This window comes from Coloeus monedula, assembly GCF_965178545.1.
Source record: "Coloeus monedula genome assembly, chromosome: 1".
Classification (NCBI taxonomy): Eukaryota; Metazoa; Chordata; class Aves; order Passeriformes; family Corvidae; genus Coloeus; species Coloeus monedula.
In genome coordinates, this window is record NC_138781.1 from 30,363,920 (window position 1) to 30,503,416 (window position 139,497).

The 139,497-nt window shown below is 38.0% G+C and overlaps 1 protein-coding gene across 6 annotated transcripts; it reads right to left on the reverse strand.

Annotated features, from left to right (window-relative positions):
* Positions 1 to 29,639: 29,639 nt before the first annotated feature.
* SNX13 (sorting nexin 13) lies at positions 29,640 to 98,091 on the reverse strand. 6 transcript variants are annotated; one of them, XM_082284260.1, is made up of 27 exons: positions 97,928 to 98,091; positions 75,672 to 75,784; positions 71,014 to 71,116; positions 65,977 to 66,066; positions 65,402 to 65,523; positions 62,919 to 63,040; positions 62,671 to 62,772; positions 61,943 to 62,031; positions 61,400 to 61,483; positions 58,916 to 59,054; positions 58,369 to 58,457; positions 57,618 to 57,717; positions 56,011 to 56,204; positions 54,866 to 54,970; positions 53,259 to 53,391; positions 52,480 to 52,517; positions 48,066 to 48,135; positions 45,352 to 45,491; positions 42,819 to 42,926; positions 41,979 to 42,089; positions 40,518 to 40,679; positions 39,198 to 39,269; positions 36,786 to 36,931; positions 34,940 to 35,008; positions 33,677 to 33,789; positions 32,951 to 33,194; positions 29,640 to 30,583 (listed from the first exon to the last, which is right to left on the reverse strand). In XM_082284260.1, the coding sequence occupies exons 1-27, from the start codon at positions 97,937 to 97,939 to the stop codon at positions 30,514 to 30,516; spliced, it is 2,940 nt and encodes a 979-aa protein (XP_082140386.1). In that variant the 5' UTR covers positions 97,940 to 98,091; the 3' UTR covers positions 29,640 to 30,513. The 6 variants fall into 6 exon arrangements, 5 of the variants coding, with proteins under 5 accessions (XP_082140386.1, XP_082140385.1, XP_082140388.1 ...); XM_082284259.1 differs by having other exon boundaries at positions 45,352 to 45,524; XM_082284262.1 differs by lacking the exon at positions 54,866 to 54,970 and having other exon boundaries at positions 45,352 to 45,524.
* Between the last annotated feature and the right edge of the window lie 41,406 nt (positions 98,092 to 139,497).

The window sequence follows — 139,497 nt, forward strand, 5'->3', positions numbered from 1 at the left end:
TTTCAGCCCACACTCACCACCTCCCAAGGGAAAGGACTGGAGCTGGATGCAACATTCTAGGTGAGTGCTCAGCCAACCTCAGGTCAGAGGTGCTAAAGCTCCTCTGGCTTCCTTGGAAACTCTTCTCCTTGATTCTACGCCATACTTACTTTTCATGACAGATTATATCAGGAGCCCATTAGATACCACTGTGACTTGAGCCTTCTTCTCATCTATTCACTTGTTGCATACAAACTTTTGGCTTATTCTTTTTAAGTCTGAGCCTTTGCATTCTGTTATAATATGTGTATCCCCTTCAGATGGCTGGAACGCTCATGGTCATCCACCCTTGCAGTGCTACCCTCCAATCCTTCTACCCACAACAGCATCATTTCCAAGTCTGTGTCACCCACTCATTCTATGAGGGCCCCAGGGTGTTGTGCTGAGCCCCCAAGCCCAGCACAAGCTGAAATCTGAAAACAAATCATATCTCACTGAATACCTGGAAAAATACTTTTTTTTGTCTTCAGCTTTTCCTTATGAAGTTGCATCCACTGGCATGCACATGTGCTTCTCAGAAGTGTGTACCCCTGAGTGTGCACACACATAATATGAGTATTAAAAGAGCAGGCTTTAAAACTGCTCAGTCATTTTGGTAGTTTTGCACTCTCAGCTATTGAACTAATGGCCTGAGCAGCTGAATTTTGTTTGGGATCACATGTTTTCAGACAGGCTGTAAATTCAAGCTATGAAGAAACTTTGATACTCCCAATTCTCGTTCTTATTCTAATGTTTTGAACTGTTCTTGTTGATTTATTAGGAGTTAAATCATCATTGCAAGAAAATTAAAGCTATTAATTGCTTTTCACTCATTTAATTTTAAATCTACAGACTTTTGGCCATCACTGCCTTACAGTGACACCTTCTGGAAAATCTAGGAGGAGAGGGAAAGCTGCTCATAAAGGAAGAGAGTGTCTAGGGGACAGATGTGAATCAACAGAGATCAACTTTGGAGCACTCATTCCTGGCAAACTTTCGATGTTCAAATACATATACAGTGCTGTTACAGACACCCTACTGTTCAGCTCTCTCTAAGAAAACAAATCTATTGCTGTGTCATTAATCTGGTCGTGTTTGTTTTCTTCCATAAAATGGTGTAGGGTAGTCATAGTATCACTCTTCTTAGCATCTCACAGAGATAAAAAAAAATAAAACCAGAAGTAGTTATTTTTGCTGGATTAACATTTATTCTGTTTAAAATACTGTCTAAAAATATTGCTATATGCTGAGAGAGACATTTGTGTTAATACTAAGTCGTTAATGGACAATAGTAGCTGCAGTACATGGGTTCAGCTGATTAGGCAACTTGCTTGATCAGGCAAGCAAAAGAGGGGAAAAAACCCTCAAAATTCATTAGAGAAGAATAGCAGAAGATGTGAAAACACAGTTTCCATTTCTAGAGAGCAGTTCAGCTGCTGACAACCTACTGTCATGGCAGAGCTCCCGGTTTCTGGGAGGCTCCCTCAATGTTTAACACACAAAGGAGTTACACCAGCATCAACAGCAGTTCCTGAGACCACTCGCAATACACTGTCACAAGAGTGGCTCTGTCATGTCTCACCAGACTTACAAAAAAGGAAGGCTTTGAGGCTGACTGCCATTTTAGCAAATGAAAGTTTTACAAGGAAGGTCTGGGATCTGAGGATGGCCATGTTCAGTTCATTACCAGAGTTACGCTGATGAACAGCTTGTGCAGGAATGGTGTAGGAGTAGAGGAGACTGTTTACTACAAAAAGCTGAAATCTAACTGAAAACAGAGCTGTTAGGCCCCCACAAAGAGTATGGCAGGGTGATTTTCCAAATTCGCAACTACTGACGTCACAAGAACCAACTCCAAAATGTCTCAACATCCTTACTCATGTTGTCACTGATGACCCTTGTGCCATGAGTCTTCATCCATTTGTATAACAGTGCTAGCTGTAAATTTCCAGCTCATTAGTTAGTATATGCAAGCATGAAATCAGCACAGCCATGATGATTTAAAACAGATGAGGGTTGACCTTTAATTTGGACACAGGATCATGTGGGAGAGGAAATTGTATTACATGGGAAAGAGTCATTACCACTGTCAAAATAAAGCATTAGTCAGGTGAGCTCAGCTGTACTCACAGGGGACTGACCCTTGTGCCCAAAGCCACCAGGCTTGGCTGGCACTGACTCAGCCCAGAGCAAAACACACTCTGGGTGCTTCTGTGGCCAAGCTCTCAGCCCTGGGAGATGGGGCAGGCTGGCAGTGTGGTGGGACCTGCCATCCACTCAAGCAGGCTGTACTTGATGGACCTGATAGGGGGACATGCAATATTTTCCACCTCCAAAGAAAGTCAGGCTGCACAATTCGTCTGCTCCCAATGTGGTACCAACATGTGGCCAAAGCCAGCATTCAAGAAAAAGAATATCATCCCAGTGCTGCCAGCAAGAGAGGACTTCAGTCTTCAGGAGTCTGAGGACTTTACAACAGATATTTTTCCATGGTAGATTAGCCCAATTTTTCATTTCTTTCCAAAGATTTCTGTTATCCTTTGTGCGCTGGTAGTTCCTTTATCTGATTACATCAGAAAGAGCACTTTACCATTCCCAAAAATAAATTGTATCTAACATCACAAAAAGGAGACTTTGCTATGCGGACACAGTTTCAGAGGAAAAGAGGAGAAAAATCCACTGAGCAATAAAAAAAGATGTCATATATTCAGGATTGATCACAGATTTGGTTTAAAACCCATGAAGTTCCCAAACTTGTGATTACCAGCCCTTAGAATTGATTTAGTTAAGTCCTCCAGCTTCCCCCAGATGAGGTCTTTAGGTAGACAAACCCACAGCAGCTGGGGGTTTAGAAAATACCATGTACTACTGTAGGATTTTCAAAAAAGCAAAGAATTAGTCAACTCCGATCATATTTCTATATAAATCTAATCTCTTTTTGTCTGTCTTGTTATTCCAAAGCCTGTGCTCTTTTGTAGCAATCCACTACAAAGGAGGTCACAAAGTTGTGCACAATAGGTGTAGTCTGGAGAGAGCAAGATGGAAGCAAACAAAACATGGACTCAGGAACTCATGGGAGCAAAAAGGGAAAGAAGGAGTAGCAGCAGGTGTGATCTATGTCTAGTGAAGAGTTCACCACAGTGGTGTAAGTGGAAGTGACCTAATGCTGGAATGCAAACTGGTGGCTATCTCAAAGTTTGATTTCTTTTTTTTTAAAAAGGGGAGTAAAATTTGTCACAGTAAGTTCAGACCACTTTTTGAAGGCTTGCAATAGCTGTCCCTACTGAGGCTTTAGAAACACCACTGCAATAGAAGCATGAGAAACTGCAAGAAGAAAAAGTTTTTGAAGGAACAGCTTAAGACAGTGACTATGAGGTTTTGTTTTTCCTCAAGATCTGCTGAATTATAAGTAAAAACTATTCAAGATACAAGGGATGCATGCATTTTTCATTGATAACTATGAGAGTAACATAGCTATAAACAAGAAGTTTATTTCAGCCTGGATGCAAACCACTGGTCTTGAAACCATGAAATGAAAGAGAGAAAGAGAGAAGGAGACTGAGACACAGAAAGAGAGAGCTTGTGTATTTGCAAAAAGACACAATGTGCTGCCTGCTGTTGCTGGGTGAAGGACAGGGAGCCTTCTGTACTGTCAATGTAGCTACTATAAACTGCCCCTGAGAAAATATTTAAATGTAAGTTTCTTTTCAATTCAGGAAACAACCTTCAAAAAGAACCCTTTTACTTTAATAGTAATCCATATTAATCTACTACAACAATAACCAGAAATCAGTTTGCCAGTAGATGTTTTGCTTTTACTATAAAGCTTGAAATGGAAACTGTGGCCTTGAAGAAAACTGTAAAATTCCAGTAAATGGGATTAGTCATCCTTTTGTGTGCCCCAGTTCCACGTATCAAATAACAAGCAGTGACACCCTCAGCTACCAAGTGGAAGTAAATATACTTCAAAAAGGAAAAAAAAAGCCACAGAGAGGATGACTAACATTTGACATTTTCATGTACGGAATTTCTGTAAATGTCTTTCTCCCAGAGGAGAAATATCTTCCAAAATATTTAGTTCATTGTGGTATTTCTCTTTGATAGAGTACTGTGAAATCCAGAGCGTTGAAATCCTTAATTAAAACATCTTAATATTTAATTCATTGCAACCTGGGATCATTCAAATCTTTTCAAATCAAGATTGGTATAACAAACAGCAAAGGTGAATGGATTTCATTCTTTAAGATTCCTGCAGCTTGTGGAAAACTTCACTGCCTGATCTCTCCCCATCCAATGCCATGAGCCTTTTAATTTCATCTTCAAAAGACTTCCACTGAACAAGCAACTACTTCATTGAGCAAGGAGATCTTTCTCACATTAATACTGTATGTCTAATCACTTTGACTTTGATGGAATATGGTTAATATTTCCCTCCCAGAGGTCCCTTTCCCCAGCAGAAACCTCATATATTCACTTTCTGCTGATCAATGTGTTTTGTCAAAGCCTGATGCATGCTGCTGCTTGCACAAGCAAAGAAACTCCATTGAAAAAGTTGCATATATTAAATTTCTGGCTTAATTGAATATTGTTATTGAGCAAAGCACCCTACTGTTATAAGATTTTAGCATACTGAATGTATCTTAAACAGATTTCCAGTGCAAACATGCTGTCAAGCACATGGTGTAATAGGTATAATTCTTTTGATCCATGGTCAAGTTACAGGACAATAAAAATCCATTTAAAAATTGTAGTTACAAATTTCAGTAATTGACACAAAATGAAAACAACTCTAGCAAACCCAAATCCTTGCAAGACCATACTGCTTTTGTTATTCTAACTTCATGTCATGGATCAGAAATAAAAAGCTCTACATAATGCCTCACTAGCATCAGTTAAATCCTCACAATTAGTGGTATCTCCTCAGCATTGGAAACACCCTAAGTCACTTCTCTCCATCTTGCAAGAAAGCCATGCTCCACAGCAATCCCTGACTTCAGCCTAATAAAGAAGGGTCTTCCACCAGAAGCTCACCCCTGGATGTCTTCCCTTGTCAACATTAGCATGAAAGTCAGAATGGGAGAGCTCCATCATCCAGGATACCCATGCTCCATCTCTAAATGGACAGGTGAAGTTCAGATAGTGGAATCTCTTCGGCAGCGGCAGGATGTCACAACATAGGGTCACATCCCAGTCTTGCCACCCTAGCCAGAGCAGTGTACAGGGGAAGCCAACACAAAACCCACCTGTTTGGTTTCTCTTGGACACCCACAGCAGTAGATATACACCTCAAAATGCTTTGTTTTAAATAATAGTCCCAAAAGGGAAAAGATCTTTTGCCTGTTGCTGTTATAAACATTAGTTATGCCACATTCCTATTAGAAAGAATGGAAATTTACCCTGCCTTTTGAGAAGAAGGGTATAATTCATACTGCACAACTGGAAAGTTCTTTGCACATTGCATAGAAGCATTTTGTGGGCTTCAGTTTGGGATCTACAGTATTTCAGTGTTTAGTTTTCACAAGTTAATGTCTTACACTTGATAGCAGCTTTTTACAAAAGTCGAATGAAGAAAAGTACAGCACATTTCACTGCATTCACTGGCAGGCCATGGCAAGCAATGCCTGGGGATGAAAGGACAGCTGACGCAGGCTGGCCAAGGTAGTTTAGATACGAGTAGGAAAAGGTTGTGTTCCCCAGGCTCACAGTAATTACAGCAATTAGGGCACAGGGAGCACACATATGCTGCACAAAGCCTGGCAAGTGGGGCTGCAGGCAGAGCTGGCCTCGATGCCAGCAGAAAATCACAAACGCCCTCAAAATTCTCCTTTTAAGCTACAGCTGGCTGACAACTGTTCAGCAGCTGCAGAGGAAAGGAGGAGAAACAGGGATATTTCACAATTTAACAGTATATAGCTTTGTTACAAATAATTTCAAGGAGAAATGGAAGAAGAAAGCAAACACATTAAACATACTTTCTCCCCCTTGCCCCCACCATTTTAAAAGGAAGTAAGAGAATTGCAGGGAAATGACATGCACATTCAGACACCAAATTTCTGTACCAGTTGAAAGACCAATGATAACAGAACAGCACAGATTACACCCTTAGCTAGATAGGAGAAAGTCTGGAGTTTAACTGCTCTACAAATATCTAACAGAGGCCCTTTAAAGTCTCCAAAATACACATACAAAAAACCAATAAATTTTTACATTTAAAGAAAGCAAATGAAAATGAAGAGATGACTCAGGACACCTGAATCAGAGCATGATTACCATGTGAGACACAAGAGCCACCAGTGCACTGCTCTAGGCTCATAGCATCCACTGATGAGAAGATGTATCACCCATTAAGCTAAAAAAAGATGCACAAAGGAAGAATGGGCTCTGGGAAAGAATTTCCAGTAAAGCCACACCGGCATGAGTAGCACAGACCACATAGTCTGACACAGCAGACCCACCACAGAATAAAAATTAGTATCAGAGCTACATGGTTCTCCAGGCTGCCTGTTAAAGGGGAGCAATAGGAGACCCCAGAGACAAAATACATGGAAAACCAGTATAGGAGACCAATAGGAGACCACAGAGGAGAAAATTTGGAGAAGCATGTTGCTGGTTTTCTAAACATATTGATATGGGAGATTTAAACTCGTATGCTAATTATTTTCTCATTAGAAGAGTGCTGTTGCACTATTTGCAGACTAAGTTACAACTCAGCATGTGCACTTTGTCCCCAATCTGTCCCTTAGTAGGAACATATTGACACACACTCCCTCATATGGAATACATTAAATATAAAAGCTGTTTTTGTTTTTATATAACTTCACACACAGAGAAAATAATATCCCACAGACTATATATTAATCATGTTTACTGATCTCTGCAGAGTATTAGTACACTTTGAAGTTAGCCTATTGTGCCAAGCCTCTGTCAGCTGAAGCCATAAATTTTCTGCTTTGCTCCTTGTGTAACTTTTCCTTTCTCTCCCCACCCCGGCCCTCAATGAGGCAAGGTTGGATTTGAGCTAGATTCATTTCTATATTAGCCTGCCAAAGCATATGAGATGTGTGATTGGATGACTTCAATTTGAAGGTACTTGTTCTGGTACCCAAGTCATCTTTTCCACCCAGTAAACTTCTCTAACAGGCATCCTTTTTGAATTGTTCTGCAACAGAATGAAAACTTTCCAAAAGTACAACTCTGCCCATCAGCACATTGTTACATAGCCAAGTTGCAAGCCTAAGGCTGTGAGTTACCTTTGGAAAGTAGTGATTATAAATAAAGCATCTGAGATATGGTTTCCCCCATATTGTGAACCATATTAATAAGACATTTTTAACTGAATAGGTATTTTAAGTCAGAATACAAAAACATGTTCCAGTTTGGGAAAAAAACAAATCTAAAACAGTGACAAAAAACCAGCAGCTAAAACAAAGTGAAAAGATATTCTGGTGATGACATGATGATATTTTGCCTGTTCTTTTTATATACCTTTTATGTATTCTCAGTATCCTTAGCATGCATATTTGTAACTCATTAAGTCTGATATCTTAGCATCATCCTGATATTCTGCTAAGTCAGAAGAACAAACATCCTAAAGGCCTCACAGCTGGGGGCCGGAAAGCCTTACGCTATCTTGAGAAACCAAGGCCCCTCTAGAACATATCCTGTAAACTAAGGTTAGGGCCATATGGGGGGGAATACTTTAGGATGGGGAGATGTTACACTATTTATCCAAGCCTCTCATTGGGGCATCTCTGTTAGATATGCTAATTTGCAAGGTCTACAAAATTATATCTGTGATCAACCATGCTGGTGCATTACAGCATATTCCACCTTGATGAACTGCTGCACCACAAGGATCCTTATTAAATACTGAGGTAAAAACCCTGTATGTCTTCCCCGTGTCTGGCTCTTAATTTTAGGACCAAGGAAAAGGCATCACTGGTAAGACTGAGCATAGAGTTGTGCAGAATTTTCTGCCCTAAGACACAAGGTCATCTAGCAGTGGAAAAGAAGTTACTAGAAGTTATCTAGCCATCAGCTAGCATAGGCATGCACAGACAAGGCACCCATGGGATAATGGCATCAGCCAGCCAGCAGCTGATGTTCCCAACATCTCTCTGCAAATCCTTGTCCAGTAGTAATACCTCTTGAGAGTCTCTCAGCAAGAGTCAGTGATAATTATTATGAAAGCCATATATGAGGGCACTTAGCAGATGCCAAAGCATAAGCAGTGCTTGATAAGAGCAGCTCAGGAAAGTCAATCTAAACTTTACATGCTTCCACCACTTGCAGCTCCAGCTTCAGCAGAGCAAACAAATGCAGGACTACAAAACATAATCCTGTTCCTTCACTCAGAATAGAAACACAGAGTGCATATAAACAAGAAAGACACACAGAAATCTCAGCTCTAGCTGGCATGAAAGTCAAAGTGAAGGAATCAAGAAAAATTTTCCCTGGAGTCGCATCAGCACTAGTGATTCTTTGTGACTATGCATAGTTAATATCTATATCCATTGGCATTGCATTTAAAATTCTAGGCTTCAAATTGTGACCCTCTGAAGATACTGAAGCAAGCTGCCTACAGTAGCCTGAAACCAGTGGTGAATATACATTACCCTCAGTATATTTTTCACAGGAAAAATTATTTCAGTCCCTAGTTGCCATCTGACTACGGTTTTTTAGGACCAAAGGTAGCTATCTCAGATGGAAAGGACAAAAAATTAAATGGCCTTGAAATCTTACTGACCGTCTCTTTCCTTTGTCTTCCAAGAAGACATCCCCCACACAGCTAACCAACAGAAGTTGACAGAGTGCACAGAAAGCTAAAGTGCCTCTGAAGCTACTGCTAGCACCAAAAGTAGCAAAACTAGCAAAACACAGCAGAGCACTTCAAACCTACTAACTTAACTTTATTTGTTAATTGATTGATTTAGTTATATGGGTGTGAAGGACTTATTGCAGAGCTGATGTTAAAAGCCAAGCTGCTGTTCTGGTGAACCTGTTCCTTCAGGATGGACCCAGACCAGCAAGCAGGGAAAGAAAAAAGTGCCACCATTTTGGGTGGGGGAATCATGAAGGGGCTTGTATTTGCCAAGTGAGGTCTCTATGCAGCCATGATGAGAAGCTGCTCAAACACCACTTTTCTTGATGGTTGGTAGGTTAGGAATGGGAGCATACAAGGGGCGTTTAAGAACAGGGATATAACACAAGGTTGTCTTCCCAGCTCTGGGGACCTGTCATTAACTCAACAACATCTGGAAAGCCATTGGTTTGACTCACCAGTGGACAAGCAAATGTCTTTTTTCTGACTATGCAGCCAAGCAAACACAGCCTCTCTGAGTGTCTGAGCTGTGTGATCCCACGCCAAGGCCTGTGCTGGTTCTCAGTAAGAACAGGCTCGAAAGCTCCATCCCGTTGGAGCTGCCTCTTCCATGATGTGTGTATACACACTGAGTGCCAGAACCTTTCCCCAGCCTGGGTTCCTCACCATTTTCTACTTTGCTTTTTTCTGGCATCATCTGGGGACGAGAACCTTAGATTTTAGTAATGCATTGCTAAAATATTAAAGAAAAATGCTACATTAATTTTGAAACTCTCAAAAAATCTTAAGAATTTGAACCCACTGTCTTCCCATTACACCCTAAAAATACACACACAGAAGAAGAAAGATTATATGATGATCAGTATCATCAAATATATTTTGATATATAAGTAGGTGAGGCTAGTCAGTATTACATGATTATGTCACAAAAGATTCTGACATTAAAACAAATGCACATTATTCACAAGGGAGTTATTAAAGTAACAATAAGCCACCTGAACTCTAAATTCCACTTTTTAGTTTTATATCTGAAATTTAACCTTATAGGAGTAAGATTCAGTGCATTGAATAGAATGGCTTCCTTGAAAAAAGTACCTGGCAGCAGGCTTGTTTCATCCGTATTCATAGTGTGCCCAGAGTGCACACACTCTTTTCACCACAGTATGGATAAAGATAAAAGATCTGAGATGCTTTTGAACGCTTCAGAATTTGTTTCTGCCTTGAAAGAGTTAGTTATCAGAGCTGTGATACAATTCAGAGGCAGTTTTCTGACGAAGCTGAAACAGCCACTCTCCTGGGCTGGGAAAGGATGTTGCTGCAAGGGTTCCATTAGTCACCAAAGCATTTTTCTCTTAAATGTGCTAGTTTTTGACCTTGGAGGTCAGCAATAGACTGTGCATCTGTTTTTGGCTGGTTTTCCTGTAGACTCATATCTAAGAGCTTGGGCTGATGTTTCCCTAATTGCATTTCCTTTCTACAACAATTTGCCATGGCCCCATTCAAAAAGGGGTTAATCCAACCTGGAAGTGCTTTTTGAGGCACCTGGGGACAGGGTACACTCCATTATTTCTGGCTGAGGAAGAACTGCCAAGCAGAGTAATCACAAACCTTCATGTCCCAGTAAAACCACCCAAAGGGATCTATTTGGAGCAGGGGAGGGGGAAAAAACCAAAAATAATATACAACTAAATCAGAGATATCCCTCAAGAGAGAGATACAAGGGAGCCACAAGGGAATTTTATTTGCAGTCAGCTACAGGCAGAGAGCTCCTAGCGTACAGACAACCGTATAAGAAGGGAAATGACAGTAATTATTACCAAAATAAACAAAAACTGCAAGAACGAAATACAGACTCTTTTTCCCCGGATAATTCAAACAAGTGGATGAAAACTACCAAAAAATTTTCTTCTTAAAGAATCTCTCTTCTTGCAAAAGACAAATACTTCAAAGCAGGGAGAAAACTGTGACGCATCAAGGTTATTGATGGTAAGTGTTCTTGTTTCCAGTAAAAATTTAGTGTGTTTCAGATGGCTTAAATGGAAGTAAAAAAATATAAAAATACTTCAGCCAAATACAAAGAGGCAAATTTTTTTTGTGCTTTTCCTTTCGAGTTACTTGACTTGCTCCTTTTTTTGTTTGTATATTTTAAAGCAAATACCTTTAAAAACCTTGTGCATTCACCCAAGTTGTGATATACAAGAAAAGCAAAACACTATGTATCATATATGTCTTCTCTGTGTGTAAGACCAAATATTTACAGCACATATCTCTGTGCAAAATTACAAAAAGCAGAAAGAAATCACCATGGAGATGACAGACACAAAATATGGATTAGCATCACAAATCAAAATCTGACATCTGAGAGTTCCTTTTTCAAAAAAAAAAACCCAAAGAAACAACCAAACCTATACCACAAAAAAAAAGAAAGAAAACAAAACCAAAACAAACCCAAAACCAAAAACAACAAACAAACAAAAAAACCCAGCCAAATAAACAGAAAAATATCCCATCTGTTCTTGATTTCCTGATGTCATATCCTTAAATCCCACCAGTGAAAATGTCACTTAGGAACAATATTAAATGTACAAGCTACCCCTGTGATCAGGATTGAGCATAAAACAAGTTTACAAAGACACAGAATGGAAAAATTTTCAAGAGGCCACAAAAACATAACTTGCACAGGCTTTCTGGGAAATTGCATATCTGGGAAAAAAGTCCATGACATGATATATATCACCCTGTGGCAATACTTTATCACGTAGACAAGCCTTTTCACAAGGCTAAGTACAACCTGTTATTTAATGTCCAAGCATTTCAAGATTGAAATCCAATGAAAGTACTCAAAGATACCCTTTCAAACTCTATGATATAATTGTATAAAATAAATTCTTTTAGTAGGGGGTTGTATAAGGTGGCTAATTCTTCCTTACTCACTAGGTGGCACCATGAGTCCACAAGTGAATTTAAAGCTCATCAGTAATTTCTACCGCAGTTGTTGCAGACGGCTGTCTGAAAAAGCAATGTTATCTTTTCACGCCTTCTTTAAGAGCTCTTCTGGGGTTTAACTTGACATGTTTTGTCACGTTAAGCAGAAAAGCAATTTTTCCAAATGAAATTAAATCCACAAAATGTAGCATGTAGATATATCGCTTTTTATATATATATATTGCTCTGAATGGTGATAAAACTTCATAAACTGAAAAATCCAGCACGGGAGGAGGAAGAAACAACAAATTTATGCCTTAAACTTGACATTTCTTAATGTTTAGATAGAGAATCTCAGCTGCAATAATAATAATAATAAATGGTACTTACTCTGTTTGTATCTATTTACTTACTGATTACTAAAAGTAACAGCTCATGTAGTAGGTTGGCTGATCTTTATTGAGAAAAAAATGTCAAAATTAGGGGAACTGAAGGAAGAGCCTGACTTTTCTTAACCTGTGGAGCTAATAACTCGGCACACAATATCCAGTGCTTTCCACTGAAGATGACACATTTTCAGTGAGGGCCAAGGGTTTCTCACAAAAGCTTGCGGCAAGATTGATGGTACAGCAAAATACACTGAAGCCTGGTCTGATCTCTAACCCTGGTTTGGCCAGCAAGCCAATGATTCACAATCCTGATTACAAAGAGGAAGGTGGAAAGAAAAGCTGATTTTGTTTCGATAGCAGAGGAAAGCAGCAGGCCCTGCTGTATGCCTGTGCTGGTTCTCCAGCACTCTCAGTGGGTAACTTTTCCCAAAGACCCCTCCAACTTGTCTGTCCATGGGCTGTGGACACAGTGGGTGCAGCCAGGAGCTGGCATGGTCTGTATCCAGTACCAGCCCATGGAGAGAAAAAGCAAAGTAAAGCCAAAACTGCTTGGTCAAAGTGAAGACCCAGTGGTTGCCCATGAAAGGCCGGAGCCCACTCACCTTGGGGTCTTTTTCCTGTTGTAAAAGTCATGTACATCATGAGCAACAGTTTTTAAGTGGTCTGTTGTCTAGCTACAAAATAGAGCTAATGGCAGACACTGATGTATGTGAGGCATGAAAAGGAGAGGCCAGGATGCCAGGGCAGGTCTGACAGGTACCCAACACCCAGGGGAGAGGTGCACAGCCTCTTCCAAGGCCTTATTTATTCGTATTTAATTTGTGTGTCACAGAAAAGAAAGACCCATTCATATGTGTGTCCCAGCCTTCCCACAGGACAAACTCCAGCCTTGCTCCGAAAGTAAATCATGCACTGGATTTCCAAATGGCCAAGAGCCCTTTAGAATTATGTTTTCAAGTACACTTACCAGTTTGACTACTTCTGAAAATCTGGATCTCAGGTGATGAAATAGGAGATGGGACAAATCTGACTCTAAGGTGTCAGAATCATAAATATGAGTGATGAAAATCCCTCCTAAATCAACCCTTTGCTATTAAGCATACTTTCACTGTTTCCATGCAGGACATTTTTTAAAAATCATATATTACTATTCACAGGAATGTGTGCTTATGAGTAATTCCTGAGGTCCTTTAAAAGTATTTATTTGAATGTTTTTCTTCTTCCAGTTTGTCACTTGCTCGCATATCTAAAGTTCAGAAAAAGGCACAGAGCACCACTGTGCTCCCAACCAGCTCCTTGAATAGTCCCTTGGCAGCTGTAACTCAGCAGGAAAGCTAAGCTGCTTGGATGTGTTAATTAGTTGGCAGCTCTCCTCAAATTTTCGGCAGTAATGCTTAGTGCTATAGTTCTGTCTCCAGACATACACTTTCATTTTGCTGTTTCACCAAGCAAACCTTGAAAAAGGAAGAACAAGTGCTGAATTTAATAGGAGTTAATGCATTACTTAGCAAGTGCTTCGTGGCTGAGAGTCTAAAGTCTTCCTCTCAGCAATGTGACTGAGACAGCTGCAAAGCTCCAAGTCATGACCTTTGCTAAGTGAGTCAGTCGGTTCAGTCCAACTCCCAGCAGACAAATAACACCACCTATCTCCCCTTCAGCTATTTACCCAGGCTTCGGAAGGAAACGGGGCATGTGAGCCTTGTCCTGCTGTAGCTGCACACAACCAGCTGTACCCCAGTGAGCGAGTGTGAGGTTAACCCTGCAACTGAGACCTTGCAGCCACACTGTGACTGGATATTCCTGTCACACAAACTACCCGAGAGCATTAACAGCCTCCAACATCCATCAGTTTAAACACATTTTAGAGTGTTATGCTCAGTCTCCTCAATACCAAGGGTTCTTTCAGACAGCACATTACCTGGCACCTCATACATTGTGAGTTTCCAGAAAAAATGCTGGACAAAGAGAGAGTCACATCTGAGCACTGGAAGGGTCCAGTTTTCAAAAGCTTGGGAATTTTCTTATTCTTTGTTTCAGCAACAAGCAACAATAAGTAAATAGCACCCTCAGTGTTATTTCTGTGTTCATTTTCTGGACTCCCTTAACAAAGTGCACACTGAAAAAGTTTCTTTCATGTGTAGGTTTTCTTCTGCAACTTTTCCTTGTGGCCAGGTAACAATGTAAGAGGATTTCAGTAGGCTGTAGGTAGTAGAGACAAGCTCAGTCCACCTGAAAAGAGGTGTTTTAACCTACAGCCATATATCATTATTTGTACTAGTTCAAATTAAATGCATGAGGTAAAATACAGCACACTGACATATTTAGAAGGTGGTTACGGTAAATGGAGTTTAACTATTTTTGTTTGAATGATAAAGCATTTAACCACTGCTCATACATTTTGGATAAGCGGATTTATCCTTAGTTTGGATGTATGCCGATACAACTTCCATACAGTCTGTCTGTTCTTCTCTTACAGTTGAGAAAACATCAAGGAAGCCTCCATAAATAATTTTTAATTAAGATATTCTAGCAAAAGTGCCATTTCAGATGCCATTTTTGTGGCAGAAAGCAGCTGACAGTAAGTGTGACCCTTTGAGATGACAGCACAAGAAGACAAGTTATGTTTTAATGAAAATGGTGCAAAGAACGAAATGTGTTGCTTGTCCCTGTTATCAGTGTCCAGAGAGAGACACCAGTTACAGGGAGAACCAGTAGCCAAGAAGGAGTACATGCATAACTGGGCAGCTGGGGAGAGGACTGGCCACTGCCACCCCTGCATGTGGACAAGGCAAAGGCACCCGCCAAGACAGGGGACCCACAGTAAGGCTGACCACCCACAGTGGTCCCAGCCAGACAGTTTTGTAAAATATTCCCTTTAAAATCATTAGGGATATAGTTTGTTTATAAAATACTGTGGTTTAAGGTCTGTAGCTTCTCTTCCATTATACTGAGTTATGCTAACAGTTAAGTGTATGTCCTTAGAAAATAGTATCTGCAGTAGGAAGGTAAATGTAAGATTGCTTGTTCTACTAGAAAAATACCAGTTCAATTAAGTGATTCAGTTCTGATATTGCACTTCCTACTTGTTAAGGAAGTCACCCTTGGTTTGGAGCCGAATAGGACTGCAAAATCTTACCCACACCACCATACATTGAATATGGAGATATTGTCACAGTGCTTAAAACAATATTTCTTAGCTTCATTTCCAGACATTAAATTGGGGAATTAGTACTAAATTCTGAAAGCAAAGTGCTACTGGTAAACATCTACATTGCCCACCACTGTTTTCTCCAAGGGATAGTTTAAAGGCATCTAATATTTAAATATTTACCTTGTCTTAACACCACAGGAATATTTTAGGCACTACAATTATTTTTCCATTTTTAATGCAGAAAATACAGCTCTAACTGGTTGAATTTCCCACAGCTACAATTACTTAATATCTTTAAATTTCTCATTATGTATGCCCCTTGGATTCTGGGGCTTAAAAGGGACCACAGAGCTGACTAAAGGCAATAAACATGATTGTGGTGGCTTCCCTGCCTGACACCCTCTCCCAGGGATCCCGACTCATCACAGTCAGTCTTTGACCAGGCATGCAGTTAGCTAGCACAGAGCCAGAAAAGCAGGCGTCCATATTGTCATCTAAAATCTGTTTAAATATGTTGCAATATAGCCAATTCAGCCCAGTTTCCAACCAGGAGGTGGCAATCTTGTTTCATGTTTGTGCTGTTTTCAGCCAGACTCCAGCAGCAGGACTTTGACCTGTGCATGCCTGCAGAACAAATAATGAAAACCAACTCAATTTTAAATAGACACAACATCAAAATAGAAAAAAAACCCCTCATCTCTAGAAACAAAGATAAGCTTAAAATTAAGCATTCCAACTGAAAATAATATAGTTTTTAAAAGTTGTTTCTTGGTAAGTAGAATTATTTTGCAACAGGACCTTTATTTATAATTACATTTATGTCTGAGAAACTGATCATGGGCCTATTTTATAGGCAGAACTTTTTAGAAGTAGGTTCAATGGAAACCTCTGCTTCCTTTACAGGAGGTGGGATTTGCCTTTCACACAGAATGAGCCCAGAGAAGCTCTGTATGGGAAAGATGCTGTAAATTTTGCTTTCTGGAAGAACCTGGAGTAAAATAAAAAATTAAGAGGTGTCTGAACACACAAAAAGGTTATTTGAATAGGTATGCAGGAAAAAAAAACACATACAGTACAAAGTAATTCAGCCCTGGTTTACAGAAGAAATGAAAATCATTTCCAACAAATAAAGGGGAAGGAGCTACTTCTTACACAGGACCTGCTCCCACTCACAACACCTTACCCAGTGAAGGAAATGGGAGATTTACCACAACAAACTCTGTGACCCCTATTGAATAGGAGGAAACACAAGTGTGGGATGATTTTTCACTCACCAAGCTCTACTCTTCTGCCACAGGATTTCTGTGCATTTTGGGAAAGTTCGGCCATTCTGCCTTTCAGGGTCCTGTGCGTAGACAGAGACACACCAAGAGACAGAAGGGTATCACAGAGAAGAGTTTTATTGGGAACTTTCACAGCCATCACAGCTGTGCTTCTGCTCTCCGGAGGTATTACTGTAACACAGGCAACATTTGACAGAACTTGATATTTTGTGCCCCAGAAATGTTTCAAGAAGTTCTATGTTTGGAGAAAAGAACTCCCTCCTGCAAGCTGTGTGTAAAACCAAGAGATCAGTCTCTACAGAGGTCTACCATTAGTAACAAGCCATTTCTTTTCAGATGTTGCAGATTCCAAAACATTTAACACTAAAGGAGGAGCTTGTCCACAAACTGAACCAGCAGCAGAGGCTTCTCAGCAGTGCCATGACATGCTCAGTGTCAGCATTCCCCACCACTGCCAAGTCAAGTGTTTGGCACACCAATGCACCTCCCACAACAGCACAAACCCCAAAATGGGCTGTTTTCTCTGGGACTCAGCTGTGCCTTGCAGCAGATGCTTTTGCATCATCATGTAAATTTTTTCAAAGAATCATCCTGATAACTCTAAACAGCCCTATATTAAAGGAAATAAGTGCACATGAGAGTAGAATCAAAGTATTTCTGGTCCTTTGAGGCACCATCTATTCAAGCCATGCTGTGGCTACTGAGGCCCAGGGTTCTTCATCCCTGGCTCCAATAGTTAATGGATGGGTTTGGGCCAGTTAGAGCATCAATCCCTCCATCCTCTGCAAGAGGCTCTTGTTCTGGGCATCAGTACAGAAAAGTGACTGTAAAGGACAGAAATCAAGAATTAGGTCAATAAATTATGTGTTTCAAAGCACAACAATCATTATGTTGTGCAGAGACGTTTGCATTTCATTTAACAAAATGAGAGTAAAGGCCCCAAGACCAGAGGGTGTGGAAACCTTCAAATCACAGACATACACTAGCTGCATACCAACACAACATAAGGCCAAAATAAATCACTAAGATAAGAGAAGATTCCTCCTGGAGACTGAAAAACACTGTAACATCTGGAAAGAAAAAAAATTTAGTTGAATATGTGTTTTGGATGCTTTGTAGGAAAAATATCTGCAAAAGACTGTCATGTCTTTAAACACTGAACATTGAGGCGCAGGATGTTTCCTGGGGATTAATGACTACCTAGGAGAGTTAATGAACCAGAGGAAAGCTGAGGGTCATTAAAACCAGTCAGTCATCAGGTCATTGGGAAGTCCTCTCTGCTCAAGTTTGTTACGGTTGCTGATAGCACCCCTCCTCCTCGGCAAATACAGGAAAAGAAAAAAGCAGCAGCATACTTCTTTCTGCATTGCCAGAAAGCCCTGCAGCCCTCCCTCTGTGAGGGGAAATGTGGGGGGGGGGCACCACCATTGTGCTAAACTTTGCAAAAAACCCAATACAAATTCTCCCCTTGAACTTAGATGATGTTATATTTCAGTGTGCTTAGATTAGGCATAGTTGCACATGAGAAGTCTAGGTCACCCTTCAATAAATGCTTGATATCCTTCAGTTTAAGTATTACTTTAGAAGTTTTTTACATAAAAGATTAACTTTTAAAATAAATGCAGTAACAGTTATTAATTGCATTTTTAGTTGAACAGAGACAGAAAATATTTCTGTCTAAAGGCACCCAAATATTACCAGTTATGAAACCCTGATTTGGCAATGAACATTGGGAGAAACATACTGCTCTGAACATTTCATTTGTCTGAGAGCTTGCCAGTAACAAGGGCAAGTACAAGACAGGCAACAACTATAGTCATGTACTTCCTGCCTTAGTTATACACCATGATACTGGTACAGGAGTCAGCAGCCAAAAGCAAAGTCGTAATTGCCCTGGAAAAGATGTTCTTTCAGGGAAACCTGCATCTATGTTTAAGCTAGGGTAATCAGCCATAAAAACCTGAGGCAGCAAAGTTTCCTTTAACGAGTAGATTTGGTAGTGAAGCATGTCTAACCTAAAAATGCGTGTTCACAAAACCTGAACAGAAAGAGGCAGGGGGACACAATTAACAAAGGTAGCTTGAACAAACAGCAGCTCTCAGTTATTAGGTATTGGCATCAAAGACCTTAAACACCAATTTTAATTCTCAGCCATGCAAAAAGATCCAGGTGAACACAGACGGCTGAAGCAGTGAATAATGCAGGACTGGAGTCCTTCAGGCAGAGACCAGCGAGGGAGTGCTCAGGCCACGTCCTTCCAGCAGCAGAGGCTTCAGACAAATTTCAGAGAATCATGGAATCATTTAGGTTGAAAGTGATCGTTAACATAAACCATTATGTTCAACCATTAACCAAATTCACCACTAAACCGTGCCCCTGAGTGCTACATCTACACATCTCTTAAATACCTGCAGGGGTGGCCATTCCACCACTTCCCTGGGCAGCCTGTGCCAGTACTTGGCAACATGTTCAGATAATGATTTTTTCCTAATATTCAATCTAAACCTCCTCTGGTGCAACTTGAGGCCATTTCCTCTTGTCCTGTCACTTGTTACCTGGAAGAAAAGACTGGGCCCCACCTCGCTACAGCCTCCTTTCAGGCACTTGTGGAGAGCCATAAGGTCTTCCCTGAGTCTCCTTTTCTCCAGGGTAAACAATCCCAGCTCCCTCCTCATAAGATTTGCGCTTGCAGGCCTTTCCCCAGCTCTGCAGCTCTTCTTTTGCCACACAGTAACAGGTTTACTGCCTTCTTCCCCCACCATGCTGGGCAGGGAGTAGAGCTCAGTGTGAGTAATTTAAGACACACAGGACAAGAGGTGTTCAGGTCTGACAGAAAAGTCATACAGACACTACAGTATCCATATAATAGGGACCTTCTAAAATGGGTAATTATTTTGGAGGTCTCATTTCATAGATTTGAATCAATTATTCGGAGCTGATAAAATAAATCTTTGTATTTTCTTCTGTAGAGAATCTTGCTGCACTTTCAACCAGGAAACCTCACTTCTCTTGACTGAATACATGGCTCCTTACAAGAGAAGCCTCTTCCTCCTTGCAGGAAAAGGATGCACCACTTCTCCTCACAGACTTTGTTTTGATGTTACTCCTCATAACTTTTCAAAATGTGCTGGGCCTGAAATACTCAGAATAGCAACCTTTACTGCAGGAAAAGAGGAACACTTATTTTTAAGTGGTCCTACTTTAAAGCCAGTGGTTTTTTGTTAGGGAATTTCTCTGCACTTAGAAAAATAAAAGTTCATCAGGACACAGAAGGATCTTTGGAAGTTCAATCCCGCCTGCTCCCACAAGGGATAATTAGGCAAATAAATTTTCCTAGTGTTTCCCTCTCGTCCAAGCTTCACTTTTCTCTATCTCAGTGCGACAATCTTGGGCAGCAGCATCCCTCATTAGAGAGAATGCAAGAGAAATTCAGCAGCCTCTACAGATTAACCTGCACACACTGAAGTTTTACCTGACATTTCTGTCATCAGCAATGGGCACACAAGTAAAATTATTTGCTGTATCAGACCCATAATACCTTTTTGAAAGGGCAGCGTTCAATGTAAGGGTTAAAATAAAGATGGAAAAGTGAGGCAAGAGGGAGGGAAGACTGCCAGCAAGCCATAAATCTTTTTCAGCATTTTATACAAACCTTCTGCTTTCTAAGTTTAGCTGGAAATCTGTGAAAATCAGGTGCTACCATCTGCACATTTTTGATTCAAAGTAGCGGCAATCAGTACAAAATATAAGTAAATATAGGCAAACAAAAAACAAAAAAATCAGCCCAATAATTCTATTATGGCAAACCTGCAAGACTAGGAGAGATGAAAAAGAAATTCAAAACAGGGAATCTTCCAATTTTTATGGCATAATTTTGCCAAATATCAGGCACTATAAGGAGAGCAGCAAACATCATAAAAATGAAGAAAAATTAATCTTTATCACTCAGTAGATATATCTATCTCATGCATTGCACCAGGGTGATTAGGAAGTTGATGCTATGAGCAGACCCAGGTCTCCCACCAGCTGCAGAAGCAGCCACCACACTGCACCTGGGCACCAGACTCTTCACATTTGCTCAAAGTGCATTTGCTGCACACAGGAAGCAGGTCTAAGAGAACTATAAAGTAGTACAGCTGGGACGGTTTCTTGGGGGAAAAAAAGGACTATTGCAAATCAAAATGAGCATGTGGCGGTTTTTATAAATATGATTTGCCAAAAACTGCCAAAGTGTACTTTTCTGACTTTGTTATGGGATCTCTCTGCAGCTTAATTTTTCCTGTTACTGCTTCTACAGGTTCTGGGGGACTAAAAAGATATGAAAACAACTACAGCAAGAAAAGCAGAAAATTATGCAGTTAAAAATACAGTCTTTGTGGCAGTACTCTGCAGAGGTAAGACTGCCCTTGCCAAGGCTGGGGGACACAGCAAACTGCAATAACCTATATGATGATAGCCTCAACATGTGTTAAGTTTCAGGCTTCAAGCAGTCACCAGCTGTGACAAGAGTGACTTTTCTAAAAATTCCTCTTTAGTCATCATGTGCAAGCAGAGACTTACTAAAAATCAAAACCTGAAGACTGAAAGGTTGTTTCTTCTCAAATATCCATCCCACATCCATGAAATACATGCAGAATGGGAGTAACATTTCAATAGATGTCAGATCCTTTGCCCGCCAGGAGCTTTTACATAAAGCCAAGAAAATGATAGAGAAGGGCAACAGAGGATGACCTGCCGAAATGAAATACAATATTGGGTCATCCTTAATACAAACAATGCAATTGTTTAGGGTTTGGGAAAATGAGAGACTTTCTAGAGCTTCCTTAAACAGCCTCTGTGAGCTGGCAGGGCTGACAGTCACTTCCACCTAGGTCTTTGCCCTTTCCACCTCCAAAACCATGTAGTCTGATGCCTGCCCTGCCAATACCATCCATAACCACAGCCTGTGCTGACCAAAATTGCTTCTAAATGAAATGTTTTTCAATTTTTTTCCATCCAAAGCCACCAAGCCCTCCCAAAAAACCAACAACAAACAAACTAAACAAACAAACAAAAACTGCCAAAAAAACCCCTTCATACAGCTCTTCAGTATAGAACCCCTTTTCAGAAACACATTTTCAATCTGACTACTTATTGAAAGACAACTGCTAACATATTGACTCTCTGGAACCACTTATGGAGAGGAAAAGAAGCAGCATCATTTAATATAGGGACTATACCACTATAAAGGACTTCTCCACAATTAAAATGGGAGAAATTGCTAACAGCAGTCAGAGAAATTGTGAGAGTGATTTTTGTAAAAAAATGAGCTTATCAGGATGGAAGTATCCTTAGCTAGCAAGTTTCACTGGTAGTCACAGCTGGTAACAGATTAGCTTCTGTACAGCAAATTAACAGCCTATTTAATAATATGCACTACAACATACACACACTGTAATTTTTAGAAATTCAGAGAGTTGACAGAAGACAAGAAACATTTGCTTAGGGAGAACAGGGCTGGGCAATTTCCTTCTCTCTTGACCTGGAATGCCAAGATCTACACAAAGAGAAGCTCTGGCGATAACACTGGCTTCTGTATCTTAAAAATTCATCATCTCTCAGTCTGTCTATTAATTTTGCCAGACAGTATTGCATCTTATTTTTGAAGATAGCTGTTCTGGAGAGGAAGGATTAAGCTATCATAGCTTGAGGTCCAAGAAATTAAATTTGCTACTTCTCTGAACGTCACTCTGGGACTGCCTTAAACTTTTCTGGGGCACGGGGCTGGGATGTTGGATTTCTCCCGCCCTGCTGTTTTTCATGTGCTTTCACACGGGAGAGAAGGAGAATGCAGCCCTTACACGTGACACGCTCCGAGCACAACTGCCAGACAACCTACCCTTCTGCAAATGCCATTAGGAACCTTTCTCTTCAAAAAAACAAACTTAAATCAACATTAGCACCATAATTATTGCAAAGCTGATGAATGGGCCACTCTGTTACCTAAAGTCCATTTTAATCCCAAAACAACATAGTTAGGATGGGAAAGACTTTTTAAAGGTATTTGAAATATGCATATTCCATTTCAGGTCCAGGGAATCAAGTTACCAGCCTGTAAGTGAGATAAGGCAGCAAGAGAGTACCCAGATCCTGGGCGGCTGCAGGACTTGGGTGATTTGCTCAGCTCAGTCCTCAGGCTGAGCAAAGCCCCCGATAACACCAGCTGGAACGTGTGCCCTGCAGCCCTGGACAGCTGGAAGGAGAAAAGGCTAGTCACAAATTAAATTAAGAGGTGTAATATGGTGTGAGAAGAAAAACAAATTGAGATTGTGAAAACAGGTGCCAACTGACATTTACTCAATACTCAGTCACACTTTCCTTTCTCTCTCTGTGATTAGCAGCTAAGCTGAATTAGGATAGATTTCATGCTTCTGTGACCTTCTAGAACCCCCTTATAGAAAAAGAAAAACACCTGTAGTGAGGCTTTTTTTCCAAGAGGATAAAAGTGCCAACTACTGTGAAGCTGGGCTGGCCAGACCGATACACCAAAGCAAAAATATGGTGACACAAACAGTTAAATTCTATTCTTTTAAAAAAGAGCACTAAAGACAGGGCTTCAAAGTAGCACCAGCCTGGAAAAGTCATGGATTTATTAATCTCTATCATTCAAGGCTATCTTACTAGTTGTTGTTCAGAAAATAAGCTGCAACCTGTGAGCACCATCCTGAAGTTCCTGATGAGGACTAAAATGAAAAGCGACGGACCAAGTTGTTCCCTGCAGAGCCTTGTGCTCTTTCTGTGCCCCTGAAAGCAGAGCCATGATTTCGTACAGCCTCCATTTGGGGCTCCACGGAAGAAAGGTGCAGGAGATCACCCAGATACCGCTAGACCTGAGCATCATTCCTCCACATGCTGGAATACAAAACTCTTCTTCCACTGCCTGGGTAGTCTCTCTGTTCAGATATGGAGGCTCCCATGGGCTCAGCATTGAGCCTGGCCCACTCTCACCTGGGGGACTCACCAGAGGTTCCTCAAGGCTTCAGTGCAGGCTCCACACAATCTATTCCTACTTGAAGCTTCTTTTCTAGGAGGGAAACTAGGGCAGATTTTTAGCAAATCGATCTGCGAACACACCAGTCATCTCTCTTGATCTGACTCAGATGCCAAGGAGATCCCTGACTTTTGGTAAGATAATTTTGAAAAGAACATATACCAGATCCAACTGCTAAACCCAGGGCAACCTCCTTGTACACCCACAGCCTTCGTAATTTCAGAAAAGTCTCTTCTGACACAAAAGGATCAGCAGGTCTGTGGGAACAGAGAACTTCAGAAATGTAGCTTTCAAAGCAGAGCTTTCTCTCTTCCCAAAAGCACCAGAATTATTATTGGTGGAGCTTACCTCTCTCTGTGCAAGGTTGTGCCCATCTTGCATCACACCTGGCTGTAGCAAATATTCAGCCCTGTCCTGTGGGGCTCAGAAACACAAACTCCTGCACCCCTGAAACCAAACTGCAAAGCATGATCCCATCCTCAAACAACCCCAAATGTGCTACAATGCACAAAGACCAAGTGCTTTGGGAGAAAATATTTCAAACTACACCTTCCACTAATTTTTATGCTTACAGACTTTTGTGCATAACATGAAGTTTTGGGACTTTGTCAAGGACAGCAGCATTGAATTACCTTTTTTTTCTCAAAACCCTCCACAGCTGAACAGATGATAGCAAGCATGCACCATAAGACCACTTTATGAAAATGTCAGGGGTCTTAGAAATAGTTGACATTCTCTGGCCTTCAGTTTCATGATCTTTATCATAGTAAAATGTTTTTGCTTATTCCTTGCACACCTGCTGTGTGTCAGTTTTCCCCCAGTGGAGCTCCTTTACTGCATGCACTGATCATACTGACACACACAATCACTGTCTTTATACCAAGCAGATCTCAGGCACTACTGGACCATCACACACTGATAAAAAACACAGAACATAAAACACTGTGCAAAGAGAGAGGAATGTAGACCAGGAACATGGCTCAGGGTTAGAATAAATGAGAACAGAGGCCTGGAACTAGCTGCCATGAAGCTTTGGATGAAAATCCATAAATATTTCTGAAGTATTTATTTTCATCTCATACAACCAATTATTCTTATGAAATGTCAGCAGCAAATCACGCCAGGAGACAAGCTTCTTGAATTTTGAAGCCATAAAGCATAACCAAAACACTCTGCAGGGAGTGGGAAGGACGGACAAGAGGAAGGGGCGTAGATTCAAGAACTCCAGTGCCTGACCTCTTTTTAACCTCTACAGTTCAAAAGGGTTTCAGCTCCTCTACTCCACTTCTTCCTAACGGCGCTCAGTAACATCACTGCCTGTCCACGAGTACCTTGTCACGAGCATCATTCAACTCCACATGTGCACTATGCAATCTCCTTCAAAATACATCTGCTTTTAGAAACATGCTATCCCCTGCTTGTACCTTCAACAAAACAACTTGAGGAACAACAACAACAAATGTTAGGTTTTGACTACAGAGTTGAAAAAGAGCAAATTTTTTATCAGGTTTAATTGTATTTGGAAATATTTTACATTTTTTTGTAAGTTTAAGTTAGTTTTACTAAAAACAGTCTTTCAAACTTATTTCTACACTGAGTTGTTGCTGTAAAACCTACTGAGCACAAACAATACTAGAATTGTCTGGTTTACTTCAAACATAATTAAATAAAAAAGCAAGAGTAGAATTTTTTTAACTTGATGTGTTATGGTAATGCACTACACAAGCATGCAAAATCCCAGGCAATTATCCTTAGAATATTTTTTCCTTAGACCTTGTGAAATGAAATTACCTAAAAGATGCAGCAGGCTGTTAGAATGGAATTTAGCTTATATGTGGAATTGTTAATAGGAAAGATAAGATTCATTTAAATGAAATTATTCCAGGCCCATAAAAAACAGGCACATAAACAGAAGTCTTTACTGTGGTTTCCTTCTCATTTAACTTAAAGGGATGGCCACCACATAGAAGGCAAAAGCATAGATGGTCAAAACAGGCTCAGACAGCAATTCATGAATCATACAACAGAGTATCCTGAGCTGGAAGGGACTCAAAAGGATCACTGAGTCCAAGTCCTGGAGCCCAGGACACCACCAAAAATCACACCATGTGCCTGAGTGCTGTCCAGACACTCCTTGATCTCAGACAGACTCGGTGCTGTGACCATTCCCTGGGGAGCCCGTTCCTGTGCATTACTGTTTTGTAATCAGCCTCTGCTAGCCAAGAGTTCACTGTGTCCCCCTCTGCTTTGAAAGAATTCTTTAACAACTCTGGTGCTCCCATGCTCTGAACATCTGTAATGCCCACAAAACACAGTTGTTCGCCCACATTGCCTCTATAGATACAACCCCTCTGCCTTTAAGCAATGCATGGATGCATGGCATCACTTACCATAAACATGTTTACATTTGTCCATATTTTAAGAGCAAGTTCATGAAAAACATTCCAAGTAGCTGAAAACACTCCATGTAGCCAAAGGGACATGCAAATGTATGCCAGTCCTCTCTTTTTTTTTGGGGGGGGGGGGGGGAAGTATTTTTGACATTAGGGATTATTACAAGTATAAAAGTACTGATTAGATTAAAAAAAAGAAAATAATCAACCAAAAAGGATTCTTAAAAAAAGGTGTTAAGATTGGCATATTTTATGGTTTTTAAAAAATCAAGAGCATAATTCTTCATTTCCCCATATTTGATTTTAAAACTGCACATTTCCCCCAGAAATGGTCAGGAGGATTGTACTTAATTCTATACTTTGCAACACACAACATACCCTTATGTACATATATATAACCTAATGTTATGTGCTAGACTTCCTTGGTTTAGGTTTCCTTGGAAGAAAGAACATGAAATTTGCTGATTGTTAAAAGAAATAATCAGAAGCAGCGAACATTACCTCTGGCAATTCCTAGTGCTGGCACTTAGTCTTTTATGTCTTTTAACAAAAGAGAAGTATTTTCTAGCTGAGCAAATTTAACTAATTTTGATGTGATCAACCAAAGCAGTTTGCAAAGACTAGGCAGTTTATTTGGAGAGTGCTTCTCTTCATTTGTGATAAAACCTACAAATAGCTAATAGGAAAGAAAACAAGTATTGCATGTGAAATAGTATTTCTCTGACGTGAAATGCTCAATACAAAATGTGCAAGTCTCAGAAGTACACATGCACAAAGAATCAATTGTGCTGCAAAATTCAACTATTTACTGTCTAATTTGTATAAATAGTGTAAAAGCTTAAAGTATTGGAATGGGATGTTGATAGAGGTTTTATTTAAGTTTTCAAAATGAATATGAAATTGAGAGGAATTTCTGACCCACCTCAATTTTTCTTCTGCAGTGTTTTCTTTTCAGTGTATCTAATTCTCTCTCAAGTCAATGAACTGAGAATATTGTACTTCACATGCTGTTGCTAAGTGAGTACAAAATTTTATTATTTGTTTTCTAAGAAATGGGTTAATAGACCCACTATGAGAGCCACATCTCTCTCAGTTTAGTAAGGGATCACTTGACTTGGTATCAAATAAATAAATCATCAGTACAAAAGTTTCTAGTTAAAATAACTTTTAAAGTTATTATTCTAAATAATTAATCTTAATTATTATTTAAAATTCCTCTTGTTATTGCTTCCTACGGATTCTTTTCAGTTGTAGTCCACTATACTAGAAGAAAAATATTATGACTGTCAAGCCAAGTCCTCCTACACAGCCATCTATCCAGTATTACTACACTCCTCAGGCTCAGGACGACACACCCTCTAGAGACCACGATATCCTTGGCAATAGCAATACCACTGACAGAAAGTAAAAAACTATGGATTCCACAGCAAGTGGAACAGCACAGATGTTTCTATGTGAAATCACTCGGCATCACTCAGGTGCTTCAGGAGGTTCTTTCAGCGGTGACACCCCATGTATTGGGTCTACAGAACCCTTGTCAGTAACACTCACATTTCTAGGGGCTACACTTCCCTCCTTAGAGGGAACGGCGAGGCTCCAACCCATTCAGAGGCATTTACCACAACTACTCGCAGCTAGCCTCAGCAACACTTAGAATCCACATGTAATAAAAACTAACATATTTTCCATGAGGTCCACAGAACCATGAGCCCATGCTTCCATGACATGGCACTGCACAAAGGCAGCAAAATTGGTGAATTTCCAAATGCATGACATCCCGCTTTCACTTTTGCAGCGATCCAGTTCCCCAAGATGGAGCTCCTATCCTTTTCCCGCTCAGATACCCGTGTTTTTACCTTAGATATAAACAGGTCTTGTCTGTTTGCAGAAATGATGTTCATGATTAATGGGGAAGCCAGTGTTTTAAATCAACATAGATAACATACAATTGAGTAAGATGTTAAAAACAATTTTTTAAACAGACTATAAAGGAATGTTTTGTATGAAGTTCTTGGTAACAAAAACATTGCCTTTGATAATCAAATTCCAGCTTTACAATCACACTGAAAAATAAACCTGTAGCTTGCTAAGGGGAGCTGACATCTGCAAAGTTTTGTATTTACCCTAATACAGGCTGGCTATTTTAAGAACAAGAACAAAAAGAAGTGAAAGTTCTGGCTGTTCTGTACGTGGAATTACCAGGTAACTCACAGAACCATCTTTCACGTGTTCTAAATGAAGAAGAAGATTCCCATTTCTCAATAATCCTTAGAATCTCTTACCTCAAACTCCCGAAAGTTGGTAACAGAAAAATTTCATCATTATCTCTCAATTTAATTCAGAATTAATATGTTTCCAGAGCTCAAGTTGAGAAAATGCAGCACAAAACCTCAACAGACTACTTTGGACTCGTGTTTAAAAGTGTTATGGTCAGAAAGAACAATAAAGTTTTTGAAATCCACATTCCTTATTTCCATTTAGTATCTCTTGATTGCCAACAAATTCAATATAATCTTGTTCACTACTTAAGCCCAACCTCAGAATTAATTTATGTACTAGTCCAATTCTAAAATGCCAAATGAGAATTCCAGGTAGCCCTTGCTGAACCAGGATAAAATTATTTAACAGACCCGTGCAGATTATCCCAAGCCCAACATGCCATAGTAATTCAGAGACAGGGCAAATATCTCAAATAACTGGGAAACAGTTGTTTGAGATATCTGAATACAAAAGTAGTCAAACGTATTTTGGGGAAGGACACACTGTAGTGGCATACATGTTTGAAGTGTTTATTAAAGCTCAATTTCTTCTGAAATACATAACAAAAGTGAACTAATTCTTTTCATGATACAATTTCCTTTCTTCCAAGAGATAAATTATGGAATATGTAGCTAAGTCAAGGAAGACTGATGCTGACTACTGAACTCCATGAAAACTTTAGCAATCACACTGCACTAGACATCAAAACCAAAATTAAGTAATCTGATAGACTGAAGATTTAAATAAACCACAGACACATATAACCCTCAGTGAGCAAAGGGCAGACATTTTAGAAACTTTTTGAAAAATAAGCTTATTATGGAGTGTATTTTTGCCATGAAATTACCCTAGGATAACCGGTTCAACAAATAAGAACTTCCAATCAGCTAGTAAAATTCCTGGTATGTCTCTATATCCTGTAGCAAGACAAAGTGGTAAACACTTTACTCAAGGGTCAAAGAACTAACATCTCTGTAGCTCAGGACATTTTTTTGATGAATGTGAAACAGCTGGAATAAATATATCAAGGGTAACAATTGTGATCCCATGGTAGATCCAGCTGCTGCAAAAATAAACCCTGGGGAAAAAGCCAAAGAGTAAAAAAATCCACACCAATATAACCCCCCCCCCCCTCCATCATACAATCCCATTATTTCTGCTTCTTTTTAAAATACAGGACTCTCTGCAAACACTGGTCAAAAATGAATGTAGAGATTAATTTGTTAGAAGCAAACCCAGTTTATATTTAAAAAATAATCAAAAGATGGTTGCTTTATTTAAATAGCAGTAGTTTTATCTTTAGTGACCTTTTGTACCTGCTAGTGAGACAGTTACTTGAAAAATAAATGGAGACTCATAGTAATCCTGTTAATACTTTATTAGTGTAATTTTTTAGCTTTCTATTGGACAGAACATAAATGCAAACTCCAAAAAAAAATTCAGAGTCCTCTGCCATTCAGTAGAAGTGACCATGGCAGCCCGTTTCATGTTCATTCTTTGTTACAGAAACGAGAGAAGGGGGAAGGGAGGGGAAAAGCATCAACAGAACAATTAGGCACACAGCTGACACTTACTGTACAATGATATGCACAAGTAATTTAGAACAGCTCTATGAGTTTATGAGATGTGTTCTTCAGATTCTTCCCTTGTAATATATGAACTTTGCTCAGGAGAGCAAGGATCATTGAGAACAAAGGAATTAACAAAGGAGTAACAAGTAAGACTTTTAAAACAAGTCCTTAAATAAACTAACATAACAACAGAATGCAGAGTTGTTCAGCTGAGAAGACATTTTTAACCTAGACTTCAGAACATTAAAAATTCATTTATTTTACAGCTATTCAAATACACATGCATTAAATGAAAATATTGCACAAAATTAAAATTTAGATTGTGGAATTTATATAGTTTCATTTTGGTACACATTCTGGTAGCACTTAAAATTTACTGTTTAGTTCTAGCAAACACCAGCAGCACAAGCTTGAGGATGGACCAAACGAAAAATTCAATTGCTCATTTTCTCTTAAAAATAATTAAGGCTAAAACAAGTGCATTTATTGACAATGGCACAATTTTCAGCGGCCAGTCACAGCACCTAAAGGCCAGAAGAAACACCCAGACTGCTGTGTATTAACATTCAGTTTTGGAAACTTCCTAGGATACTAGGCTGCATGGGTTTACAGGGTGGGTACTTTAAATCATTGACAGGAAAACCTTTTAAATCAAGAGACATACAAATTCACTTTAACAAAAAGTACTCATTTCTGATGGTTCTTGCCAGCCAACAGGGACCACTGAATTAGGAAGCCACATTCTGTAATTAAATACAGAAGACAAAATTTCAATACATATATACATATGCACACATGCGTATATAAATGTGTGTATATGTAATAAATTCATTAAGTAAAATGACTAATAAACACGGTGTATTATGTTCAGTTCACATTCCTAGAGATATTATTTTATTTTTGTACAGAAATGTACCAGATAACTAAAAAAAAAAAAAAAAAAAGCCAAATTTGTATATTATCACTATCCTCTTGAAATTTTTCATGGTACCTACAGAGAGTTAAAAGGTTCCACAGATTTGACGAAATAGTATGTGAACTTCCAACTTTCATACTGCTTAACAAATTCAGTGACTTAAAAGACATAAATTAGATTTGGTAGGATTAATGAGATATTTACTGTATCACCAAGAACAACTGCTGAATGATCTTTCATCAGTCAGATATCAGTTATGGTTGAGCACCCTGACATCAGAGGAAGATACAGGCATGTAAACAATAGGAGCTGGCTATGTTGACTACTTCACACAGAACTCAGGAATTTTGTTAAATTCAAAAGCATTTAACCATCACACTTCTAGAGAACCTGCAGAGAGGAAGGGAGAGGGCTTCTTCTACATTTACCAAGTTGTCTTCATAGGGATTACAAAAGAAAGGGATTTAATTTACAGCATTTAGTTCTGCAATAAAGAAAAAAACAAGTGCACTTGAGCCCATGCATACTGTATGAGAACGTTAACAGTACAATATGATCATCATTAAGCAGTATGATAAAAGGCTACATTTCATTAATAGAGTCCATGAGAAAAATTATCTATATAGAGGTGTCAGTCAATTTAACGAGGTCCTTTGAGAGCCTTCTATCTTGTCTCAGAATGCTTTCATCAAAGGTCTGTGTCTCACTTGCATAAAAGGACCATTTGTTCCCATTACGACACAAATTACTACAAGGATCCTTGGGATCCTTGATCCATAGCTGTATCTTACCCTGTGTTTAGCATTCAGAACAAAAGGGACTCTAAAAGATTACCCTCTATTCACTCAAGATAGTAGTGCTCAAACAGTTGGGGACTATGGAAAAAAAAACCACAAACTGAGATATGCTGTGGCCAAACAGGATTATTCAGATGTTACTGTATTTTTAATTGGACAGAACTTCTTCAATGAAACTAAACAGATGGATGTGGGGCCTTGATGTCAAATTTTTATTAAAATTTTACACTATGCAAAAAATAAAAAAATTATTTAAAAAAATATCGTAGTTTTATTTCCTTTTTATTTTCATATATACACTGAGATGCATTCAGAAATTTCCAAGTGTTTGCATATGACTAATGAAATCTTTTACCTGCGAGGAACCAAGTAATTCTAACATTTTTTCACATGAGGCTTACACACTAAAAGGTAAAGAATCTTTCAATTAAATAGGACATAGTCTTTTACATCCCAAAAAAGTTCCAGATTTTAGTGGGGAGTTGTGTGTAAACTGTGTCTTAGTGCAATTTCCTCATCTTCTAACACAATACCTATCCTCTTTGAAACATATATTCCTTTCCTTCTACAACTATCAACTTGACTTATGTTCCAATAGACCAATTGAACACAAATATGATGCTCCTTCTCCACTGAAGTTACATGCAAAATGTATGCCAGGCGCTGTAAGAGCAGCATATGGCCCTTAAAGCTACAGAATAATCAGAATAAAGGGTTTGTTTCTACTGCACCTCTGCTTTTACTAAAACCCCCATTAGATATAAGGTTAGTTTAATTTTCAAAATATGAAAGATGATGCAAATGTGGCATAAAAGCCACCTTACCTCAACTTTTATTCAATGAATGTACTTTTATGATGGGGCTATAGCTATTTCTCCCCTCTCCTATGAACCTGCTATTCCAGAGACTGCTTTTCTGGTTAACTCAGCCTTTACAGGAATGTTAAAATAGCCCTACAGAGCCTCAACAGTTGTAACATAGAACAATTCCACCTGACTGTCACACATTGCACTATCTCCCAGTGCCAAAACACCCTTTTCTTCAATTGTATCACCATAGTTGTGCTTTACTTGAACAGTCTGGCACTTTTCATTGCTGGCAAAACATCGACGCAGAACGGAAGGGAACAGCATTCTGATATACTGGGCCAGTTTTCTTCTCAATGTTGCATGAAGATGCACCAAATCATTTAAGACACACAAACCATTCTGGTAGTGGTTGAATTACAAGTGAAGATGAGAAGATCCACAGGTCTTACAGATGCATTAATAATCTAATATGTGACACTAGAAGACTGGTGCAGAAATGACAGCATGTGAGTTTGAAGCCCCAGAGAATCTGCCCAAGTAATTAATCCTGGACAAACAAACACCAGCTTAATAGATTTGAAGTGTCACCTTTTCTGTAAGGAAGGCGCTTGAGTAGAGTGTAGTCTCTGCTTATATCTCTGCATTTGCTTTGACCTTGAATGCAGTTTGTTGAAGAGCTCAGGAAACTTATTTTGTGGAAATAAGGTTTCTAGGAATCTCTCCAGAAACACATACACCATTCTCTTATTCAGCTGACTATGCTGGAACATTTCAAAGACCCGAAGAATGCCTTTCCGTGTAGTCTCAGCGCCTATGATGTGCTTCAGTTCATCTACAAAAACAGAAGTCACAAAGAAGTTTAAGCTAAATTCTACTTCCATGTTAACAACAAACTTAAACTGAATGTAAGTCTTTCAAACTATGTAGCCTGAAACTTGAAGTAACAGTGCCTCTACACAACATGAATAAACAAAAAGTTCTCTTACAGAAGAGAGTATTTCTGAAAAATACTTCACTCTTAACCTATATATGTGGAAACCATGTTTGCAAGAAATCATACTGTTTGGGATTATACCTACTTCAGGCACAACTTAAATCATCTAGAAGCTAAATACTGGCTTGGCTCTAAAAGAATTACTGACAGTACACGTGAAAATGTCCAATGCTTTAATAATTAGAAACCTTTTTATTTAAATACAGTTCATACATCAGCATTTCATTTCAGTACTTAGCACAATCAACAAGAATACTGACATTAATTTCAGTAACAACATATGGTAAGGATTATTATGGTTTAATCCCAGACTCACTCACCTGGCATCACCTCCAGTAATTTGGTCTTCCCTGCCACTCTTGTTCTCATTCTAATAGCTTTGTCCCTTCGTGGAACAGTCTCTGCTAAAATGCCATTGGGCCAAAAAGCATCTCTGTAACAAAAGCAAATCTGTCAAAATACATTAACATTTTATCAAGTGAAAAGCTCTTTTAAATCTTTTAAGGTTATCTCATAAAATAAATACAAGAAAGTAATTTGCACAAAACCTAACACACTTCAAATATTAGAAGAGGAAAAAAAAAAGTGAAGAAATCAAAAGCAAGTAGTGCAATACACTCAATCTATCAGTAGCTATAATTTTTTAGTACAGGAATCAGATGAAATAAAATTTTAATAAAACAATGCAAATCAAAACCATTCAAATACCACACAGTTTTTACATAAAAAAGACCTAAGCCTTGCTTTTCCCAATCAGATTATTGCTACTGAGACTCTAGGCTTAGGTCTATTAATTGTTTTATCAGAATTTTGACACTAGCAGTTAGCCTTTCAACAAGCTAAAGCTGAGAAGAAATAGTTTCAGTGTAGTAGAAAGCCCAATACAAAAGACAAGCCTCTGTCTAGTAACTATTTTTCCTCCAGTGAAAGACAATCTTTTTTCTGAATAAAACATACACATTCCCACAGTTTAATCAAAGAATAACAGAATACTTGTAAATTATGACCCCTTGGAGAATACATTACCCTACTTTGACTTTCACCCCAACAAAAAAAACCCCCAAACTATAGGGAAAAAAAACCAAGGTGGGTAACACTTTCTCAACAACAATGTAGAAGCCATTAAAACTTCATGGAAATTGAAAGACAGAGTCTTTGATAGTTTCAAATTCAGACTTCATTTCCATTGTATCCATTCAAAGTGAAACAGTATCTCAGAGCTCAGGCTCTTGCAGCACTAATTTGTTTGCCTTTAAAAGCAAGGCACGTACCTGCCTTCATCAAGGCAACCAAGAAACTACATCACTACAGTGATAAGACATTTCTAAGTATATCTGCACTCTAGCTCTTCTAGACTGGTTAACAGAGAAGTTTTGTAAGGTAGAGGAGGAAACTACAAAATAGTCTTCTCTGTGTGACAATTGCTTCCTGTCACTTAATGTATGTAAAAAGCAGTGTATGATCTAACTGGTATTCTGGAGAGTGATAATAATTTCCTCACGTAAGAAGAATAGGCAGACATATAGATATTAGACATCAACTGGTGAGTACTTCATATTTAATAATTATGATAAAAGACATACCTGAAGCGTTTCACTGCATCTGCTACTTGCTCGGGAGATGTCATCCAATCAACATGATCAACTATTTTTCTAAAATCAAAGCAAAAAGTCTCTCATTTAATTTTTAAAGTAGAGAACCCATAAGTGAAGAATCATTTTAAAGAGCATTCTAGGGCAAACAAAGCATAATTTCAACTTTTTCCAACTCCATAAGTAGGTTCTATAATACTGCACAATAGGAAGGCAAGCACTGATTCTCAAGATAGAAATCTAAGTTCACTGATCACTCCCTAAAGCTAAAGATTTCTTTTTTTTGGGTGAATATATGATAATGAAGTTGGCTGCAAAACTGCTGTTGCATCTCCCATCAGCATTAAAAAACTGGTTTGCTTGCAGAGCACGCCTCTTCATGGAGCACTCTAAGTTCTGCTTCTGTAAGCAAAGGACCTACTCAGAATCTCAAAATACTTGCTGCAGTGTGTACAGTTACTTCACAATCCTTAACAGGAGATACAGACTGATCATTCATCAGGCCTTCATTCACCAACCATATACACAGCTCTGTATTCAAATCTAGAATGCTTACAGAAATGATATATGCATCCCTGTATACCATAATCCCAGGACTGTTTCCCTAACCACAATTTGAATTTAGTTTAAGAAACAGAAGAAGACAATTTTTCTGCTGAATGCCATTAAACTCCAAGAACTTGCCAGGACAAGGTATGACTGGTGACCACAGGAAGCCATGAGTATCTGGAATGGCTCTAAATGCAGAAGCAAACTAGTACTACACAGCCATCTCTGCAAGAAGGAAGCAACAGCCTGCACACCAACTCTGCTGCTTATACAACAATCTGGAAACAGCAAAAAGTATTCAGAGTTGTTTAACAGTACAGCATGTTCTTGGAAGCACAGTTCTCAAGACAGTTTTCAACTGGCCACAAGGAATCACTTGAGAAAGACCCAGTGCTATTTTATTATATGGTTACTTCACTACTGCTACCACAAGTCTGTATGTTTAACAGTGATGATGAAAACATCATAGATATTCTTTTGAAGGGTAAAAAGAAATGATACAGTGAGGAATGCCCTGAAAAAAAAGTAATAGGGAGCTACCTCTCACCTGCTAGATACTAGGTTTTTGATTCACGGCACTAAATCGAAAGTAATCATGCAGTTCTAAACCTGTATCTAGAATTTGTTGTTGTTGATGTTGTTGATTTTTGTTCACATTTCAGAAACAAATTACTAGAAGGAAAGCCTGGAAACAGTGTATTTCTAAGCTGAGGGCAAGAAACACTACTTTATTAGCACGATTAACTGGCTTCGCATTTGCATGAATAAAGGCACATGTGAATTACAAAGAATATGGAGAGGGCAAAACAGACCCCGTAAGAGTCCTTTTCCTTTCCCATTTCCATCTTCTAAAGTATGAGAGCATAAACTTAACATTAACACTGCAACTCAGTAAAGTTCACATAATTTGATAGTTCCAGTGGATCATTTGTGGCATGAAAGAGATGTAAGCAGAAATAGTGCAGAAAGTAATAAATAATACTAATAAAAAAAGGTATCGTGTAAAACAGGGCAAAAAGCATCAATATTAAGTTACATTCACAGAAATGTGAACTCTTGTACGTGAAAGCTCTTTTGTAAGTTCTCTGACATCTAAGAGTTACTGGTATTTTTCAGTAATGTGCTGCATTTATCTCCACTTTACACCACATTTGTACTCAGTTTATTGATTTTCTTCAAAGAGGAATGCATGCAGATTTAAACCACAATAATTCAGTAATACCAAGAAGGATGCATAGGTAGAGTACAGTGTCACTGACATGACTGCTCTATACAACAAAAACAGTACCTATTAATTGTGTCGCCATATGTTGCTCTAATAAGTTGCTGAAGCAGATTTTTTATATTTCTTCTTAACCACTGATTTCTCTCCTTTAAATCGAAGACTTCATCCATAAGTAGGAGCATTACTCTCAGGGGAATATTGTCATCCGCCTGACCACAAAGTAAAAGAATAAACAGCAAACTTTTAGTTCAGTTCAAGAAAGCTACAGATTCAGTAGCTACTTTATGCATCAAATGCTTCAGTATAAGCACAACAATGACAAACACTTTGCTCTGTATTTTACTATAATATGAAATCTTCCCTAAATCTTCTATAACACTATTAGTAGCAAAGAAAAACTGAAAATTAAATATAAAACCAGATACATTGAATTTTTGAAATAGGACAAGAAGAAACAGCTATTTCAAAAGTCAAGTTACTACTGAAGTTGAATCATACACGTAAAAATGTCCTTAAGATAGACCTGATCCCTGACCTCTTCCTTGGTTGCTGTGCTTCCAACTGCCTTACACAAAAACTTCTGGAAGGAGCTTTTTCCATTTTCTTATGGATGCTAAAAACAGTGACATTTCATTGCAATGAAGTGCCTTTCATTTAGACATCTTTGTAACCTGCATTACTATGTGTTGCAAAATGATTAGAGGATCAGGGACATGGATTATTGATAAAGGGAACAAATCAATAAAAGAACTGTACAAGCAAAAGGCCTGCAAGCAAAGGTTTGTGTGAGAAACTGCCTGCATGAGAAAGCACCTGTGTGAGAAACAGAGCTGAGAACAAAAAGGGAGTTTTGAGGATGTGCAGGTGTGCAGATAAGATGTACTGGCCATGAGAAGGGAGGGTGAGCTCTGAATTCTTTTTAATCATAACATAACTAGTAGAAACTTGCCAATGTAGTCTAATTATGTAGAAGCAGAAATGCGCTGTGATAGGTTTAAGCCAATTAAGAGTTAACAAGCTGATATACTGTATAAGTGCCTCTGGATTGCTAATAAACGGAGCTTGCTTTTATCAATCATATTGGTTGTTCTGCAATGTCTTCCCCCCTCGAAATCATCGAACTTTTTCAAAAACTATGCAGTGCTTTTATGCTTGAAGATTAAGAAAAGGATCATAATTCTATTTTTTAACAGATAATATTACACAGATTGGCCCACAAAAAACACGTTAGTATTATTCTTTTGGTGGACTTTAGATTCAACTGGAACACAGACAGTGGGTTCATAATCCAGTTGGAGATTGTACAGATCCATAGCTCACTTTTACAGTACTGCTTCTCCAAGTATAGCTCCATTCAAACTGCCTTCTCTTTGTCTTAGTGATTGTAAGTTGTGAGCAATTAATCTTATATGAGCAGTTGAGAGCTGAAAGGTTTTCAAATATCTGAAATCTGCCTTTAACACTTGATATGTTAACTTAAAGTTATCAAGAACTGCAACATCTAATCATTTTAGAGAAGGTCAATGAAATACCTACAGAGAAGCTGCTCATGTACTTGAATTATATTATTTTGTTTTCCCTGCGCAAAACAGAAGCTTCAGGAGTACCAAAACTTGGGGATACAGTCTTATACAGTGAAAAGTAATGGGGAAAAAGAAAATTCAGAAGAATTCAAGGAGAAATTAGCTGAGTAAAAATACATCTAACAAAGTGACCACAGCAGTTGTGTACAGGGAAACAAATTGAAATGCTTTTATGTGACCAAAAAGCCTGAAACATGAAGGGCAGAACAGGTGCATAGCAAAATGCATATACTGATGGGTAATCTTAGGCTTTTCTGTCCTACCTAGAGATAAATGAGTTTTTTCCAATTGTTTGCACATATATGATCAATGTTTCAATCAAAACAATGGTAAAATACCACAGTTTATGATACCATCAGGAGCTTAAACTTCACTTTCAAGTTTTTAATATTACTACTTTACACATTTTAGGTGTCCACATAATAGAAATTTTTTATTTAGGAACACTTTCTGAAGGGTTCTTTCACAACAAAATAGCAAACACTTCTTTTGATCCATTAAGCAAATGGTCCTTAAAAGGTCACATCAGAAACCAAATCCATAAAATGCCAATTGAAATGATGCTGGCAGTTTGGTACCACACTCTCTTTGAACAGACAGAAATTGGAGGGAGAAGAGGAAAAAAACCAAAAAAATGAAACCCCCAGCCATAAAACACAGAAGCAGTAGTACATGCACTCTCCCCGTTATATCAATGTTGTGCAAACCGTTTCAGTGCAAAAATGCTGATTTTAAAAGGAAGTATGCAGGTTTCTTTTTAAGAAGCTTAGAACTGTTTTGAAGTGCCTGGTATAGTGTCAGAAAACAATAAAAGTGTAGCTCAATGCAGAATAAGTAACTCATTTGTTTGGTTTTAGAGGTGTCAACTTTGAAAGGACAATGTGAGACTCACGTTGTCATCAATTGGTGCTGCAACACGGCAATGGTCTGGATCTGAATAGGTTTTCTGCATCAGAGGCGGCACCTACAATAAAAAAAGGTTATGTTTATGATGGAAAAAATATGTTAGAGTATGAATAAATCAGAAAAAATTTCATAAGCAATTTGGTTATGAAAACATAAAACAACATTTGGTCAAAAGTCAATTGCAAACTAATGCAAAGACACAGTGGTCCTTTCACCTTCCAAAACCAAATATCAAGTCTGTATATATTCTTGTGTAGCTACCAAAATAATCAACACAATTATCATTAAGACAAACCTTACCATTAAGACAAACCATATAACCAATTTGTCTTAATTACCATTAAGACAAACCAAATCAAGTGCCTAATGCTTCAAATGAAAATCACCTAAAAACTCTTACGAGACTGGTATTTCCTCAGATAGTTCCTCTTGATCTTAAGTCCTACCTAGTCCCAGTGAGTACAACTGTAAATATATTATTAGTCACACACAGGGAAAGGGAAGTTACTAGCAATGAGAAAGCCCAGAGACAGTCATTTTACCCTGCAAGTAATTAAAAAACCCACCAATCCCCCCCGGACCCAATTTATTATTCCCTTTCATGGTTTAAGCATTAATTCACTCATCTCAGTTGCTGTTCTACATCTGCCATATGTAACTGCTTTGGTAGCACAAAATGGAACAATCCCTTATCACAGACCTTACAGCTACACACAGGAAGAGGAGGACCAGAGAAACAAAGTGAAGATGAACATATTCTGAAGATTACTATTTTCACAGGACTTCCATATTGCATGTCATACTACCATTCCCACCTCTAAAGTACTATATTTTATGAATGTAAGAGATGATGAAAGATGGCAGGAAAGACAAAGAAAATTTAATTTAAACCAGAATTCAGCAAGGAATAAGCAGAAAAGAGGCTATCTCCTTATTCTGAGTTTCAAAATATATAGGGTTTTTTCCCAAATGAAAACAGCAGATGCAGGAAATTAGCTGTATGAGAATGCCTGGTTAAAAAATAAGAAAATCAGTGAATCTCATGTTCTTCTCAAGTTCCTGCATTGAGTTAAGTGAAGGATAGCTGTAACAGTCTGTAGATGCCATCTTAAAATGTTACTTAACAGCAAAGATCTCCATTTTTGTCCTGTAATGACTGCTGAACCTTATTAAAAGGGTGCAGGTACAAAACAGATTTGTCTTCTGTTTAACGACTTGACTATTTTAGATAACATGAGCTTAAGTGAGTCAATAGTGACTCCTCTATTAATCTACTAGTATGTATTAACCACCAGTATTTTCTTACCTTGAAAAATGATTGCTTTATGTCTTGTCCCAATCTCTCTGACATTTTACCCATGTTGTCTGACATTTTAGTCATTCCCTCTGCCAGGCTGTCAGGGATAGACTTGACTGCATTTGATACATTTCTCATAGAGTTACGCAGTGGATTTACAAATGTGTCCATCTGAGGGGGAAGATGTTTAACCAAAATTGTATAATCTATGAGGACACCAGCATATTAATACACTATGAGAAGTATGGCACTGTTCCAGAGAACAATAATATAAAATAACAACTCAAATTACTTAACTTCATTACAGAATGCAGAATACAGTTCTAATTTTACTTCCATTTATATTTCTCATTCATTACAGCCCTACTGCAGCTATTTACATCTTTCAACAGATGTTTTCCTGAGTCATTTCCATTTCCCATCCCTTGGCTTTTCTTAGCTTGAATTTATTTTCCTTTTCTTCTCCATTCAATACCATTTCTCCCTTCCAAGCTTTCTACTTCCAGATGTTTCACTTCTGCTTTCAACTCTTCATCTTTGAAACATGCCTCTTTTAAACAGCACTGGAATAGTATGTATCATGGTAGGTATAATTAAAAACATAGAATAGTTATAAAGAAATTGTTACGATTTTTCTTTCAGTATATACTCTAAATTCAGTCCAAACAGAGGCACAAATACTTGCGGGATGCCCTTTAAAAAGTTATGCTTATAAAGCATCTTGTAAGCTGGAAAATACATCTTAGTCATTATATAAACCTTGATAAATATTTAACTATTTCACTGTTAAATATTTAAGGAATATAGGCAGGACAGTAACTTGAAGTGACAATAGAGTTGCAGATGTTTTTTGTATCAAAATCACTAAAACTTTTGAAATGGCTGCATTGGCAAAGCAGATGCTCACACAAACTGGTCAACTGAACAAAGAACCACTTGTCTGAACACAGTGCTGGAGGCTTAACAAAAAGGATGCAGAGCAGAGAGCTCAGAATTTGACCAATGACTCTGGAGGGTTACACCTAAATACTTAACAGGTGCTTTTGAAGGGAAACGCATATCATGTTTTGGGCTGAAAAGTGGAAAGCATGGTAACAGCAGCAAATACAGAGGAAAGAACTGAAAAAAGAAATCAGAAGGAATAAGACCACAAAAAAAAAAAAAATCACAGATGTCTCACAGAAAGCAACTTGCAACAAACACACTTTTAGAACAGTGCAATTCACTGTGCCCAATTTCAAAACTTTATTTTTTTGTCATACAAACAAATTTACCTATTATAAAAATGATAATTTTTTTGTTTCGTATGTCCTCAGATACTTTGCCACTCAAAATATTAAAGCAACTCATTTACAAGCTGTTTTTAAAGTGCTACACAGCTCCTTAATATCTGTTCAACATGCCTGTTTAATGCAATCATTGCATGACTGAATGCTCTGAAGTTCCCTTGACAGTATAAAACATTCTTACCTTCCGTGCAAAATCCCCCTTCCCTTTGCTGTAGGCTTTATTCTCCAGGAAGTCATACACATAATGGGCTAAAGCTGGAGAAGCTTTCATCACTTCAGGATTTAACAAGAGCTGAGTAAAATAATTTTTAGAAGTTATTTTAGTAAATAACGAACAAGACACAACCAAAGACATCACATCTAGCAATGTATTTTTTCATTCCTGAATTTTATTCCAACATTCCACTTGTCTCGAGATGGAAACAAGAGGCCTCTTAGTAATTCCCATAATTTTAACCACTATGCTAATTATAGCAACTCATAGAAAAAGATACACCTTTATGACCACTCAAACTGTCAGTTCACAGTGTTTTACTCATCTTCATTATTCACTGTTAACATGTTCATTGACTTGATCAACATATTTTAGTGCTAAATGACCAGAAAGTCCTTAGGAAAGAAGACAACAGAATTCTTTTGTGTGGGCTGATACAGGACTTATCTGAACAGAGGAACTGTGTGGTTTGCTACACTGCTGGAGTGGGTGCCACAGAAATCCTTATGCAACAGCACAAGAGAAAGTGACCACAAACGTGTCAACACAAGAAGGTCAACGGCATAAAGCTCAAAACCAACATAGCTGGAACCTCATCAGCTCAGAAAAGCTGTGACAGAACTGGCTGAGAATAAACAAACACCAAAGAAAATGCAAAGTTATGAGATAGTTCTTACGATATATTATTTAGTTTTGTGTACCATTAACAACACAGCTTTTTTTTCAAAAGAAAAAAAACCACAAAGGCATGCTACCTCTGAAAAAATAATTCCAAGCACAGAGCTAAAAAAACCTGTAACAGCTTACCTGCAAATAAGCATTTAAATCTTTTTTCCTCTTTTCCAAAAACTCTCTGTCCATATTGTTAAATGTTTTTTTGCCAGGAAGTTTTAGTATATTTGCAAGGTTTTCAAACTGGAAAAAAAGAGAAGATATTTTTGTTCTGTTTTAAAGAGTTTCAAGTCTTTATATAAGGACATTCTATTCACCTATTCTTATATACCATCTAACACCTGACAAAAAAATTCTGCATCATGCCTGGGACTCGGAATCCTTGGAGAAGCCAAAGGGAAAGGTACACTGTCAAGAACAAATGCGTGAAAATTCCCAGGAGACTATCAGAGGTAAAATTTAATTTCTGAACTTGCACACGATACTCACTTTTGAAATACAGACCAATAGAGTGTGCAAAAGGCGTAGGCTTAAAATTCATCATTATTATTTGGGATGAAGTTACCAGGATTATGAGACTATATAGAGTAAAGATTTTCAAGAGAACTTGTGTATCATTCTAAAATTTCTTTCCTTTCCTACCCTGATCAAGCCTATCAAGGAAATTAAGCTTTTATCCCTGGAGAGATGGCAGCACCCAGTGTACACACAGGTTATCAAAATATGCTCGCTCTATATGTCATCACCTGTGCCTTTTCTCCAAGTAAGGACAGTATTGGCACTGGTTGACATGTATTCCACTGTTCTAGTATTGCAAGAATGGCAGTCCCAGGGAACCAGTAGGGAAAGAGGCCCTAACACTCAACAAGGCTGAATATATTTGGTAAAATGCACAAAAATAAAAAAGTGACAAGAACAAAACTTGAAAAATCAGGACTATCCCCATACAGAATCTAGACTACCTGTAAAAAATAACCTTAAGGTGATAAAGAGAGAAACATACAGTATTCTAGGCTTTAAGAAACAACCTGGAAACAGGCTGCATCCTTTTCTCTCTAGAAAAGACCACAACACTACAGATTTAAAGATACGGATTCCGTTCAGCCCCTGCAAGATCTCTTCTTGCATCATTAAACTTTGGAGGGCCACGAAGATCATATAAAATTTATGGTCTGTAGGAAGAACCAAAAAATAGCTCTTTACAACTTTATAAATCCCATTCCCTTGCAAGTAGGCCACATGGGAAAATAACTGAACAGAAGATGGTCTAGTTTTCATTTGGGCTCTTATATCTAAGCAGAAGCAATGTAAGCAACTAACAGCCACTATTTTAAATATAGGAATCTACTTTAAATGACATTTATTATATGACTGACTAAAGGAACTGGTGTGAATCTATGCAGTACTCTAAGGAAAAAAAACTCATGTAGATACTTCGAACTGCTAACTTCAATTCCATTTCGGATCAACTACCTATTTTCTCTGAAAAACAAACAGTCCCTGCCTTTCCTATTCATTTTCAATCAATTACTCTAACTTTTTACCCTTAACATGTCAATAAAAATGTCTCAGACAAGCATGCAAGACAGTAAGAACGTCTATTTTATTGCCAAGACAAAGCAAAAGTTGGGAGCATCTGAGATGCCACAGTGAATCACAGAAATCTGTTTACTTTTTGCAATCTTAGTGTTCTTGGGTAACATTTCTATTCTCTGTAAATTCACTCAGATTTAGCCATCAGAAATGTTGAGCTTTCATATTGTGAACATCTTTGCTTCTGCTATATATTTCTACTCATGTAGAGCTATGTTGGTTTTAAATGACTGCCCCATATCAGCAGAACCCTAATTCATGGTAAGATCCAGGATTCTTCAGAACACTGAATTAATTTTAAAAAAATCCATTTGAAGGAGTACAAAAATTGGTATTTCAAATTTATTGACAACACACTAAGATCATCAGAAATTCAAAGGGAAGTCAGACTTCATTTATAATTAATCCAAATATTCAACACATTTGATTTTTTAATAAAGCCTTTTCAATTTTTATTGCTGCTGTAATTTTAAAATGCTAACTTACCTGCACAGAATTTGTTCTCTATGACTCTAAATTAATAACAGATCAAAGGGATATAAATCGACACTTCTGACTAGTTCGAAGGTTATGCAGTCAAATCTGACTTCTCCAAAGGCTTGGTTTAAAAGCACTTCAGCTTCCTTTTAAAAGCACTGCGTTTTCATCATTTTTTCATGTCAGCAGGTTCTACTTTGTACCAGCTGCTGAATTACAACTCTATTTCTTCCTTCTTTCATTTTAGGAGGGTTAAGAGTCTGAGAATACAAGTACAGCAGTAAAAGGCAGATTGCTAGTAGTATAGTGAAGTGCTACCAGCTCTCCCTTTTGGGACCCCACCAATTCTTAACATTCACTTAAAACCCAAATACCTATTTCCCAACCTCAGCTTTTATTTCTTAATCTCTGTGACAAATGTAACTAAAACACCACTGTTTGAGACCAACAGCACTTCCATACAAAGATTTAAGTAAAATTAAGCAGTGTGGGAAGAGGGGGAAGACTTTCCATCTCTTTTTCACAGAGCAATCATATAGTCATCAGTTATTAAACTATAGAAACGGGCACCTATAAAGATTTTCATGAGCTTGGTTACCTGCTCAGTGATCCTCATGTGAAAGTCATGGAAGTCACTGTAGCGCCGATATGTCTTCCACATCTCCTCACCGTTTGCATTTCGTCGGTGGACGGTGATGGCATACAGGGCGTATGTCTTGCCGTGGTCATTACACACTCCTGCCACAGCATATGGGTCAGAGTCAGCATAGACTAGTAGTTTTAAAAACAAAAACAAAAAAGGAACAAACAGAAAGAAGGAAGACGAAAGGACACAAATGTGAAGTGAAGAAATGTCTGGAATGACAGACTTGAAAGACAAAAATGGACATGCAAGCAAGAAGACTAAGCTATCCCTTTATCCTGAACACTGTATGATACCCTCCAAAACTTAGTACGTAAACTTAAATAGAGATTAAGTAGCTTTAAAGTTAGGCAAGTTTCAATGACATGCAAAACATAAAAATTTTCAACTTTTAAATAGTAAATAGATCTTTTAAAAAAAAATATTTTAACCTGAAGAACTCAAGATGGGGGTGAAAGACAACTGTGAAACCAGAAGAAATTCTGGTCTGCAAAGTAGTCTAATCATATTGCAAAAGTCTGCCCATCAAAAAAGTCTATAAATACAAGACAATGATAGCAAGCTGCAAGCATTCAGTTTTGTTACTGGCATCAGTAGTTTGTTATTAAATCAGCAGATTGTTATTAACTGTAAGATAAACTCCCCATGCTATTTTAGTCAACAGAAACTATATATACAGACGTGTGTGTACATATATATAATGCATTCTCTGTGTGTGCATATACACTTTGTATGGAGAAGTCAATTCATAAATGAAATGAACACATACAGGCTATCCAAAATAGAAGCAAACATCTTTTTGATCTCCATTAAATATTTAAGTCTTCTTGGACATTCCTCCCTCACAGAATTTCCCCAGTACAGCTTGTTTCAAATCCTTCCATTTTATTTAGAGAATAACCTAGATCCAATACTGTCTACACTGCACACCATTTAAATTGGCAACATGTTGCATCTCAAAGTAGTAAGCCAATACCCAGTTGGGAAACCTACAGTTTTCCAGTGGCTAGATGAAAGTATTTCTAACCCAGGTCTCTGAATTTTTCTATGCACTCACACTCCATAAAATACAATTCTCTTGGAAAATCAATTTCATTCTCTGTAGTACTTTCAGTCTTGATTTCTCTGAGTTATAATGCTTTTGTCTAAGCAGCCAGGGAGCACCTGTAGGATAGTGGCAGCTGCTGACAATGCAACAATTACACACTAGAAAGGTGAAGAGTGGGCACAGAGCATCTTGTCTTTGTGATCTACCCTCTAAAAAACAATGCTGAGTGCTGAACCCCCAAGGGAAAGAGCAGGCAGTCAGGATGGTGCCAGAAGACTGCCCAGAGAGTGGAACCAGAAACGCCCAGCCCCACAGATGCTGCACAAGCCCTGTCCTCTACGTTCACATTGACCACTTGGCCCTGCAGCCACCAGACTACATCTCAGGGGCACTGCTAAGTGGCACCTTTAGGAGAACGACTTCAGGCAGAAAAAGAAAGAAGTTCTGCTGCCCCTTATGTCTTAGCCTCTTAATTAGTATTTATTTTGCAACCCAAGACAATGTGAATTCTGCAACACACAGAGATAATCCTGCTTGTATACAACCTTCAAGCACAGTAAAGGATATTAACTGGCAGAGAAAAAGAACCTGCTCACAGATGCAGTTTAATACTATCTTGCAATACAAACCTGTACATATCTCCTGTTACACCTGGAGCATTACGTATTCACAGAGTCAGGCTGATAGTTATCCGTACAGACTGCCATCTATAAATTTTACAATTCGTGTGGTTCTAAGTTTACCTTTTTTTCTTAAGTCAAAAAGATGAAACTTCTACATTTAATTCAGAAAAGAAGTATCACATGTCATTTTAACAAAAAAGCAGAATTTGATTCTTATTTTCCCCTTTCCCCGAGGACTGACTACCATGACACTTGGATTGCACACTGCTCTCACACTGAGTTGGAATAAGTTTAATTAAAATGTAAAGTAGCTGAATGCTTGCTGACAGCATGTGTCCACCATATAAATGCATAGATTTAAAAGTGTGTTGCATAGCAAAATCTACTAAAAAAAAGTATCTGAAGATCACTATTTAATTACCCAATGCAATCTCATTTAACTAGAGTATTTGCAAATAATAGCTGAGGTTTTTTTATTTACTCTCATGTAGTAAAGAAAAGTAATTTCTTTCTAGACAAAGTTTTTTAAAAGATAACCAAAAATGCCATCACCATAAGGACAGAAATCACTTCCTTAAACTAAGTCAGGAAGCACAAAGAATAAGGGAAAAATATTATACTAAGGGAATTAAACAGTCAAAAATTATAACTCTGTGACTAGAAAGAGAGATGGCTTTCAGAATTTCTTTAAATAATTGCTAAAATAAATCCTACTCAATATTAAGTTTAATGAATGATTCTCCAGCAATAAAAGCAGTAAAAATAATAATAATACCATAAACCATAAAAATTAAATAACTTTTTAACTACAGATACATAGTCTGTGACCTACAGAAGAAATAGTGTAAAGATTTCCACAAGGACTTAATGGAAAATATGAATTCAAATGTTTTATGAGGTTAAAAAAAGAGAAAATCAGGATTTCAAGGACCTGTAATATTACAAAACTCAAAGTAAATGGTGGGAAAAAAGTAAGCAGACATAACAGATTCACTTACCAGTATCTGAGATGTATGCATGGAGCTGAACTGTCTCATCAGAAGGGACATTAGAAAGGTCATCTAAGGACTGCAGAGTGAGGGACATAATGGAGGAGGAAAAAATGGGAAAAAATATGATCAGAAATACATTGTATTTGAGAAGTGTTTTGATTAATCTATTTAATTTTCAAACTTCCAGTTCACTACACTAAAAGCTTAGTGCACTGTAACGATGCAGGTGTTTGTACTACCTGGTTACCAAAGCTGTTCTTTTGCACAATATAGGGCCTTTCATTTCCCCCATCATTTTCACACAGTTTTGTGACCACTCATATTTGATCAAACCTATTTGCCACTTTGGTTTGATATCTCAACTCTAATGGAAGTACAGCTACAAATGGTCTTTTACTGAGCATTAGGAAAGAAAAAAAAAAAAACAGGCCTAAACCAGAAAATCTCCCCAGCAACTGAGGAGATACAGATGTTATTTAACAGGTCTTTTAGTTCTTAACCTTCACATCATTCTGTTTTCTTACAAATGTCTTTACACACTGCACAAATGTTACACAGCAGTAGAAACCAGAAGTTTTTCTGCTTTATGTAAAAAAAACCAGTCAACATTTTTCTCAGGAATATTTTCCATCGTAAAAAATGAACAGGTACATCCTCAGCTAGTTAATGCTCTGTCTCGATATCTAATAATTACTGGGATCAAAAGAAGCCTAATGGGTCTTTTAGAGAAGCTTTGCTTTTAGTTAAAATTAACACATCTGATTACTAAGATTTAACATAATCAAGACTGTTGAAAGACTTGCAGACTCAACTGAAAAAACAGAGGATGGGCCATTACGCATCCTAATCTTAAATTACCAGGTTAAAAAAAAGAGTTGGAGCTACCTAAGTAGAATTCACAGGCATTGGGATCCCAGTTACTTTATGTATTTTTCTCCAGAATTCTAAAATTCTTCAAAGAAACACATTCAGAATAAATATAGCTATCTGCTATCTTGTATAATTTAACCAAGCCGGTTCAATAGTGATTTACCACAAAAAGTTACCTAGAATGGGACTTACTGATTAGCAGTGCCATACCCGTATCAAACTAAAACTCTACCTACATCAATTCAGTTTCTAAATCTACTCTGTATTCTTAAACATAGGACAATATATGAGATTATAACCAAAAGATACGCTGGACTTGAAAACATGAATTTAAAGACTCTGCTCTTGCTCCTTCTTCATCAACTCCACAATATCCCAACATAATACTCCACTCCTCCCTCTTCTAGTTCCCTACAAGGAATGGCTCTTCTCTACCTCAACCACCTCAGTCAGTCTCTGCCTAAATGTCTACTACAGAAGGCAAGGGAAATAACATTTCTGTGATAAAGTCTAGATACTGAATAGAAGGCAGCTTTAAAGTGTCTGAATACATGTTACAGTAGGGAGTCTCCTGAATATCTTTATCACACAGCTTGTAGACTTAAAGTACTAAGGTCCCAGACTGAGAGAAGGTAGAAGAAAGAAAAGCCCTTTTGGGAAATCTGTTTTGCCACTACATTCTATAGTGCTAAAAGTTTATGTCTGTCGAATGGCAGAACAGATGAATTTATGCAGAAATATTTTGACAGTAGACATCATCTTTACCTCAAGAACTTCCCAATCTTTAAGTTATTGGATGCTAGAGAGTATTCTGGTAAAGTAGCACCATAAGTAGGCTGTTCCTTTAATCTTTACACTTGCTTTCAGTCATTGTTGGACACAGGACTCTGACTTAGGCCATTCTTGAGCAAGTCCCTTTGACAGCAATGACCCTGCAAGGTGTGCTGCTCTATATTGCAGTGTCCAGTTTAGAAGCAGAGTATCACCTGAGACTGGCTAACAGCAGGCATTTGTGGAAGCTTGAAAAAGTACGTACTTCATATTCTGAAAGCTCTAAGATTTGATTATCAATAAGATAGAAGGGATGTGATATTATAAAAGAAGACAAGTAACTGTCAACTGCTCAAACGTTTTGTTTGCTACAAAATATGGACATTAAGGTACTGTTGTATTTTTTTAAAGGCATAATTACTTCTTGTTTTCCTGCTTCCCTTCACTGTCACTCAAGTTCAGATTTCTTTGTGATTACTGACTGGGGTTCAAGCTAATGACTGCCAAAAGTTCAACCCGGCCACTTCTGCTGCCCTTTAAGGTCTTGGATCGGTAACACCGGTGTAACAACTTCTATTTACTCAGTGCAAAGCTCCCATTATGGATCCTTTAGAGAAAATCTGCAAGTCTATAAATATTAACAGTGGTTTTATACTCCCAAAATGTGACCTACTGATTTAATATAGTAATGTATCAAATCAAAAGGCAGAAATTAAGATATTTTGGTACAACTTTTCCTCAAAACAGTTTTGAGCCTGTCTTCCAAATTCTTCCAGTGGAAGTATGAACTGCAGGCAATTTATTTTATAATACAAACTTTAGAAAACACTCAACTGCTGTGGCAAGGCACTATACAGCAACAATTAATACAAGTAAATTAAAATGTTGAAACCTGAACAGATAACAAAACAGACAGACATTTAATATGAGCTAGTGTCTCTGCCATTAGATACACTCACAGGAGCACAAGTTAATTAAAAACCTAAAAATATCACATCATATCACAACCCAATCTTATTTAATACATTGTCATTAGCTACAAGTACAGAATTTCCCTGACCTTTGAAGTAACCTTTCCAAGGTCTATTTTTCTTATGTAACAGACTAACACAAGGGAGTCAAACTATGTGTACAGAAATTTACACTTGACATGGAATTCAGCCAGCAAAAACTAATCTACCAGTATTCAAACACCTGTAAAAGCACTGAACACCTGGACTACTTTTGTGTAGTCCATATTGTTCTTTTCTGAACAATATGGACTACAGAAAAGCTAAAGTAGTTCTGCATAAAGAGAAATCTACTTATGTATTTCTGCTAGAATGTTCTTAACTCTTTTGAATAAATGTAGTATTCTATAAATACCCTTGTCACAACAAAAACAAAAGTCAAGACTTTGAAGAGTCCCATGAAAATACCTATTTGTATTGTAACAGTGCTTGATGAAGACTTTAGGACTTTCTAACTTAGCTTGGAAAGTCACATGAAATGAAGCAGCAGATAACCACCAGCCAGATGAGCCACCACAATGACAAATCCATAAAATTAACTCTGATATGTCACAACATTATTAGAAAGAGTACTTAGAAAGATATTTGAAAGATCTTTTAAAGAGATTAGTCTTGTAACTCTTAGACTCTTGTGAAAAGTTACCAGAATAGTATGTAAATTCATAAAAAACATGGCTAAATTAAGTCTTTCTTCTGCATCTACCAGGAGTTTGCATAAATTGTATCAGCTAAACACCTCCCTTTTTCTTTGCATTTCAAAATGTAAACAACAGGAAAATAGTAGGAAAGAAAATCCCAATTTAAATGAAAAAACACCCAAAACCCACAAAAAACCAAACCCCATAAATAACCAACCCCCACACCGAAATACATTTACATTAATGTTACATGTATTCCTTCAGAAAACACTCACTCCTTTGCATGCAAGCAGGATCTTATCAAATGCAGTAAAACTCCTAAGGAGCTATAGCACCTTCCAAGAACAAACTAGAAGGGCCCAGGCATCATGCAAGTCAAGAAACTGCATGTAGATTGTAAATCTCTATGTAAATCTTCACAAAACTAAAAGTTTGGAAACATACTCTGATATGCTCAACTGAACCTTCTGCACCTTGTGGCTCAGCTACACACTGTCTACAGAAACATGGGGAGGATAGATATCAAACTTTTCATGATTTTTCCTTTTTAAATAACTGTATTTGCATTTTTGGTTTAGGTACGCTCATTTAATGAAGAAAAGGTTTTGACAAACTGACACAGGTCAAGAACCACTTACAAAATTGAACTTGAAATTGGTCAGATTAAAAAACAAAGACTCATGGCTGGAATGAACTCCAGATACTTTAATGTTTCCAAATCAAGCCTTAATGAGGAAAAAAAAAAAATCAACCAACAAAAATGTAATAAATTGCACATTTTACAGTCTATTTGAATTTAATCCTTCAAGGATTTGTTTTCACCTATTACTATGTAACCCCAAATTTATATCTATTTAATAAAACCAAACAGGGATATTAACTGACGCTTTCCATAAATTAACCGTTTCTGTGAGAAACAATGTAAAATTTCATCAAACATGGGAAAAGACAAAAGAAGTTTTATCTTTCAGAGTAATTAATAACCTGTGTGTTTCAATTTGATTCAAGAACTTTTTCAGAAATTCAACTGCAGTGAAGTAAAACTGTAATGTACATAAGTTAATCTGTTTTATCACTCTTTCTCTACTGTTGAGGAGAAAAAAATAATTAAAAAAAAATCCAAGCACTTACCAGATTTATGCTGCCAGTAGGAGACCCATTAAAAGATTCTGGGAGCAGTGAGGAAAAGAAAAGGAAAAAACAGGTTAGAAGATTTTCCCCCATTGTAGGGCCACACATAAATAAAATGCATCCACAAAACATTATGGAAAAAGGAAGGACAACTTTGGCACTGGACAAATGCTGCACACAACATGCAAGTGTTTCAAATTTCCAATAAAGATACCTAAAGAAATATAAGTTTATAAAGATACAGATCCTAAATAAATACTTCAGATAACATTTTTTTAAGTTTATATCCCCACTGATACTGCTTCATTAAGGAGCTAGTTTAATAGTGAAAAATTTCCACTGGATTTGCACTTCAGTTAACAAGAACAATGATTTTACTTGCTTTAGAAAGATGCATCTCCTATGTATACTTTCCATTTCTATTTCCAGAGAGGAGTAGAGTTATGTATTAAAAGACCACAATATATTGAAGAGCTTTAAATACTTTAAAAGAAGAAAGTAGAATGGAAGAATTGCCTATTTGTTTAAATGACAAACTTGTTACCAAGACCTGACAAGAATTTCTATGAGATTAATAAACTTACTACAAGGAAAACCCTGTGTGAGTCCTAAAACAATTTGCACACAAAAGCACAAGTAAGAAACATTAATTTAGATATCAGAGACACCATAGGAAGTATTTAATTTTCTAAAAACAGTGTGGATAATTATTTTATTTTCGTTTTAAAGCAGAGAAAAGAATGGTCCCAGGAAATACCCTTTAGAGATACAGAGCTCACCTCCTTCACCATCATCTGATCCTCTGAAACTGGGATCCTTCAGCATATCCAGCTCAGCTAACATACGCACATACAACACATTCTGCTTGAACGAAGGGTAGAACCTCTCATCTCGCAGCATCAATTCATACACCTTATTGAAACAAAAACGCTAACTTCAGAACTACTTTTTCCGTTTTTCAATTGACCAGACTAGTTTTCATAAATTTTACTTGAACAAGAAGTATCTGTGCATACGTGTCTGACTTACTCTTAACAAAAAGGTTCTGAGAACTCATTGTACCAGAAGTATAACACAGTCTCAGAAAATATCTAACTACTCAGACGTGCGCATCTAGGAAGGAAAATAGCACAATAGCTGCAAATGCTTCTGTCCTCTGCTCTTAACCCTTCCAGTTGCACTATAAACCTATTTGGTCTTTATCCATTTAATAAAAGGTTATCTCAGTCCTTCCTTGTGGGTAAACCATAAACATAGACCTGCAAATACTTAGGGCAGGAGGTGAGAAGAGGGAAAGAAAGGGAAGGAAGATACCATATGTGACCTTTGCGACAACTTCCAGTTTAGCCAATACAATATAGCCCTAACTCTCAAAGATTTAACCACACCAGCTCAAACAATTTACCTTCACAGCCTATACAATGTATATACATATACACACACGTATCTATACACAGCAGGAATTAATTCATGATGTTTGGATACTCCTGTCAACTCTAGAATATTTTAATGATTTTTTTTTCATGCATCACTGTTCAAGTACTATCATCTGGTACAAATAGAAAAGAAACCCAATTCAGCCATGTTTGAGGAAGTTCATTTCTTTTGTAACACATGGGAAATTTATACTCTTCAGCAGAATTCACAAGCAAGGCCCTTAACTTACTTTGAGCAACACAGATTTCACAAGGTGTTCATTAGTCTTAAATGTGAGCCTCAAATACAACAGCGTGATTCTAAGTTCTACAGCTCATATCACTAATTTTTAGCATGAATGAGAACATTAAAGTAATGATCTAAAAAAAAAAAAAAATATTTCAGACTGGGTATGTAAGTTACTGCCAGAATATCAATCATTTACTTTTCCTTTTAAAATACATATATTAGACTTGAGTGATAAAGTCTACATATGCAGGTAGTAAAAATACTGTTTTTTTCATCCGTACTTGCTGCTTCACTGTGCAAGTTTGCAGAAACTGACCAGCCAAAATAATTTCTGGGAACAACTATAGAATTTAATATGGGACCATTACATTCATCTTTGGAAAAGAGAAGTAAAACTGGATGAAAATGGTACGTCTTATTTAGTCTACTCATAATGTTTTTCTTAAATTGGTGCATTAACACAAATAAAAATATGATAGTTCTAAACTGTGCTTCATATTTAGGTTCATACAGCACACCTACTCCTGTCTACTGCTTTGAAAACTATGGGCTAACAAACAGCAAAGCAAAAGCTGACAATTTAGAGTGTGTTTTCCATAGAATAGAAAAATGGTAACACAGGTTTTAGGTATTTTACTTCCTTCTTTTTTAGTATCTGTAATTATGTTTTATACTCTATAGCATTAACAGTTCTTATGAAATAAAGGACAATAGAGTATACCTTTCTCTGAATGTCATCAAAGATTTCAGGTGTTGGATCCTCATGGTTCAGTGTTTCTGCAAGTTTTGCTACTAAGTTGTCATCAATATTAACTCTTGGAGATGCCTGTCATAGAGATCTAAATCAACTTTTGCAGCATAAAATTAAGAAAGTTCTACTTCCACAAATAAAATCCAATGCAATGCTGCAACTCTCTAAGTAAACTAAATTTCTTCTTCACAAATATCTCTGTAACTGTCTAGAACATACAACAGGAGTCAGATCCCCTCCAGCCCCAAATTAAGTTCAGAGTTTGTATTAAAACTTCGAAGTTTCACAATTAAACACTAGGAATTGCCTCAAAAAAATTATGCAAACATTTTGAAGCAGTACCTAAATGAGATTTACTCAGACTTAAAAACAGTTTTTATTTTTGAAAAAGATTTAGATTCAGAAATCAAGAACAAGCCAATAAAAAAGTAACAGGATAAAGTCCTGAAACATCTGAGGAAAGGCTAACAGTTTGTTAACTCTGCCCATTTCTGAGTGAGAGGTGAATTTTCTGCACACACAAATTCAGAAGAAAGATGTTTTGTGAATACAAGTTGATGAGTGGTTTCTTTCACAGAGAATCCATTACTGCCTATTGCAAGACATCCAATGGTGATATTTGAGCAATTTACACAAACAGTTGTAGAGAGGTACGGGAAGCGATTTCATTTGATAACTAAATCTTAATCCAAGTTTGGACAAATATTCGGTTCCATTTTTGTATAAACACTTCTTAAGGGGGCAAGGCAAGGGTGGAAGGCAGAATAAAAGGAAGGAAAAGGACAGCATATGCAGAGAGACACTTTTATTCTGTCTTTGCATTGTCTCTAGTTTGTCTATTCTAAAAAGTCAGCTTCTCAGGAACACGTTCAGTGCTTTTGACAGGACAGTCAGTGGCAATATGAGCCTTTAAAATGGGGGGAACACAAAAGAGGAAGACTTTCTTACTGCTTGACATAAGAAGAGAGAGAAGATACACAAGTAATAGCATAAATGTCAACATGTAAGCAACTTGTGCTATATAACAACCATTTTATATTAACTTAGTCATAACTACAAAGAAGTATCTGAACAAAGAATAAACACCAAATATTTCAGAATTAAGTTATTCCTACCTTTTCTGATAAATATTGCTCATAAACTCCAAATGCAGCTGCTCTTAATAGACCCTTGGTCTGATTAGTCTGATGTTTTCCATCTTTCTGCCGGCTTTGAAGTACCTCCAGCTGTTGCTGTGCTGTAACCCTGTATCCTTCCACTGTCATCCAGAAAAACAGATGTGCTTGGCCACCAATCTGCTGCATGTAATCTACAGAAAACAGACACCACATGACCCTAGTTACTGTGGTACATCCTGGAATAGGAATTCTCTGTGATGTTGACTACAAATGGAACACCAGGAGCTGGTTATACATCTGGAATACTTACCATATACAGTCAATTAAAAACATACTATATACACATTGGCAATAATCACTAAAAAAATGTGAGAGCAAAGTCTAGGAACTAAGCACTGAATCCTCACATGCACATGTAAGAAGAGAATCCACTGTTACCACGTGAATATAACAGGTTTGTACAGCATGATACAAATGAAGTTCAAACCGAATTTTTAAAAAGCAGGTTCTTAGAATCATAGGATCATTTAGGTTGGAAAAGATGTTCAAGACTGCCAATCTACCACTTCCAAGTCCACCACTAAACCACGCTCCTAAGCACTATATCTACATGTCTTTTAAATACCTACAGGCATGGTGACTTAACTACTTCCCTGGGCAGCCTGTCAAGTTAATGCTTCACCTTTTTGGTGAAGAAATGTTTCCTAATACTCAATCTAAACCTCATCTGGCACATCTTGAAGCAGTTTCCTCTTACCCTGTTGCTAGCTGCCTAGGAGAAGAGACCAGTCTCCACCTCACTACGGCCTCCTTTCAGGTAGCTGTAGAAAGTAATAAGGTCCCTCCTGAGCATCTGTTTCTCCAGCCTAAACAACCCCAGCTCCCTCAACCACTCCGCCTAAGACCTGTGCTTCAGCACCTCAATGTCTTTCTTGTAGTGAAGGTCCCAAAAATTCAGCACAGGATTTGAGGTGTGGCCTCACCACTGCCCTGATCCTGCTGGCCACACTATTGCTGATCCAAGCCAGGATGCCATTGGCCTTCTTGGCCACCTGGGCTCACTTCTGGCTCATGTTCAGCTGCTGTCAACCAGCACCCCCAGGTACTTTTCTGCCAGGCAGTTTTCCAGACACCCTGCCCCTAGCCTGTAGTGTTGCCTGGGGTTGACAGAAGTGCAGGACCTGGCACTTGGCCTTGAATCTCATACAATTGATCTTGGACCATCACTCCAGCCTTCTTCCCTCTAGAGAGCCTTTCTGCCCTCCAGCAGACTCCTGCCCAGCTGAAGTATGATCGGCAAACTGACCAAGGGTGTTCATTTCATGCCCAAGACAGCCTCCAACTATCACATCACCCTGTCTGCAAACAACAGGTTCAGACAGGTGCCTTTCTAGGTTGGCTGACTCACCAATTGTGTCAGGAAGTACCTTCCATGAGCTCCAGGAACTTCCTGGACCGTTTCCATCTACTGCATTAAAAGGACTATAACCACTGACAAAACTGATGGATATTCTCACTACTGACATTTAGCAATTCCAAGTACACAGTCCTGTGAGTTAGCATATTCTTTATAAATAAAATACATCAGACAAATTAACACTTACCCATAAAAAACTGTAGTGCAACATTGTCTACCAGAATATGGTCCAGAGGGACTGTGCAAAGTTTTCCAAAGTTTGCTGCCAGTTTCACAGTATCTATTTCCTGTAAGACACAGTTCAGTATGTTCATAGGCTTCTTTTACATTAACTTTTAAAACCTATACTTACCACAAAACAGATAGGATAAGAAAAATTACATATAATAAAGTAGCATCTCAATGATTAGCTATTTTCACAATCACTAATAAATGAAGGTCTAGATTAGAAGGTCATGTTCCCATAATTATTTGTCTTCAAAACAGGCTGCAGCTATTCGGCTACATGATAAGGTGGATTTTAAAACTGCTGTTCATGTAATGCTCTACAGGTCAAATTAACCCCAAATCCCTCATCAACAGAGACGGTGGCAGAGAATTAATTAACAAGAATTAATTTCAGCTTTTGATGGGCTGCAGCTCACCACAACTTAAATTCATCTCTGTCACACTTTCTTCTGCCAGTATGACATTTCTTGCTGTTACAATAATGCCTTCAGGTCCACCTATAGAATGCTTAATCATTTTAATAGTCAATATATGAAGAATATCGCATTATCTTGGAACCACACCCAGGCCAAATTAAGAGAGTCAAAAAGTAAAGCCAAACATACCAACTCTATCAAACAGATAGAGTTATCAAACATGGAAACCAAACAACTAGTCAGTCATTTGCAACCTCACTCTTTCAAAACTAAAAAAAAATTTAAAACACTTACTTTTCCTGACTGCAACCTCTGAATTCTTGAATCACATACTTTAATAACATATAATAAACTGTTTATTTGATTTTTTATAGTGTTGATATCTGAAAGCAAAAAAAAGACAATTAAGCAATGCAGATAACTAAATGAAGGCTTGGGGATTTTTTTCAGTTTAAATACCTCACTGATGGAAGTGAACAAGAAGAAATATTTTTCTCTTCCCTTTTTCAGATTAATGGTTAACTGACTACCAGGTTTGATTAACACCTTAAATATTACTGAAATTCAGAACCACCAGTCAGGCAGTTTTGATTTAACTAAAATGCATTTAGCTAACCAAATACTCTATACTTACAAAAAGTAATCAAACACACACCAACCAACAAAACACTTACGAAAATGAAAATTTGTGTTTTAACACTTCTTATGCAATTTATTTTTTTTATATAAAATACTTTATACTATGCTGCATCAGAGCTTTTATTTTCTAATTGTTGCAATATTCTACAGAGATCATGCTGGTAAATGCGTTTAATATTTTGCAAAACCATGCAGCACTAACCATCTCCCGCTGTATCTAGAGATCGAAGATACTGCAGCTCTTCACTTGCTTTATCTTTCACTGCTTCCAACTCTCCTATATTATCACTTAATTTAATAATATTCATAAAGGCCTCATAGTTACAGTTGGAATCACGAATCTGAAACACAAAGTTTTACAGTGTAAGTAATGTAAAACAGCTAAAAGCACAAGACATGATTTTTCTTCATGTGAACTAGTTTGATACAGCACTGCAAAGTGGCATTTTGAAAATTCTTTGATGTTTCTAAATCTTCCTTTTGGTACTGAAATTTTACATGAACTAAGAAAGAAAAAGTATGCACAGTCAAAACCTATTTCACACCATCACTTTCTGTTCTCAAGAAGTACAACCCAGACACATGGAAAGTCCATCAACGTCCTTAATTAAGATCTTCTCCAAAATCCAATCCACCTTCTTCTGCCATTAACTCCTAAGCTAAGTGGGCAGAAAATGGTGAGAGCACTGAAAGGGTTCAGCTTTACCAAGATCCCATGCAAGTATACACACTCCCAGACTAATGGCTTCTTAAGATACACAATTACAAAAAGAGTTAAAACATTCTACAATGTAATCATAACCTACTGAGGGGAAAAAAAAGTAAATGACTCTGCTCTGGAACCCTAATTCAGATACCCTGGCAAATACTACTAAGCTAATTAAACACATACTATTTTACCAGTATTGGCAGAGAGTGAACCTGCTCTAGGGACTCAAAGGAATTTGTGCAAGTGAAGGAAGCCTGCTGTGCTGCCAAGATCACTGGAAACTGTGCTGTGAACGCAGCATGGAGATCAGGGGAAGGCTGGCAGCTTTACAACACGTGCACGCAGGTGCTTAGGGTTGAGTTCTAATGTTGTCTTTACCATCTGAAGCCAAAAAAGTCACTTCACCCACATCTCTTAAAAATGCTTACTTTGATACGGAAATGTAATACTTGGTCTGTACCGCAGAAGTGCATTGACATGAGTTGCACAAAGCAGAAAGAATGAAGACTGGATACCATTGATCAAAGTTAATAGAAAAATCTCCCTAGAAATCTCCTTTTATAAGTAATAGTACAAGGAATACTTGAACTTCAAACATTTTGTAAAAATGTTAATTTCACAGTGAAGAGAGAAGTTTGAATTAACTTCTAATTTTATATGGAAGCTTTATATTTTATTGCAACAGAATTAGTATTGAACTGTGGTATGCCTAGAAACCTGGAATTAAACTTCTCTTTTTCAGAAACTGATTTTTTCATTCAAGTCTGACTTTATGTCAAAGGTTCCAAAAGGAGCCAGGATTTATTTCAGTCATCTCTGCTTCTGACCTTAATTTCTGCAACAATCTCCATTTCATAAGACTTGTATTAAATTTTTTCCTTATCTTTTGCCCAGAACATTTGCTTCTTCATCTCAAGAAAGCAATTTTGAAAATTACTTATTTGGGACATCACCATCACAACAGAAAGCTTTATAAAAAACTCAGAATCCTATCTCTGGATGCAGCCGGGGGCAGTGCTCGGTAAATAAATAAAGAACATGCGTAGAAGGAAAAGGGAATCAAAAATTGCGAATTCTGGTCCAGATGAGCAATATTTTTCCTTACTAAAGCTAGGTTCCTGTAGAATAGCAGCATGCGAGCTTTTACATGAAATAGAGGAGGCTGGAGTGAAGGAAACATTGTACACGTGCACTTGAATCCATTCCATATTCCATACATAACAAGAACTTTGAAATGGAAGGGTGTTTTCAGTATAGCATTTGAATGTACACTATAAGATTAAAATCTACGAATAAAAAGAGAGAAGTTGGGGGGGAAATTAAAATTGATTCATGAACTATAAAGGATAATAAAGTATAAGAGTAAATATTAACTTGCTCTGCAAAGAATCAGTAATGTTAGTTAAAGCACAATTATTCTATTTATGTTAGCTTTTCTATACAATATGACTTTTAAAAGTTATGGGGCTTTTCTTGCGGGTGCATTAGAGAGTTATCAAAGTAAAAAATTTGTTTCTTCCCATTCAGTTGAATTATTTAGGGTTAATACAAACAGTCCTAAAACAATTGCCCTGCAATTCCTTAGCAGAAAGTAAATCTTACTAGTTTTCATTCTTGAGGCCTCTTAAGCTTGAAAGGACAAACTGTAAACACAGCCAGGGGAAAACACTTCCACTGTTACCATACTTCCTGAACAGCCAAGCAGAACAGTCAGAGGAGTGAACTTCACATTCTGTCATACATTTGTCCTCAGTCAGGCAGCTTTTACTGAACAGTCAAAATGAGGAGTGTGGATAATATAGATTCTGTGTGCTTATGTGTGTATAAAATGTAATATAAAGTTCACTGTCTCTGCCAACATAACCAGTGGTAATGCTAATACCAAACATCTGTCCATCATGATTATAGGGAACACAAGTAAAGCTTTATACGAAATGTTCTAGAAATATAATTAATTTTAAACATTTTAAATCTTACCATCCATATGACATACTGATTAATATAATCAGGATCACTGAGCTGGTTTATTAATGGAAGAAGAATTCCTCGGGAGAGGATTTCCTAAAAAACAAAAGATAATAGATTATTTTATACACTTACTCATAAAGCTAGTATAACTGCAACAATTTAAACATCACTGCGTAGAGCTTAAAACACAAAAGTGTAATTACAGAAAAAATTTAATAGGCACTACCACATTCTCTTCCAATTAACATTACAAATGCAATTTGTAATTACAACAAATTACAAGAAAAACCTCTCCAAGAAAAAACAACCTCAAGAAAAACAACATCCATTTTCTAATGCTTTTCTCATGTTGGTAGAGCTGAAAGAACCTCCAAAAACATTTCGCACAAACTGTTCACTGCTATTAAATACTTATCAAGACTCTACAGCTTTTAAAATACCCTAATATTAAATTAGATCAATTTCAGAAAATAAGAGCAGCAGTTTAGATCTAAAAATTTTTTTTTGACATTAAACCAAAGAATTGGGATGGCTTTTAGAGTCTGTACTTACCCTGACAAAGTATCGCATGATCTTGTTCTGGAAGTCTCCAGGAGGTAGCAATATATACAGTAAAACCTCACATAGATCCCTTAGGAATCCTAGAGAAGGAAAACAAAAACCCCTCAGCACAATTTCATATTCTTTTACTTCATATCTTACCTAATATTATCAAATCCCATAGATAAATCCTTAATTACAGTCCAAGCATCACAGTAGCAACTTTCAGATGGAATATAAGCATCACTGATGAGAAAGATCTACCTCAAACCCAAGACAACAAAAGCCAAATTCCAAGATAAAAAAAAAACCCCAATAACCTAACTCTAATGCATTTTCCTTACATAACATATACCGCTTCCCCCCCCCACCCCCCCCGCTTCAACACTTTGCCAAAAGAGATAGTGTTTTTTGAAGGAAGACTACAGAATAGTGGTAAGGGAGGCACATCTAACAAAGAGCAGTAAGAATCTGCAAAACCATCCCCTCCCTCCCAGGAAAAAATATTTCTATCTTAAAATTCATCCAATGAAAGGAGGAAACTTACATATGTATGTGCTTTGTTTTAATTATAGCATTACTATGTACAAACCAGAGGAAATATATATGTATGGTAAATAACCACACTCTGAAAGTCACATGCTAAGATTTAATGCATTTCATATTATAAACACAACTGTTAGTATTTTAGTTTAGTCTCCCATACTAAAATATTTACTCAGAAGATAATATTGAGAGACCTTCTTCATCTTTGGGAGAAGTGCAGACTAGATCACGACAGACTTCTTTTTCCATTTCAACTTCAACCTCAAAGAATGTATCTACAAGTTCCTCAGCTTGATCTATGCAAAAGAAGATTAAAAAAACCATGTTTTTGTCAAGACTGAAAACTTGAGAGCAAACCTGAATTATAAAATAAGGCTAACTGTATTTCACACACAGAAGATACCAGCCTACTCAGACTCAAATAAAAAATATTTCACTTTACCTTTCATCTGATCACCTTTCTCTGCTATCCTTTGCTGAGCTTTTCTGAAAACTCGAAGATGAGTGCCAAAGTCATCAACAAGTCGTGTAGTGAAATAAGGCTGCCAGTCTGTTTCCTTTGACCTATTAGTAAAGGACATCCACGGAAATGAATTATTTTATTCTGAACACAAAGAACAATAATAAATTTCTGCTTCTCCTTCCTTCCTGCCAAGAGCCACACTGATAGTAAACATGCAAAAGCAAAGAAATAAATCAGTCTCCTAATTGCCTATCCACTGAAAAAGCAGATATTGTAAAATACCACTCCTGCACCATATTAATATTAATGTTTGATTTAGCTGAAAGTCAACACTTGCATCTGGAATAGTGTTCTGATTCGTGACATTGTCAAGTATCTGTGAGAAGTCCTGACATAAACAGTTTACAATGTAAAACTAAAATACTCTCCAGGTCTTTTTCAGCCATACTTCCTACCATTTTGGAAGGCATCTAATCAAAATAATTTTCCTCTGAATTTGAAGAAAATGTACCACTGAGAAAACACACATTTTACATGAAACTAAATGCACTCTAATATTATCAACAATTGATTCCACAGCTTAGATGAGGTACTTAGCATACTCTTCCAACAACACATACAGGTTTAGGTTAGAAAATAGTCACTGTTAGATTTACATAAAATGACTTCCTTAGGGGTGTGAAAAGGATAGAGAAATTTTTATGATATCTGGCCTAACTAGGCAAACTAAAAATGTGATTTTTGCGTTATAGGTTTAATGAATATTGATGCTAGTAATAGCTCTCATCCTGCATTAAGTGTTTTATCGCCTGACCTCTCTCAAGATGCCCACTTTTTTATAGCAGGAATCCTTCTACAACATTTCCTTTTGTTGTTTGTTCCCTTACCTACTCTTCTTTCATCGAGAAGAGGGAAAGAGATAAGGAACTCTGGAAGAAAGGGAAGGCTACTGCAAAATCTAGACGTGTAAATAAGAAGCAGAGCTATCCCAAAGGGCAGTCGATCAAACCATTCCTATGGTTTGATCCAGATCCCCCATCCGCACAAGACAGAACCGCACAAAACCACTGGGTGGCAGCCTTACACCAGGCTCCCAAAGCTGCAGCCCTCAGGGAACAAAAAATTCTCACTGTACTCAATCTCCCCAGAAGCTGACAGGCTGAATGAAACTATAGGCGATGGTTCTAATCTCAACTGCCTCAGCTATATCCAACTACAGGCATTATAAATACACTACATCATTTTTTCTGCAGACAAAGAGTTGCTGCAGGCCTGTGAAATTGATTTGCTTTGTACAGCAGAACACAACTGCACAGGAGCAGTGACTATTTTTGAAGAGCTATAGTACTGCCGGAAAGAAAAATAAACTTGCTAGAACCTGACCTACTTTGATACAAACTCAGTGCTTGACACTGTCCAATGAAGTAACTTTGCTAAACAAAGAAACACTGAAGCTGGGTAGCCAGGTCCATTTCATGCCATCGTAAATTTGGCTGCTGTAACACAGTTTATTTAGCATAGCTTTCACTATTTCAATACTGTTTCCTAGGATTGTCATTATTTTACGACTAGTAAGATTATATTATAATTAACTTTTCGTTATTAAACCCAGCTCTCTATCTTTGACCCTCACTGTCAGAAAAGCACATTAACCTCCATTTTCAAGAGGGAGGGGATAACAACACCTTAAAATTGCTAAAAAGTGACGAACAACCTCTTGTGCAGAGAACGCAGGTAACAATAAGCACAGTGGGATGAGTACCAGAAATAAAAACTTTAATAAATGCGTATATGGACATAAAGACATGTGGTACCTGGGCTGAGAAATCAGTCATGCTAAAGAAGTGAATTTCCCAGACAAGCTGCTTAATCAAGTAGCAGGAAGTCGGGGAACAGCAGTAGAAATAAGGGGTAAATAAGAAACTACCCACTTGTTCTGAATCAATCCTGTGTTAAAAAAAGTATTTGCATATGTGGCATTCCATTTCATTCCACAGACTACTATTCTTCTTAAATCACCCATTGTTCTTACATATTGAAGAGCCACACCACTTCTAAAAATCATTTGAGGTGATACATGTGTTGAATTCAGACTTCCAGATTGACTTACCTTGGGAGTAGCACTACTCTGTACATGAAACAGACCTCAATACAAAGAGGTCACGATTCACAAACTTAATGCTTAAGTTGCAAAACAGAAAAAAAAAGAAGGCAGTTCAGTGATTTAGACATTAATCTAAATTTTGAAATGGCCATTTTGCAAAAGATCATGACTACAAGTACCATCATCTCCACTATTTCCCTAAGTGATCAGCAAAAGACTGTACTTCTCACAATCTAATCCTAAATTTTTACATGTTCTTACTGTAAAGGGCACTGAACTATGCTAGTAGATAAACTTAATCACTTATCTACTACCATACAATTCATAGTATATTGATTTAAATAAAAATAAACCTTACCTGGCAGAAAACTGAACAAGTGCATACTGAAGAGCCTGCCTAATTTCCAGAAGAAAGGATTCATCATCACTTAGTGTGTAATACCAATACTGCACATAGTCTCTCAGGGAAAACTGGATTACCTGAAATTGGAAAAAAAAAAAAGAACTAATGACAAAGGACAAAAAAAAATACAACAGTTTTTTGTGCCTGATAACGCGATAGCAAGGTATCTTAAAAGGTTACCAGAGTGAACAATACTCCCTTACCATTAGGAAACTGGGAGTGAAACAATAAAATTCACACACTGAAACTTCTTATTCATACTGGTTTGCACACCCCGTTTTTATCACTTCTTTTTCAGACTGGTTTGCACATAATGTTTTTATCACCACTACACTGACAAATATAATATACTGAAAATATACTCAAGTATTGCCCAATATGCTGGCCCATCTCCCATGGTTTTTTCATTTATCACTCTCAAATATGATAAAATCTTGAAATTCTATTTGTCACTCAACTACTTCCGTATTACATAGTCAATATCTGCAAAGAAAATAAAAGTAGGTTAAATAGTCCTGGTTAGAACTTACCTGTTGCAAAGGCTCATCAATTATGTTCGCACCTGTCAGTCTTCTGTCAATCTTAATAGGTCTGGCTTCACGTTTCATTTCTTCTATGCACTTGAAAGAGATTGGGAAATGTAACTTTGTAGGATTTAGCTCTAATTAAAGAAACAGCTCTACTGTTTATGACATATATATACACACTTCCAGTAATGACCTTATATATTTTCCATATTTTTATAATTTATAGAGAAGATATAATCATAGAATCACAGGATTATATAGGTTGGAAGGTGTAGTTCAACACCCCTGCAATGAGCAGGGACATCTTCAACCACATCACGTTGCTCAGAGTCTGTTCAACCTCACCTGGAATGTTTCCAGGGATGGGGCATCCATCCACCACAATATTTTCTGTGTTTTTCACTATATAGTACATAATGATGAGGACCTCCTGAAAACCTACTTCTTGCTTATTATAAAGGAGTAAGTGTTTGCTAAATTACTGGATCAGAAGGAAATAAAACTCAAATAGTTAGAAAAGGAGGGAAGGGGGAGACACAACAACAGCACAAGATAGCTTTTGTGCAAGACTCCAGTTCCCCACTTGTTTGTAAACTCGATCATGCAATCTCAGGCAGTTAATTTTCAGTTGGGCTTTTGGTTTCTTTATCCACCTCAGTTTATTCTATATGCCAGAAGAGAAATTAATTTTTTGTACCATTGCTACTCAACAAATGAGCCTTTGAAAAGTAATTAAGGAGGGAAAGAAATTACTTATAGAAGGATTTGCAACTCAGAGCAGTTAACCCCAAGAATGACCTCATCAGAGGTGACTTTTGGCAAGTGACATACTGAAAAGAACTCACTTTATCAGTGCCTCTCTCAAGTGGACTAATGCAGTGTCTTTCTACAAAACTTCAATGAAATAGGCAATAAATTCCTCTATTTTCACAGAAGCAACAACCCAACAACTTCCACTATTGTTCAAATAAACCAGTAACTTCTTTGATCTAGAGAGAAAGCTATGACTATATTGGAAACAAAGAAGAACTGCCAAAACTATAAATGAAGGAATTATAAACCATATATCCAGGGAATCTATTCTATGTGACTCGCCCCGAGTATCTCTTATTCAAAGCAGTTAACAGTGATAAGGCAGTGAAATACCTGAGGCCAGAAAAAAAATCATCCTCCTACTTAACCAACATCTATCACAACACAGAAATATTTTGTTGCAAAATTCTGTATATTCTTTAACTTTCAAGTTAGTTAATACAAGTAAGACTGGGTCAAATCCAAACAGTTAGTATATTCCACCTATATACTAAGGAATTTGCAAAGTATTTCAAAATTCTTTTTCATTCAAAGTATGTCAAAATCACCAAAAGGATACAGAACTAAATAATGAAATATTTTTACTAAGCGCAGCATAGTACAAATCACCAGACAAAACTGTCAAAAGACTTTTGAAGGACTGCATGCATAAAACCACATTTGGAAAACACAGAGGAATATACAGCAGCAAAAAAAGAAGCAGCCACAAGAAAGAGAGGGACACAGAGTCTATGCAAGATTACTTGGTAAAAATTTGAATGTTCATATGCTCATAGAATCCAGGTTTTCACCTGGATTTTAGGAATTCATCTTGTCCAACCTTCTGCTCAAAGCAGAGCCAACTACAAGGTTAGACCATTTTTTCATATTCTTTTTCTCCAATGAAATCTTTATGTGCCTGCAGTATAATTTAACTCGCTTTTGATATGTCTGAAGACATCTAAAATTTAGAGTATGTGCTTCTATTCCACTATAGGTACAACAGCTGACTGTAGTCTCACTTGGAGAGCATGGCTGGTTTTACATCTGCCTTCCAGACACTGACACAGAAGACAGACTTCAAGGAAGGATCCAACTCACATGACAACTGTCCAACTTGACGGCCACTTCACTCACAATTAGTCTGATGCACTCTACCAGTAAGAAATTATTAGTGAGGAAAAACGGGTATCACTTGTTTTTGTTACATTTGACTTCTCCTTGCTTCATTTTAAGCAGGTAGGAAGCACTTGGGAGGAATGTGAGACACAAACTCCACAAAGTGAGATGCAGCACAAACAAATGCAGGCTCCACAAGCATGTAACTGCATTGACTGAGTAACTTCAGACTTCTGCTTCACTGCACTAATGGGTATTTTTGAAGTCCTCTTTTGAAACTGTTAGGTAACTGTCAAATATGAGATATGCCTCGTTTGGACTGTGCTACTATTTCCCTTATTGCAGTCACAGGGTTTCATGAATGGAAAAGACACAGGATATTTACACATCTGCATCAAATCTGTGACATAGGCTGTGACCCAGTGACTTCAAGAGACTCAGAGACTATTCAAGGACCCAACATGCAACTACAGCCTGTAAGTTGTTATCACTGTTATCTTACTGTTCTTTGGCAATATTGTACCCAGCCTACAGAAACTCCTTGTCTTTTGGGTAAAGCTTAGAGACATCAACTACAAGAACGAAGCATTTCACACTTCTGTTTAAGCTGGAGTGAATCTGCAAGTTAAATTGAAAGTAGCATTCAAGTTAACAGTTCAGAAGGCTCTAAACTTACCTTTCATTCAACATTGTTTTAACACAAGCCTGCAGACAACTGTGTATCTTGCAGAGCCAGTACATTATTGCATCATCCAGTAGGTTTCTGACACAAAAGTTATATAATGACTTGCAAAAGAAAAACAAGTCTAAGTGTAATTTTTAAGCCTCCCTGTGTGTATGTAAACAAAGAAAAAAATAGCAGAAAGGTATACAATCTTCCATCAAATGTACATTAAGTATTCTTAATGTGAGGTATTCATTATATATTTGCTAATAGGTATAATCCGCAGCAATCATGGAATCAGCACCAAATCTGGTGTTCTAACATATGGTACGTTCTACACATTACAGCCAGCCACAACTTTGATGGTCTGTATTACAACTGATGTCTGTAAAATCAAGCATTTGAACATTTATCTTAGCCTAAAGAAAATCTCTAAGTACCAAAAATAACCCAAAACTATCAACAGAACTCTGATGAAAAGACCATCTTATAAAGAACCAATATCACCAGATTACTCCTCAGACTACTGGAAAATAATTTAATGTTAAGGTGAATTCAGTTTGTACTTGGTTCATGGAAGAAGTATAATCTATACACACCAGCCAGAGAAAAAATATTCATTGCTCAAGACCACTTAGGGCCACAATGGTTTTAAACATGAAAAAACTTCAAGTTAAAAATATACCATACAAGTCAGCAGAAATTTAATACAGATATAGTAAATAGGAATCACAAGCAAACATCACATTTGGTTTTGGCTGGGACTCATCTCTACTTGCACCGCTACTGAAAAGCTCAGCTGCACTTGTTAACGCTACTTTAATGCGGTGGCAAAAGAGAAATGCAAAACACTATTGTAGAAGACAAACAGATTTTATTTGGTGAACAGCTCCAAACAGCAATTAATACGTCAGCTAAAAATAAATACCTTTGCATTACAAAACTTAAACCCAGAGATTAGTCAAGACAGGTCAGTTGAGGAAAAGTGCTGTGTCAATAGTCCATACTCAAATCAGAAGTCAAACTACTGAATTTGCAAAGATTACACAAAAAACTCCACAAGAATTTAGTCCTTTATAAAGCAACCAGAGCATACATATATACTGAACCCCAAAAAAGTAACATTAACATTAAAAAAAGTTTCAGCATGCAGAGGAAATTTGAAAGACAGAAAAACTTCTTGAAATCCGCTCTCAAAACACAGGACATAAGTAACACTCCACAACCTATATAACAGAAGCACTAAAGTCTATATAGCACCAAGAATCTTAGCCATCTAAAATGAGGTTTCATTAACAGAACAGAAACATTAGCTGACTGCTGACTTCTTTTTCAGCCTTAACCTCATTATTTTTCATCTGGAGCAGTGACCTTTCTTTACAGTTTAGGATATACTTTCAGATTTATTTTAAAAGATTCAAAGACCTAAGTTAAAAGGCCACTTACCAAACCAGCTATGAACCAGACACAGAAAAAGTTCTGTGATTAGAAAACATACTGCTGAATCACAAGGTAAATTTCTGTGTTACTAATAATGCAGAACACTCACCCCCTTTGATAGACAGTATGAAGTGTAGTGACTAACAGCTAAGAAAGAACAAACAGGATGTTTCAGTCAGAATAGCTGTGAGATTAAACTTAAAATAATTAGCAATCTTTGGGTTTTCTGTATTCTGATGCGCGCAAATGGATCGGACCAAGAGATATATATGAACTTCTCAGCTGACAAGATGCATTGGTTCATACACCAGGAATTCCTAGAAATTCTACCTCTTGGCTATTAACAACATTTTCTTGTACTAAACAGATGCAGATTTATCCAGTTAGGAACCCTGAACTTTAAATCCATCAACCAAAATGACGTGTCTGTTAGGAACTCAGAAAAGAAAAGAGCTGAAAGTGGATTCCACTGCTGCTCTTTATTCATCTGTGCCTTTCCAGAATTTTTGCTAGGTCTTGAAGAGAGCCAAAGATAACCTCTACATCCTTCAAGTACTGCAAATGTAGACTTTGTAACAGTTTGACTTTCATAGGCAAGCAACTTTCTGACCACAACCAAAAGTGGAGAGACTACAGATGCAGTGATGGAAGACACCTAAATAGTGATGACAATCTTGCACAAAAAAGTAAGGAAGAGCTACCCCCCAGAACAAACCAACACACATGAGTAGTCTAGAAAAGAATGGTTTAGTCATTTCCTCACAGATGATATTAGCCAGTCATATCATACTCATTTCTCATAATGAAGAAAAAATACTTTAAACAAACTTTCCATAACCTATTAAAAACCTTGTATATCATAAAGGAAAAATACTGCATTTCACTTACACATTGCAGCTGACTCAAAAGATAAAAGCAGGCTATTTTACCTTAAGAAATGGGAACAATTCTTAGATCAAAACTGATTATTTCTAGCCAAGTTATAAAATCTGATCTAAAAGTTAAGACCAGAAAACTTTCCTTACCTTAGGGATCCCAACTGATGTACAAGGGAGAAACGAATGCTCGCACTGCTCAAGGTATTTTTCTGAATTGCTTTTTCCAAATAAAAGAGTAACCACAAAACCCCTAAAATGGAAAAAGAAAGACCAGGTGCAACAACAGCCACATTTTCTGACCTCTAGAAAATATTCAACAGCAAGTTATAAAATGACAATATATGACAGTTCTCACTGTTTACTCTTGTGCTTTTTCACACTGTAACGTGCTGCTCAAAATAACTGACAGAACTCTTAAGTATGAAGTTTCCCAGTCTTGTATTATCTGTCTTGATATATTCTTACCACACAGCAGATCTACATAGCATTGTCTATGCTACAGTGTGCCTGCTCTGATGGCACATTGCCTGTGTTCATAAATATTAGCACATGGGAAGAGGGGTACATTCAGAAGTTGCTCTGGTTGTATTTACATGAAGATTCTCCTACTTCGACACTATGAAGAAATAAACTCTGTAGGCTACTTCACTGTAGCATAAGCCACAAAATCACAGTCCAGGAATAAACTGATGCAGCAAGCATAACCAACCATTGTATATGTTTAGACATTGCGCTCACCCTTGCTACAACAGTAAGAATTTATTTACAGCTTATGACACCAGGGGACAAAAACACATGAACATCAAGCTGGTTTTACTGAGAAATAGATGAAAACCTAGTGTCTCTCCCAATTATAGCATAAGCAGAGCATGTAGCCTTTGAAATATCAAGCAAAGAGGAAAAGAAAATAGATTAGCCTTGGGATAGCTAAGCACAGACAGCTTTTTACACAAATTTCAAAGCATTCAATTAAAAGGCCAGCTGACCAGCATTTGTGACCACAGGAACTCACAAAGCTATTCCAGGCTTGAAATGTGCTGAAGCAATACATTCTTTTAATATACATAGCTGTTGATATATGATGCTCTCTCTCACTTGTAAGATTAGAGAAAAAATCTTATCCAAGGTAAAATATGCCATTTAAAGGTTTTGATTCCCACAATTAAATTTTTTCTTTTTAAGTCCCCCAGAGGCCCAGTAATTCAGAAGCTGGGAGGTTAACTCCATGAAAGAGGGGGGGGGGGGGGGGGGGGAAAAAAAAAAAAAAAAAAAGGCTTGACAATGCATAAGAGGAGTTTACTAGATACTCTAATTCCCTGACAGCAATCTTTACCTGCCATATGACAGCAAGGAACAAAAGCAGGTTTAATTGCTCTTCTGCTCCTTATCACTTTAAAATCATAACACCAATCAGAGTTCACAGACAAGAATTTCATGTTTCACTAAAGTTTTGGGGTTTTTTTAATTATTAAAGTTTGGATTTGCTTTTGATCCTCTATGACTTTTCTATTAGAAACCTCAGTTGTCTTTTAAAGAAACAGTATACTCAAATTTGGTCTAAAATCAACTTTAACTTCAAACATCCATCAGCAAGCTGCTTCTCCTCCTTTATTCAAAAGGACTGAAGCCTTGGAAATAACTACCTATGCATTATATCTCTGTTTTCTCTCAAATATTTTCATGCTTTTAAAGTTAATGACTCATTCTAAAATACTAATACTACTGATACGGTTTAAAAATATGCTCATCTTCTTAGATGCCTTTAAGTATTTTCAGTTTTATCCTAGAAATGCTAAGAGCTTCTTCTGTGGCAGAATCTAATACATTTTATTCTCTAATGTAAAATCTTGTGAGTCTGACCATTCAGGGCATCTGCTAGCTAACCTGAATCGTCTGGTATAAATGCTTATTTAATTCATTAAGATGATTCTCAATACATGAATGACAAATCGTATTAGTCTTCTCTAAATGAATAGAGCACAAAAATGAAAAGACTGTATTTTGCTTAATTTTTTTGTAAATTCTTCCAACGATTACTGGATGGCCAGCTTTTTTTCAAGGGCAGATTAACAACAGAACAAAGGTAAAAGAGAGAGAAAAATGAAGACCACAGATTTATCATCTTCCCCTCAAATCTGGAAAGTAAGTCTCAGCTGAATGCTTTGTGAAAGTCAAAAGGCAGCTACAGAACCATTCCTGATTTGGTCAGCAGTTACAATCATTAATGGAGCCAGTCAGTCATATACATATGGATGTGATTGAGTATCAATAATTATAGGGTTTGATGACAGAGCAAATTCTTTTAAATGGCAAAGCAATTGATGATCCAAGAAATTTCAATTTTTTTATTTGGCAAAACCACAATTCACATCATTTTTATTTTACTTCCTTAGGACTGAAAGAGGGAAGGAAAGAGAGTAAGATAAGAAACAGTCTTAGCAGAAGAGACAGATGGCAACAGACAGTCTCAGGACTCAGATAAAGGGGTTTACACCACTACTTGAAGGAGAGGGAATAAGAAGAATAACACCCTGTAATATTCTACACAGGTTAATTAAAAAATATCTTTCTTTAGTGTCCTGCTTTTGAGCTCAGTTCCCTAAGTGAATGAGTTACCAGATCCTGAACGGAAAAAGGCTAACATTTTATAAATGAGTCTTGACATGAAACAAAATGAAATAAAGAGAAATTGTGATTTTGAACTTTTATTCATATATACAAATGGTTTCAGTATTCTTCCATGTCCACCAAAAACAATAGTACATTTACTACAAGACATCTGTGCAAACACAGAGTTGAGAGCAAATCAAAAAGAAGTCATTAGCACATAATAGGAGTTAAACAGTATAAACAGATTGATTACATTGACACAGATATAGCATCACCATTGTCTTCCTGCACAGCTCACTGGCGTATAATGTAGATGCTTAGGTCAATACTAAGAATATGACCAGCTGTTATTCATCATTTTCTCTTGCTAAAACTACAAAATGGGACAGAAGCTGGACTTCCACCTAGTGGAAGTCAGAAGTTTTTCATACAGGCCACTTCTTTTCTGAATGAAATATAAAAACCTTGAAAACTGTGTGACAAATTGGACAAGAACTCCAAGTTTCAACAAAAAATTCAACCATAAAAATCCACGTCCAAAATTGTTATTTTGCTCCAGAGAAGGGTACAGTAAATATTACGGACACTACTACAATCATGAACCAAAACTAAAGTTTTGTTTTCTAAATTTATATATATGATGTTATGACATATACTTGCTAATCGTAAGTGCTAAAGTTACTTCATAACAATTTCTGTTTGTTTCTAACAGAAGCATGACCAAGCACTTTGTGAAACTTCAAGGGAATTAATTAAAAAAAAAAAAAAAAAAGCAGGCAAGAATAATTTAGATACAAACCCATTTGGCCTAGTTAGCACTCGCAGTTCTGTGTGCTGAATGTTACAGTAAGTGAGTCACTCTGAGAAAGATTAACAGTGTAAAAAAGGGCCAGATCACAGCTTTAGCCAAGATGTATATGTCAAAGTAACGAAGTGATGACTTTCTGCTGCAAGGGCTGAGACCTCACATCTACATACATAAGTAAACACTCTGCTTTAGCAGATACACTACCACTAGATGAATTCTTCCTTAATAAGATCAATGTTTACTGACTAGCTACAAAAATGAACCAAAGCAGCAGAATAACCACAGCAAAGAGATACAAGAGCTGACTTGAGAATGAATGAGCTCAGGCACCACATGCAGTTTAATGGTGCCAAATTGTAGCTGACTTCAGACACGCTCTAAGAGACTGCATTGACTGTTAGCTTTGAAAAGCCAAACAACTGAAACTTTGCAAGAATGAAGGAAGGATAACCTCCTAAGAAATTATTATATCCCATGTTATTTTCCATACTGCAAGTACTAAGGAAGTGGTAAGACAAAACAAAGAGCAGATGCACTCTTGCCCTTTGGATGAACTCTGACTTTCGCCCTGGACAAACAGATAGCAAAATATGCCAACAACACCTGTATCAAGACTTAACAAGACAAAAGCATTTATTTCAAGTTAGTTTTACTTTAACTAAATCCCTTTTCTAGCAGACTGACGATTCGGATTCCTCAGAGATGAAATACCAAGCCTAATACAGTTGAAACCCAAGTGTAGCAGCTCTAATTCTGGCTACTAAACTCTACTACATTTTTGATGAAATATACAGGAACATACACACATTCTGTATGGCATCAAGTAACAAGGGAAAAAGAATATGCCATTGAGACATTCTAACATACCATTAAAAATGTTTTAATGGTTACAATGCAGACACCATAATATACAATGTAGTAATGGTGCTAAACTTCACCTGTTTCCTCCCTTCCTGCCTATAAGATAACACATGAAAAGTCTACGGCTGCTGAACTGATCTACTTGTTCAAAGTGTAGCATTATTTCCATACACCCAGGACAACATCCACTCACATGAATCAAGCGCCTTAGGTAGGAAAATGAGATTGTGATAGAAAAGGAAACATAAGTACTTAGAAATACCTGGGAAAAGAACTGACACAGTAATAAAAAGTATGAACTGAAATTACCACTGTTTTTATGTGAGCATTTGCCCTCTTAACACCCACTAAAAATAGCTAAGCTGAGATTTCAATTACAAAAATTTTGCTCATAAAGAGGTGCTCAAATGTGGAATATTAATTACATAAAGCCACTTCAGATTTTCTGAGCAAGCTCTCTGCTAATACACACATTAAATTTTTTCTTTCACAGCAAATTAAACAAAACACTACACAGTGTACTTACCCACCCACAAAGCAGAGGATATAAAATGCAAAGTAAAATATAGCGAAGGGTCCAAAAGTTACTAGAAAAAGCACAAGGCCAAGACTTCCCCATCCCCAAATGGAAAGAGTGGTCTGTAAATAAGAACACATAGAAAAGGAATAATTAATATTATATTCATACAACTTTAAGTCTCCAGAGCAATACTTGTAGCTTCTACGATGTTTGATACATTTTAACCAGATATAAATTCTCCCTGATGAAATAAAAATTACCTTTGTTTTTAAGAGCATATTGCTATCAAATATGTCCCCCATTATATTGTGGGTCAGTAATCCAGTTTAGCCAACATTAGAGCATTTTTCTTTCAAATACTGTTCCTCATCTCTCACTTCAGATGCAACTATCGTCCTTCAAGGCACCACTTTTTTCTTCTCTATTCTCTTTCTGTACACTTTGTTTCTTGAGATCCCTTCCTCCACACCTCTCCCCCCATCCCTGCCGTGTGAAAAGTTCTCCACCACCTCCTCAGAAAAAGCAGGTTTTGAGACAGAACAGGAAGAGACAGAATAGAGCCTTGTTTTACACATCTAAGCATGTTATTTTCTACAACCAAGCAATGCTGTTTCTTCCCTAGATCAAAGCAGGTGCAAGACTAAAAAGGTGTCCCTTTCTCCAGTCAAGCCACAGGTGGGTCAACAGGTGCACCAAATAATTGGCACAAGTATACTTTTACTCTTCCCCATAAATAAAAGGGAGGGAAACTTCAGAAACTGATACTTGGGCAGTGGCAGGGAGTCGAGGGTTGTTTGAAAAGCCCATGATGAGGTTAAAGTCAGCCACAAGAGCACATGTGGGCCTGGAACGATTTTGGGGTTGATGTCTGGCGTAAATGCAGCAGGCAAAACTCCACCTGCACTGGTAACCACCAGTAGTACAAAAAAGGCAGCAAGATTCCAGTTATTGTGCCAATATAGGTTATAGTGTAAGTGCATTTATATACATACATGTACACACATACTTGATCTATCTATCTAGACACACGTGTCTGTACATACCTATACGTACATGCATGGTAATCTAAAAAAGCAAGGCAGGGAAACCTGACTGACAACAGTTTTTACACCATCACAATGCTGCAGTGCAGTCAACAAAGCTTATATAAATTTAATTCAATCTAGTCTCTAGTTCAATATGGAAAGCATGTTTCAGCCAAGTCCCAAGAGTGTGAAACACAACGATGACAAGTATTTATAGGCCACCAAAACTGTTCCAGCTCTAAGGTTCTCAATTTTTTTTTGGTTGTTGTTGTTGAATTTACGCCTTTCCTAACAGTGATCAAATGACACCCTGATGGGAACTCAGACAACTGTGTCAACAAGTAACACTAAGAAAGTATTTTAATAAACTCGTCTTGCAGTTTCACATTTAGAAAACAAACAGAGATTGAACACCAGATTTGCAGAGAGCCCTTTTTTAGCTTTTAATACGAAGGAGCTACAGATCATTTCTCTCAAAGGACTATTTAGATTTCATCTTTTCATCTTAGGTACAGGTTTTAAAAAAATCAACTTTTTCAAAAAAAGTTTTAAAAACCCTATAGACAATAAAAAATAATATAAATTAAGACTCCTATATAAAGCACCTTTGATTATTTTCTGAGAGCAAGACCAAAAAGCAAAATCACAGCTCTGAAGAGAGACTGTTTTGCCGATCTAAACTGCAGTCATCAGAATTACTTCATTCTTCTTAGTTAAAAGTTTAATGGAACATTGAGATGAAATTCTATTTTCTCCTAGTTGAACTTTCTCAGCAAGAGATAAAAGCTGTACTGGCTTTGTTCTTAGTGTTTCAGTCTAGAAAAAATGAAAACATACTAGTATGTAGATGAGTGTAATTGAAGTACCGCAATTAAAAAAAACACATTGCAAGTTATTCAGTTCTCTTTAAGCTGAGGAAATGCTTTAATAGATAATATAAACCATAAAAGCCACACCACTAAAATGCTGAATTGGCATTACAAAAAAAAAAAAAAATCTCAATCACAACTGAGTAGAAGATTTTGTTTTGTTGACTCATAGTAAGTATATGTGTGTAAGTAAACTGTGGCCTTCCAGTACATGAAGAGAGCCTACCAGAAAGATTGAGAGAAACTATTTACAAGGGCATGTAGTGACAAAACAAGGGGGAATGGCTTCAAACTGAGACTAAGTTTAGATTAGATACTAGGCAAGAGGGTGGCAAGGCACTGGAACAGGTCGTCCAGAAAATCTGTGGATGCCCCAATCCTGGCAGTGTCCAAGGCCAGGTTGGTTGGGGCTTTAAGCAACCTGGTCTAGTAGAAGGTGTTCCTGCCCACAGCAGGGGGGTTGGAACTAGATGATCTTTAAGGTCCTTTCCAACCCAAACCATTCTAGGATTCTATGATAAACTCTTTGGAAGATAGAAAGGAGAGAGACACCAGTCAAAAAAAAGAAACCAAAAAAACCTGGCAAATGCAACAGAACTAAAACATGAGATCCCATTGCACATCTACATTTCAATACAAAAAGAAGATTCTGCATATTCATACCCTCAGAAATACATTTTAAAACTTCTGCAGAGCACTACAAGCATGATAAGGCACACAGAAGATAGCATTTAATGATGGTCTTTTTATGTCAAAAACCCATTATGCTTAATCACATCATTCAAAAAAGTTTAAGTTCTAAATATGGGATAAGCACTCTAAATGACTTAATTAAACTAGATGGATGTATATTCAGAGCTGGATGAATGCATAATTAACAAAGAAAGCTCTATAACTCTAATAAAGAAAACAGTGACCTTTTGTCCTATGCTCTAGTTTTGCAGTTTAGCATATGGGTACAGAGATTCAAATCTCATTTGGTATTTTAATACGATTCCTTGAAATTTGTACAACTTGGTACACTGCAGGAAGTAAAACAGATACTGAACCAATTCTTGTATATCCTAAATGAGCAGTTTATAGTATTATGGATTTTGAGACATTCAAAGGGATTAAATTATCAGGATGGTACCCTTTCTGCTGACTGTAAACAGAACTTCCCCTAACTCCACACTTCTTGATGGGACTTCAGCAATATAACTCCTAGGAAAAAAAAAGAAAACTTACTTTAAAAGTTCTTTATACATCAAAACCAACTATTTTTGAATAGAATGTCCAAACAGACACAAATATGATGCAGCTGGTCAGTATGAAAATAGTTCAGGTATTTAAATTCAAACCCCACTTACAGCTTATTTCCAAATTTTATTCATAACGGTAATTTTTTAGAAGATTCACAGATTTACTAAAGCTCTGTCTAGTCTTACTAAAGTTAGCTGCAGGGCAAATGCTTATCACTCTTGACAGAAAGAACAAACCAGTCTTCTAAAGAAATGGTGTAATTGCTAGCGTTTAAGTCACAGCTATCCAGACCCTTCAAAAGAAGCTGACATGCCCTATATTGGCACAGCAAACTTCCAAGCTGAGCTGGCATAGTGCTGTTCACTGACTTTCAAGGAATTAGGGACAGTTACCTAAAGGCTAAAGAGAAACACAAGCCTCAGTTCTGTGGTAGGCATGGTCGGGTATACACTGCGCGCATACACATGGATAAAGGAGGTTTATTCCATGTCAGCAGCTGCTCCACACTTCACCAGTTTTAACCACTTTTGCTTATCACCACTACAGATACTCCATGTTTGTCTCACCATCATCACTCCGTAGCTCTCAAGTCTAAGATTTCACAAGGACTTCTGCAGTATATTACTAAGGTCATATATATAATATATGATGGGTTAATGTAGCACTGTGGTCACACACAGTAATTTTCTTCCCAGAGTTGGGAGTTGCTTCAGCAAAATAAACTGCAGCTGAAGTACAGCGGTGTCTGTAAGCTCCAACAGTACACTGCAGAGGCTCATCAAGTGAGAGAAGGCACACAAAGGTATGTGCTTGATTCAGCTTTAACAGATAACAAAGCTATCACCTCGATGACCTGTTTGTTTGGTTTTCTGACTAGGTTTTGTCCATTTTTCACATGGAATGATTTTTCCACAGTATACAGTCAAGTACTAATAGTACTAAAGAATTTGCTTTCTTATGCATATTTGCTTTTTCTTTGGTTTCTGCTTCCTAATCAAGGCAACATTCTGATGGTCGAAGCTGCACACCATTACGGCTAATAGTGCTGAGCTAACACTGACTATGTAACTTAACATGACCATTCACACAGAAGTTTCTAGAAATCCACAAGCCACAGCAACTACTTATTCCAGAAACAAACACAATTACGTCTTACTAAAAAGTAGCTTCAATAGGTTTCTTATTTGCTTAATCCATCTGACAATCTTTCAGACCTTTGCCCCACACCCATTTTTAAGCAAGATCTTCAGTCTTGACACATCTTTCTCTAAAAATGATTCACCAATGTAGGTTTGTTGTTTGGATTTAAACTAGTGCTGTCAATTTTAGCTTGGAACTGCCAGTAAGGTAACACGTGTGTCTGGTTCAGGGCAAAACAAGTGTTACTCCACAAGTCCAGATGACAGGTTCCTGCTATTCCCCCCTGCCAGTCAACAACAGACAAGTGTTTCCACTCATGAGGATCTGGGTGCCACCATCCTCCTACTCCAGCAAGAAGCTCCTGTTCCAGGCACTTGTCTCTCTTCACAATTCCCACACACATTCACAGTAATTGTGGTTTCAGGTTTGAAGACACAGATCAAGAGGAAATAAAGAACACCCATATAGGAAGGCCTGGCTCTGGAATCATCTGCTTGTCAATCTTAAAGCTGCAGCAGAAGATGTAAGTCTTATCGTAGCATCCAAAAGACCAATACTACTTTGGAAGATCATAATTTGTGATTATTTTCAGATTTAATGGTTGCAACAGAATCATCTGAACTTTGAAAGAACAGCAACATTTAAAAACAAAAACATGTTTCTTTGCTCACCTTTTACTCTGTTTATCAAATTACATTTGTCCATTAAAAAGTTACAGTAGCTGATCTGTTCCCAACACACACTGATAATCAAACTACCTTTTGCCATTTGGGTAATTTAAATTATTAGGTTGGTGGTTTTTTTTAATGCCTCCTCTGGGCTCACATTAAAAAAATTGTCAGAGATTGCATTTACAGTAGATGTCAAGTTTAATTTTGTTAATTCCACACATCTGCCTTTTAATTTGACTTCCATTTTGAGTGCAAATGGAACATGTTCACATATAAACCTTTCTATAATTAAGGTGAGTGTCACTTTTGTCAAGTGATTAAAAAACATTATTTTAGGTTTCAAATTACTGTCTCTTCACTAGCATGACAAGTAAAATTGGAAAGCTGCACCAACCAGAGTGCCAGTTTCAGCACAGTGAAATTGTTACGTTACACTACTCAGAGAAATATTTAACAATTGTGAAATAAACCATTAACAGCTTTCTAGTTATGTTCTCCTATCTGCCAAAGTTAAAGCAGTCATCTCAACGACATGTCAACAGAGTTTTGAGTTCTGCATATCATGATATCCTAACAACACTAAAGGTCTTTTTTTAACCTCTTTCTTCTTATCCTATTGCCTTTTTCTTTCCTTAGCCCATAAAGGCAAACAACACCCTAAGATCCACTCCTACTTCACACTACGGAAAAATAATTGTGGTGAATTTATACAATAATTTACTGCAGTACTTCCAAGGAAACTCTCGAAATTTAAAAAAAAATTTTTCAAGGACTTTACATAGTCCATTTTGCTTTTGTCATTCTACGTTTAGATTGGGGTTTTTTTCTAAAGAAAGATTAAAATACTAAAGCATATAAATATACACTAATAATCTTTTACATAAATAAAAAAGATAATGTTAATTAATGTTAAGAGTTAAGAAGTTTGGCCAATGAAGTTTCTTCTAGGTAAGTGCAGTACTCCTGCTGATCCTTCCTGGTTACAGAGGCTGGAAACTCTCTGTTGCAAGCAAGAGTCCATCTGTCTCCTCTCTACCTCACCTCCCCTTCTTCCATTCAACGCACACTTCGTATGTCAAACGGCTTAATTATTTAACAGTTGGATTAATTCAAACACAATCAAGTCTAACTGCACTGAGTTTGGGTATTCCTGCTGTTCCTCACATTGCATGAAACAGTAAAGCTTTTGGGATCGTTTCCCCCTACTCTTCCCTACAGCTATACAAGGTGGAGTAATGGATTAAGCTCTAATGAATAGGCAATAATTTTTTTCTGTATTCACTATTACTGTGGTTTTGGCTATTCCTGAAACTCATTTTCAGAAGTGCAAACATTTAAATGAAAATACCTTCTAACTTTTTCTTAAAATATGTAACATTATAGTGTGTAACTAGAAAGACTAAAAGTTATTGTGCACATTACTTCAATTTTAGTATTTATCCAGAGAGCAACAAATTCCATTACTAAAACTTGACTGTTTGCAATAAACAGAATATTACTATACAATTTGTAATTAATTAAAAATTAAGAAGTTCCATATTTTGATACAACTGTGGTTTTTGCAAGAAAAAGACCGTTTTTGTGATTATCACTTACAGTTCTATAAGAAATGGTAAATATTTCCAATGTCAAACTTTCTTCTCAAGTAAACAGAGTAAAATTCAGCCTGGAGTCAAGAGTCAAGATTATTTTTTCTTCCTCTCTCACACTTGCTTTGCCACCATTGCTGATCATTACATGAGATTAGGAAGCGAAATGTTTAATTTTAAACTGACCTTCATTTTACTAACCTTTATTTCCAGCGCTAACAGCTACTTTATTATATAGCAAAACTATCATCAAGGGACAGAAAGCTTCATTTCATGTAACCTTTTCTTGAATGGCCCAAGTACTTATCTTGCTATGAAAAACAAAGAGGCCACCTTCACAGATGCACACTCTTTCTGATAACAAGCTTGCATTAAAATCCAGTCTGAATCATGTGCTACTTAAAGGATATGAAATTTCGGTCAAATTTAAAAGAGGCACTTGAGCATCTTGGATAGCAATGAGAAATAAAAGAGGCAAGTCCCACTTTCTGCTACTGTCTTGAACATGAAAGTGACATAATCAAACTCATCTTTAATACAAATTCCAAGAAAGTGATCTTTTTCCTTTGTAACAATACATATTGACTTGTATCCAAGCCAATTTATTTATTTGGACAGAAAGCAAGACAAAAAGATAAAAGCATTTTGGATCACCGTAGGTGATTGAAACAGGGCCAGGCTTCACAGGATTGCCTAAGGTGATCTACAGTGAGAGAATAAAATAATCCCTCTATCTTGAATTCAAGCCAATGAGATAATCTAGACTGCTCTACATTCAGCCTCTGGATAAACAGATTACATCTATTTCAAGTTCTTCTGGTGCAAAATAGTGGCAAAGCGGACAGAGGGGAAAGCCCCCAGAATCCTTAGCAGGTGAAAAAAAAGGTCTGTTCTCCTATATAGCTAAAATAATGAGGTCACATGCTCTAGGTCAAGAAACTGTTATTTCATTTTGACTACTGCTCAAGTAACATCTTAAGCTTTTTATTTTCCGGCAGCAAGGAGTTATCGAAATGTTCTTTTCACCATTTTTATCTTTTTTTCACTGCTAAAGAAACCTGATTCCACTGAATGAACTTGAAGAATCATGAGCTTTGCTTTGAGAACAATTTCTACCACTCCAGCTCCGAGTATTTATCTGCATGCATTAAATGAGTCTCTCCCCACAAGAATCAGATCTAGTGGTCATCTCTCTGTGTTTCTAATAAAAACGTGTAGGCAGAGCTCACGGATACTACAGAAACAGTTGCTTGGTGTCATAGGTTAGCAAGCATAGTCCCGGAAGGGATGTCCTTGCTAAGGGGTGCTTACAGTTTCCTCTGGGAACTGATAGAACCTATCAGCTGGCCAGTTTGAATATGGACAATTCTCTAAGCCACTTAAAATTGTGACTGCCTCTGTGATCCACACTTAAGAATAGGCAAACTCCCCCCCAAGCTCTCTCTCGTTCCTGGTGCTGGCACAGGTGGCTGCAGGCCCCGTGTGGGGGCCAGCGGGCCCGGCCAGGCCCTGCTTGGACCAGGCCGGGCCGGGCCACGGCCATCCTGGAGCCATGGACCTGTTCCAGCCATGGAACCCCCCCCACTGCCTTGCCCTGGGCAGCCGGAGCGGCTCGGCTCTCCCCCCTCTCCACTGCGATAAGAAATATTCAACATTCCAGCTGCAAAGCTGCAAGGCCGAGGTGAGATTAACCCTTTTACTGCTGTGAAGAGCTGAAAACCTGAGGGAAGAGAGAGAGGAGATGCTTAAAGCTGAAATTCTGTTGTGAAGCTATGATATGTCAGAGTATCCTGTTGTAATTTCATGAAGATATGGGGGGTGGAGTGTTCAGCTCGTAAGCAAAAGCACCTGCGCTGAGATAGGCAGATGCTGATGCAGCTGTAATTTCATGAGAAGTTTGGACAGGGAGAGATGGACCAGATGAGGACTTTTGCTCCAAACGAGAAAGGAGAAAACCTCAGTCCCTAGAGATGCTCCCAGTGATAGTCCTAAGGATGAAGATGAGGAAGACCCTTTGCTCCCAGGGAAGGAGAAGGGCCTCTGTTTTTGTTTCTGAACGGCTCAACCTTAAAATTGTACCCCAAAAAACTTCAAGAGTGGACCCTCAAAAGCAGTTGCGGGAAAAGCTGCAAGTCGGGGGAAAGGACTCACACGCAGGCAGAGAGACTCCTCTTCCTAAATGGACTGAACGATATTTGGAAGTGGGCGGCTGTCTCGTTGTGATAATGTTTTCATAGCACGAGCAAGAAGAGACTTCTCTTTCTAAATGGACTGAACAAAGTTATTATGGAAGTGGTAAACAGACTGAATATCTCAAGGGTTGTCTTTTCACATTGTCAGTGGGAGAAGGGAGGAAGGTGGGGGGAGGAGGAGAGTTCTGAAGGTGGTATAATTTTTTTTTCTTCCCTCTTTTAGGTTTGTTAATAAACTTCTTTATATTCTTTCAAGTTTGGTGCCTGCTTTGCATTTCTCCTAATTCTTATCTCACAGCAGATAAACAGTAATGAGTATTTTGGACCAAACCACTACACTAGGGACACGTTTTTAGAAAGGCTTCTTCATACCTAGAGAGCTGTGGTTTTGGGAAGTAGAGAACAAATCTCTTTAGTTCTGAGCTGTTCTTCTGTCATAGTGGTAACTTCAACTAAGCATCCCTTTTGCCAAGCAATAAGCATCTGCCTATTCCTGGAACTTAAATCTCCGTTACACTTGCCCAATTTATACCATTACTAAAAAAATTTATACAGAGATTATTTATATAAACATTATTTTGGACAGAGTCTTCTGTTCAAAGGCAAATCATTATTGTCTATGATCTTTACAGGGAGGACAATGTGGAAAAAGATGGGTTATAAGCGGTCTGATGAACAATGATTACTTTTCTTAAAATAAATCCATTTTTTTTCCTATGGAGATACCACACAATTTCACAGCAGTGGTTGTGTGCAAAACAGTTTGTGCAATCTTGAATTGATAGAATCAGCTTAAAAAAAAAGAATAAATATAAAAAAGATGCACAAAGATACAGTACCTGCTTTGGAAAATCTCGCTAACTTCAAACAACAACCCCACTACAACAAAAATTGAAACTAAGTGGAAGTGCAAAGTTTTTGCAAATACAGATCTGTCAGAGACATGAGGTATAAAATAAGATAAATTATATAAAATTTTGAACATTTTGGAACTGCACACTGCAACAGCAGTTATTGAGCTTTATTTTTTTGCTTTTTCCTAAACAACTCATCACATGTAAACAGCAAACAACACCTTCAAATTTTATACTGACAAAAATACTAAGATTTTTGTTCTACCACTTGAGGACTTGCTTGAAAGCAGCCATAAGCAAATAACTGTTTTCAAGCAAATTCCTTAAAACCAGTAGTTTCTTCTAAACAGACTGATAAACCATATGTTTCAATATATATCTGCAGGAGTGTGATTTTTTTTTTACTGAGAGTTAAATTTATTATATGTGTTCATACATATTTCACATATACATAAATATTATATATACACACACAAAATCCAGTACTTAAATTTACTGCAGAAAGATTTAGTCATTAACTTCTGATCAACCTTTTAGTACTCTGGCTTCCTCAGCCTATAAAATTAGTCATCCAAGAGTTTTGTTTAGTTCTTTAATCCACTGCTAATATTATGTTGCTATTTGCTACTTGCATCACAATTTTCAGCATTATCCCACTAAATCTAAGATGCAACTGCTTTGGATGCAATATAGTGGTTTACTGTGGGGTTTTTATTCTTTGAATAGTACGTTCAATCTAATAGATTCCAAATAAGCAACATTCCTCATCTAGATGAAAAAGTTACTTTAAAAATACTAAGCTAAAAACATCACTTCAGAATATTTTTATCAAGGACTGTACTAAATATAAAGATTGACTCTACTTGCCTTATTAAGTTCGGTTACAAATGTGAAAGAATACAAGTGGAAGAAGCTATTTCATATTATCTATCATAATTGCCAGGAGTCCTCCAGTAACAGACTGAACAAGACTAAAAATTAATTTTCATATTGTCCCAAGTGATCAAGGCTGTTGTCTCTAAATACAGTCATGCCATCTATGTTTGTAGTATTATTTTGGTAAATGAAATAATGTGGTTAAAACATCCCTACCCTTTTTACAACCCCTGAAAAAAGTTTTTCCTCTTTTTCATAATTTATTAAAAAGGAGGAGAAAAGCTGTAGGCAATAACTGTAATGTCAAAGGTCACCTTGACTAAAGGCAGTACTGCAATTGCTATCATGGAATCCAAAACCACAAAGCTTAACAGATGTTGAAGCCAACATAAATGATTATTCAGACTGTATTGGCAGCAGAAGAGCATCAACAGGAGAGAAGGTCCAGGCCAGGGAGGAAGGAAAAATACATGCCAGTCAGAATCACCTCAGTCTCTAAGAAGGTTGTGAGCAACCAAGAGATTTACCAAGTGCAAATCGTGTCTGAGCAACCCAGCTGCTTTCTACAGTGAGGTGAGTGATACTGAGGACAAAGGCAGGGCCTTAGATGATGTGCACTTTGCCTTTAGCACAACATCCCACAGCTTCCTTATCACTAAATTGGTGAGGCATGGGCTGGATGAGTAGATTAAAAAGTAAGTGAAAAAATGCTGGATGCAAAGGTGTGACTAGTGGTACAGAGTTCAGTGCGCAGCCAGTAACTAGGTGGAAACCTTCAAGGATCAATATGGGACCAATGATGCCTTAGCAATGTGGGTGATGTGATACAGTGAAGTCTCAGTGTGCACAGAATCCTCAAGTGGGGTGAGAGCTCATTACACTGGAGGGTTCTGAGCTGTATCAACAGGCTGGAAAAATGGGTTTACAGGAACCTCATCAAGTTCAACAAAAAACAAGCAGAAGTTTGCATCTGGGGTGGACTAACCCTGGGCCACAATACTGTCTGGGGCCCACTCTCTGGGAAGCAGCTCTGCAGAAAGGGACCCCAAGGTGGGCTGTAAGGTGAATCCGAGCCAGTAGTGTGCCTTTGCAGCAAAGGTGGCCAACAGTATTCTATTCTATCAACAGAAGTGTCACCAGCAGAGACAGCAAAGTGAACCTTTCTCTCCATTTGGACACCCCTGGAGTCCTGTGTCCAGTTTTGGCCTTCCCATTAAAATCCAAATCAATCTGGAAACCAATGTACAATATCCAATTCCACCACAAAGGATTTTGTGCTGAAACAAAATATATCCATATCACGAAGCCACTGGCAACACTTGCCACCAAGAGAAGGGTAGATTTAGAAAGCTTGTTGGTGCTCCCAATTAACATTCTGACCCTCTTTTATGTGACTGAGAAGTAACACAATTTTTAAAAGTATTACTCCCTTCCTCCTCTCTCTGGTGCTCACCTTTGTCTTCAAAAATAAACAAGAGTCGTCGTCTCTACACACCTACCACCAAAGTAATAAAGGGCATCTGCTGCCAAAACACCAGATTCTGAAGAAACAGCTACCAACACAGTATTCACTGATTTTAATATTTTGGCAGATTTTTTCGTTCTTTTAGTTCCAAGACCTCAATCAGTGCCAGCAGCATGAACTAGTTTCAGTTCGGACTCCTGCTTGCAATGGTCAACCCTTCGCTACATCTAATTTCTTGTCTAAAATGCACTGCTAGTTCCACAATAGTTTTTAAAACTATGTAGTGCTTTTTAATCAGTATTATAATTAACAAACTGGAAAATGAAATGGATATAAAAACTCCAAAGATCAGAGTATGCACCACAAAGAAGTTGCTGTCAGTACACAAATAATAAGTAGGATCCCAAACTGCAAATATAGTACGTTTTAAAGAAACTTAAAACCACTGACAGAATACTAGCACCTTCCTCTGGAGACTGTAATGTTACTCCACTGTTTTCTTCCAAAGTTTAAATTTTATGCAGTTCTTTGAGTACCACAGGTTTTCTCCAGTTACTAAATACAGAAACTCTGATAAAACCACTATTTCACTACAAATTCCCAGTGGTCTCTGAGAGTACGTCTGAACTCCAACAAGGCCAAATTTCATATGAAGCATGCTTACTGGGTTAAGACAAAATAACCATGGAAACAGCTGTTATACAAAATGACACAAACCTTTACAAAGCTAGAGTAAGCCTAAAAACTTCCTGTTCCTTGCACGTGTTTTTTTGGACAGAATAACATCATCCAGTTGCACAAAATAAAGCAAGAGAAAGAGATTAGTTCAGTGTCACCAAGTTTTTCAATACTGCACAATACACAAAAAAATCTGCAACTTCTTTAATAAGCAGCTGATGCCTAACTTCACAGAATGGACAGTGCCAACACAAAAAATCAGCACTCTGATTTTGCTTCTAATCAGCAAAAAAAGCCCTTACTTAACAGGGGGGGAAATTGTTTAAATATTATTGTCTTTTTCCAATGGAACAAACGTAATAGGAATGCAACAGAAACAAATCAAATCTTTCCCCTTCATGTATTTAATATCCCCTTTTCCCAAAACCTCCTACAGTCCTTATTGCCTGTGTGCTTTACCCACTTGCTTTCCAGAGATGTTTGGGGAAGGCATTTGGGAAGGCTTGCTCACTCTGTGCATCTCTTTCACGGTTCTCTGCACTTTTGCCTTTTCCTTAATACTGTTACTGAGAAAACCGCTGTCTGCTGCCCACACAACCCTGAGAAACTCCACAAGTTTTATCAAGTGGTTTGCTACAGAACACTGCTGACAGCGCTGCAGGTAAGTGTAACTAGCGTGGAGTCTCCTTACAGCTTCTTCCAAGACTCTGCTCCATAACCTCTGTCCATCTGGCCTCTCTATGAAAGCAAAGTGCCTGTAGAGTATCCTAAATTAATCTTTTAGCCTCAAGTAGTCATCTTCTTCCTCATACTAAATCTGGGCCCAGAATCAGCACGTCAACTATTTTCTGGATATCTCCAGGTTCACATACTACCTCTCCCATTAAGAAACAGAAGAGGGAAAGCAAGTGTGAATATCTACAAATAGCATTTACATAAAGGGACAGTTCTATGAACTTGCTGGAACACTTCATTCTCAAACATCAGGGCATGGAATATTTCCAACAAATTTCAATGAATTCGGAGAGGAAGGAAACCATAGAAATGGTGCATCAACTCTTGCCACTTCAAGATTATAGACTGAAACTTATTATAGATTAAACTAATTGAGTCATTTGAGTATCCTGCTCCCAGGGCAAGTTTAGAGAAGATATCTGAAAACTTCAATTATTGCCACATGGCCAAGAACAAAAAAAAGAAACCTAACTGGAGCTAACAAACCTTACTCGTAACTTCTTCTGGAAGCAGTGATGCATTCAGAAGTCACTGAGGGAATAGTGACATTCCCTGCTTTCCAAAGTACAGGAATTATTTTGGATATTGACTGGTTTAGATCTACGCGGAAGGAAATGCAGAATAGCACTATGCACTTCCCTAGCACCACACCATGCAGCTGTTGATTTGGCAACTTATCCTGTTCCCACCCTCATATCCCTCCACAAGACTCATTCACCAAGGCAAAAGAATTCTTCATGCGGTTGCTACTTAGCTGCTAGACCTGAAACAAGAAGCGGTCAGACCAGCTTGTGTCTGGTGGAGGGGAGAAAAACCTCTTTAGTAGCACCCAAGCTACATCCAGTGAAGTCAAACATGAAATGGCACTCCTAGCATCCTAAAGCCTTTGTGCATGAAGGACATCTAAAGGAAAATACATGGCCATCCCAGTGACTGCAGCAGGAAAACAAAGGTAACTACATAAAGAAAATAACAATAAAGGAGAGGGCAACGCATGAGAGAAACAAAGAACGAAGAAAAGAAAAACTACACAGCAGCAAGGTGGAAGTATTCATAGACCAACCCAGGTACATAACTCCACACAGCACAATGCAGCTACTCTGATCACTGGAAAATAAAAAAACATCTGGCATAATGCATCAAAAAATAGAGAATAAGGGAAATAGGAGTTATGGGCAATTATCTAGAAATCTAGAGAGAAAAATTAAAAAGACAGCAAGCATCATGTTATATTGAGGTTGTTACAACAGAAAAAATATTTCAAACAAAAAAGGTGCCAGTAAAATAAAGCACAATTAAAAGAAACAGTGATTGGCAACAGCCAACCATCATTAATTGGAGAATTCAATAAAGGAAAATATCCAATAAAGTAATGGAAGATCTTAGAAACATTCATAGAAATATTGTTCCTTGTTGGTCTCTCTACTGCTAATTCATAATCTTCATAAGAATTTTTAAGAAGCTGCAGCAGGACAGCTGCCAACTGAAAGACAGAAGACCAGTACCATTTAAAGTCCAGACCTTAAAAAACAACATAAAGAAATAAATATAAAACTTATTTCAAAGTTTTAAGCACACATTCAAGTCAAGCATAAAGCACAAAAGAAGCAATGAACTACACAGTTGTAAGACCATAAAGCAAAGTACCAGTACTAAAGTGCTTGTATACACAAAGTAAGAACAAATTATTTTTAACACACCTACCTACTGCACACTATTCAATTTAGAAAAAACTGCTGACGGTGAAAAGAAAAACTTTGTTTAGCATGAAAATTTTAAATAAAACCTTACTGTCCTAGCCTAATGCTGTAAATAAATAACTTCTTATCAAAATGACAACAATTATATTCACATAAAACAATTTGTTCTCAACAAGAATTTTTAAATTTTATAAAATAAATAAACAAGCATAAAAAGTAATTACCACTTCATTATATGTACCATCAAATTAAATTTGTAATTCAGGCATTAAATCACAAGATTTAAGACTTCCGTAGCATATGATTTTACTTTACAAAGTTAATGAAATTTACATTTGCTAGCATTGTGATCAGAAATACTAATTTGAGTATATAAACAATAAAAAAAGGTATTTTTCTTCCAAGTATGTTAAAAGAGGTTGGATACCTAAATCCCCAATAGGCTTCATGAAAAATTAAGATGTCTATCAGTAACAAATACACCAAGATACATTGGTGGGGGGTGGGGGGGAAGAGAATAGAACCACAACCACTTGCATGGATTTTTAGAAAAAAAATAAAAATCATACAGTAAAATACAGATGCGATTTCAAGCACAAATAGTTCCTTCAGTGAATAAGGAATACGTATCATTTTTACTGATCCTACTATTTTTAGCTATCACAAAAAATCACTACATATGCTTCAGAGAAGTAAGCTGATACAATGGTATGAAACACCACAACCTTTGGGGAAAACCAACCTAAACAAAGTTTTGATTTATTATAATGGACATGGAGTGTAAAGGTTTAAGTGGGCCTCACACAGGAGAAAACACTCAAGCCTCAAAGATATCTCAGCCTGCAACAGCTGTTGTTACAACAGCAGCATGGCAACAAGCAAGGCTCCCTCATCTCTCCAAGTCAGACAATTCCAAGACCATTCTGACAATCAGCAAGACTTTAAATCAATCACTCTTTCTGCAGTAACACAGGTTGGACACTTGTTTCCCACGGTATGTACATCACCAGATCTTCAACTCATCCATGCAGTCTGGAATGCCAAAACCAGAATAAGGGGTGACTGGGAACACCATACACTTTCATTCCCCACTGCTTTCAGTACCAATTAAGAGGTATGTGAGAAACCATCCCAAGTCTGAGGCACTGTTTCAAAATCAGCTGGACAGCTGCTGCAAGAATTTTGCAATTCTAGATTATTTTCTACTTGGCCTTGTCTAACAGCGCTGGAAGAGTAGAAATGCAGGGTGTCCTACAGGATATGTAGCAACTCAAACTTCCGGCTCAAGTTCACTCCCTTACATCACAACAGATAGGCTAACCTGCACTGCCTTAGAGGCACAACCAGAAGTGCTGAGTAGTCATTCCTTAGAATTGCAAAAACATACTGAAGAACAAGAATACATGGTCTTACAATAGTGACATTTCTGAAATAAAAGTATTCTGACACAAACAGATTTGATTAAAATAGAACTGGGATCACCCCGTTCCTCCAAGAAGCATGAGATTAAGGGAAGAAAGGCAAAGGAACAGACATTAAAAAAAACCCCAACACTGTAACAAACGCACAAGTGCATTTAAGCAGTTAATATCCTTCAAAGTACATTTCCAAACTTACATTTCCATTTTCTTGGAAAGAAAATGTGTGCAAAACTCATCCTCCTACTCAGAACTCCAACCACAATGGGATCCTGAATTAAGCATTTCAGACAACAATGGTACCTGTGAACTTTTAATTAGGCCATATTAGCCCTCACATGAATAAACACAGTGCTATTTCCACCTGTGAAATAAAGAAAAAGTTCTTGAAATTTAGTATTTCTGATTATCACAAAATCCTTCCAAGTGAAGTTGCAGAAAGGACATCACACAGGCCATTTGATGCATGAAAAGATTTAACGGGATGCAAGCCAACAGAGATGATTTTATCTCCTTCTGCTGGCAACTGGTGGACTGACAAACTGGTGAGGTTCAAATCAAATTAGTCTTGTGCTCACTGTCCGAGAAAATAGGCAAAACAGCAGGACTGAAAAAAATTCAGTGTCACTGGTAAAACAGCTTCAAAATAAACTCCTGCATTAACCACCATGGTCAAATTCTGTATTCCATCCTGGGAAATCCCAGATTTTTCATGGCATCCCACTTAATAAAAAAACAGTTAAAAATTTGTGGGGCTTTTAAAATGTTTGTAAAATGTCAATGTTAGAATACAGCAATAAATTTGGCTCACACTATTTTAACTGCAACACCGAGATCACATCCCATTCCACACAGAACACAAAGTCAATCAACATCGCAACTTCTTCAGAAATCCATCTCCACCCTCTGAGGATTTTACAGCTACTCCCATTTCAGAGCAATAATAATCTTTAACAGGTCCTCCCAAACTTGTGACAGCGTAGGAACTGACCTGTCCAAAACAAAAGGCATTTATAAAAGGAGTTCCCCTAGCTGAACATACCTATAATCTATGCTTACTCACAATAAAAAGAAACACCCATTTCACCCCATACTTGTAAATCACAATCATGCCATCATCATTTTAAGGTGTGATTCCACAGAAATTATATAAACAAGGTTAGAGTGCTCTTATTAAAACTTGTCAATATGTTTACATCATGAAATAATGTCTCATTTTATTAGTTCAGAAATCAGACATTACATGGTGGGGGCATAAGAGCAAGCATTTGGGCCCAAGATTACAATGCCTTGTACTTCTTGAAGCTTCTTGCTCACATAACTGCAAGTGCCAACTGCAACTGATTTTGCTATCATTCGAGCCCTGGTATTCTCAACCAAGCAATGGGGAAAACTGCTAGTGAGACTTCTAAATATTAATTCCTCCAGTGTTGCAAAGAACTTAAGATATAATACCAATGACTTCTCTTTTCTAATAATAGAAATTCTCCCAATGCTAGTTCAAAGAAAACATGCTTTGTCATCTTTGTAAGGGTGGGGAGAAGACAACGAACATATTTTAAAAAGAGATAATTCCTTAGAGTGCAACCAGACTGAGGAAACCATCATGTGGAGCTCCTTCAGCTATCTAACCAGACAAGCTATTACTATTTTTGTTGAAGTAAGGAACTTCATGCTTTTCTTTTTACACACTGTTTTGGGGAATGGTCCAGACTGATATTTTAGAGTTGATGCAGAACTCTGCATTCAGTCTCAGCAGTTTAGGCCCAACTGTACACTCTAAGAATAGTCCTGAGTGTTTAGACACTACGTTTTACTAGTAGCCAGCAAAATATTTAAAAACAAGTACTTAGGAATACATGATAACTGTTCTTTGTAAAAGGTTAGTTTTCTTAATTTCAGCATTTCTCACATACTTTTAACTGACACTTTATAAAATATGGAGTTATTAAAAGAGCTGTAATAGGAACAATTAGGGACACAACACAGACCAGCAGTACGGGAAACCTCACTGACAGAAAATACTAAAGGAGAAAGAGGCTTTTTTCCTCCCAAGGGCTTGTAACTAATGCTCCAGCTAGATCTCATCTAGCAAAACACTGGCACTAAAGAAAGTCCCAGCACACAAGTTTCACAAAAGGACAGAAACTAATTTATTTCAGCACCCTGGTAAACGTCTACACATTTGAAAATGGTGCTTCCAGCAGAACATAGTTCAGATACATAAAGCACCAATCTGCCACTGCCATGTATCAAGGAACAGAAAAAGTTAATGCTACAGTACATCGAGCAGTTAACTGTGTTCTGCATCTTTCAGAGCTGTACTAATATACTTTACAATGTGCTACTGTTGCAGGAAGGCTAATTCACTATTATTCTAGAGCAAGTTAAAACAAGCTGCTGAGTCAACCTTTATTCTCAAAAAACCGGCTAATTTGTTTAGTTTTGCTCAGAAACCGTTCTCAACGGCTAGTAGTTACCAAAATTTAACCAAAAACAAGAAAAAAGGTTGTTAAACCCCTCTTATAAACAAAATGTGGATTGTTTAATGGAAATATTGCATGTAGTTAGTAAATTATCTTGACTTGTTGCAGTAAGAAATACCAACACATCAGAGCTCATTTAGTATGGCTCATTTTCAGTTGTGGGTAAGAAAAAAAGTTTTCCTACTTTGTCAAATTTCAAAAATCTTCTCAACTGTCACTAGTACTGCAACAAGTTACTCTTGCTGAGAATTAAGTTGTCAAAAATTTAGCTGCTGATAAATTCTGAAGGAAGTCCTCCCTAAGCATCTCAAAGCAGTTTAATGAGTGGCTGGAGAAAAGTAAAAGGAATCTACTTCTCAGTTGAGATAAAATGCCTTCTTCAGAGCTAACACAGGCTGCACATGTAGGCAGCACAGGCCATCAGTTTTAAAGACATCTAAAACTTCTTGTAAACTAAGTCAAAATCCTACTGAATGTTTGTCCCATCAGAATTTAAGACACTACTGACCACCAAGAGCCAGAGCTGTAAAACACCAACTGCTTCCCCGTAGTCAGTGCAGTGCAGTTGCCACCGCACAAGAGGCGAGCATGATGAAGCCAGCTTTCCAAAAAGACAAGAGAAAGACCACTGCAACTCGTGTCCATCATGGCCTCGCCAGATGAGAAAGTGATCAGACAGTAAGTCACACGGGAACAGGCCACACCGGCCTGAAAAGCAGACGAGACATCCGATGAACAAGAAAAGGGGAACAAGTGAAAAGGCACAGAATGGCCAACACGACAGACTAGGGAAATGATCATCACATCAGGACTCTGAATACATGCCAACAGAATGTATTTGACACTACTGCAGAAATAAGTTTTATGGTGAAAAATTTGGAAATGGCATTTGCTAGCTAGGTAAATAAATGTATGTGCTTGGCATCCAACAGCATGGGTTTTGAATGCAACTAAAATAAGACAGGCAGAAAGGGTCAAATAAAAAACACACAGAGTATTTTTTCCTGACAGGAAGTGTGATCTTCCCCTGAAATTACTGATTACAAAATCCTAATCTTAACTGCATTCACACAAAACTGAAATGAATCTGCTGGGGTCTGCAATATGGATACAGTCAAAGGATGTAGGAAACTGACCTTGAGAAACTCAACGTTATGTTTTAACTGCATGATTACAATACATGTAAAACCTGATCTGCTTTTCTTTCATGCTTAAACATATTTAAGAAAAAATATTTTCTACATTCTTAAGTTATAAAACTACCAGTTATAGTGGGGGAAATTGATCTAAATTTTTAATGGCTAAAAAAAAATTACAGTGATCTTGGCCATTCTAGACAGTAGCAAACTTGAAAAGTCCACAAATATCAAGCACCAAAAACTAGTGCAGTTTTTGCTTCTAATGCCAGTTCACCATACAGTCAATCTCAATTTTCATATATAAAGAAAGCATCTATCAGTAGACTTGAAACAGTCTGCATATTCCTCCAAAGTGTGGTAAGGGTTCATAGGTGCGACTGTGTGCGGTTTCCCCAGGGTGTTGTAGCTACCAAGTCACCATCGGAACACCCAGGAAAGTGCACCGGGAAAGGACTCCTCCAGCTCACCTTAGGTGGGTACTACTGACAGCCTAGAGCTGTCTGACTGCCTGAAGAACTCCCCACAACTGCTTTTCAGGCAGGCAAAGCCTGCATTTTTGCTAGACTCCCTTAAAATTTAAATTCCTCTCCTTGGCAGAGACCAAGGCTGGAATACTTTACCTTGAAGCATCTTGTCTGTAACTTATGTACAGGAACTAGAAGTAGGGAACATCAGAACCCTCTCCTCCTGACACCAAGGGTAAGTGTCATAACTGGTCTTAACACATAAAATCACTAAGCTTTACCTCAAAAAGCCAATGGATTAAGTGTCATTCACACTGCTATTCACACAATTTCAGCACTGTTAGAAAAAAAAAAATTCAGTTCCAATATAAAGTGTCTTGGATAGGCACACACAGCCACCATCAAAAGGAACAAACAGTCCAGTAGGAGGCACCGACCCAGAATGTTCTATGCTACCCTTAAAATAATCTAAATTACTATGGCTAATGCTTACGCATCACACTCACCAACTCTCTTCAATGCAGCTTATTAATCCTGACCACCCACCAAATACCCTCAATGCAAAACTAGGTCATATATTTTTACAGGTTTAACTCATTCTGCAAATTTTACCCTCCTGGGGAAATCTGAGAGCTCATGGCTCTACAGAACTGCTTTCTTAATGCCCTAAAACTTTGAACTGATGCAAATTGAAACGTGGAAGATACTGTTTAATATCATTCAGGAAAGCAGAGCTGAAATGTTCAGGTGTTGGAAAGCAAGCTTTAACACAACTCACTTCTGGATGAATAACCTCCACTGTAGAATAAAATGTCAAATTATAAAACATGGGTAACGCAGTCATTGTGATGGAGAAATATCTGCACTCAGGATACCTTGCTGACATATTAAAAATAGAAAATCAATTGCTCTTTGTAGACAAAACAGAATACAGGGTAAAGTCTAATTTCCAGCAACGGGAAAGCACTGCCAGACAGCACTGCCAGATTCCCCCTTTTAGAATGCCTTTGGACACAGCAGACATTTATAGCCCACGCTGATCCTCAAATACCTGCCTGCCTCACAGCCGAGCTGCCGGGCTGCTTCGGGACGGAAACCCTCCATCAGGCAGAGGTGAACCGGGGCAGCCAACTTTTAAGGATTACCTACTGACATAAACTCCTGCAAGCACAGCCGAATCGCTCGGCTTAAGCCCTCCAAGAAGAAAGCAAGCACGGAGCTTTTACGAAGCCACCGCGGAGGAGGAGGCCAGAGGGTCTGAAGCCCGAGCGGGCGTGCGGGGCCCAGGCGGGGGCATCTCCCCGGCGCGGCCCAGGGCCGGGGCGGGCTTCCCGTCACCAGGTGCGCTGCGCTCCTCCAGACACGGGCCCGCCGCGGGGGCGCGGCCCCACGGCCCCTCGCCGGGCAGCACAGCCCGGCCGCCTGCGGACCGCGGCGGAACAGGGACCGGGCCCAGCCGCCGCACGGAGCGGGCACGGCGGAACGCCCCGCTCCCGTCCCGCCCGGCCGGGAGAGGAGAGAGGCTGATAAGAGGGGCCCGGCGCTGCCCGGGGCGAGCCGGCCGGCGCCTCTGCCCTCCGCGGCCAAGGGGGAGACTGCCAGCCGCCGAGACAACTCGGGCCCCCGGCGGAGGTCTGAGCCGCGGCACTGAGTGCTGCCCGCTCGGGCGGACAGCGAGCCGCTCCCTGCGCTCCGGCACGCCGCGGGCAGCGCTCTTACCTCTGTTAACATTATTACCCCGCTGCGCTGCGGCGGCGCCTCGGCGGCTCTAGCCCCGCAGCATGGTGAAGCCTGGCGGCCGCGCGGAAAACTACCCCGCACCCCGCGGGGAGGCGAGGCGAGCGCCGCCAGCCCCCGCCGCCGCCGCCCCGCTCAGCGCCCGCCCGCCGGCCCCGGCCCCGCCGCCGCCCTCGCAGCCCGGTCCGGAGCGGCCGCCATCTTGGGACGGCTACGTGCGCCGCCGCCGCGCCCCGCCCGCCCAGCGGGGCCGCGGGGCCGCCCCTGCCGGGGCCGGCGCTCCGCTCCGCTCCCCGCCCAGCCCCGGCCCGCGCTGCGCCTGCCCGGCGGCACCGGCACCGGTATCGGCGGCCTTTGGCGGGGTCCGGCCGCAGGGCACCGAGCTCGAAACTGCGGGTTGGGGTTTTTGCCCTGTCTCCCTTGCTGTGACCTGTCTCAGAGCTCTTCGGTGTCAGGCAACTGTGCTGCGGACGCTAATCGAGATATTTTGTTACATTTCTGACCAAGCAGCAGGTCTCTCATCCACCAGTGACGTATGCAACGCTGCGCGTTTTTCCCTGTTCTGGATGCTAAGGAAGAGCGCATGTCTGGAGCTCAAGCCTTGTGTAGAGCGGCTGAGAGATCTGGGGTTGTTTAACCTGGAGAAAATGAGGCTCATGGGTGACCTTACTGCTCACTACAACTCCCTGAGAGGAGGGTGTAGCCAGGTGAAGTCAGTCTCTTCTCCCGGACACCCAGCGACAGGGCTGGAGGACACAGTCTTAAGCTGCGCCAGGGGAGGTTTGGGTTGGATATTAGGAAGAATTTCTTCACTGAAAGTGTGTTTAGATATTGGAATGGGCTGCCCAGGGAGGTGAGTCACTGTCCCTGGAGGTGTTTAAGGATACACTGGATGTGGCACTCAGTGCCATGGTCTAGTGGACATGGTGATGTTTGGTCATTGGTTGGACTCGACGATCTCAGAGGTCTTTTCCAAACTCATTGATTCTGTGAAAGAAACGTCTGTAAGCCTGTTACCTTATTACAGCATTGTTAAGTAATGGCATAAAGTATGGAACAGAAACACATCTCCTCAGAAACAGAGCCATGTCTGCCCCAGCCCAGAGAGCCCTGGGGTGATGTACCCCCACAGCTCAGTATTTGAATACACGGAAAGATTCCTGTCTGAAACTTGCTGTTCCTTTAAGCAGTGTTCTGCGGGATTTTGTTTGTGTGCTTGCTTTTTCACAAGCCTTTAAAGTTACAAAGTTAACCTTAGGTGCATAAGGAGAGTAGAAACAAGATGGGGTTTTTTTCTGCATTGCCAGTAACACAACAAAAGAAATTCTAATGGTTTGCAGGAAAGATGGAGGAAAAACAATGCTCCTATTTTAATGTGAAGAAAACCAACCCTCTTCAATTACAGTGTTTTTTCTCCCTGAGTAAAAGCAAAATCTGTTTTCTTGCAGAAATGTGAAGCGCATTAAGCAGTTCTTAAGGCTGATGGGTTTTGTTGAAGTTCTGTAATTTTCTCAGGGATTGTTAAATACTTACCATTTCAAGGTTGACCACTTCTTAGTTTTATTTGTGAGTATTATGGAGTTTCAGTTTTACTCATACAACTGTTTTGCCCTTGTCAGAGACCCAGCTGTTAGTCATGTGAAGCAAAAAGAGCAGACCCTTGATACTCATAATCGTTTATTTGCCTTTTCTAAATAATAAAAAATACTATTTTTTCTAAGTTTCTGATACACTTTTTACTTATGAGTCTATAATTTTGATTGTTTCATGTTAGCAGTACTCTTTCTCCCAAGCTGATCCCTCAGGAAAAATCCAAATCTCACAGTGCACACAACTCTACTTTAAACAGTAGGCTTGGCAATAACAGAGCCATGCAGTGGCTTTGCATGTGGTGTATCACCACTCTGATAAATTAAAAATTGTTCAAAACCATTGAGCAGTAGATGTTGTGAAATACAAATTTAATTGTATTGCTTTGGTCCCCTAAAATTTTGTAGGTGCTTATTTGGCAGATGTATATGTACACAGCGGGGATCCATATTTGTGGCTTTCATTGTGCTTCAAGTCAAGCAAATAATGTCCTGTGCTCAGATCTGTGGTACAGGAAATCCTGAAGGCACCCGGCTACAAAATAGCAGAGTGATCAGTAAATGATCAGTAGTTTGTAGTTATGAAAAAACTTCAACACATACTTAGGTAGATAGGAAATAGAATCAAAATACTTAACCACTTACTGCTTGACACGTCATTGAGTCAATAAATATGGCCTCTGGGCAAGGCACAGTATCGTGAACTGGTAAGATAAATTACCTAGTTCATAAAATACAAGGGGTACGAGGTAAAAATCTTATTATATTTATGAATATATATAAATAGTAGTAGTTGAACCAAGGTAATAGTCTAGAAAAACAGACTTTCTAGGCACTGTATCTCTTGTTTGTTTGGATCTAGCAGTTAGGGTTTTCAGAAGAAACAATCCCCTTCGAAAACTTACTGCAAAGGTGTATATATCCTAAGTGTGCTAGTTGTAAAAGAAGTGCAAATCTTATGCAAATCTCCCACCAAGATGAAGTCACAATTAATACTTTGTACTTGAATTTGCCCCTACTTCTGCTTGGGCTTTGGCAGCCCAACAGCATAATAGTCTGGGAAGCACCTTCTGTTCTTGTACTGCTGGAATAAACCTACCAGTACTTCTGCTGAAAACTGTTCTCTGATTTTACAGCAATCAGCGCAGCCTGAATAGTTCAAAATTTTTACTAATGCTAGAATCCGTTGTTCTAATTTTTGATCACTATCACCTCAACTTCAAAAGGGAAAGGCAGTGTAATTGCAACAGCAAGGAGTGAGGCTGTGAGGAGGACTGAACCACAGACAGACTCAAGACAGAAGAGTCAGCATCATAAAGGAGAGGTGAGAAGGAGCAGCAGCTTGGGAAGAGGATGATATCACGGAATTCTTGAAAAACTGCTGGGAGAAAGAGAAATCTGCAGTTATGTTGCCAGTTCCCTTTCTTAGAATAAATTGAAAAAATACACTTTTTTTTTTTCTACCTGGGAGGGAGGGTGTTTCTAATTTAGTATAAACAGGTCTGGAAATGAGGCTTCAACAGAGACTGAAAGAATTATCAACAGTAGGCCAGAAGCACTAGAACACTTGTTTCCCTGAGCCCATCTTCAAGTAACTCCATTAGCCTTGATGGGTCATCTGTAAGAGAGTTTTATCCATTTTATCCTTTTGCATTCATTACATACAGCTCGGGACAGGTGCTGCAACGAGCCATATTAACAGCAGCAGGGCAGCCACATTAGCACCACACTCATCCAGGCAGAGCAGCACACGCCTTACTTTTCATGTCACTTGCACAAGCCCACAAGCACGGTGTGAAGTACTGTGATAGGACAAGTATTTATAGCTGTAGTCAAATGCAAACCTGGCAGAAAGTGTTTGCACCCAGTCCTTAAAATATTTACAGAATTTTCTTCTCTTAGGCCTAGACAAATGCTTAGTTCATCTAGAAGGAGTACCTGAAAGCTGATGGCTGCAAATACCTTCATAGTTAAAAAACAACTCCTACCTGTTGCCAAACATCTTAGTGTTCTTTGCACTCTTTACAGTTTTCACTATAAGCTAAAGGAGTTGTCTGATGGTCTAGATCCACATTTTGAAATCCCAGTGGGAACACTGGAAGCCATGGGGCTGTGTACTTAAATGAGGGATGAATGCAGCATTAAAATCTGATATACAGCAGGAGGAGATAGGGATAGCACCATCAGGCTCTACATCCAGAAGTTTATAAAGATTTTGCGAAGTAAAGCATAGGAAGTCCACTAAGTTAAGAGACAAAAATATAGTCATGAGGGGGAGGACACAGCACAGACAGAAGCAGGGGCATAAGCAAGATTTAGCAATAAAAGAGCAACTGTGCCAACTTGCAGCAAAGCACAAAGGAGTGCAAATTTTTTTCCAGCCCTGAAAGGAGGGCAGTTCCACAACCTAAATAACTGTTAGCTCACCAGCTTATGAAAATTGAAATTGGTGACCTAATTGCCATCATGATAACCTCTGAAAGAGCAGTAACCTGCATTTGGAGAGCAAAAGGATACATTCTCAAGGCCTATACAAGAAAACAAGTGAAAGCTAAGGAAAGGGGAAACTACAGGCAGGGTTGGGGGAGGGACGGACTGAAAGAACAACAGACCAATTTTGCTTTACAAAGCAATATCATGGAAGTGACTGCAAGACTGTTTCTAACATCAGCAAGCCTGAACTTCTGTACCTTTTTCTACAGTCTAGAAAGATCTTTTACAGAATTAGTTCTGAGTACTGTAAATTAGTTCTGATTGTCCATAACAACTGATACAAACCAAAGTTTGGCTTCTGTTCTCTTGTTTAACTTGCTCGTCGTGCAAGCTGACAGTATGGTTAGAGTTTGCATAGGGTTGTTTAGTTTGGGATTCACTCTTTTTGTTGGGGGAGAAGGTGAGGTGGAGGAGATCTGAAGAATTTGTAGTCATTAAATATTTCAAGTGTTAAGTCTTAACTGTTTAAAAGCAATTCTCTGTGATTGCATTCTATTCCATTTAAAATAAGGTCACATGACCTCCAAAAGTCTGCATAGCAATGCGATTGAAAGGGGAACTCAAAGTATCTTTTATGTGTGAAATTTGAATATTCCGTTATTTCAGGATGTTGCTCTTTGGTCTGCGTGGCCTGATCGGAAGTTTTGTTTCTGGTCAGGATCACAGCTGTATAATTTCCAATTAAAGATCTCATTCACTTTATGCTTTTTCATCATTCACTGAGATGCAGCACAGACAGAAGATGCAAGAGTGTATGTGTAAGGGCCACTCAAGGCAATATGATCTGGATGTTGGGCATTAGATAAATAATTACTGAAGAAGCATCAGCTTTAATTCGTGCTTCATCCTTTGCAATAAGGATGCAATATCTTCCCAATGTTCATGTTCTCAAAACTGTTTACTGGAGGCCGAAATGTCTTTTAAAGCTTTTGTCAGCTTACATGTCTTCACTGTAGTGAACATTTTGCTATTCAAACAGCTGTCTGCAGCTAGACAGACACTGTTTGCCTTAGCAGCTTGATCCTACTTGTCTAAGTATTATAATAAAGATAAGCTATATTTTTAATACAAAGAGAACGTTCAAAATTATGGTGTCCTTTTCAAAAATCTATCATGACACAACTAGAGTAATATCAGAATTGTAACATAGATGTTAGTCATCACCTACTTAGCTTGTGGCTGGGGACTTTCTGTGAAAACACTGCACACAAACAGAAGGCTTCCTATGCTATTTGTACATTGCTGATACAAAGGCAAGCAAGGTTGAACACAACAAAGTGTTTAGAAAAGTCACCTTAATTCTTAAAATTTCTTTGAGAGCAACCTGTGCAATTCTTTATCTGAATGATACAGTAATTTGTAGATAAAACTGTTGAATGGAATTTTTATTCTATGTTACGGTAAATGATCCCACTCCTTTCACGTGGGTCAAGAGTCATGAAAGCATATCTGTGATTTAAAGATGTTTCTGTTTCTCATCAGACTATTTGCTGTTACCCAAGCTTGACCTGGTATCAGTAACTACCCATTGTAAAAGGGTTTGGATAGTTTCTCTTCTGAGATCTGAACTCCTGAGTGTATCTGACAGTCTACATGACGGGCCTATCAGTCTAAAAAATACCTACTTTTGGTATCCTCTTGAGCATAAATACGGGCTTTTTAAGAACATATTGCAAACAATTTCTTTACATGGGTTTTAGTTTTGTTTGGTGATGGTGTCGCAATGGACTCAGTTTACTTTTCTGGTAAGAGGAATTTGTTTGGATCATTATGTCATAGTTATCCTTCCAGACATTATGTGCAGGTCCCAAGCAGGAGTTTGGGCCTGAATTTCAGGTTACAAACTGCTACAGTAGTGATTACAGTGACACTGACACTGTGATTGTTACAACAATACAGAATTTTGCCAGTGACTTAAGAGCAAAATTAAGATACTCAATGGCACATAGAACACAAAATACGTTATATCTAAAACATTTTGGAAGGAAATACCCACTTAATAAGACTAACAGCTAGTAAAAAAAAAAAGACAAATAGGAAGCAAAGTTATTCACTATGCCTTAAAAAATTTAGCATCATTTACCATATTTGTATTCTGCAAAATTGGTGTCTGTTGTGTCCTCTTTACATAAATCCAGATGAAGATATCATCCTTAGATGTCTGAGAAGTCTGACTGCAGTTAACATATGGTACAAAAGGTTCTTGGTTAGGAAGTGTATTTAAAAAAACAAAATCTGAGCAGAGGGGTATTAGAAGTGACTCTAAAACTTTTTTTTTTCTTTAAGCAAAGTTTTCCACTGAGTCCTAAAGGCCTAATCCATAATCAACAAAATTTCTAAGACAGTTAATCTGCTTATAGGGGATGTATGCAGGGGAGAAAATGAGAAGAATTGAATAGCTATGAGTAAAATAAGTATTCTGTCTGCAGTATCAGCAGCCTCAGGTGTTCAGAGCCATTAGCCAGGCTCTAAGAATCATGACATTGGAACTGAAAGTTGTTTACATTTTCTGTGTCTCCTGAACCTCTAAGAAATTGTCAAGTCATATTTTCAGGCTTTGCTTTGCAGTCATAAACACTACAAAATCTTTTAAAAGCTTATCTTCTCTAGCAATAAATGACTTGGCTCCAAAATCTATAAGAAAGAAGCTAAATATTGTAAGTTTTTTCCCTCCGGAGAGTTGAACTTTGTTTTTTCCTGGAACTTTGGATTTTTCCCTTTCTCTGCTGGATTGTTTTCAACATCAGAACACACGTCGGGACTGTTCTCCACTGAGGGCTCTGGCTCTTTTTAGGACTTGGCAAAAACTGTGAGAATACTGGAGAGCTTATTATACTTTTCTTCCATTGTACATCACTGATGTTTGCATCTTCTCTATGTGTGAAGGACTTTATTAGTACTGTATATGCTCTCAGAGTTGAAGCTTTAGACCTTAGAGGCCACCTTGGGAATTGGCTGCATTCTTCTGCTTGTTTGTTTTGGTGCCCACTTACAGCAGTTTGTTCATAACAAACACTGATGCAACTACAAAATGTAGATATTTAATTTTATCACTGGAAACAGCCACAGTAAGTTCAAACACCTGAAACAAAGTGCTGCCTGTAATACATTAGGAAGAGGCAACACGGAGGAGTACAACAATCTTTGCTTATTTGAATGACATTTCCTCTGGTTGTCTGGGAGTCTCACAATACTCTCTCCCATGTGTACTTTACAACAGAATTCAGTGTCTGCTCCTCTGAAGGAGAGTAAAAGCTGGTCCTATGTCAATGCCAAATTGTTTTTCATGTATTGCAAGGACTACCAAGTCCCTCCTTCACCAGAAAAACCTGTTCCTCGGGCACTCCTCTTCCTCATAGTTGGACGCACAGTCAGAGAGGCCATTATGAAGAATTTCATTTGGGTGGATTTTATATACAAGATGTGTCCCTGACTAAAGATTTGATACCTCAAACTGTTTCCATGGTTTGTTGGCTTTATTTTTGACATTCTGTTTTTCGCCTTAAGTTTTTCACAAGTTTGGTTTTCTGGTTTTGGGTTTTTTTCCCCTAATGTTACAGTTTGAAAAAAAAAAAAAAAAACAACCCTCTGATTTTGTGTGTTCTTCCTTTACCAGGAGGGCTAAATGCCACTGTTCTTTTCTCATAATTTACATCCAGCTCCCAGAAAGACAGACACGTTTCTCCACAGCTCATTGTGAAAGAATTGGAACCACGTATGCCACTACTGCTGACATGAGGATATCAGCAATACATCTAAGGTCATGAAGGATCAGTAAAGGCATAATCTTAGATAGGATTTTGCAGAGTGACTCACATACCTGAGTATTAATCCTTGCAGCAAAGACATATCCTAAAGTAGGACGGTGAAATTTTCCATAATAAATCCCCTAATATCCTGATAATTCCCGTTCTTTCTTAAAATAGTTCCTCTGGAAGTGCCAACTTGAAAAGAATGTGTAAGCCTAAAATGCATGTTTAGTCTTTCCCTTTCTCCTTGATATCAGTGGGTTTAACAAAGATGTCACTTTTTCTTCAGGCTGAGAATACAGTACTTCAGGCTTATTTATGGCCCATATTACAAGCAGTACAGATGCTGCAGTCAAAATACAGTCTCAAACCAAAAGTACAATCACAGGGATTTTATTTGAAAACACTGAATATAAACATTACTTGACCCAGACTACTCTGGAACCAAAGTTGAGATTGCAACTTTAAAAACTAAGCTAAAATCTCTTTAACAACTATGCACAGGAGTCTGCAATGCAGTTTTGAGTTGAAATTTAGATCTGCTTAGTCATCATATTCTTAAGAGATTTTGGATTTACACAGATAACTGCCAGAAAAAGCCTGATTTACTCCAAACTCACCAGTGCTTTGGAGGTGAAAAAAGAAAAGAGAAAAGATGTGTTCCATCCAAGTCTAATATATAACTGATTTTACCATTGTTATTTTGAATTTTTATCCACCTATTAAATTAAAAACTTGCCAGTTAGGAACAATATTAGGTACATCAAGTTCTTCCTCAATACATGGTGCAATGAAAAACTTAGGTAATGCCTTCAGGTGTTGCCAGAGTTAAAAAACAAACAGAACCTAGTTCTCTAAGTCACAAATTATCAGACAGAAGTGACAAAGAACAAGGCTGGAACAAATATTTTCCAGTTACAAAACATAAATCAGCTGCACTAGATCTTTTCTTGCTCCTTTCTGGAGCAGTCATATGAACATACAGTTGGAAAATGTATCAGGGGAAAGAAACAAAATTAAGTTAAATTTGCTTTTTAAGCAAAATTAAGATTTAAGGAAAATAAAAATAGACTTATAATCCCATTTACATCCAGCTTTGGAAAATAAACATCTGCCTTGCAAAGTCTAGTGTTCATCCATTTGTTCTTTGTCTGCTCACTCAGTGCCATTTTCATTTTTTCTTTTGTTCTTCACCCTGCACTGTCTGAATGTAATACTTTTTTACTTCTATTCCTCCATTTTCATAGGGGGAATATGCTTCCTTTCAGTTTCAGGCCCCTGGTGTGGCAACAACTCCATATTCCTTTCAGAAATACCTATCCTTCTCACAGCTCAGCATGAATATGTCTTTTGCTTGGCACCTGGGGAAAGTACCATCCCAGGGGAGCGAACAAGCTGCCAGGATTCATCCGTCTTCTGCCCCCGCCTCAAACCAAAGAGCTTCTATCTCTGAGAGGAGATGTGCTCTGGGATAAGGCTGACAGTAGCTATCAAAAGCATTTCTGGATATGATAGTCTCACTAATGGGGAAAGGATATGTTTGCTCTGTAACTTTAAACTGTATAGCTTTTCAATAAATATGAGACAGCTTTAAATGGACAAATCAAGTCGAGTTCATCACTATTGCAGGTTCTGGGGTTGGTTTTGTTACGTGACCTAAAGCTACAGTCTGTAAAGGCATGTGCCTGAGCCATGTGATGATGAAGGATTCCGCTGTAGGCAAGCAAGTTTTTGACCTTCCTCTTGGATCAGAAATGCTTACTTATGTGAATCCTAAAGTCTTAGAAAACCGGGGAAGTAGAGAAAATGCATTTCTGGTTTGTGATGTAGGTACCCCTTGATTCAAACCCCTCCATCTTGGTTACTCCTAATGCTTTAAGCCCTCAAAAATTTTAGCATCTGTTAACCTTACTACTGGAATAACTTTTATAATCATTCAATGCACAGGACTAACACAAATATGTTAAAATGTCTGTCAGATTGTGACCAAAGCATATTTAGACATCTTCTGCCACCTGCATACTGACTGGGTAGCTCTATTCCAAACAGTGCTCCACAAGCAGATTAATATTTTAAAAGATGTGATCAGTCTTCTTCTCCAAAATCTGGAGATTTCCAGGACGCAGAAGACCTCTTTAGCAGTCTTTATCCAAAAATAACTATAAAGAGACAGAGCTCTTTTCCACAAGGACATTTATTTCTGGGATGATAAGGAAAAATACCTTCCTTACCTTAGGTGAGAGATGTGAATAGAATTGCATTTGTTGATTGGGGTGCACATAGCTGGGACTAGGCTAGTTACACAGAAGCTGGCAAAGCCTTTGTAAACTCCTTTTTCAACTTTTACATTATATCTAGAGAAAGTTCAATTGTGTAATGAATTACAATGAATTGGAATTAATCTAGAATGAACTGGAGTCCTGCATTCAAGCTAGAGAAAGCAAAATTACATTTATTTCCATGGAACATTTTCTTTTTTTTTCTTTGGAGTTAACACACTCATCATGTATGTAAAGTAAACAGCTGCTGATTAAAAGATTGCAAAAGGGATGCAGAAAAAATCTTTTTAAACATACAGAATGAAATAGTTTGAGTGGCATTTTGTGATTTGTTTTCCAATTAGGAATGACATTTAATTTTAAGACTTGAGCTGTTTTTTTAAGATAACATTTTGTTGGTTCAGGTGCATATGCCTACTAGTGTGATCACTGATTGTAACTCTCAGGGTTTTAGGCACAGAGACATGGTCCCTTATATCTTTTGCCAATAGTCTCAGTTTTAATGTGTAGGACTATAGTTACTGTTGTGAGTGACACAAACCCAAATTTAATTTTGCTTCCAGTTTTTAACGTATTATGTATATTTCTAGATTATTAAGGAAGCTTTCGGTTTTAGATCTTCACTGATTTCACCAGTACTGGTGGTAGACCTTTCTCTTCAAGAAGAACAAGGTAAAACACAGCTTGTTATGCAGACCACAAATTGTCATAAGGTCAATTTTGAGATGTGTAGGCATTAGTATTGATTAGACAGTTTTCACATTAAAATTCTATGGTCAAACTAATGAAATGTACTTCTTCATAATAAATATTTTTAAGTTGTTTATCTAAAAATGGCAACATTTACAAGGAAAATTTTTAAAGTACCCCAACAGTATGAGCTGCTTCATAGAAATAAGCGAAACTACATCTATACTGATAACTTGCAAATAAGAGGCTGCAGAGATGGCTCACACTCATGTTAACCTGACAGAAATTGACTCTGTCTCTTCATGTGCCCAGTTGCTTACTCCCATCATCTTCCTTAATGCTGGTACAAGCAGGAAGGCTTTTGAGGGGGCACAGTCAGGCAAGTTAAAGAGCAATGCACCCATTTTTGCATGTAATCAGCAGGATTTAATCACATTAAACAGACTGTATAATCATGACCTGATTCTGCAAAACTGTGAGTTTGAGTTTTGCATCTTAAACGACTGCACATTTTAATCATGTTATAGCTTATATGATACTAAGCACAAAGCAGGAGACCTATGCTAAAGAAATCTATTTCCTCTTCAATAGAATGCAGTTGACAGCAGTACTGAAGGAAAACTGTGATGAGGGAATTAGTAGGTTGGATATGTGCTTTTATATAATATCAAAAATAGGTGTGCCACAAAATAAAAAGAGGAAGGACAGGGAACCAGATTATTTCCTGTTTTGCTTTTAAAAACTTGTTTTCTTTGAAATGCTTGCCTGTCTTTAAAAAATGATTTAAGCAAGCTGCCTGGGTTAAATCAAAACAGTAATTATGATTTCATGAGTTATTCTGTATCTTTTAGGACTGAGGCTTTGATCTCCGACATGCTATATTATATTAGTGTTTATTACAGACCACCATGCTATTACTTGACAAATAGGGAATCATTCGTTATGCTGGGACTTGCATATAGTTACAATATCTTTCTGGGACTATAAAAATAATCTTTTTTCCTATATAAGCTTAATTCTGTAGTTCAATTTTGGTTTTTATGAGCAATAGGGAAATGTTCCAAACCAAATAAAGCGTCAGCCATTCTTTATGTATTTGCTGTTATATAACATGCAGATTACTGCCAAAGGGTGTGTTTTAAATTGAATTTTCAAATTGGTTTTTATGAGATAACAAAAACGCCTGTGTGGGCTCAAATGTGTGTGTGTTACATGCATGCACACATGCATGTTTATCTCTCTGTTTTCCATTAATGCCTTTGAGCCCTTTGGCTAATTCCAACCAAATTAACTTAGGACATAGTTCTAAAAATAAGTATCTTCCTACAAGGCTTGGAAGATTGCCAAGTAAAATAAGGAAATATCAGTGTTCTGATTGAAGGAAAAGTTGTCGTGTAAGTGCATACATTATTAGACACTAGAGAGGCTACCTTGAGGACACCCTGTTTAATTATCTCAGATGTAGAAAAGAGGGACTTCTTGGCTAACGCCTAAACTGGATGGTGCATGTTAAGATATATTCAAGATGCACAGCTGTCTGGTTTTATGTCCTCTTTCTATACCAGCCTTGGGAGTATCTCCAAGTCCTCCATTCATGTGCAGCCTTTGATGTTACAGCTGTTAAGTCCCTGGAATATCCAGCTCCATTAAATTACTTGAAGAGTTTTAAAGAGTACCTGTTGCCTTCATCCAGCCTGTGTAGATGTTTGTTGCCTGCAGATAGCAGCACCAAATAGGCAGTGTCCTTTAGCAACATGCATCCATACTGTTACCCTGCCTTCCACCCTCTGGGATGCTCTGTAGTGCGTGGCAGTCAGATAATTAACTGAAACCTCTAAAGATAGATTTGCAGAAGCTTCTCAGCTCATTTTCACCTGTGAAGTCATAGGCCAGTCTCCAGGGACCAGCAGATGCTTGGTGCTGCCAGGCACCTTCAAAGGTCTCCAGAGCACTAGATCTCATAGCTTAAAGGAATTGAAAGTCCAAGAAACTCTACAGGGTGTGCCCCCTTTGACACTACAACTGTTTTGTTGTTGGTTTTTTTCCCCATTTGCCTGATACTTCCAATCCAGATACTGTATGGCAGAATAAAAGTTTCTCATTAGTCTTACATGTGTCTATGGTACTTTTGTCAGACTTCTGGGACTTACATTATCTTGATTTTCTTGAAACCCCCACACACATACAAAAAGTTTCTTAGTTTTATGGTTGAAGAGAAAGATGAAAGAAATGATGTAGTAACAAAAAAGCAAACCAAAAAAGAAAAAAAAGCCCACAACTTCACACTTACAAAAATAATTTTAAATTTTTTTGTGATTTTGATTAATGAATTCATATGTTCTTATATTGTCCTTGTACATTAATAGCATGTCTTAACTAGACAAAGATGTTAAGGAGGACATTCAGAACACCCATAGCAACAGCAGTACTACAATCACATACAACTTTTAGATTTTTTTTTGTTTGTGTAGAAAAGGCGCTCTCCATTTGGCATAGGATAGAACTACTATAAAAATGTGTTCTAAGTTGTAATTTGGTCTTTTCTAGTTATTCTGTATGCAAATATATTCAAAATGCTTGATGAAGTACTAAAGCTTTCTTCTATGTGCAACTGCGTTTAATATAGAAATTAGGAGAAGAAGAGATCAATTTATTGCTGTACTTATTTGAATTGATGGCCATTTCATTTTGCAATAGATTTTCCAAGTTCTAAAATGCTAAGAAATATAGGAACAACTATTTACCTCTTTTAAAGTAATTATGGAGGACATTTGGGGAGGTAATCATCGTCCATGCATGAAACTATTGCTTTAAAGGCAAATATCAGTAGCTTTTTCATGTAGTGGTGCATATACGTAGTAAGTACTTGGAAGCTTTTATGGGGTTTGTGATCTTTTATGGAGCTTTTGGGGAATGTTGGTATTTCTAAAATATTTTGCTATATAAACTAGCATGGACACCATTGATACAAAAACCAGAGTCTAATTAAAACTTCAGATATCTGTGGATGCATTCCATAGTTCAATCATAAAAACTTATTTATAGCCAAACTGTTTTACAATTAAATATATATTTACTTAAATACTAAGACCAAAATACACAATGGAGAAAAGTTATCTTATTAAAGATACAGTTTCTCACTATTTCAGTTAATGTATGAGATTTCAAAATAAAATGGTGGAAGTTCCTGTAATGTCTTCCTACAAGACCTAGAATTACAAAACTTAATATTCACGGTAACTTTTAGTTAAAAAATTACTTTCAATGGCTAGTTATATATCCTAAGGAGCAGAATAAGCTGTCTTAAAAACTGGAAATTAATATTAAAGTTTGGTTGTCTGTGGATTTATGACGTAGTCATGTACTCTTGCAATAATCCCACATTGCCACAGGTACGTATAGTACACATATTGCAGAACTCTGGTTCTCTCCAAGACCTTGGTTGGCCTCATCCCTAGCAGTATCTCCAATGTCCACCACAATTGGCAAATATAGCCCAAATAGCCCAGCACTCAGCATATCCTAAATCTACCTTAATTTTACCTGCTGTCTTTATGGTATGACTAGCAGCTGCACCGGCTGGCTGGCCAGTGTGAGTAGACCAGCCAAGCACTTCTGTTAAATAGGGTATGAAATGTTTCCATTCTATATGTCTTTCTTCTAATTAACATTAGTAGCAGCTCTTTTCTGTCTAGAGGTGTCTTTTTTTTTTTCACTGAATGTGAGGACATATATCAACTGTGAAACCTTAGTGCTTTTTGTGGCCACTGATGCTACCAGGTTCCAAGTTACCAGGAGAGGAGCTTGCACAAGTAGAACCATTTCATAACTTCTGAGGGGAGTGCACAAAAAAAGAGCCAAATTGAAGTTTTGACTCTCTTTTGCATTTTTTTTCTTAGTGGCTTTAACATAAAACCCATGAGCAATTATATAGAAGTAATTCTGCTCATGATCTTTTTGAATCCCATGCATTCAATCTAATGCATTGGGTCCTAAAGTGATATTGGGTTAAGTATATGATTTTGAGCTGCTAAAAAGGGAGAAACAAACTAAAGCTGAAGAAGAATGAGCCTCTGAATCAATATGTCTCACGTGAAGAAGTCACATCATATTCCCTGTATACGTATTCAGGGATGACCCTTTACAGCCCAAGTGTATAATAGACTAGGCCTGCCACTTCCACACTAGTTTTGCCATCCCTGGATTGAGAGTACAGGGTGTCACTGATGAGCATTTCAGTTGTGAATCTCGTTCTACATTGTCTGTCAATCCAATTATAATTATGTTTATTCATGAAAATCTGTAGTAGTTTCTGATGTTCTCCCAAGCTTCTAACATTAGTTCAGGAATGCCGTAAGAGTCTTTATTTTGCCAGCTTCATAACAATCTGTCTGAATTTCCTTTTAATCACGTTTTCTTCTTTCTTTTTTCCCATATACACCCCAGGAGACCTAATTTAGTGCATTAAATCTTCCACAGTGATGGCTCTACCTTTATGCTTAGCTGAAGAACTGACTCAAAATTAAAAATAAAAACCTCTCCAATCAAAGGGTGAAGCTACTGATAGGTGTATAAATTCACAAAATTGTTTAAATTCAGAAAAATGTATCTAATGCAGTTGCTATCTGTCAGACACACAGCCATGTGAAAAACCACATTTCTTATAAAATTTGGGACAAACTGTTTTCAAGAATTACTGTATTTTATTCATCACAACAATTGCTTAGTACAAAGTCTCTTGAAGATTAAAAATCACTTTCTCTGATGCAAAGCAGATTGTTACTAATGGGAAATAAGTATTTTCCCCAGTCTTCATCGCAGCTGGTGTTAAACATGTTTCACTATGTTCAGTGACCTTTTTAGGATTATTCTCTTTCTGAGAAGATTTCAGAGGCTGTCTGGTTGTTCAATGGTATCAGTTGAGCCACTCAAAGCAAAATTTTTGAGTTATTTTTTTCATCAGGGTGACTGTAATTCTGTGACCAGAGGGATTCTCATGGTGAATGAAGAGATACAGTTCATGTCAGGGCCCCAATTGCACAGAGAAGCTGCAATTGCTATGAGAGTCCTGACCTGGGACCTGGACCCACACAGCTACTGCCCCTGGCCCAAGACCTCCATTTAAGCTCTGTCTTGTCCTTTATTTGAAGCTTAAGTCCCTTACCATTGATTGTAAATGGGTGGAGAACTATTCCAAAACTCTCATTTTTCCATGGGTACTACAAATCTATTCCTTCTCAAGCCCCCTTGCTCAACACCTAGGAGTAAATAAAACAAGTTCCCTGTCTAAAATCTGCAACTAATTTATTGCCTGATCTAAGTTTCCACAGTAGCATCTGAGAAGATAGAGGAAGAAGTGGTGGGGAAAACAGTAGGAGTGAAATAAGCAAGAGTATGCTTACCTAGGAGAAGCAAAAGTCCTGGATGCTTCCCTATGTTTTAAAAGGTCTTGTGTGGTTTTTCCCAACATGTGCCAGGTGATGTTGGTTCTGTACTGGGGTTATGACTTTTATACTGGGGCTGTGAATTCTCACACTGATCTGTTTGCCGTGCGTAATTCTGCAAGAAGTGTTGGAGAACTGTAGAATGGTTTGGGCTGGAAGGCACCTTAGAGACGCCCTCCTGCAGCTCCCGTCAGTGCTGCGGTCTCTGCCAGCACCCTGTGGTGGTGCTCGGCAGGGCCAGCGGCGCCGGGTGTGGCTGCAGGTGGGAAATGGGCTGTGACTCAGCCTGCTCCCTCCAGTCCTCCTACCCCAACTCAGTGCCAGACTGTTCATTAGTTTTACTTTCTTTTTGTCAGAAGACAATTATTTTCACTGAATAAACCCTCCAGCATTAACTGGTACCACTTTATGATGGATGCTTGAAGAAACAGGACTTAGCTTGAGAAATGTAGACTTAAGAACTTCTTTTCTCAAGCAAGGGCTTTTTCCAGACTAATCTTGCCTCTCTATTAGTACTTGGTGTATACATTTGTAGGGTTAGAATTTCTGAAGAAGGTCTGTAAGGAAAATTTGGCATGTGTTTGGTTTCTCTGGGTTCTTCATTGTGAACTTTATCTCTTAGCCTGTTCAGTGACAACAGATGTCAGAGCAGGTTATTAACTGCTGCTTTTAGCTAAGCTCTGCAATTTGACTTCCAAATTACAAAACAGAGGGTTCTGCAGCCAGAGGCATATTTAGACTGTAGCAGCATGTCTCTTCAGTGCAGCACTATCTCCAGCGTCACTGACATGGTTTCAGTGGTCCTAGATGAAGTTGGTAAAGCATGTGACTAGTGAATCAATTCAACTGCAGCAAAGCAAATGTGTTAGGCAGGTAGAGACAGGGATATTTGACCCCTTCTCTTGTCTTCCAGATGGGACTGAGATTCAAAATTCCAGGCTGTGGAGGTCATAGGTTGTGTTTGTTCACATTAGAACTGGGTCATTGCAGTTTATTTTTATACCTCCTTTTTCTTATCTTGCCTGTACTCAGGCTGCTTATTGAACAACAGCAGCCTGAGCTACTAGTAGAGTTAGAATCCAGCCTCTGCATAGATCTAATTTTCTTTTTTAAAAACGTGATCAGCTAGAAGCCTATCTTTTGAAGGAGTTGTCTGAATGAAAAAGACATGCTTTTTCAATTTTTTTCCATTGCTTTGATAGCTATCATTGAACTTAAGTACAGAGATGCACAAGTCCTTGAAGAAACCTGTCAGTGAATACTGCAGGTGAAAGCAGTTCTACATTAAAAAAAAATTGTCCTGCTTCTAGGGAATAGTCATGCATTTATGGATAGTCCAGGTATTCACCTGGTATTGTCCTAGGTATCTGAGGCCTTCAAGACGGACTATCTACGAAGATAAATGTACTTTTAATAAAAAGTATGTATTTCTAATTTTTCATAAATATCACATCATGTCAATTTCAAACAATACTAAATGATGCTATGATTCTGAATATCTCAAGAATGCTCAAAACAAAGAACAGGATCCTTTAATTACTGCAGACAAGATATACCCGCTTATAATATTCCCTCTTTTTCCTCTGTTTTTAAAGGATTTTAATGGTAATAAACTAAACAAACATTTCCAAATGTGTGAAATGGGTTATCTGCCATTACTACGTGTCAAAACCTTCGTTTCAAGGTCACTGGACTTAAACAAAATTAAGTGGATGAGAAAGAAAGGAATTGCTGTGCATGAGGGAGGCGGGAAAAACTTATAAGCAGAGCAGATTTACAAAGTAGGGAAACAGTAATTTATTACTTTATAATTATAGCTTGATAGGCAACTACTTGACATGGACTGAACTGCACAGTTTCCCTGTATTTTGAGGACTAAGTACTTCAATTGCGAGAATAGATGCAACTTCTTAAACATTTAACGGCTTTGTGCAAACTTTTTCACTATTTCACTATCTGTGATGTGAGGAGTCTTCACAAACCAAGATGATATAGCAACAATAACAGCATGGCTTTTACAAATGCTTCTAAAGTGCTAGCAACAGACTTAATGCTGCACGACAGCTCTGTAATAGGGGATAACATGGTTATATCATGTCAGCTACTGTCTGAGATAAAATTTACTGGTGGATTTGAGGCTTGCTGTAAGTTATTACAGAGGAGCAAGGCATCATGCTTCCAGTATAGAGTGACAATACAGTGGATATGTACAAACCACCTACTTTTTTTGTTTGTTTGTTTTTATTACTTGTTTTACATGTGAATTTTGTCGGGAGCTCACTATTCATCCATTCAGGCCTTTGCTTGACCTCCTGGCTCTCAGCTGGAAGAATCCTTGAAAAGCAACTAGATCTTTTAGACCCCTCTTTCCCCTAGGACTATCTTATGGAATTCTTCCAAGCAACTCCCTGAAGAGACCTGAAGTTCAGGGCTGTGATTCTGTTTATTGGATTTGCTTATTTTTTTCAGGATCCTGAACTCCACAATGTCATGTGGAGCCACTGCAGACAAAGCTACCCTCAAATCTAGCTGCCTCTGTTCATTCCTTATTTGCCCATCTTAGGAAGTGGCCACCAACGCCCTCCAGAAACCTCCTGGATTGCTTGTGCTCTGCTCTGTTGTCTGTTTATCAGATGACTGGTGGTTCAGGTCATTCCTGATAATAATTGCAAATGTAAAGCTGCTTCAGTTGTCTGAAGAGGCCTCATCTATTCTTAATCAGACAGTCTGTAGGAGACACCCACCAAACTCTGGCCATTCTGATCTCTTCTCTCATCCTAGTCCATAAGCTTTCAACTGTGTTGTTGTCCATCCTAGGGCAGAGCTCTGGACATCCCTATTGTTCTCACACATGTAGGGCTGTTCCCTCTCCTTGCCGCCCTGGGTCTGTCCTTCCTAAAAAGCCTATGTCAACCCATGATAGCTCTCCAGTCTTGAAGAGCTACCCTACCATTCTCCTTCCCCCGTCCATTCCTTGTGCTGTGGGTGTTAGTTCAGGCACTCAAGAGGCACCCAGCTCTGCTGATTTAAAAGAAAAGGAATAAGATCATTCTCTGTCATATTTTCCCTCTTGTCAATTCCTTCTTTCCCCTTTCTGCCTTGTTTTGGAGGTCTGCCTTATCCCTCTCTTCAAGCAATCTTTGCTTACCAAACCTGATCCACCACTTCCTCACTCACAAGATGGTCAGTTGTTTGCAAAAGGAGAAGGGAGGGGAAGATAAAATAGCTTAATCTTTTTGGCCATTCCTTTACAGGTGGCTACCAATTTAGGTTTATCCTCTCTATTCAATCATAAATTTCTTCACAGCTTGTAGAATTTGAAATCTTATTTCCAGTTTGATCTGTAAGGAGCAAGGCATTAAAATTTACTGGGAACAGGCTTACAGACTTGTGAACATACAGCATGATTTGGTTAACCACATTGTATCAGAAAACTAGCAAAAGGTGTATGTAATAAGCTTGTTCTGCATTAAAGGACTGACAGGTGTTAGTGTAAGGGGAAGTATCGAAGGGGTCTAACTTCCATCTCCCTTTCTGCCGTAGATGGAATGATATGCATCTTTTATATACTTCTTGTTGTATCTCTAATATGGAGATATTTTTTAAAATATAATATTTGTGTAAAATGTTCTGGGAAACCAGATCACACAAATCATCAGTGTCTGGAGAAGCCGGTGTTCAAAGGACTGGTCAATGACCACCTGCAGTATTCACTGCTGTCCTCAGCTGTCACAGCTGCCTTAATGCAGAGATTACTTTTCTACAGGGCAACAGAGGATTTATCAGCACTTTCAAGTTACTTGTTGGGGTGGGATGAACTTTCCTCATAGCAGCGCTGTAGTGCTGAGATTTGTGTAGCCCAAGCAGTGTTGATAACACACCAGTTTTGGCTATTGCAGAGCGATGCTTGCACACCATCAAGGCTGTCTCTTCATTCCCATCCTGCCAAAGACCAGCAGGCTGGGGGTGGGCAAGGGGTTGGGAGGCTGGGAAAGCTGTCCTAAACTCCCCACAGGGATATGCCGTACTATGTGATATCATGCCCAGCAATAAAAGCTAAGAGGTGGGGATGTGGGAAAGGTGGAAATGGGCCACTTGTTTTTAAGATATTTGTCTTCTGAAGTGACTGTTATGCGTAGTGAGGCTCTGCTTCCTCAAAAGTGGCTGGACAATGCCTGCTGATAAGAAGTAGTGAATAAATCTTCCTCTTTTCTTTGTTTTGTTTTTGTTTTGCTTCTGTGTACAGCCTTTGCTTCTTTCATTAAAGTGCCTTTATCTTGTCCCATGGGCTTTTAATCTTTTTTTATCCCTGTTTTGATGAGGAGGGGAGCTGAAAGAGCAGCTTGGTGGGCACCTGGCAGCCAGCCAAGGTCAACTCACCACACTTACTTAACATAGTTAATAATATTTTAGTTTAAGTAAAAATAAAAAAATAAAATTCAGAATTCTTGCAGCAGGTATAGGGGCCAGTAGATATTTATTTGCTTTAAAATACATCTAGGATGAAAAGAACCTGCTAATGAATTTGTAGAGACTTGCTAATACATATTCACTCCTAATGGACCGAAAGTGACTGCTAGATGAAAAATTGGCACCCTGGTTTCAATAATACTTGCTTGGACTATTGATCACCATTAACAGGGTGAGAATAACATATGCTAGTAATGATCTCTAGGTCCTTTCTGATTTTTAAATTGATTTATATCTGTCAAGAAATTAGGCACATCATCAGATTCCATTTGTAATCTATAACAAATGTGTACTTCCTTTGCAAGTGTTCAAAGACTGTGCTGACTTCTGGTACCTGGGTCCTGAATAATGCAATAGTTAAGCTGTCTATCTCGAATATAAATATAACCAATATTAACATCAAGGATTTAACTCTAGGTGGCAGTTTATTCCATATTTTTTTTAAATGCAGGCTTAGCAGAAGCATAGTGATCAGCATCCTTTTGTAAATGCAACATTATAAATGCTGAAAGAGAAAGCAAATAAAACTGTGATAACAGTTATTCTGATTTTTAAAATCTATTTCTTCCTATAACCATGTCACTGACCAAATGGATTTTAGAGGGTATGACTAGAATTTTACTTTCCTGAAGATTAGTCCTTTCTATAAGTCTGAGATGGCTGGGAAGAGCCTGATCCTGGCTCTAAAACACCTCTGCAATTCTTCTTTTACCATATTTTGGGCCAAATCAGTCAGTAACTACTAAATAAATAGTCTCTAGTATTCTTGCTACTGCTGCTTCAAGTATTTGATGCTGGTTGCTGCTCCTGAGCAGTCTGCACCATCTCTTCAGCCCCTGGCTGCATTACTTACTGTTGAAGATTCTGAAGTTCAGGATATGCAGGACTATAAAATAATTCAGGTTGCTAAGGAAGAGCCCTGGAGGGTTCTAGTCCTAGCTTCTGCTCAAGGCATGGTCAGCTGGGAGTCAGGCCAGGTTACTGTGCTCTCTGGAGAGAAGTTAATTTTGCAGACTGATGACTTTGGTGTTCAGTTACACATGCAAAGAAAGCCAAGGGAAAGGAATGTCCATCCTTCGTATTAATAGGAAGTAATTACTGAGACTGAGAGTATAACTCATAACTGAGAGACTCAGTGGATACTACTGAGTGTTACGTGTAAGGAAAACTTTGTTTTCCTCCTACACAGACCTCAGCTAAACGAAGAATTCTAATAGTGGTCTCAGGTGACATACCATGATACTTCAGGCATATATATTTGAAATGCAGGAATGATAAAGATCAGTGATTTTCAGTTGGAAAAATCTAGAATTTAAAACTCCAGAAGTTATTGCTGATGAACTAAACTCTGGTTTAGTAATTAGAAAGACAAGAAGCACAATTAAAAGAAAATGTTCAAAGTTAGGTAGAAGAGTATTAATTTGGTATATTTTGAAAGTAGAAGCCAGAGAAGGAAGTAAAATTCTCAAGAAAGAAACTGATTTATAAGCTTTTTTTTTTTTGCTTTTAATTGATTCAATAGCAAACAATCCCATCCTGCTGTAACTGATGCCAGTGACAAAACATTCTGTGACTTCAGCTGTGGCCACATCAGACTCACTTACTCCAGCACCATTAATTGAGGTGGGAACAGATGTCTTTATACTCTACCTAACCAACATGCTGGGTTTACGATAGGTCACGTTTGGTTTAAACTGGGAAAAGTCCCCATCTTAGCCTGAATTTTTTTTTTTTTTTGTCTTAAAATCCCTGTGGGACAGTAATTCAGACTTATTATACCTGGGGTGATGTTCAGTATTTCTAAAATAAACTAAATATTCCAAAGCTAAATATTGCCTTCAAAAGTGACAAAATATTTAGGGGTTAGAGGGGAGTCTAAGGAACCGTGTCACTGTATGCATTGCAGCTAATCCAAGCCTGTTATATAACATGGGTCTTGTTGATAAGACTGAGGGTTTCTAATTTTTAATTTAAATAGGTTTATAAAGATAATTCAAGGTTTTGGGTAGCTATATCTATTTCAAGATGCAGTGTTGCATATTCATAGATATCCAATCCCAAGCTTGTCTAATTGAGATGAGTGTGATGACTAAGGAATATAATAGATTGCTGCAAGTGAATATGGGAAGTAGTTCCAGCAATTTACTTCATTTTAAGAGTCAGAAGCTCTCTGTGGATGACCATTGACATTCTTGCAGACAATCAAAGTTCTTTAAATGAACTAAGGGAATTTTAACTTTTCACTAAAATAATAGTGTAATGTAAATTTTCATTTTAAGTATTACCCTATTTGAAGGCATATTAGACTGTACACAGTCTAGATGGACTAGAGAGACTGGGCATCAAACTGGCATGCGGGGTACCTAAAATCTAACCTAATTTCTACTGTTTCTTTAATTTTTGGTAAGATGCATGCAATTGCCAAATCCCAAACAGTGGACGTTTGATTAACTAGATCCTGGTGGATCTGCAAGACATGCTTTAGTCTTTGAAAGACAGAGTAAGACACCCAGTTCAGACATTTACAGAATGTTGCCACTTTTTAGCCTCCTCTGAAGGTTCTCACCTCCCCAGCAGTTGGGAACATCCTTGGGTACCCAGTGTGGCACTGCTGACCATGGTGGTTTAAGCTACATTGATGGGCTTTGTAGCCCAAACAAGGCTACAGCAACCAGGACCCATGTGCATGTGCTGCACTCTGATGCTTCCACTGTGAGGCAGGACACAAGGCTGCACCAGACACCTGAAGGAGCAGTATAATCTTCATTTCCAGAGCCATTTGCTAAGCAAATATGTGCCACTTGTTTAAGCTATAGCTGTGAATGCTGAAAAGTCTTTCCCTATTCTTTATAAATGCATAGTGGTTCTTAAGTGTGCATGTAACTGGACTTTGTTTCCAACATTTCAAGTAAAAAGACATTCCCCAAGAGGTTTGGGTCTTCCACCAATTCTGCCTAAAACAAGCTCTAACAAGCCTAAAACAAGCTTTCACAGATTTTTTTTTTTTTCCCACTAACAACAATTTAAGTCAAGGCAAGATCCCTAATCTACTTTGGTCATTTCTCTTTTCAAAATCCCCATTCTCTTTTTGGTCTCATGCCTACTGAGCACTGACAGCACCACTAGTTCTTGAAGTGGTGTCATTAAAAAAGGCTGGCAGTTTGGTTTTAATGCTTTTCAAAAATTTCCACGTAGTATAGCAGTCTCCTAAGGTTCAGCTTTTTGGTTTTATTTTTGTTGTGAAAATATAAAAATCCTGAACTCTCAGGCTTCTAGCTTGAAAGGACTTCGTTACCAGGGTTTCTTCTATCTCTGTTTCCAGATTCAGGAATTAATTTAAGTCCATTAGATTAATACCTTCTTGCATGGGTAGACATACTGTCACTGAAGTTTTTCCTAAAAAGTACGTACTACAAAAAAAAGATGGGCCAGTTTAGTTGTTGAGTACAAGCTCTAGGTGGTACTTTTTCAGTTTTGGAAGTTTTGTGTCTACGTGAGAATGTGTTAGAAATGTCACCACCCCCATAGCAGAAAGCATGATTTACCATGGATTGGATTTTCCTGAAATTATATTTATCGAGAAGTTAAGGCATCCAGAGCTGGTTTTGTTTAAGGCATTCTCATTTTAAAGCACTCAATTGTAAGTCAAAACTACTCTAAGCGTTAATATTAATTGCAATTATTTTCTTGATTTATCATTACTACAACTTCTCAAAACAGTGTCAAATCCTACTGATTTAACTGCTGAAATTGCAATATTTTTATTACTACATGAAGAAAAGAGTGAAGTTATCTTTTAAAAGAGGCTAGCTAGGAAAGATACAAATTTCCATGGAAAAACTAATTGTTTTAAAGTAACTCAGTAGTTAATTTTATACTCTTCTACAGTTTAAACTGTCATGCTTATTCCCTACATCTCATATTCTGCTAACTCCCTGAATTCATACTAGTACAGAAGCATGTTAGAAACTTGTCACTGATAACCAGAAATAAACAGTCAGAAAGTAAACTAAGCTAGAGTCAACAGAACAAATATCCATCTTTCTCTCATTCTCCCCTTGTGCTAAACACATTTATTATAGCGACCACTGTACCTTTTCCAATGCTGCAGAATTCTTCCAGAGGTGTACATCTTCAAGTAGATTTCCAAATGTGCTAATAGGAAGCCTCATTCTCTGAGCAGACTTGTTTTCCATATCTCTGAATGAAATTTTGAAAAAAAAATTAGCCTGTATCCTAAAAGAACAAATGAGGTTTATAACCTGAAACAGCTTTCTCTGCTCTCCTTTAAACATCAGTATAGAAACACTATGCTACGTTATCTTCTGTACAGATCACTGCTCTTAGCATTAGGCTATCCATTGCATGTAATCTTGTGTTCTCTGTTACGAAAATAAGAAACTGTAATAGACCTTACTTGCTTATTAGTTGCAATTATGACAGATTTTCTTTTGAGAGAATAGTTTTGTGGATTGATTCTCCTTTTTATTTTTGCTGTTTCTTGGATTGATTAATAATTTGTATTTCTACTTGCTATGAAATGTGACTATTTTTCCTTAAAATTTAAGCTCTTAACAGGTCCTAGGGCTATTTTAAGGATATGAAACTTTCTGATACATAAAAATTTAAAGATCTTTTACAGGTTTAATTCCAAAAAATTCTTTTTGAAAAATAAATAAATATTTGAAACATGAGAAAATTCAGCTGTTTCAATAAAGATGGATCTAAGTATTTCCAAATTCTTGTTTTAGATACAGAATACAAAGAGAGGTGGAAATGTCTCTCTGGAGCAGTGGGAGTTATCAGAGAAACACAGGCCTCAAACAGAGAAAAATCCAATCAAATTGCAGTTGTTGTTATCCTTACAGAAAAGAAAAAGTGGATTCCCAAAAGAGAAGAATCTGTGGCTGCAGCAATCTATCACAAATAGAGGTAATTAACAAAAAATAATATCTGAGCTAATTCAAGTATTAGTTATGAGGACATTTTGACTCACCTTAAAAAGTGACTAATCTTTTTTCTGGAATTACGCATTTGCTAATGTTCTGTAACATCTCAGGAACTGCTCAGTTGCCATTAGCATCCAAACCATCCTGAATTCTGTGGTAGTTGGGCACTTAGGTCTTCTGAATATTTCAACCTTAAATCAATATCTCAATGATTTAAAGGAAAGTTATTTTCCTGAAAAAAAGCAAGTATTGTAACCATGCTTCTGGCAACATTATAAAAAGGAATAGATGCAACCTTGGGAGGTGATCTAATCAATCTATCTGAACAGAACAGGAATATTGTGCCAAGTCTCCTGCAGTCTCTATTGTTGTTAATTGATTCTAGTGTGATGTTTGGCTTTTTCATAGCAGCATGAAACTGCTAACTCATGCTCACTTTTTAATAGGATATAACTCTTAGCTCTTGCTTCAAATTACCTTTACCGAAATATTGTATTTTTTTTTGCACTCCTCTTGCTCAAGCATAGTATTTTTACTTTTTTAATTGTATTTCATCTTTTTTTTCCCTATGTTTCTCTGCTAATCTCTCAATATGAATTTGAGTTCTGATCTTCTGCTTCAACATACCTATGGTTCCTTTTAGGTCTGTCTTTCCCTCAGATATAATAACTCCATTCCCTCAGGTCCTGTCACTGGTCACCACAGAGAAGAGATGAGTGTCTGCCCCTCCTCTTCCCTCATGAGGAAGTTGTAACTGCAATGAAGTCTCTCCTCAGACTCCTCCAGGCTGAGCAGCCCAAGTGGCCTCAGTTGTTCCTTGCATGGCTTCCCCTCAAGGCCCTTCACCATCTCTGTTGGCCTCCTTTGGACACTCTCTAATAGTTTAATGTCTTTTTTTTATTGTGGCACCCAAAACTGCCCCCAGCACTCAAGATGAGGCTGCCCCAGTGCAGAGCAGAGGGGACAATCCCTTCCCTTCCCCACTGGCAATGCTGTGCCTGATGCCCCCCAGGACAGGTTTGGCCCTCCTGGCTGCCAGGGCACTGCTGACTCAAATTCAACTTGCCACTGATGATGACCCCCAGATCCCATTCTGCCATCCTGCTCTGCAGTGTCCCATTCCCCCAGCTGTCTGTACATCCAGGGTTGCCCTGTCCCAGTTGCAGAATCTAGCACCTGCCCCTGTTTAACTTCATATGGTTAGTATGAAGCATTCCCCACCCAATTCAATTTTCTTATTTAAAAAGCCTTAGCCACAAGAACCTAACTGCTTGCTTATTCCTCACTGCATCACTTATTCATGTGTGTGAAATACAATCTTTAGACAGATCTAATGGCTTGTGGAAAATGCACATTGAATTACTGCGCAGTGTTGCTACATTCGTGTAGTGTTCATTTCAGAATGTTTTTCTTTAGGTAAACTCGCATATCCTGAGTTATTTTGTTCATGGAGCTGAACATTACAGAAGAAGCCTTATGAGAAAACAACAATGAACAGTACCATTTAGGCAAATGGTTAATTTTATCTTTGTTTTGCCAAGTCACAATTCATTGTCCTTCTTGATGGTGCAAAACTAATTGGCTCTTATCACAGTTACATTACCTCCAAAGGCACATAAAATTAATGCAAAGTGAACATCACCACGATCAAAGGCGGACTGATTAAAAAGGAAATAGACTCACATGAAGTTGATGTTGAAATCTTCAACAGGCTCTCTCAGAATTATAAATCAAAAAGTTTTTCAGGTTATAAGCTATGGTTCCAGTTTATTATTTTCCATCTGCTTTAACCTTGGGTCACCCTTAATGCATCTACTCTGCAGTGATATGACTGATGAAAATAAACTATGTAAGAGCAATGCTATATTGCATGACAAATTGCTTTATCAGGTTACTTGTTTACAGCTTTTAAAATGTTTTTGTTCATATAAATAAATCAAAGTCTGTTGAGATCTGTGTTGTATGTGAAACACTATCATATCTGACTGTGATACTTCCAAGGGGAGTCCATCACTTCTAAGAAATTATACTTTGAACTGCAAAATGCCCAGCCTTTTATTTTCCTCCATTCAGTCCTTTATATATTTGCTGTGTTTGCAGGAAGATCCTGTTTGAATGTGTGAGTAATGTAATTTCTCTCCTCAGAGTTCACATTGGAACAAATTTATATATTAAATTCCTTCTAAAATATCTCAAATAACTTTGGCAGTTGCTTTGAGTCTGAATGAAAGAAGGCTTATTAGGCATGCCCACTGAGGGGTCAGGATCATCATTTGACTTTTTAAATTTAAAAACGAAAATGCCAGTGACTTTATTTAATCCCAGTCTTCAAAGAGGAGTGCAGAAACATTCTCGGAAAAACAGACATTTCAACCTGAAGGAAATAAGTTATATTTAAGCAAAAGTCACAGTTAGTTTTATGTGAAACAAGTAAAATTCTAGAATAGTTGAAGAAAGATATACATGGGATTTGTATTTGAAGACTTGACAGATACTCTATATAGGATAATAGATTTTAGAAAATATGATTCTTAATTAAATTGAATGGCTTAGAGACTGTTATTGGGGAAAATATTTAAGAGTTGTTAAATCCCACACAGAACTAGGGTAAGTTCAGAAATCATTATGGTCTACAAGTTCATACACTGACACTTAACAACCAGACAAATATGTAGAAGACTACAGTAAAGAGGAAAGAAATTAATTATTCCTCACATGCACTGGTGATTTTACAAGGAGCCTGGAACTTAAACTGTGAGAGAGGGTGTCCATATGAATGGACTCATACCTGGAGAACAGGGAAAGAGAAGCTTCTTTTCAAATTATTTCTGGAGAAGGCAAAGCCTTTCTCTTTCTTATGACCTTCATCACAGAGGATCCAAACAGGACATGCTGTTATCCTGTACATAATATATTGGAGATAACAGGCTTAATTAGATGCATCTATATTTACTATTTTCTATAATATTTCATATGTGTGATATTAAATACCTCAAAGAGAATGTATTAGGGAATTGATGTGGGTGCCTGAGCGAATCCAAAATGTTAGGCAAAGTGGGGATTCAGAGCCTCCATTCTATGTGTGACTGTAGGGAGCAATGGAGAGAAGCACAGAATCTAGGGAATGAAGAAGTTACACAAGGAATTCAAATATCCATATGCAATTTTCCAAAGGAACAGCCTGTAATTATTTTAGGTGAATTCTATTTATTTATGTGCAGTTTTTAATTTCCAATGCTTCAAACCACAACTGAGGTATGCAGTTTTTTATGTTGTTTTACCAACAGCTTTTATATTTTCATATAACTAGGTGGGTCGGTTATGTTGCCATCAGTTAACCAATTGTGTTTGGTATTTTCAAAGGCAGAATTAATATATAAATTGTGTGCAGGCAATCTGGATGCAACTAAATTGTGGGGGTTATGCTTTGTAAGCTGATGGTCTGAACAGCATTCACTGATAGTTCCCAGCAGCTCAGGACAGAGGCTGCATGGTCAGATAGTGGCTTTGAAGTTTGGGGGTTTTTTTTGCTAGGCAAAAAGAATTTTTCCTTTTGTAGGTAACAATGAGTCACCAAACTATCTCAGCCCTTCTGCAAAGCAGCAGCAGATAAAGTTTAAATTAGACAAGGCCACTCTTGTGGTAAGGATTACTAAGTACTAAAATAGATGTCATGGGAGGTTGTGTAATCGTCTCCTTTAAAGGTTTTTGAGAGCAATGGTAAAGCAAAATCTCTCTCAAGTCTGACAAGGTACAGCTGATCTATTTTTCTGTGATACGTATTTTGTTTTCTAAAATCCAGCACATATAGTATTTTACAGAAACTAAAATGCATTACATTTAATATTGGTGACGTGGGGCACTCAAAATATTCACTTCCAATTTATTGCCTTTCCCATAAAACCCTGAGCATGTGATAAAGGTGAACTGAACTCTTGTACCCATTTAACTATTTTTAAATTAAATAGTTTAATCTTTTGAGAAAAAAAACTGCAGAACAGAATTAGTTTGTTGCCAGTGTATTTGCATAGTCATCTTTTTATAGTCACAGGACACCAACATCACTGTCTTTAAGAACAATAAACAACCACAGCTGCATTCCCTGCAGTTGAATTAGTAAACAGAAGGTAAAACTTTTCTCAAACAGCTTCTAAGTGATCCTGTAATGACGGAATTAATGGGGAACTAACATAATCGAGAAACATAGCCATTTGAGATAAACATGTTTTCATTTAAGTGCTTGTTAATCTATTATTGGCCCATTCCAAATCTGAAAATCTTATTGCTGTCTTTTTGACGTATTTGCCAGTTCTTTTGCTCTTCTACAGCACATTTGTAAGGATTAGAAAGCAAGCCTTTCACTCCCTTTCCGTCAAGATCAGCTCTTTATCTCACATGGAGAAGCTTTCTTGCAAGGGCATTCAGCTGAGGCCTCTAACGAGCACCAAACCAGACCTTCCTATAGACCTCCTAACAGACAGCTAAAACCACGCCCTCTGTGCTCCTCTCATGGCCATTGGCTTGCTGGCACCATTTCACTTAAAGTCAGCATCTTTGTATCATAGCAACACAAGGGCATGCAAAGCACAAGTAATACAGTGGTGTTTTGTTACAAAGAACAATTGGAGAATTCCCGAATCGACTTTTATGTTTGAATGATTTTTATGTGCAAATTCATGAAGCAAGTTTCCCATCGCATACATAAATAATGGCATTCCAGCATTAAGCTGGCTTCTAGATGAGAAGAATGGCCCCTTTTTCTTAAAATGTATGATAATGTCACCTGCTCTTCAGTCACTCAAGGAGAAACAAGTTTCACAGTGTTATTGTGATGAGGGCAGATCAGCTGGTTATTTTTAGCTTGAGCAAACTCTCAGAAGGGGAAGTATTCTTTACCTGCAGCTTATTAGCATTCAGAGCTGCACAACTCCAACCATTTGAGCATCAAAACAGCTATTTTAGTCTTATTTTTACAACCAAATGCTTGCTGTTTAGTATTAAGAGAAAGGTGGCTCAGAAAAAAACCAGCATAACATGTTCCTGATCTGAAAAGCAAAATGCAAAGACTGATTACTAGAGTGTCTGGCAATGGAGTAATTAGCACATTAACATAAGGAGAGCTACTACCAGACATTAATGACTATTGCTATTAAAACTCCCCTGGAGTAGGGAACTGAATTTTCACTGTATTTTTTTAAGGTTTCTTTTCATTTTTTCATATCTATGTAGTTAAAATTTTGATGGAAGCCAGAACTCAGGTTCAAACCCCTTTATTTAGGTCTAGTGAAGATGACAATTTAGGATAGGCAGGATCTTTTCTAATTGTTCTCCTTGACCTGGCTGCATAGCTTCATGGACCTAAGAGTTTATCTTTCTACTTCGCTAATCAGACACAGGTAGTTCCTGTGGGAGGAGGGAGTTCCAAATTAGCATCTGGAAAGGTTTGGAAGTATGATCTAAATTTTAGTACTGATTGCATACCTTTACAAAGTTGGGTATGGGAATGTTCTCAGAAGGAACCTCTCAAAACTTCTTCTGCTGGATGTATTCCCACTGCAGGGTTAGATAGCGTCTGATTTAGTAGATGTATACAAGGAATCATAAAAACAAAAAGAGTGAAAAACCAATGCTTTGTTTAATTACAATACTGCACTGGTGCTACAGTTGATTAGAAACTGTACGTAATTAATTTCTAAGTTGTTTATTGTTTACCAGTAGAAAGCAGAACTTTCTTTCCTTCCTTCAAAAAGAAAGGCAACTTACTCAACATTTGTAAAATAGCTGTCTTTTTTCTTTAAATTATTTTCAATTCTCCTTATAGATATTTGTTGATAATACTTCTGACCATAAATTCCAAATGTTTGAAACCTGACATTGAAGGGGCTCTGCCATTCAGTTTGAATTTGCTGAAAATTCTGAGCATTGCATTTATCACAGACATCTTGAGGTCCCAGGTGATTCTTTCTTACCCTCATCCCACATAAGACACTTCCATTCACTCCTCTTATACTAGGAATTATCTTTTCCAACTTCCCTCTGCTATTTTCTCTTTTTTAGTTCATTCCGGATGCTAGTGTTTACAAGCTGCACAGTACAGATCAAGAGAGAGGTGATGAAACAATAGCTTCTCTGGAAGAGTTTGCTAGCTGGCAAAACTTGAGATACCCATCTGTCTTCAGCTGTGAAAGCATTTGGAGCTGCTGGAAATCAGTAGTATCTGTATTTGTCCTTTATTTCTAATATTTTCTCCTCCAGTTTCCATTGACCCCGGTGGCCACTCAGGGGTAGAACTCAAAAGTTCTGTTGCTTTATGTACAACAGAGGAAGCAGAGCATGTAGGTAGGCTTTGCTGCCTTGAGAGGCCACCTAAAACCAGAGACTAGACAGGAGTAAGGGAATAAAAGAGGTATTTATTTGAAAGGCCTTCAAAGGTACACCCTGGGGAGCCAGAGGCTACTCTCAAAATGGACCCCAAGATGGACCCCAGGTCATGAGTTCTTCACACTTTTATAAGTTTGGTTCACTTGCATATCAGGTTAATTCTCCAATTAAAGCTTCACTTAATGATGTAATTTCCTCTCAGCTTGTCCCCCTCTCAAAGGCTTTTGGTTTATACTTTTTGGGCCTAGGACAGTCTGAGTGTCCTTGGAGAGCAGGCCTGGAGAGGCTTTATTATCTCTACCTAGCATGAGAGAGCAGAAGTTAACAGGCTACAAGAAACTTCAGAGTTACACACTAGGCAGTACAGGATTTGAAAAATATGGAAGTTAAAACCAAAGGCATCAGCTTTGCTAAGCAAGCAACATCACTGAAACACAAGAATGTTGAAAAGTTCTCAACACATAAAGGATATATACTCTGAAGACAAAAGGAAAAAAACCAACCTGACCCAACGCCCTCATTATTAATTGCTTCGACTGAGTCTGATTTATGGACAGATATTAACTTTAAGCAAATCTAAATGAACCAAAAGTAGTAATTTTGTATGCCCAGATAAACAGATCATAGATCTGAATCAGTTGCTTGCTTCCTGAAATAAGTTTTCCATTGTTTAAGGATACTCCTAAAAAATGTGCTGGCTGTCAGTATCTCAGTGTAAACTTGTAAAAGCTGATAGAGGCATAAATTGGTTTTCTTCCTTTAAGCATCTGTCTTATCAAATGCCTTGCTGCATTTGTGGATGTTGGAGATGTTGGACTGTCCTTTCCAATCTCATTTAAGGAAATGCTTTTGGCTAATAGCAGTTAATAGTTCGTGAGGCTTTTCCTGTTTCTAAGCTGACTCTTTGGTATCAGATTATTATTTTATGAGTTGTCTGATCTGAAACTGAGCTTTAGATTGACTACACAGTGTGGCCATCCTACCTCTCATCCAGGTTTGTAGTGTGGCATCACTGTGGACACCCATTATGGACAATTGACTGTGTAGTGTGGCATCACTGTGGACACCCATTATGGACAATTAACTGTGTAAGAAGGAACCAATAATGGTTGTGATTTGAGAGTAAGAGAGCCTTAACTGGCAGTTAAAAAATATAATGTGTAGGAGTATTGCAATTAGAATGGAACAGGTGGAGAAAGTTACTTCATGCAAGCTTGTGCTCTTACTTGTCCAGAAAATCTTTTCCTTTTGGCTTCCCAATCCATTTCTTAGAAAAATGCCAGTCAGGAGTACATTATTGACCCCTCTAGCCAACAGAGGAAGAGTTTACCTCAAGCTCTTCCTCAAAAGCCCTATGACTGCACAGTGCAGATATGCCAAGTGACAAACAGTTCTCACCAATAGTGCACCTGGCAAGGGCAGGCCAGGCAAGCATGAGCAGGTCAGGACTGGGGACCCCCAGGCCTTCTTGGCATGCAGTCCTGCTGCCACGTCTCCACTGCAGCCACTATGCATGAAAAAATACCAGTTCTACTAACCACACTCTCCAAAGCACAGATTGTTGTTGAATTTTGTCAATGTTCCCGTTAAGAAAATTTGATTGCTGGATTGTTTGTGGTAAATAAACACAGAAGAACTGTGTATGGTGCTAGAGTGGGTCGAAGCAATACTGCTGGGGAGTGTTCGCTGTAGTAGAGCGGAGTTTTAGTGCTCAGTACTTCAAGAAAGTGCAATTAAGTGATAGGCCTGGTAACAGCTCATGTACTACTGAACCATTAGGGCAGTTAATTGGTTATGCATTGGTTGCAATCCCGACTACATGGACTGTTAATGCCCAAGAGACAGGTCTCATTTCCCTCATCCAAAGTGTTCTTTGAATTCTCAGGCCAACAGTTTCCATTGTGGGATGGGGGCATATCACCAACAGCTCCCATCTCCATCCTGTACGAATGTTAATGGTCATTTTAGGATGACTATATGCACAGATTAATACTATGTAGCATTTATCCAGAGTAATGGCACATACTGGGGTACTCTTCCCCCTTTTTGACCTAGGTTCCTGTTGTGATATTCATGAGAGTGCCTATCAAAATCAGCTTGACAATCAGAAATTTTCAGTAGTGTCAGTAAACATCCTTTCTGTTAAATTGCTGTTGGTTTCCTTAAGCTAATCATTCTTCTAGTCTGAAAAGTTTTAACTCCTGTTACAGAAAAAAAACTGAAGAGAAAAAAGGAACAAAAAAAATCCTTAAATCTGACTTGCAATCCCTAATGAGAAAAGGAAAAAAAAAATCTGTCATCTCATTCAGAAGAAAGAAAAAATGCTGGCTTTTTTTAAGTGAAATAAATGCTTTCTCTAAACATGATCGCAGTTGACAAAATGCTGGATGTTTAGGTGGCAATTATAGCCCTTTCAGAGACTGTCAAATCTTGTCACAACACATGTTATAAATGAGGACAGATTTAGACATCCTTTCTGACAGTTATGTGTAGGATGTGGATGGTTGGCAGTTAAATTTCAAATGCAGGGAAATTTTCCTTCCAATAAATCTTTGCTTGTTTATTAAGAGGGAGTTGCCGTGCACTGAATCTTGTATCTACCATGTGCAGCTTTTCATCCTTACAGCTTTTGACATTTCACTTTAACTTTCTTTGTGACAGCCATCTGAACATTGTTTTAGGTAAAAAGTAACCTACGGTGCTCTGGAGATGTAAGAATTCTTTTGGTGTTTTCATACTGAGATGAGAGTAGGAAATGTGTCGTATTATACATGGATGGATAGATAGCAAGAAAGCAAATAACTGAGACTGCAACAATGCTGATTGAAGGGAGCAGCTTCATGATGCACACAGAAAATGGGATAATGCACTAGCCCACATTCATCATGTGAGATGTGCAAAATGTTGATAAGTATTAGTAATAATAATGTGCATCACAAAGTGTGCTTTTTTTCATGTGATGATAAACTACTTCATGTGCCATTAAAGGCCAAACCTGATGTGGATTTCAAATTGGTTTTGATGTTAAGAGGGCAAACAGCATGGGGAAAAAAGAGGTAAGAGGAATCATATTTTCATGGGCAAGAATCCTGGCTGGGCCAGATACAACTTTTTTGGAAGATCTGAAGGTGAGCATGCTGGAGCAGCCTCAATGTTGCGACGAGTGCAGCGTAAGCCTTGTCAACTGCCACTGCCGAAATCTGCTACCCAGCACAGATAGTGAAAAGCTTTGCATTCTTACTTTCTGCAAAGGTTGATAAGAGGTGAGAAAGAGAGAGGCAACATCTCCCAGTTAGGTGATGTCCAGCACACATTGCATCATATACAGTTATGGAGAGAAGGCAGCTACAGCTCCTTTAGTACCTGCTCCAAATGCCAACAATTCCTTCAAGCTCCCAGCAGCATCTCCTCCTGGAAGAAACTGGTAAGAGGAAAAAAAACCTGCCTATCCATTTTGTAGTCCTTTGTCACTGGAATATGGCACATTATAGACTAGCTTTTATGAATGGTGGTGTATAAAACCCCGATGAATTAGGTAAGTGTAAATCTAACATTTCATAGAGAGAGTGAGAAAGAGATGTAATCTATGATATCAGGACCTTGTGATTCTCTTATTTAGCTATAGTAGCAGTTTAGCATAAGACAGTTATTCACGTGCAAACTGTTAAGCAGATCTATGAGTTGTTTGCTGGACCTGGACCAAAGTGCTCATTGCGTTGGAGGACGGAACCCATAAACTGGAACACTGTGGGCAGCTATACCTTTTGCAGAGCTGAAGTTTTAGCACTTTCTATTTTCATAAGAGTGACAGTGTTATGTAACTAGCATACAGATGAACTTGTGTTCATTCCTAAAGATCACAAAATATTCAAAAATATTTGTGAGATTCTATCTTGAGTAATACAGCTTAAGCCCTTGAGTTCTGAATGGGTAGCTCTCCTGTTTCTGTCTGGTTACAGACCATTCACTTAGCCTTAATGACATGCATTCAAATAAATGCTTGCTATTTCACAAATGTGAAAATAAATTTACTGTTTCTGTGCTCCAAGACATCAGCATTTATTGCCTCATTTGGGAAAACAACAGAGTTATTTGGTTCATTTATACTCTATTCAAATACTGCTTTGAGAACAGGGACTGGCATCTTGCATCTCAGAGCTCTTCATGAATAGGTCTATGTATTACCAGGTATCTTCCCTTCTATTCACTTGTATGAAAAAATCTTAAGGGGTAAAAGATTACAGTGTGTCTCAGGTATACATAATTAATTTTTGCATAAACTACTGAAATGTAACATCAACCTTTTTTTGTTTGTTCAGTTCCTTACTCACTTGAGTTTATATGTCTCTTCTTGACTTTATGGGTTAATTTACTATGTGTGAATAAATTCTACCTGACTCTGTGTGAATAAATTATTGTGTCTCTTCTTCACAATCATTTAACCCATGAATCCTATTTGGCAATAAAATATTGCAAAATGTTTCTCTGTTTGAGAATTATTTCTGACTGTTTTTAAGGAAATGTCACATTTGCATGTATGCATTCAGAAATAATAATAATAACAATAACAATAACAATAACAATAATAATAATAAAGAATTAGCTACTTCAGAAGTAATCTTCATATTATTGGATTGCTACGGGAGCACACCATCTAATTTTACAGCTTTAGGCAGTAATTCTGATTGTGATGAAGCTTATCAGAAAATTAGAAGCACCCACAATTTCAACTCTTTTTAGTGTAAGAAAACTAATCTTTTAGTATTACAATTGTTTGAGGTTTGTCAGTCTTGTTCCCCTATATCTACTCACATGTTTCTAATTACAGTAAAAAAAGGAAAGAATATCCCATCAGGATAAAATAATCAACATGTCTCAGATAATGTCTGTAAGGGAGCCATTGACTGGACTTGGGAAAAATCAAAATGCAATAACAAAACATTCATGTTTAGGTGGAAACCTTAAGTTTTCTTCAAGGCAAATAGATCTTTCAGTGCTGAGGGATATAGGTATTTCTATACTATACCTGTTCAAAATCCTGACTTCCAAATTCTTACATTAGAGACCCACATATGCCAGTTAATGGCACTGCTGTTGATGCTGAGGAGGGAAAAGGATATTGTGCCATTCTGTCACTACGTCTGCTCTTAGTGTCACAGAGGCCACACAGATCAAGATGGTACTCTTCAATGAGAAGGAAAAACTTAACTCATGGGGGTACAAGTTCCTTGAAGTTAGTGCTAATGTAATTAAATACACAAATAGGTGTTTAGAAGCCTTGTTCTATTTTCAGGGTGCTGGAGGCACTACCAAACCTTACTGACTCTGCCTTCCCTTTCCTGGAGCTCACCTCAGCCTAACCATAACCCCATTTCAGCCCCTCCTGAGGCTGTCAGTCCTTGAACCCATGAGGCAATTGTATGTTGTGCTGCCACAGCCCTGCCATCATCCACTCCACTCCCCCCAGCTTTATCCCCAGGAGTCTGAAGTTCCAAACCCAGGGAGACTTTGGCCCATATGTCTGTAAGGAGCCCTCCATTAGGTAAAGAAATCTGACAGGTGAAGAATCAGCAGCACGAGGAATCACATCTGCTCTCTGGTAAGATCTACATGAACTGTGTGGTGAAAACAGGGAAAAAATTATCTGAGCTAAAGTCACTGTATTTCATTGACATCAGACAGAAAAACATGTGACTGTAGATTTGAGTGCTCAATTCGACGTTCCTGTATTTGAAAGGATTTGGTATAAATCACAAGACCATCACTCTGTATTGAAGAAATGACTGGATATCTCCTCCCCCTCCAGCTGCTGATAGCTGGATTTGAAAGTTGCTTTGAATTTTAGCTTCTCAGCCTATCATTAAAAACTACCTGCAATTTCAGATAATCTGCTTCTGCATCATTGGCCAAAACACTGGCCCAAAAATCCACAGACTGTAAGATATTGTAAGGTATTCATACCCAGTATGCAATCAAATCTTAATGAGTTGATGGTTAGTTTTCTTCAGGATTTGGGTAAAAATGTAGGAGCCATTCCTTATATGAGCAATGTACTGGGAAAGGTTGACAACTTAAACTTAACATGATGCTTCTAGGTGGCTTCAGGTAAAGAGAAAGTAAAGAGCAATAGAGAAAACACCAGAAAAATATATTTGTGATGATTTGGTTTGGACAGAGCAAAGGGAAAAAAGGAAATTCTTTGGACCTAATGATTGCCAAAGGTAACCGCGTTTGAATTGTTCTATCCAGTCACTTTTTGAGGTGTCACAAGCAGATCTGACCTGTGAAATTTTGTATATTTTTACAGGGACTATTACTGATCACTTTTCATTAATAATCAGAGATAGTCACCAGTCAATAATATGAAGCATTGAGATGCTAAATTTGATACCAGCCCTCAGTTTCTGCTAAAAAGTACTTTTCTACATGTACTAAAATAATTCTCATTCAGATGGTTCTATTGGCACTGGAGTTCTGATGGGGTTCTAAAGCAAATGATTTTTCCATGGACTGATAATAAGGATCATCTCCTTCAAGCTCAGGAGTGATGCATCCCAACAGAGAGGAAGTCAAACAAAGCCACACAGAGACGTGCATGGATAAACAAGGAGCTCCTGGACAAACTCACCCTACAGAGGGTGAAAGCATGGACTTAAGAACCTAAGGAGAATATAGAGAAATTGTTCAGGCAGAGAGGGATCAGGTTAGGAAAGGTAATAATAAAGATAGAATTAAATCTGGCCAGGGGCATCAAGGGCAACAAGAAAAACTCCTACAGGTATGTCAGTGATAAGAGAAAGACAAGGGAAAAAGTATGCCCTACCAGATAGAAACGGGAGACCTGGTTAACTGGCATATGGAGAAGGCTGAGGTACTCAATGACTTTTTTTGCCTCAGTCTTGACTGGCAAGTGCTCCAGCCACACCAGCCAAGTCACCGAAAGCAAAGAGAAGGACTGGGAGAATGAAGAACCACCTGCTGTAGGAGAAGATAGGTTCAAGGCCATGTAAGGAACCTGCAGGTGCAGAAGTCCATGGGACCTGATGAGATGCCTCTGCAGGTCCTGAGGGAACAGACAGATGTGGTGACTATGCCACTATCCACCATATTTGAGAAGTTGTTGCAGTCTGGTGAAGTTGCCACTGACTGGAGTAGGGAAAATGTATCCCTTACTTTCAACACAAGAAGGACATAGACCTGTTGGAGTGAGCTGGGGAGGGCCATGAAGATGACCAGAAGGCTGGAGCACCTCTCCGGTGAGGAAAGTCTGAGAGAGTTGGGTTTGCTCATCCTGGAGAAGAGAAGGCTCCTGGGAGACCTTACAGCACCTTCCAGTACCTAAAGGGGGCCTACAGGAGAACCAGAGACTTTTACAAGAGCATGTAGGGATAGGACAGGGAGTAATAGCCTTAAACTGAAAGAGTGTAGGTTTAGAGTAGATATTATTAGGAAGAAATTCTTTCCTATGGGGGGTGGTGAGGCACTGGAACAGTGGAACAGTGAAACAGGTTGCCCAGACAAACTGTGGATGCTCGATCCCTGGAAGTGTTCAAGGCCAGGTTGGATGGGCCCTAAGCAACCTGGTTTAGTGGGTGGCATCCATGCCGAAAGCAGGGAGCTTGGAACAACATGATCTTTAGGGTCTCTTCCTACCCAAACCTTTCTATGATTCTACAATTCTATGATTTCCCATTCTTTATCATGCTACCAGGAATAATGCTTCATGGTTCTGTTTCAGTGGTGCTGACGATATTTAGCTTTGTACTAAAGCCTGCCAGACATCAGCCATGGGTACAGGCACAGGCACAGAATTATAACAGCATGACAGGATCCAATAGTGAAAAAGTCCCTTTTTAATTCAAGATAACCAAAAGTGTGGTCGTTGCTGACCAGTACACCACCTTTAAAGACAAAATGGGTTTGAGTCATCCTCAACTGAGTAGTTTCCTCATAGATTCTTTTATTATGCCAAGAACTGTCTGTACTCTAAAATTTTAATGGTATCATACAATCAGAACATAAAACAACCATTAAAAAATGCACAGACACCTTTGTAAGGCTTTGGCAAATGACCAAAATGTGGCTTTCTAGAGAATGGAAAATTGTCCCGCCTTGCGTCCTAAACAAGAAACTATACAAAACTTATTAGGGAAGGTTTGGAGGGAAAAACTGGGAAATAGTATTCAAATTTTGTCTTACGTGTATGCCACTGACAAATAAGTAAGATAATAATTGTTCTATTTAGCTATAGCTTTGACATTTTATGTCATATATAGGCAGCACACTCACATAGAAATAGATATGTATTAGGTTTTGCAAATAACAGTAAATAAATAGAAACTTTTCAATTAATAAATCCTTGCTTAATATGAATCTTTACAGGTGAGTTTGAGATTTTCTAGAGTTTTGGTTATAGTGATTACTTAGGTTGCATTGTTTTAAACCTCAAGAAAAAATGTCGTAACACCTCATTTGAACAGGCTTACACAAATACGTGTGTGTGTTAAATGGATTCTGTAACAAATAATATTACTACTGTTTTATTAGTCTCACTTTTTAAAGTAGCTGAATGTTCTCTAGTAGCTACATTGTATGCAGAAAAGATTTAGGGCAGAGATCATAGTTCCTCTCCCTTACATATAAAGACAGAAATCTAGAAAGAACAGCCTTTATCTACTTCTCTTATGTAATTCTAGTACTGTGACTCTGTGGAATAGGAGGAGTTTCAAAGGTTAGGTACAGGTGAATTTTGTTACAATCATGAATTGCTTTTATACAATAAAAAGACTGCAGGAATTTGAGATAAAGTTTTTCACTTTGTGTAGGGGTATGAAGAGTGGGCTTTCAGCTATAACCTGGAATATATCTGTATGTTCATGCTTATATATTACACATGTTTATATATACTTATGTATAGATATGATATATATACATTGATATGATACACCTATATGCTAGACATCACATATATGCATGTATATATTTATATATATATATATATATATGTAAGATTTTATGCTGTACTGAATAATTTTTTTAATAAGCATTAGCACAAAAAATATATAAGCCTCCAAAACATGGAATATGTCACTCCTACAGAATAGGTGGTATGCAGCGAAAAAGTACATTTTTTTTCTTTAGGGTACAAGCTTTCAGAAACTGGGCATTCATGCAGTAAAGTGACCTCAACAAAGTTATTCAGTTACATGAGAAAGAAACAGTAGGCTCTTTTCAGCAACATTTCCTGAATTTCTGTAGCTGAAAGATAATAATCATGATGATTGATCAAAAAGAAAAGAATGAAACTGTAGAGGACACACAAAAAACCAAAGTGGAATATTTTAAACAGACTAATTACTAATAGGAACTTTTTTAAGTAAAAGACACCCCTTGTTAATTCTCATTTCTGACTTTTCCCCGGAAATCACCCTCAGATTTGTCAGGACCCTATCAATGTCTCTAAATCGAATGTCTTAGTATTGTTGATATCCACTTCATCCTGTAGCGT

What these genes read in the sequence shown, in the direction of transcription:
- SNX13 (XM_082284259.1), bottom strand. An exon ending in TTCTCCCAAAGATGAAGAAG is followed by an intron (nt 62,032 to 62,670) that starts GTCTCTCAATAT and finishes TTCCTTCTCTAG; the next exon opens with GATTCCTAAGGGATCTATGT. An exon ending in TCTAGATACAGCGGGAGATG is followed by an intron (nt 58,458 to 58,915) that starts GTTAGTGCTGCA and finishes TTTTGCTTTCAG; the next exon opens with ATATCAACACTATAAAAAAT.